Below are 124,605 nucleotides of genomic sequence, written 5' to 3' on the forward strand. Positions count from 1 at the left end.
CCCCACCTCTTCTGAAGCTTCCTCTCCTGCACCCCAGCTCTGCTGCAGGTTCCTTCCTGCACCCCACCTCTGCTGCAGGCTCCTCTCCTGCACCCCACCTCTGCTGCAGGTTCCTCTCTTGCACCCCACCTCTTCTGAAGCTTCCTCTCTTGCACCCCAGCTCTGCTGCAGGTTCCTTCCTGCACCCCACCTCTGCTGCAGGCTCCTCTCCTGCACCCCACCTCTGCTGCAGCTCCTCTCCTGCACCCCACCTCTGCTGCAGGTTCCTCTCCTGCACCCCACCTCTGCTGCAGGTTCCTCTCCTGCACCCCACCTCTTCTGAAGCTTCCTCTCCTGCACCCCAGCTCTGCTGCAGGTTCCTTCCTGCACCCCACCTCTGCTGCAAGTTCCTTCCTGCACCCCACCTCTGCTGCAGGTTCCTCTCCTGCACCCCAGCCCTCAGCCTTCTGCATCACCTGATACATGGACCGCAGCAATAATCCTGGGGCCTACCAGGTGTGCTACTTTCTCCTTTGTGGTGGAGGATTCACGACGCAATGATTTGTCTCGTACTTTGGAGGGGGCATCGTGGCATGCCTCTGCTTACTGGACTCCTAAAACCTTCACTGAAATGTCAGGTCCCTGAGTCTTCATAGCGTTTATCTCCCATGCTCTTGAGCACATGTGTCTCAGAGAGGCCTCTTACTCTTCCTGTCCAATCAGTATGATGGTGTCAGTGTAACTGATCTGACTGATGTTCTATGGGCTGTCTAGATGATCCACATCTCTTTGTACTATGTTATAAGAGAGTACAGATATGACACAGGGCAGGAGAGTTAACATGGTAGTGGGCCAAACTGTAAATAAAGATGTCCACATAATTGTGAACTGCTTCTTATCCTCTTTCTTTGGTTGGTTGGAATAGAAAGGAATGCACTCATCAAACCAATGGCCACGTAACATGGACCTAAGGCCTTATGCATCTGCTTGAGCAATTATACCACGTCCAGCACACAGCATCCACAACTGGAATTCCTAGTTGGTGAAGCCTGGGGTATACAGTCACTCTACGGAATTCATCCAATTTCTGCAGTGAACAGACTGGCAAAGTAAATGGAGATATGATGGGGACCACCACCCCTACATCTTTCAGAGCGGCTCTAATCTCTGCCATGCTTCCTGTGATACTGTCTGTAATTGACTCTCTTGGTTGTGTGTGGGGGGGTGGGGTGGGGGGGCAGTCCCATAGACTTGCACATAATTTCCACCAATGTAACCTGAGAGACAGACAGACCCCCACCCAAAATTTGCTTTGGACGTGGAGGCCAATGACACCACACACACACACACCAAGAAGTCAAGAAATGGTTCATTACTTACAGAATCAAGGGGTCTCAAGAGAGCAGGACAAGCCTCTCAACCAGCTGTGAAGTGACTTGTGAGAGCAAGGATAGAGAGTGGCCTGAGATTTTACCATGGTGAGGAGGCGGGGTCGAGGTGAGAGTTTTCACATGTGGTCAGGGGCACACATGGTTCTAATCTCCCTCTGGTGCCAAAGGAAGGAGCACCCAGGCTTTCTTACCAGTTTGCCCAGACATCGGGCACAAGGGGAAGAGGGAGGGCTAGCTGAAAAGGAAAGGCCAGATTCTACCGAGAATAAGGGATGGGGGCGGTACTCTTCCCTGAACTGCTGGTGCTCTGGGAAATGGGGGCTCTTAGGACTTGAAATATAAACCTCAAAATTACCTGTGCTGTGCCTGGCCTTAATTCAGGGAGAGGTTTTGCTACAAAGAATAAAAATCAAATAAGGCTGAAAGGCAGAACCTGACTGTGGAAAGGGAGACAACGAGAGCCACAATCATGTCACCCGGAGCGTAACAGTTGAGCTTTAGTTAAATGACACAGAGGGTCTGTCTGGCATGAATAGTAATGCTAGATGTCTACATAGAATCGAGGTGTTGGCGCACCATCATTAGCATCTGGGAGGCAGGAGGTTTGATAACAAATAGGACAGTTTAAGAGGCGCCCCTGCCTCACGTTTGGACTGACTGCCAGAGCTATCAGGACGTGTCCACCAGGCTCACCAAGGCCTTAGGGGTAAAAACTACCCACGAACTGGAAGCAATACATAATGTGATGAAAGAAGCACAGGTCCCAGACTTAAGAAGCCTAGCTCTGCAACTCGGTAACCAGGACACGCCCCTCAGTCCGCTTCTACTCACTTTCTACCACAGAACACGGACAGGCTGCATGAACATTGAGCTAGGAAAAGGCTCCACCGCTCTGCAGGAGGCCCCTGCCCACCCCACTCCCCTCCCTCCCCCGCCGCCTAGGAACAAGCCGCTTCCCCACGGAGCCCCAGCGCCCAGAGCAGGCATCTCCGCCCGAGGGCCCTCGTGGCTGGAGGGTCGAGCCGCCCTCCCCGCGAGTCCACAGCTCCCGGCCCCAGCCAGCTCTGAAGACCAGCGCCCAGTGCCCAGACACCGCCGACACCAGGGCACCCCGCCAAACAGCCCCTTTGGCTCCTTGCGGGCACCCAGCTCCCTTCCTCTCTCCCGCCTCCGCCGGCACTGCGGCGAGGGTGCACACGTGGTCGGGGGCGCTGCTTCAGCCCCGAGGACGGTGGAACCACCCATGTCCTCCAGGCCACGGGGGAAGGGCAGCCCGGCCCAATTGTGATCCTCGCGCGCCATCTAGCGGCAGGCGCGGGCACGACCGCGGGAGAAGCGCCGCCGAGGCCGCTCACGCCCACGGTAGCCATTTCGCTGTGTGGACGGTCGCGTTTCCCGATAGGCACCGGACACAAGCTCGGGAGTGCAGAAAATGGCGGAGCGCGCAGGCGCACACTCGCCGAACGCAAAGGCACACCCTCCCGGGGCACGCACGCGCAGGAGCACAAGGCACAGTCTCACGGTCAGGGAGGATACTCCCGGGTGAGCAGTGCCTTCCACCCTGGCCGATGCCCTCCTCAGGCGGCACCGAGGGCCCCGGGGGTCCAGAGCCAGCCTCTGGGCAGGAAGGGCTCATCCCGGGGCCCCATCTACAGCCTCCCACTCACAGCACCCCCCCCCACCACCCCCACCCCGCCTCCTGCCTGCTCCCAGGACACAGGAGTGATGCAGGGGAGTGGGACAGGGAGGGGGTGCCCTTGCCCCTCAGGGGGCCGCCCCGCCCGGGACTTAAGCTGGAGGACAGCTCTCCCTGCCTTTCCGAGACCCCACCCAGGGCCTGAGGGCTCTGGAACTCCTGCTGGGCGGTCCTCCCTCCCTCGGCCATCCCACACCCCCAGGTCCCCAAACGTCCCTCAGCGCCTAGACCAGGGCAGGCCGCTGCGGGCCGGCAGGGGTACACGGATCTCAGGCAGGTGGGCTGACACCCCCCACCCCCACCCCGGAATCCTGCACCGCGTTCCTGGCAGGGGCCTCTGACCTCACGCCCGGACCCTTCTGTGGATCCGGTGGCCGTTAGACGTTCCTCTGTGTGTTGTTATGCCCTGTGTTCAATGGTTTCAGTCAATGTTTCTCTTTAATAAATTTCCCTGACAGTTTCAGCTGAGCCTGGCCTGTGCTGTGGGCAATGGAGGGAAGGGGCTGCTGTGGTGGGGTCGGGGTTGGGGGTAGCGGCAGTGGCCTGGCACCCCGAGTTGGCACGGAGGTATGGTCCGGGCAGGGTCCAAGAGGGTCCGTGTGGTCTCCTGGGCTGGACGGAGCCGGGCGGCAGGGCCTTGTGGGCACGGGCCGTGGCTGTTTGAGTCCCCAGGAACCTCGGGGAGCCCCCGGGAACCAGTGGGTTAGGCGTCGGGGGGAGGGACGGCAGGCAGGACCCGAAGCTCCAGGACCCCTGGCAGCTCTGTGGGGGCTCGGGGCACCCAGACGGTTCAGAGAGGTCACGCGTGCCCTCCCAAGGACCAGCCGGCCACAGAAGGGTCCGGGCGTGAGGTCAGAGGCCCCTGCCAGGAACGCGGTGCAGGATTCCGGGGTGGGGGTGGGGGGTGTCAGCCCACCTGCCTGAGATCCGTGTACCCCTGCCGGCCCGCAGCGGCCTGCCCTGGTCTAGGCGCTGAGGGACGTTTGGGGACCTGGGGGTGTGGGATGGCCGAGGGAGGGAGGACCGCCCAGCAGGAGTTCCAGAGCCCTCAGGCCCTGGGTGGGGTCTCGGAAAGGCAGGGAGAGCTGTCCTCCAGCTTAAGTCCCGGGCGGGGCGGCCCCCTGAGGGGCAAGGGCACCCCCTCCCTGTCCCACTCCCCTGCATCACTCCTGTGTCCTGGGAGCAGGCAGGAGGCGGGGTGGGGGTGGTGGGGGGGGGTGCTGTGAGTGGGAGGCTGTAGATGGGGCCCCGGGATGAGCCCTTCCTGCCCAGAGGCTGGCTCTGGACCCCCGGGGCCCTCGGTGCCGCCTGAGGAGGGCATCGGCCAGGGTGGAAGGCACTGCTCACCCGGGAGTATCCTCCCTGACCGTGAGACTGTGCCTTGTGCTCCTGCGCGTGCGTGCCCCGGGAGGGTGTGCCTTTGCGTTCGGCGAGTGTGCGCCTGCGCGCTCCGCCATTTTCTGCACTCCCGAGCTTGTGTCCGGTGCCTATCGGGAAACGCGACCGTCCACACAGCGAAATGGCTACCGTGGGCGTGAGCGGCCTCGGCGGCGCTTCTCCCGCGGTCGTGCCCGCGCCTGCCGCTAGATGGCGCGCGAGGATCACAATTGGGCCGGGCTGCCCTTCCCCCGTGGCCTGGAGGACATGGGTGGTTCCACCGTCCTCGGGGCTGAAGCAGCGCCCCCGACCGCGTGTGCACCCTCGCCGCAGTGCCGGCGGAGGCGGGAGAGAGGAAGGGAGCTGGGTGCCCGCAAGGAGCCAAAGGGGCTGTTTGGCGGGGTGCCCTGGTGTCGGCGGTGTCTGGGCACTGGGCGCTGGTCTTCAGAGCTGGCTGGGGCCGGGAGCTGTGGACTCGCGGGGAGGGCGGCTCGACCCTCCAGCCACGAGGGCCCTCGGGCGGAGATGCCTGCTCTGGGCGCTGGGGCTCCGTGGGGAAGCGGCTTGTTCCTAGGCGGCGGGGGAGGGAGGGGAGTGGGGTGGGCAGGGGCCTCCTGCAGAGCGGTGGAGCCTTTTCCTAGCTCAATGTTCATGCAGCCTGTCCGTGTTCTGTGGTAGAAAGTGAGTAGAAGCGGACTGAGGGGCGTGTCCTGGTTACCGAGTTGCAGAGCTAGGCTTCTTAAGTCTGGGACCTGTGCTTCTTTCATCACATTATGTATTGCTTCCAGTTCGTGGGTAGTTTTTACCCCTAAGGCCTTGGTGAGCCTGGTGGACACGTCCTGATAGCTCTGGCAGTCAGTCCAAACGTGAGGCAGGGGCGCCTCTTAAACTGTCCTATTTGTTATCAAACCTCCTGCCTCCCAGATGCTAATGATGGTGCGCCAACACCTCGATTCTATGTAGACATCTAGCATTACTATTCATGCCAGACAGACCCTCTGTGTCATTTAACTAAAGCTCAACTGTTACGCTCCGGGTGACATGATTGTGGCTCTCGTTGTCTCCCTTTCCACAGTCAGGTTCTGCCTTTCAGCCTTATTTGATTTTTATTCTTTGTAGCAAAACCTCTCCCTGAATTAAGGCCAGGCACAGCACAGGTAATTTTGAGGTTTATATTTCAAGTCCTAAGAGCCCCCATTTCCCAGAGCACCAGCAGTTCAGGGAAGAGTACCGCCCCCATCCCTTATTCTCGGTAGAATCTGGCCTTTCCTTTTCAGCTAGCCCTCCCTCTTCCCCTTGTGCCCGATGTCTGGGCAAACTGGTAAGAAAGCCTGGGTGCTCCTTCCTTTGGCACCAGAGGGAGATTAGAACCATGTGTGCCCCTGACCACATGTGAAAACTCTCACCTCGACCCCGCCTCCTCACCATGGTAAAATCTCAGGCCACTCTCTATCCTTGCTCTCACAAGTCACTTCACAGCTGGTTGAGAGGCTTGTCCTGCTCTCTTGAGACCCCTTGATTCTGTAAGTAATGAACCATTTCTTGACTTCTTGGTGTGTGTGTGTGTGGTGTCATTGGCCTCCACGTCCAAAGCAAATTTTGGGTGGGGGTCTGTCTGTCTCTCAGGTTACATTGGTGGAAATTATGTGCAAGTCTATGGGACTGCCCCCCCACCCCACCCCCCCACACACAACCAAGAGAGTCAATTACAGACAGTATCACAGGAAGCATGGCAGAGATTAGAGCCGCTCTGAAAGATGTAGGGGTGGTGGTCCCCATCATATCTCCATTTACTTTGCCAGTCTGTTCACTGCAGAAATTGGATGAATTCCGTAGAGTGACTGTATACCCCAGGCTTCACCAACTAGGAATTCCAGTTGTGGATGCTGTGTGCTGGACGTGGTATAATTGCTCAAGCAGATGCATAAGGCCTTAGGTCCATGTTACGTGGCCATTGGTTTGATGAGTGCATTCCTTTCTATTCCAACCAACCAAAGAAAGAGGATAAGAAGCAGTTCACAATTATGTGGACATCTTTATTTACAGTTTGGCCCACTACCATGTTAACTCTCCTGCCCTGTGTCATATCTGTACTCTCTTATAACATAGTACAAAGAGATGTGGATCATCTAGACAGCCCATAGAACATCAGTCAGATCAGTTACACTGACACCATCATACTGATTGGACAGGAAGAGTAAGAGGCCTCTCTGAGACACATGTGCTCAAGAGCATGGGAGATAAACGCTATGAAGACTCAGGGACCTGACATTTCAGTGAAGGTTTTAGGAGTCCAGTAAGCAGAGGCATGCCACGATGCCCCCTCCAAAGTACGAGACAAATCATTGCGTCGTGAATCCTCCACCACAAAGGAGAAAGTAGCACACCTGGTAGGCCCCAGGATTATTGCTGCGGTCCATGTATCAGGTGATGCAGAAGGCTGAGGGCTGGGGTGCAGGAGAGGAACCTGCAGCAGAGGTGGGGTGCAGGAAGGAACTTGCAGCAGAGGTGGGGTGCAGGAAGGAACCTGCAGCAGAGCTGGGGTGCAGGAGAGGAAGCTTCAGAAGAGGTGGGGTGCAGGAGAGGAACCTGCAGCAGAGGTGGGGTGCAGGAGAGGAACCTGCAGCAGAGGTGGGGTGCAGGAGAGGAGCCTGCAGCAGAGGTGGGGTGCAGGAGAGGAGCCTGCAGCAGAGGTGGGGTGCAGGAAGGAACCTGCAGCAGAGCTGGGGTGCAAGAGAGGAAGCTTCAGAAGAGGTGGGGTGCAAGAGAGGAACCTGCAGCAGAGGTGGGGTGCAGGAGAGGAGCCTGCAGCAGAGGTGGGGTGCAGGAAGGAACCTGCAGCAGAGCTGGGGTGCAGGAGAGGAAGCTTCAGAAGAGGTGGGGTGCAAGAGAGGAACCTGCAGCAGAGGTGGGGTGCAGGAGAGGAGCCTGCAGCAGAGGTGGGGTGCAGGAGAGGAGCCTGCAGCAGAGGTGGGGCGCAGGAGAGGAGCCTGCAGCAGAGGTGGGGCGCAGGAGAGGAGCCTGCAGCAGAGGTGGGGCGCAGGAGAGGAGCCTGCAGCAGAGGTGGGGCGCAGGAGAGGAGCCTGCAGCAGAGGTGGGGCGCAGGAGAGGAGCCTGCAGCAGAGGTGGGGCGCAGGAGAGGAGCCTGCAGCAGAGGTGGGGCGCAGGAGAGGAGCCTGCAGCAGAGGTGGGGCGCAGGAGAGGAGCCTGCAGCAGAGGTGGGGTGCAGGAGAGGAGCCTGCAGCAGAGGTGGGGTGCAGGAGAGGAGCCTGCAGCAGAGGTGGGGTGCAGGAGAGGAGCCTGCAGCAGAGGTGGGGTGCAGGAGAGGAGCCTGCAGCAGAGGTGGGGCGCAGGAGAGGAGCCTGCAGCAGAGGTGGGGCGCAGGAGAGGAGCCTGCAGCAGAGGTGGGGCGCAGGAGAGGAGCCTGCAGCAGAGGTGGGGCGCAGGAGAGGAGCCTGCAGCAGAGGTGGGGCGCAGGAGAGGAGCCTGCAGCAGAGGTGGGGTGCAGGAGAGGAGCCTGCAGCAGAGGTGGGGTGCAGGAGAGGAGCCTGCAGCAGAGGTGGGGTGCAGGAGAGGAGCCTGCAGCAGAGGTGGGGTGCAGGAGAGGAGCCTGCAGCAGAGGTGGGGTGCAGGAGAGGAGCCTGCAGCAGAGGTGGGGTGCAGGAGAGGAGCCTGCAGCAGAGGTGGGGCGCAGGAGAGGAACCTGCAGCAGGTCCAGGCTGTAGTGCAAGTAGCTGTGTGGACCATCTTATATGACAGACCCCATGGTGTCAGAGGTATCAGTAATGGGCAAGGATGCAGTGTCAAGTTCAAGGTCAGCCCCTGTAAGAGAATTGCCACTCAGTCCCCTGGGGTTCTGGAGGAGGGTCATGCCATCAGCATCAGAGATTATATGTCTTTCTAGAAATAGCCTCTGGTGTGTTTCTGGGCCCTGGTAGAGACGGATGCTTGACTATGGGACACCAACTGACTCTGTGTCTGGAACTTCTCATCATGAGCTGGGTCCTGTCAAGTCAAAATCAGATGGCCGATCAGCAACTCACTGTAGGATGGAAGTGGTGCATCTGGAATGCAGCCTGGGCAGGGACAGAGGTATAAGGTTTGTGAGCAGTAGCACAGGCCCTCATGTTACCCATCACAGTCATACCAGAGCTCCTCCCTCAGCTCACACTATGGCCACATGATCCCATACAGCCAGATGAAGAAGGAGGAGAAGGTCTAAGCTTGGCTTTTGGATGGATTTGCTTGGTCTTTGGGTACAAGTTGAAAATGGATGGCAATTACATTCAAGCCACACCTAGGGATGTCCCCGAAAGAAAAGGGGGAGGGAAGATCTAAACCCCTAAAATGGGTTAGGGTGGAGGTACAAGGGGTGTTTTTTGTTTTTCTTTTGTCTGTGTCCTGGTTTTATTGTTTTGCAGCAGAATGCCCAACATCGAACATAATTGCAACTATTTGGCTGTGCCAAAGATAATAATGCTTAAGTACAAATGGGAGACATGATTTTTTAAAATAAATATTTAAATAGAAGTTGGTCCTACGACCACCTGAAGTCTAGGTCTGGTCGGAGCTGCCTCACCTGTGGACCCGTGAAGACATCATGATTCCACTCCCTCCCTAATCAGTACATGGACACAGGGTGCCAATGGTCGTGATCACAATGAGCCTTTTGCCAGAGCCACCTCCACCTCTCCACAAACATGGTGAAATTTCTCGAAGATCAATGGTCCATAAAAGTTAAGTATTCTACGTGGTTCTCTTGGTCTGTGTGTCCAGCGGGGTGGGGCCTAGATGACCTCCTTCAGGTCATCATACAGGACCAGCATGAAGGCACCACCCATGAGGCAGAGGACGTTGGACAGGCGCCCTTGAAGAAGGCTTTGCCCCTTTCGTCTTTGAAGATCTTCTGCTAGCAGTTAAGGGCCCCCCTGTACATGATGTTGGCTCCTTTGTGCCCTGACTGCATCATCATCCGCCACCACTTGGTGCTGAAGGGGTAGGAGACCATGCTGGCCACCGCTGTCATGTTCTTAGAGTGAAGGAGCATGACTTTGGCGCTGTCGTACATGCCAAAGTAGGTGGCCTGGTAGATGATGCTCTGCACGGAGACGCTGAAGCCCTGGCACAGACCCCGGATGCCATCGGACCTGGTGATCTGCACCAGTCTCCTAATCCTTTGAACTCGATGTCAGATTTCCCGAAGTCAGCCGCCAGGTGGGTTCTGGTGAAATCCAGGGGGTAGACGAAGCAAGAGGGAGGTGGATCTGGCCACCCCACCAGAGGCCAGATTGCCAGCAAAATACTTCCAGAACTGCGTGTGCTTGTCCAAGGCCCCCAGGAAGCTCTGCTTATACTTATCCTTGAAGGCGGAGTTGAGGACCTGAGTGGGAAGTAGTGGATGACCCAGGTTGTCCGTCCAGAAGGACAGCACACCCTGCTCCTTGGGGATGCGCACGATGCAGTCCACGATGCCCTTGTACTGCTTGTCGGCTGCAATCTGCTTGCTGGTGTGCTGCAGCTGCACAGCAGTTTTACCCACTCCATCGGGGCCACAGCCATCTGGGAGATGGTGGCGGCAATGCCTCTGGCCAGGAGGTCCTTGGCAAAGGAGAGGGCCTGTTTCGTTGTGGTGGCAGAACGGGCAGCTCAGTGAGTGGAGAACAGAGCGGAGGCACAGAGAGCTGGAGGGTGGGCGCTGCCGGTCAGCCCTGTTGCCGCTGGGACCGAAAATGCAGGCCTGGCATCCCATACAAGATGGTGTACTGTCAGGGGATATACTTCAGAATGAAGGATGCGTCTGAGTGGGCGCATGAGCGTGGGATCCTCTGGTATCACACATTGCATCACCCAGAAGCTGCTAGCTTTGTAGCATGCCACAGTGTCCTGCTGAGGGTGCAGCTGAAGCACATGCTTAGAGGCGATACTCTGCAGTGACGGGGTGCCATCCTCCAGAATGCAATATATGCACTGTATCTGAGACCTCCACGTGGCACTGTGTTCCCAGTAGGAAGAATACGTGGGACTGGGAGCCAAGGGGTGGAAGCCAGAGTGGCCCCGCTTTCCATCTTTCCTAGTGACCTACTCAGGTGGACATTGTGTGTCACATCTCCTTAGCTCTGGACTTTGCAGGAGAGGATATTCTGGTCCCTAAAGACAGTGCACTCTCGCCAGGAGACACAGCCAGGGTCCTGTGGTGCTTGTAGATATGACTGCTGCCCGGCATTTTTTTGCTCCCTGTGTCCAGAGAGCAGCAGGCAGGAAGAGTCGCCATTTCAGCAGGGGTAAGCCACACTTATCAAGGAAGAGGCAGAACTGCTCTGACAGCTGCGGCAGGCAGCAATGTGTGCGCAACACAGGTGGTGTGCTTCGGTGACTTGGTGCTCATTTGCCCAGCTGTGCCTGTGAATGGCCAAGTGCAGCAGTTCTGCCCTGAGAAGGGTATGGATGCCAGGGACTAAGGCCTCAGGGATGAAGGAGAGTGACCAAGACTGCAGAGGTGATAGCAGAGGGTGAGGGAAGCCTAGAATGGGCGCTGGAGGAGGGAGGTAACGAGTAGCTGTCACAACTGCAAGACCAACTGCATCGATGGCGTTGTACTTCGTCCCACCAATTTCTCTCTTCTAAGTGGACACTCAAGAAGACAGGCACGTGGGAGCCACGGAGAAACTGCTCCCTGAACATGTGTCCCTGGAACAGTGGATCTGTGTGGCGCAAGGGGTGGACTGGGGCAGCTACGGAAGCTCACCACTTAGATGTCACTTTAAGAGAGGAGTTCAGTCCGCTGACAGCGTCCAGATGCAATGCTTTCAGGATCCACTGCAGCATTTGCACAGAGGTCACGCTATTCCCAGGCAGCACCCAGTCTACGACTTAGCACAGCAGGGCTACCAGAATCATTTCTGCTCAGTGTGGGACTCCTCAATGGGCCGTCTTTGCACCAGAGCTCCCAGTGGGCTGGCCAAGACTTTCTCAAAGCTGCACCATCGTCTAAGGCGCTCCCTTCCAGCCCTTCTTCTATCTCCCTCTCCTTCCACAGGTGTCGTACATTCACTGTGGTCTGAAGGCTCTTCCTGCCTACCCCCCTTTATCTTTCTCAATAAATCTTTTGCACTTTCTAACTCCATCTTGGCTTCCTGGAGGACCTGAACTGACACATTTCATTTGAGGCAAGAGAGTACTCCGTCTCTTCTTCCATGGCAAAGGTAGGAGAAAAGCCAAAACGCTCTTTCCTCCTAAAAATTTCCTTTAAAAATTACCTTCGAAATATTTTCTCTTCTCTTAAATAGCATTGATGGGATGGTGCTTGCTGCAGTGGCCTTACCATATTTTAGTAAATTCAGCACCGTAGGGGGTTTGTTTGAGGGATTTGGGAGCTGATCACACGCAACGAGCTTTATTGGGTTGCATGTGCTCCGTAGCACGAGACCATCCAGAGGCTTATGGGTGGGCTAAGGAAACACCACCCAGAAGGAGAGGAGGGTAAGGTAACTGTTAAGGGAGAGGGAATCAGAGAGGAGGCTTAAATGTCTTGGTGATGGCACTCAGCAGCATGGCAGGGAGTCTCTAGGTCAGAGAATTCTGAAGGGCAGCAGTGGCTTGGCGTCTTATCCATGGCCAGCGGATGTGGGGTAAGGTGTCCTGGGAATTGCAAGGCAGGCAGGCCCTAATTGACTAATAATCTGCTGGTCTGGGCTATTTTAAAAATAATTTAATGTGTAAAAACTGGAGTTTGGCACCAGTGGGATTTTGAGCTAATGAATCTCAGCCTGCAACGAAGAAATAGAAAAGCGAGGGGCCAATACACAGAGGCCATCTGAGGCTGATTTATATAACAAGCATTTTGATGTATTTCTGTTGAGAACGGAGACCGCGCAGGGACTGAGCACCTCCTGTCCTCAGGTTTGGGCTAAAACCCTGAGGAGACAGGCAACATTCCATTTAACATCCTGTTACATATTTAACAAATATGTACTCAACACATATGCATATAGCTATGTTCTGCCACGCATTGCCCCAGGTGCCAGAGCTACAATGGATAGCGAAACCACTCACGGTTCCTGCCATCATGGAGCTTTGAATTGCGGGAGGAATTGCACAAGTACATATGTAATCATCATGTTAAGTGCCTGAGAAAGGCAGGTACTACAAGACTGCTACAAGAGTGTGTTAGAGAGGAACTTAAGTTAGATGGAGGCAGGAGTGCCAGTTGAGGTGCCCTTGGTGAAGGGACATGAATGCTGAGACCTGAAGGATGAGTAGGAGTTGGCCAGGCAAAGAGTGAGGGAGGTTGTGCTCAGGCAAAAAGAACAGAGCATGCAGTGGGCACAAAAGTGACCTCTACCTCAGCCACCCACTTCTGCTGTCACTTTCCAGGCTTTGTCATCTCATGTAACTGCCCCCACCTTGATAATCAGTGATTCAAGCTTCCCACTCTGATTACAGACTCCCCCGCTGTGGTCTTCTTCCAACCTCTTCAGGGCCTTCAGGCATTGCCTTTCTCTGTCTCTCCCTATCTGTCAGCCATCTCCTTTTTCACTTAATCTTTATTTAAATGACTTTACTCAGGTATAATTAAAATGCACATATTTAAAGTGTACAGTTTGATAAAGCTTTCTCATACCCCTTTGAAGTCCCTCCCTCCTGTATCCTGCAACCTTGCTAAACTCACTTATTACTTCTAGCAGCTTTTTCTTGGTAGATTCTATGAGATTTTTCTACATAGAAAATGTTGCCTTCAGATAACAGCAGTTTGACTTCTTTTCTAATAATGAATACCTTTTACTTCTTTTTCTTAACATGAGACAGAACTCTTCTCTGTCTTAGAAAGGCTTTTTGCTTAGCTCCTTAGCTTCTGACTCAGTCCTCTACCTCTTCTTTGTCATTGCAACCTTGGCTCCTTAAGTCTCCAATTTTGTGTCTCCAGGCCTGTGAGACCACTGAAAGCTGTGCTGGTTTTTTGGTCCCCAGATATATCCATCTACCTGGATGAAGCCTGGATTCTCAGCCTCCTTCACTGCCCTAGAACTGGCAAATGTCCCCAGAGGAGAAGAAGCTGCAAAATATCAGTGTACCTTTCCATGGTTCTCCTTTCTCCTGCACGTTGGCCCCTTAAGTTCTGATCACTTCGGTAGGTCTCCAGTGGTTTAAACTGATCTTTTTCGTCATATTTTTAAAAATTGTTTTTGCTATTTAGAATGTTATTATTATTAAATATTGCATATATACAAAAGAAAGATAATGTATCGTGTACATTAACAGTCCAAGGAATAGTAGAAAACCAAACGCCCATGAGTCTGTAACAGAGGAGAACAAACCTAACTCCATATTCGATCTATTCCTTTAGCTCTAATCTCTGTGCTTAGTCATGCTGGCTCTGAACCTTTGTCTCTTCAATCAGTAAAAGAACATTGCCCATAGCCTGAAATATACAATAGTCTTTTCTCAAGGCTCTGCCTCCCAGGCTTAACCTTTAAAGCCATAACACCTTCATTCATTTAGACATAAAAAGTTATAGAACAGAAAATCACATTTGTCTTATTGAAGGTTTACAGGAACTCCGTGACCTGACCTACCTGGACGCCTACAAGGACAAGGGACTATCACATCCTCTCTGGGGTCTGGCCAGCACCAAGAGGTCTGCAACAACCAGCCACACCCTCTCCCCTTTTAGTATAAAAGAAGCCTGAATTCTACCTTGGGGAAAATGGTTCTTTGGGATATGAATCTGCGATCTTCCCAGTCTGCTGGCTTTCTGAATAAAGTCGCTGTTCCTTGCCTCAACACCTTGTGTCTCCATTTAGTGGCCTGTCATGTGCCGAATGGTATGAGCTTGGACTCGGTAACAAATCCACCATGAAGGTAAGCTTTAGGTACAGAGCCCCCCGACCCTCCTCACTTATATTCAGCCCTAGTCCACCCTCGTGCCACTATTCTACATTATTGTTATTTTAAAAATTCATTTAAAATGAGATATAATTGACGTATGACTGTGGAAGTTTAAGGCGTACAGTGCGTTGACTTCATACATTTATATGTTGCAATGTGTTACCACCTTAGGGTTAGCTAACATGTCTGTCACATCACATAATTTTATTTATTTATTTATTTATTTATTTTTGGCTGTGTTGGGTCCCCGTTTCTGTGCGAGGGCTTTCTCTAGTTGCGGCAAGCGGGGGCCACTCCTCATCGCGGTGCGCGGGCCTCTCACTGTCGCGGCCTCTCTTGTTGCGGAGCACAGGCTCCAGTCGCGCAGGCTCAGTAGTTGTGGCTCACGGGGCCCAGTTGCTCCGCGGCATGTGGGATCTTCCCAGACCAGGGCTCGAACCCGTGTCTCCTGCACTGGCAGGCAGATTCTCAACCACTGCGCCACCAGGGAAGCCCACATCACATAATTATCATTTATTTTTTGTGGTGGGGACACGTGTCATGTTTTAATGGGATTTTCCTGTTGTTCTCTATAGGAGCATTTGTCTGCCAAAAACTACCCTGTCATACCCATAAGCAGAAGTCAAATCAATAAAATCATGACCCCTTCAATGTTTCTCAAATTTTACCACCTGTTCTCATCTCTTCTACCACCATGTAGTCCAAATTAAGACCATATATCCCCTATATTAGTCCAACAGCCTCCTAAGTTGATCTTGTATCCACTTTGCCTCCTTCTTATGCGTTCCTCATGTAGCAGCCAGAATTATTTTTAAAAAACAAATCATATTATGTTACTTCCATGCTCAAAACCCTTCAGTTGCTTCCTACTGCTTTCTTACCATAAAATGAAAAACATCTTTAATCACAATAAATGGCATTTGCTGAGTTGTGATCATGCTCAATGTACCAGGCACAGTATCGTTTGATTTTCAGAGTAATGCAAATGATTATTTCCATTATTTCCCTTGTTTATACCAATGAGTAAGTGGAAATCTATAAAGTTGAATTGGATTGGTTAAGGACACAGTTAGAAGCGGTGAAGCTGGAATTCCAAGCCAGGCCTTTTCAGCTCCAATGTACGTGTTTGAAACAGTTGTATAGATATAGATATATAGACACCTGACTTCTTCAGGGCAGGCAGGTAGGCTGGAGACCCAGGGAAGAGTTAATGTTACAGCTTGAGTCCGAACGCAGTCTGGAGGCAGAATTTCTTCCTCGTGGAGGGACTTCAGTCTTTTCTCTTAAGACCTTCAACTCTTTGGATGCAGTGCACTCAGATTATGGAAAATAATCAGCTTTATTTATAGTCCACTGATTCAAATGTTAATCACATCTAAAACTACCTTCACAGCAACATCTAGAGACATGTTTAACCAAGCAACTGGGCAGTACAGCCCAGCCAAGTTGACACATAAAATCAACCACCATACTCCCTGACTATATTTTCATTGTAAAGAATTCAAACAATGGGAAGTGTAGAGAAGAAATACCGAGAGTCACACTCCCACCTCTGTCCCCTACCCTCCACAGAGATGAACACTGTCAACCTCTCAGTGAACATCCTTCCAGAGCTCTGCCTATTCCTTTAACATTCATACATATAGACATATATATATAATATATATATATATATATAATATATATATATATATATTATATATATATAATTTGGTTTATTTTATTTAAATGGGGTCATTCTATAAGTATTGTTTGTGTCTTGTTTTCCCTCTTGATTGGTAAGTCACATATATTTATCTTTTATTTTTTTACTTGGACAAAACATTTATTCAGTGCTTACAATATTAGGTGATACAATTGAGTAAAAAGCAAAAGTCCATCTTTGACCCCCTTCCTGAACCTCGCCCTCTTCCTCAAAGGTAAACACTGTTATCGTTTGGTGTGTCCACATGCAAACTTTGGACACAATATTACACACGGAGCTGAAGATGACAGAGTGTGACTCTGCATCCCCTTCATGTGCTCTATTCTTCTCCATCCTTACCCCTGCATAATTTATGTCAAGAATGGCATGTTATGACATTGATATTATGTCATGAGACAAAGTCTATATTAATAAGAGAGAAGCTTGTTTGTCTTGCAAGTGTGACACTATGAAGCATATGAGAAGCTTAAGACTATTCCTATGGAGGACTGTCAGTGACTGATGGCTGTAAGAATCACCCTTTCCTTTCAAACCTGGGGCCAGAAGCTATTAGCTCCCAGGTTGGGGGATGGGTATATAAAGGTCAAGAATAATTTTTCAACCAGAAAGCCAAGACTTTGTTTTACTGTGTGGATTTATCACACAATTATCTGCAGGAACTTTCCAACGGAAGATATCAGGGGAAGGGAGGATTTTGAGATGGGGAGCTTATCCTGGGTTATCAGGATGGGCCTTCAATCCAATCACAACTGTCCTTATAAGACAGAAGCAGAGGAGATCTCTTCTCTCTCTCTCTCTCTCTCTCTCTCTCTCTCTCTCTCTCTCTCACACACACACACACACACACACACACACACACACACACACATATACATACAGAGGAGGAGAAGGTGTTGTGAAGGAGCACAAAGAGATTGGAAGATGCTGACCTTGAAGGCGGACCTTGAAGTGATGCAGACACAAGGCAAGGAATGCTGGCAGCCAACAGAAGCTGGAAGAGGCAAAGAAGAATTCTACTCTAGAGCCTCCAGAGGTAGCTCAGCCCTGTCAACCTTGGATTCAGCTCAGTGATAATAATTTTGAATTTCTGGCCTCCAGAACTGTGATAGAATAAATTTCTGTTGCTTTATACCACCCAGTTTGTGGTAATTCATTAGAGCAGCCATAGAAAACTCATACAGGGCCAAGTCTAACTGTTCAAGTGTCAGCCACAACTTCCATACACACCTAGTGTGTCAGTGCTAAATGTCAGATGGTCACAGAGGAGGAGGAGCTTTGGAAAGGCAATTGCCAACATGCTTGGATCCACAGGCTCCAGGGGTAGGAACAATGCATAAAGATTTTGACCTTGGGGATCTCCCTGAGACTGAGGAATGGGAAGAGAAGTTAAAGGGGAATCTGAGGACTTGGATCAATGTTTACTCCCCTGTGAGTGGTTTGTGAGGTAGACAAAGGAAGGCAACAGTAAATAGAGTTACAGGGCCCTCATTCTTTAAGCGAGCACTCTAGGGGAGAGGCTTGGTCAGAGGCCAGTGATTCGAGGGACCATATTAATAAATTCTTAATTAATTAGTGGCACTTTGGCAGAATCTTGAAGCTGTAATGAATCTGCCATCACCATGGTGCACAAGAAATCTAGGGGACGTGGGATGACTATGCATGGCAGGATGCTGGGAAAATGGAGACAGAGACTGACTGGAGATCAAGATGCCCTAGACCAGCTCAGAGGCCACCTATGGTTGTATGTAAGGCTCAGGGGAAAGGGGGAAGACATAGAAACAGTCACTGCTATTCGTACTCTGTTTAATGCCCTTTAAATCAATCTTGGGAACTTTAAAGGAACCAGTTAATAATAATAACTTTAGAAAGACAAATGGCCAAGATTCCTCTGAATGAATATTCCCTTGTTAGTTTTGGATTTGACAAAGTAACTTTCCCCAAACCTTTAAACGTTGGCCACAAAACTAATCAAACACTCCTAAGCATTTAAGGAAAATTACCTGTATATCGGACTGTCTTTACTGTTTCAAATACCCTTAAAAGCCTGGAGGAGAGAAGCTTTACCTGTCAGGCTCACAGAGACAGGGGGCTAGATTCCAAGTCTGTGACCGCACTAGGACCTCCCACCAGCAGAGGGCAGTGGTCCAGACAGCGCGGCCTCTTGACTGGCCGAGGGAGGAAGGCTCTGAGAAGTGATGCGGGTGCCGCTAAGCCCGCTGCAGCCCCTCACAAGCCTGAACGGCTCAGGAAGCGCTTTCCCCACAGGATGCTGGGGAACAGAAGGTGTTTCTCCTCGATTCCTGCAGGGAATACGTGTGCGCGGTACACATACCGTCCAAACGGGGGCGGCTCACAACCCGTCCGGATGTCCCAACCAGAGTTAAAGTGGGCTTGCCGAGGCAGCTCTGGGGAGTTGCTCCGGGCGGCGATGGATTCAGCCAGGTTATAACGCTCTGGCACGGCTTTTTCCCATTGAGAACACTCAGGGAGGAAGACAAGATCCGATGGAGCACTGCGGCTGGAGAGGCGTGGAGGCGGGAGGAGCGGAGACACCCAGTACAGGGAGCCCTCCACATCCCAAAGGAAGAAGTTGCATTCCTTTTTTCCTTTGTTTCTCTTTTGGGAAATCCTGTTAGTGCTCTTTTCCTCACGGTTTCCACTTCTTTGTCTTCCTGGGAGAGTTACTCAGTGTTAACTTTCAGCTCTCTAATTTGGTCATCAACGGTGTCATTCCTTCTATCGGAATATTTTATTTTATTTTATTTTATATTTTTGGCTGCATTGGGTCTTCATTGCTGCGCTGGACTTCCTCTAGTTGCCACTAGAGGGGGCTACTCTTCCTTGCGGTGCGCGGGCTTCTCGTTGCAGTGGCTTCTCTTGTTGTGGAGCGCGGGCTCTAGGCGCTCAGGCTTCAGTAGTTGCAACACGCAGGCTCAGTAGTTATGGCACGCGGGCCCTAGAGCATGCAGGCCTCAGTAGTTGCGGTGTGCAGACCCTAGAGTACGCAGGCTTAAGTAGTTGTGGCGCGCAGGCTCAGTAGTTATGGCACACGGGCTTAGTTGCTCCGCAGCATGTGGGATCTTCCTGGACCAGGGATTGAACCCGTGTCCCCTGCATTGGGAGGCGTATTCTTAACCACTGAGCCACCAGGGAACCAGAATATTTTCTTAATTCAGGCAACAGAATTTTTAAATTTCAAGAATTCCCATGACTTCTTTTCAAATTAGCCTCTAGTATTCTCCAGGTTAGTTAGTTAGCTATGTCCCTAGTCTGTTGTTAGTGGCAACAAAGACACTGCTCCCAGAAGGCTTCTGGAGTGAGCATTGACCTTGGCAGCAACCTAGAGGAGACTCCCTGATTTGACATTGCAACCCGTGCAGGGATAGGGCACTGAAGCTGTCACTGCAGAGAATGGACAGCTAATGGTGTTGGTGCGTTTAAGATTTTAGTTCTTTGACTAGCCTGTCCAGGGCCTAGAAGCTGTCTGGGCTGGCTACCTATTAGCTTCAAGGGCCCAAATACCTGTGGCCATAGAACCTCAATACTTAATTTGCAAAGTGAACAAACATGCTCAAAGTGAAATCTTTTGGAGGCCAACTAGGTCTGGCATTTTCAGACTTGGCTGAGGAAATACTGTTTTTGGCAAAGGCCACCCACACCCTGAGGAATTCTTGAACCACCATTCAGTCACCCAGGGAAATTCCTCCTATGCTTCCAGTTGTCCCTTAGCGTCTCCTTTCCTCCTCATGTCCTTGGGGCTGAGGTTTTGGATGTAATCAGTGCATGTTCCTTATTAGGGGAAGGACACTGAAGACTCCCTTTATGGAATATTGGTTATGAAAGCTATTTTCATTTTCTTTAAGAGATACTGATTTAAGTTTAAGCTGTCGCTGAAGTCTGGACTTTAAGATTTGTGACTCATTTCTTTACAGAAGTGAGCGAAACTTTTTGTATACCGCTCCCCAGCCTCTCTGAGATCCGGATGTGAGGAAGTACTGCAAGCGCTCATCGCGCCCTATGGCCTCCAGTGCAACCTGGAGCTTCTCGATGCCTCATGCAGTGGGCCAGAGCCCCTCCCTGGACCCCCACAAATTCATCTGTCATGGCCAACAGCCTCCACCAGATCACAGCAGCCCCAGCGCCTGCCCCTCTCAGCACCACTTACGCCCCTCGTGGCCAGGCAGCTCCTCCCCGCCCTGCCCCCGACTACATCCCCCCCATAAACCCTCCCCCAGCAACCAGCTGGTGGCACTCGTCTCTGGGCCCTGCAAGCCGGGCGCCCCCCATGCTTAGAGATCAGACTGCCTCTCTCACCTCCCCACACCGGGGAGTCCTCCCCCGAGCACCCTCAGAGCCAGGGGCTCTCGCCTCTCGCACCCCAGACGCAGAGCCCACCCGTCTTGCCCCCGCCCACCCGGGAGCCGGAGCCCCCTTCCTGCCACGAGTGTCCTCCCCCCCACCCCACCCCCCGCCCCGGTGGGAGCTCCCATAACGCCTACCGTGCCCGCGCCCGGGAGTCCTCCCCATCGACCCGCGCCTGCGCCAGGAGTAGCTCCGCCTTCCTCCCGCCACACGCAGCAGCCGTTAGCCCTCGCCTCGTGTCTCGGCCCGGGGAGGGGGCCCGAGAGTCCTCCCCATCGACCCGCGCCTCCGCCAGGAGTAGCTCCGCCTTCCTCCCGCCACACGCAGCAGCCGTTAGCCCTCGCCTCGTGTCTCGGCCCGGGGAGGGGGCCCGAGAGTCCTCCCCATCGACCCGCGCCTGCGCCAGGAGTAGCTCTGCCTTCCTCCCGCCACACGCAGCAGCCGTTAGCCCTCACCTCGTGTCTCGGCCCGGGGAGGGGGAGTGGCCCGCCCGTCGCGTCCTCCCCACCCCCGCAGCCAGTCGTCCTCTCCTCTGGCCCCCAAAGCCGGCCCCACCCGCCCAGGAGGAAGCCCTCCACTCAGGGCCCCCCCCACGATTAGCCATTACCCCACCCTCTGCACCCCGACTCCAGAACGCTCCCCACCAGCCACCCCGGCAGCCAACGGTCCTCCCCTCGGACTCGCACACTGGGGGACCCTTCCCTCAGCCCCCCTTCAGCCCGCTGCCCTCCGCCGCCCCTCCCCCACTCCCCATCGAGCAGCCCGTACCCCTCTCCCCACCCCCACTCCTTCCCAGCGCCCCCGGTACCTGCGGAGTCCAGCAGCCGGCAAAGCCCCCGCCTGTCTCCTGACTTTCTCTGACTCTGTGGATGACGCCAGAGTCCCGCTCAGAAGGGGCTGAAGAGCTCGTCTCAGCACTGCAGCCAGGAACTGTGCAGCCCACTGTCCCAGGCACTCTGTGCGAACGCCACGTGGGTTTCCGGGTGCTCCCGGAAGCCCGAGGAAGATGAGGGAGAAAGTTCTAGACGTCTCCTTACACAGAAAGTGGTTGGATCAGAAGAGCACGTGAGGAGGCGCTTTGCTACGGAAGCTGCAGTAGCCACGCGCACTGAGGGCGTGAGGTCCCAAGGCTTGGCGCCTCCGGAAGCAAAAGACACGCCCATTGGCCTTCCACCAATAGGAAGGCCTCCCTGCAAGGCTGCGGAGTGGGAGGAGCAAACTTGGAGATGCAGAGCCCATGGTGGCAAATACGTCAATTTGTCTTTACAGGTGGGTTTCTACTGTGATTGACAACGTCAGAAACCTATTGTTTTTCCTTTTTCTTTTTTTTTAATTTTTGAATTTTATTTTATTTATTTTTTTATACAGCAGGTTCTTATTAGTTATCCATTTTATACATATTAGTGTACATATGTCAATCCCAACCTCTCAGTTCATCACAGCACCGCCCCCACCACTTTCCCACCTGGGTGTCCATACGTTTGTGCTGTACATCTGTGTCTCTATTTCTGTCCTGCAAACCGGTTCATCTGTACCATTTTTCTAGGTTCCACATATGTGCATTAATATACGATATTTGTTTCTCTCTTTCTGACTTCCTTCACTCTGTATGACAGTCTCTAGATCCATCCACGTCTGTACAAATGACCCAATTTCATTCCTTTGTACCGCTCAGTAATAAATAGTAATAAAGCTCTTCTTTATATGGACTGATTTCTTGTCTAGTTGTATCAACTAGCCATCTTCTCACATGGCAGAAGAGGATGAGGCAGCTGTCTGGGGTCTCTTTTATAAGGGCAATAATCTCATTCATGACGGCTCCCCCCTCATGAGCTAATCACTTCCCAGGGCCCCACCTCCAAATCCCATCCCTTTGGGGGTTAGAATTTAACAGGTGAATGAGGGGGAGAGGTTTACAAATATTCAGTCCATAGCACTGTCTGTCCATCTATCTTTGCTCCTATGTTCCCTTTTTCCTGTCTGAAATAATCAACTTTTTCAGTTACATTTTAACTTATCTACTGCCTTTTTAGGCAATTATCACTTTTCGCTAAAACTTTACAACTCACCTATGAAATGGAAGAGAAACCCTCACCATGTCTGCGTCTGCAAAGTGCCTACCCTCCCCTCTCACTGGAGAGGTGTCCCATGGGTGCTGAGCAGGAATCTGACTCTGGACCCCCACCTTCACCCCCAGCAGCCCTTTCCCTCCATTGCCCACAGCAGAGGCCAGACTCAGCTGAAACTTTCAGGGAAATTTATTAAACAAAAACATTGACCGAAACCATTGAACAGAGGGCATGATAACACAGAGAGGAACTTCTAACGGCCACTGGACCCCACGGGTCCCAGCCCCCCCCCAGGGTCCCCAACAATGTGCCTCTGCTACACCCCACCCGGCGGCCCTCCATCCCCCCACAGTCTCCCTTCCTGAGGGCCCCACGGGTGGCCTCTAGCCAGGACGATGGGTGCTGGCAATGCCTGCTCCCTGCAGGGAAGCCCCTCCCCCTCTGGCCCACATGCCCGGGGCCTGGCCCTGCCCTATGGTGGGCACAGGACAGTCCCACAGCAGGGCACGCACCACTGAGCCGACGACGTGGTGTCCCTAGGAACAACCGGGTGGGCATTAATTGTACTGCTAATTACTTTCACCTTTCCAAGTAAATTCCTATTGCAGTGCTGTGTCATCTAGGTTGGGATCACAAACTATGAGGGAATGTTTCCAAATTGATTTTACAAATACCAAAATTCAGCCTTGTATCAGAGAAGTACAAATATATGTGATCAATACCATTCACAAACTTAGAAACTGAAGCTTATTAAATATTATGATTACTATACAGAAATCAGTTGCATTTGTATACACTAACAACAAAGTATCAGAAAGAGAAATTAAGGAAACTATCTCATTTACCATTGCATCAAAAGGATAGAATACCTAGGAATAAACCTACCTAAGGAGGCAAAAGACCTGTACACTGAAAACTATGACAGTAATGAAAGAAACTGAAGACAACACAAACAGATGGAAAGATAACATTGCATTCTTGAATTAGAAGCATCAGTATTGTTAAAATGACCATACTACTCAAGTCAACCTACAGAACTGCAATCAATGCAATTCCTATGAAAATACCCTTGGCATTTTTCAGAGAACTTGAACAAATAATTTAAAATTTTCTACAGAAACACAAAAGACTCTGAAGAGCCAAAACAATCTTGAGAAAGAACAACAGAGCTGGAGGAATCATGCTCCCTGACTTCACACTACAGTATAAAGCTACAGTAATCAAAACAGTATGGTACTGGCACAGAAACAGACAAATAGATCAATGGAACAGGATAGAAAGCAAAGAAATAAACGCACGCACCTATGGTCAATTAATCTACAACAAAGGAGGCAGGAATACAGTATACACTGGAGAAAAGACAGTCTCTTCAATAAGTGGTGCTGAGAGAACTGAACAGCTACATGTAAAAGAATGAAATTAGACCATTGTCTAGCAGCATATACAAAAATAAACGCAAAATAGGGTAAAGGCCAAAATGTAAGACCGGATACTATAAAACTCCTAGAGGGAAACATAGGCAGAACACTCTTTGACATAAATCGCAGCAATATTTTTTTGGATCTATCTCCTAAGGAAAAGAAGTAAAAGCAAAAATAAACAAATGGGACCTAACTAAACTTAAAAGCTTTTTTGCACAACAAAGGAAACCACTGACAAAACTAAAAGACAACCTATTGAATGGGAGAAAATATTTGCAGCTGAAGTGACTGACAAAGGATTAATATCCAACGTATATAAACAGCTCATACAACTCAACATCAAGAAAACAAACAACCCGATTAAAAACATGGGCAGAAGAACTGAATAGACATTTTTTTCAAGGAGAAAATGCAGATGGCCAACAGGCACATGAAATGATCCTCCACATCGCTAATCATCAGGCAACTGCAAATCAAATCCACAAAGAGATATCACCTCACACCTAGTCAGAATGGCTATCATCAAAAAGAACACAAATAACAAATGTAGGCAAGGATGTGGAGAAAAGGGAACCCTTGTACGCTGTTGGGAGAATGTAGATTGGTGCAGCCACTGGGGAAAACAGCATGGAGGTTTCTCAAAAAACTAATAACAGAACTACCATATGACCCTGCAATTCCACTCCTGGGTATATATCCCCCCAAAACCCCACTAATTCAAAAAGATCCATGCACCCCAATGCTCATAGAAGCATTATTTACAATTGCAAAGATATGGAAGCTACCTAAGTGTCCATCGACAGATGAATAGATAAAGAACAGGTACTATATATGTACAATGGGCTACTACTCAGCCATAAAAAAGGAACAAACTTTTGCCTTTTGCAGCAACATGGATGGACTTGGAGGGCAATATGCTAAGTGAAATAAGTCAGACAGAGAACGACAAATACTGCACGATATCACTCATATGTGGAATCTAAAAAATACAACAAACTAGTGACTATAACAAAAACGAAGCAGACTCAAACATACAGAGAACAAACTAGTGGTTATCAGTAGGGATGAGGGAGGGGCACTACAGGGATGGAGGAGTGGGTATAAGACAGGCTACAAGGATGTATTGTACCACGTGGGGAATAGAGCCAATATTTGGTAATAACTGTAAATTGAATGTAACCTTTAAAAATTGTATAAAAAATAAAAAGCATTGGCATTTAAAAAATCTTCTATGAAAAAGAACAACATTTGAAAAATCACTAAAGGAAACAGATGAATTTCCATGTCATCATAGAGAACAGGAAAACAAAGTTCTACACACCGGGTTCCCCCAACTCGCCCGGGCCCTCACTACTGAGAAGGCTAACCGCTCCCTCTTCAAACTCAGAGGGAAGGATCAGCCTCCCTTCCTGCCCCACGGGAGAAACTGCTGGACGTGGGCCTGGAAGGAGCCTGGCTGCTGCTCTGGCTCAGGCCCCCTCTTCCTCATCGCTCACAGCCTCTGCACACAGGGATGGGAAGGACCTGGGATCCCATCCACTGGCCCTGAGCAGATACTCCAGGACCTGCCACTTGCTGGCCTCCGCGTGGGCCCGGGGACCCCACAGGAACTCGTAGCGGGCGGGGTCACAGTGGGGCACCTGCCGGTACTCCAGGTAGCCCTCCTGCACCCACACTTTGGTCAGGAGCTCCCTGGGCTCCCCATAGATGTAGTGCTCCCTCCCGGCACACACACCCACCTTGCTAAGTGCTCCCCACACCTCCTCCTCTGGGGCAACAAAGTCGTCCTCCAGGAGGATCAGGCCCAGGAGCAACACCAGGAGGCCGGGCTTGGGCATGCTCGGCCCGTCACTCAGCATCCCATCCTAGGCGAGGCCCAGGGCGGGGACCAGGACATAGGAGTGATTGCTGGGGTCCACTTCCTTGACGTGGAGGCCGAGGACCAGCTGCGAGTGTACGCAGAGGCTCGCCTGAAGACCACGGGGAAGAGGTCCTGGTAATATTTGAGGATGGTCAGCATTTCTGCCTCTGTGGTAGTCTCCTTTGTGCGATACTTGGGCAGCAGGAACCCTACCAGGTCAGCCATCAGCACAGTAAGTGCCTCCTGGGACAAGGACTCGGCACAGGCAGAGAAGGAGGGGGCGATGGGGGAGGAGGAGGACGAGGGGGATGCGGCCTCCTCGCCCGCAGCCCCGAACAGCTGCGCCTCCACCGGGCCCTGGGCCTGGACTGGGGCCTGAAGATCTGCCTCAGGCTGGCGCAGCTCACTCATCTCGACCAGGGGCCTGATGACTGGGGTCGGGCCGCCGACGGGAGTCTGGGCAGGGGTGACAGGTGGGGACCACGGACCTGGGGGAGAAAGGGGGTGTGAGCAGCCTCGGCGGAGAAACGCACCCTGGGCAGCTCTGACGAAGGCCACTTACAGGGCTCGTCTGGAGGGGTGCCCTCGGGCATCACAGGGGCGCTCCTCCTGGGCGGCCTGTCCCCTGCCAACCTGAAGAAGGAAGCGAGGTGGCTCCTCAGGGTGCAGCCAGCGCAGCCCCAGGTACCGACCGGGGCTGAGAGGGGTGTGGGGAGGTGCGGTGACTTGGGCCTTGTGGGGTCCCCTCTGTTCTGGGAGGGAGAGCCCCTGGGTACAGACTCAGGGCACACACCTCAACTTGACTCCTGGCACTGCTTGGGCCCACGCACTGCAACTAGAGAAGCCCACGCACCGCAACGAAAGATCCCGCATGCCGTGGGACCTGACGCAGCCAAATAAATAAATAAATATTTTTTAAAAAACCTAAAAATTGAACTGCCATACGACCCAGCAATTCCAATCCTGGGTATATGTCTGAAAAAAACAAAAACACTGATACATGCACCCCAATGTTCACAGCAGCATTATTTACAACTGCCAAGATATGGAATCAACCTAAGTGTCCATCTACAGATGAATGGATAAAGAAGATGTGGTTTAAACACCACACTCACACACACAATGGAATACTACACAGCCATAAAAAAGAATGACATTTTGCCATTTGCAGCAACAGGGATGGACTTGGAGGGCATTATGCTAAGTGAAATGAGTCAGAAAAAGACAAATACTGTGTTATCTCACTTATATGTGGAATCTAAAAAATACAACAAACTAGTGAATATAACATAAAAGAAGCAGATTCACATATATAGAGAACAAACTAGTGGTTACCAGTGGGGAGAGGGAAGGGGGAAGGGGCACGATAGGCGTAGGGTATTAAGAGGTACAAACTACTATGTATAAAATAAGCTACAAGGATATATTGTAAAACAAGGGGAATATAGCCAATATTTTATAATAACTGTGAATGGAGTATAACCTTTAAAAATTGTAAATCACTATATTGTATGCCTGTAACACATAATATTGTATAGCAACAATACTTCAATTAAAAAAATGAGTTTTCTGAATTGGTTTTGGGCTTCTAGAATTAGCTCTCTAATCTGATCCGAACTAAAGCTGCTAATGACTCTATTTGTAGTAAAGACAGCATTGATAGTCCATGGCCATAGAAATATGCATATTATCTCCTCTGGATACTCCTAATCAACCACTTGTAAGAAGTGCTGAGGACTTCCCTGGTGGTGCCGTGGTTAAGAATCCGCCTGCCAATGCAGAGGACACAGGTTCGAGCCCTGGTCCGGGAAGATCCCACATGCCGCAGAGCTACTGAGCCCGTGAGCCACAACTACTGAGCCTGCGCTCCACAGCCCGCGAGCCACAGCTACTGAGCCCGCGTGCCACAACTACTGAAGCCTGTGTGCCTAGAGCCCGTGCTCCGCAACAAGAAAAGCCACCGCAGTGAAAAGCCCACACACTGAAACCAAGAGCAGCCCCCGCTCGCCACCACTAGAGAAAGCCCGTGCACAGCAACGAAGACCCAACGCAGCCAAAAATAAATAAATAAATAATAAATAAAATATCAGTGGCTCCCATGGGACGTAGACGGGTTCCCTTGGCCTGCATTCCAGGCCCGGCCTGGCGTGGCTCCTGAAAACATTGCTGCCTTGATGTTTTCTTCCTCTCATCCTATCCCCCAACATGGGCAGATGTCTAACCAAGGGCCTGGCTCAGAGAAAGAGCTCATAAAACGGTAGCCTACTCACATTTCATGAGGCTCCACTTGTAGGCTTGGTTTCTGCAGGGGCCACTTGGCTTGGTTCTCCCTTGTTGAAGCTATCTGTCCCCACGGATGGGGTCTACACAAAGCCCACGGCCTATTGACCAGAATATGTGTGAAAGTCACCTTGTATAGACAAACAGATCCCTGCCTGACTATGCAGACCAGAGCTGCCTCTGCCCTCCCCCGCTCCTAACTCAGCTTACAGAACAGCCTCTGAACAAATTACAACCGCATGTTCAAGCCTTGGGGTTTGAGACGGATTATGGAGTTTTTCTTTCTTCTAATGCCTCCTCAAGAATGAACTCATGTCCTGCAGCACTGAACAGGGGATTTGAATCCCTAAGGCAGGCCAGTGAGGTCAGAACCTCAACCTACCTGCACAGGTGTTATTTGCCAGACAGTGTTGATCCGAGGCTGGCCTCCCCCACCTGTCTGCTGGTGCCTGTTCAGGGAAGGTAACAAACATGGTGGGTGATGGGGAACCCACATGCTTAGGGCGCTGATATCACTCTTGACGCCGCAGCTGACAATCGGCAGATGCCTCGCACTGGCCTTTGGAATACCTGCCCTTTTGCCACTTCCCTTCAGCCTGAACAGCAAGCATTATGGAAAGCCACATCACTGAGAATTCTGCTGCCCTGTCACGAACTGGAAGTCGTAAGTGAGTTGCAGCTGTATCAGAGACAAGCAAACGACTAAAGCAGTGAGTTGTGATTTCTTCATATCCTTCCAAAAGTTGTCTTTTTAAAAGTTATATCACTTCTATAGGTGTTACTGGTTAAGAGTTCAAGCAGAGAGAACCTGTAGCGTGTACGTGTGCGTGAATGTGTATATACACCTACTCCCAAGCCCTACCTAACGTCTGAATCCCCCTCTAAGAAAACCACTGAATAGAAATTACCCATCACATCCATCTCCAGAAAGACAAAAGCTGTTCTCTGGAGGCACGCCCCCAAGCTCAAATATTTAAAGGTGGATCCATGTTGGAACAAGTATCAGTACTACCTTCTTTTTTCCCCCCTAACTTTTTAGTTCATTCCTTTTAAATGGTTGAATAATAGGTCATTGTATAGATATACAGCATTTTTACTATTCATCCACTGTTGTACATTTGGGTTTATATTGGTATAGATTGGTACGTTGAGAGATATATATATCAGGCGTGAGCGACAGAATACCTGAAGATTAGATCAGAAAAGTCATGGAGGACCAGAATCACCTAGCCTTTCCTTCCCGATGTAGTCCCTAAGGGCCCTTCCAGCTCCAACATCACATGCATCCAAAAGCAAAGGTGGAAGGGAAGATGGAAGGAGCAGTTCACATTACGTTATAAATGAAACAAAACATAAGTGTGGACAAATCCACCAGCATGCCTTCTGTTTCCTTCAGTTCCTCCACCAGCCTGACATCTCCCAGGAAACTGGGTCACCGTGTATTGGCCACCTCCAGTGTGCCAGGCAGCGTGGCAGTCCTTGACGTGATTCAGGAATTAAACACCATGGTGAGGCCTGAAAGGTTTCTTAAGATGACAGCTTTAATTTATTCACAACTAAGTTGAAAGTAACTGGTTTGGGGTCCCTAGAACAGAAGTGGCATTACTTACAACAGCTGTTTCTCTGAGAGCGTCACAGGAAGCTGCCCGTCTGACTCTTCTCACTGGTACTCCTTCCCTGCAGGGGACTGCCTTAGCAGGTGCTGGGTTATGTTGTCTACCCCGGGCTACTGACAGCCAGTGCCAGAAAGCAACATGCATCCTCAGGCGCCAGCGAAGCAGATGTATGGGAAAACCCAGAGCTGGGCTCAGAAGAGCAGAGAAATGATGGAACTATGTAGAAGCTGGTCGCAAATAGGAGTACTCCTGTTGATGTGACTTTTCCACTCCGGCCAAGGCTCCCAGTTACCTCTCAAATAACAGCACGATGAGTCGGACGCGCAGCAAAAACACATGCCCTGTCCTGCCTGATTCATACATCATGGAAGGGTGGCGGAAAGATGTAAATGAGTATGTGGGGCTGAGCAGCAGACGTCAGGATGTTGATCTACTTACTTATCTAAATGAGAAGAGGCTAAGGAATAGCAAAGGACTGCTTTCAAATTGTTACTGTGACCCCTGTGATCTGAAATGGCAGCACAAGTGAGTGGAAGAATGAAATGCAAGTTAATACCCTGCAGTTTGGCTGTTGGAGGCTTAAGTCATGGGAAGGGAGACCATCCATGTGTTCTGTCAAAAACTCCAGAAACAGCGCTCCCCAACTACCACTATTTGCCTTGGGCTCAATCAAAAGCCAGAATCTCAAGCCTACTGTGCCCTGTTGCTTGTTTTAGCAGATGAGATCATCTCCGTGATCCACTGTGTAAACTGCAATGTGCTGGTAAGCAGTTACCATTGTTATTATGATAACAATATTTATGCATGCCACAGTAAGCCACTGGAGCCATTTACTACATTCAGGATGTTAAGGGGCTTCACCAGAATCGGCCACTGGGTAGCTGCAGAGAAAGTAAGAACGCTCGACAGAAGCAACAGTGCCCTCCGGAGCGTCGGAGGACCTGAGGGCTTCCGGGCCTCCATCAAGGATGAGGATGACCACACGCCATGTACTGCAGGGGGCTGAGTGTTTCAAATGCATCACAGCTCTATGGAGTACAGGTTCTAGCCCTGTTTTACAAACTTTCCCAGTTCAGTCAGTTTAATGAGCTGACTGACGTAATCCAGTGTCTGGTGAGGTGAGGATCTGCTGATTTAATAAGCAGTCACTTGGCATTTACTATGTGCCAGGCACTGTTGTATGTGCCTTACAGATATTACCTGGTTTTGTCCTCGTAACTGCCCCGTGAGGTAGGTGCTATTGCTGCCCACAGTTTACAGATGAGGGAACTGAGGCACAGAGAGGTCAGAAGCTTACACAAGATCACACAGCCAGGAAGTGGCAGAGTCAGGATTCGAATCCGGGCTGGCTGGATTCACAGCCCCTGCTCACAGCCATGTACTTTGCTGCCTCCTTTAAACCTAAGCCTGGCTAAATATTCTCACTCAGAAACAAACACTTTTTTTTTTTTTTTGTAGCACGTTCTGTAATTTTTATTACAAAAAGAAGTTCAAACCCTTTATGTGGTATGACATTAAATGTCACCTATGAGTTCATTGCAAGCAAACCTCTCAAAAAACGTACATACTATATATATCTACATTCAAGTTTGAGTAGCCGGTGTCAAGGTATAGTTCAGGATCTGTACCCACCCTGTGGATTTGTTCAGCTACTAACTAAACAGCGACTGTATCTTCACTCGGGCACATGGAGAGGTAGAACCTGCTTTTTAAAGAAAACGAACAAACAAACAAACAAAAAACCTGTAGCGCAAACATGAAGATCATTGTTGAAGCAGCTCATACATCAAGGAGGCCCTGACTGTAGCCACCTTTGGTCATCTCAAGACTACGTGGAGTCTCGTCTTTTAAATTAAAACCAGATGAAACTTTGGGTAGACGCTCTTCTGAGCACATCAGGCGGTTGGTTGGGAGAGCTCAGCACCGAGAACTGCACACGACTAAGTTAGGCAACATGGCAGCAGGGCTAGGCTGGCGGCTGGGCACCTTTTCCCTGATAAGACACAGTTAATACACACATCAGTGGCTTTAGAGACTGCAAATGAACACCCATCTGTACACCCTCAGCTCCGAACTCAGAGCCACCAAGATACTTCCTCTCCCAAGCGAACCCTCCATTATTTCTGCCAGGCCCGCCTCCACCCCAAATGGAGCTAACAAGTCCAGATAGGGGTGGGGTGGCCTGTGGGTTCTGCAGGCCACGGTTCCTCAGCCTCGTGACTGAAGCTCATGAAGGTGCTTGGGCCTGAAAAGGCTCCCCGGGTTCTGGCCGGACGTAGCGGGGCTCGTTCCGGAGAGGGGAAGTTGCAGGGAAGTCACGGTGGTGGCCGAGGGCAGAAGCCCTTCTCGTCTCGTCCCCTTTTCTTCCGTTTCATCCTGCGGTTCTGGAACCGGATTTTGACTTGGGTGTCGCGCAGCTGCAACGAGCTGGCTACCTGGATGCGCCGGGCCCGAGTTAAGTACTTACGGAGATGAGACCCCTTCTCGAGTTCTGCTGGTTGCTGGGTGCTGAAGTCCGTGCGGATCGCGCTGGGGGCGCTGGCGAGTCTGCTTTTCTTCGGGGGAGGCGTTCCCCTTCACTGCCGTCCACTCGAACGTGCTGAAGGCGGCGGGGAGGCCGCGGGGCGGGGGCGCGGACTTGGGGCAGGCGCCGCGGGCGCGGGACGCGGTCTGGAAGGCCCCGGAGTGGCCCTCGGCCGGCTCTTTGAGACCCGCCGGGAAGGGGGCGGCCCCGCCGAAGGCCCCGCGCAGTCCGCCCGGCTGCTGAGGAGGAAGGAGCCGCCGCCCGGGAAGACGGCCGAGGCGGCGTAGCGGACGTGCGCCCCGCCGTCGCCGGCCGGCCGCCCGCGCGCGCGCGCGCGCGCCGGAAGCCGTACGCGGGCCCGGGCCCCGGGGGACCGCAGTCCGCGCCCCCAGCCGCGGCAGGTGCGGCGCCCGGCTCCTCGTCGGTCCCCTCCGCGGGGGCACGGCGCGTACGCGGCCGGGGGCGGCGCGGGAGGCCGCGCCGGAGCGGCCGGGGGCAGGCGGCTCACGAAGGCGCCGTCGCCGCTGCCCAGGGGCAAGGCCGGCTGCGGGACCACTGGCCGGGCGTCGGCGCGGCAGAACTTGGGCGCGAAGCTCAGCACGTCGCCGCCGCCCCTGCCGCTGCCGCGCGCCACGTAGCGCAGGTAGGAGCTCAGGGTTCCGGCCCACCCACCTGAGCGCGGCGGCCGGGCCCCGGTGAGGGGCCCGCAGGACCGCCGGGGTCTGCGCCGCTCCGCCCTCCCTCTCTAGCCGAGCTGCCCTCACTGAGCCACGGGCAGGAACAAGCACATTTGTAATGATCAGTGTTTGTTGTCTGTGTGCCTTGACACTTCTGGAAGCCTGCAGAAGGAACTCTGTTGTGTGCCCGCACCTCCTATGAGATGGTGAGCTGCAGAGTTCACACGTCATGCTCCGTGGTCCTGGTGCCCATCATGGGCCTTGGCACCCAGCAGAAGGTCGGAAAGTGCCTCACAGCCCACGCGATCTGGTTGCATCAACTTTATTTGGCCTCCCACACGTGTAACACGTCAACACGACCATAAACACAAAGCAGGAGCAGTAACCCGAGTACACCTCTCTAAACGTCTTTAGAAGAGGTGCCTGATCCTCACGCAGCCAACGTAGACAGAACCGTTTTAGCCCACGTGTAACTTGAAAACATCACATCTTTCGTGAAAACCAGATCCGTGCTGTGAAAGAAGCAAATGATGGCAAGAGAGAGCTCCTCACAGACTGAGCAAGTTGAGACACTGTCCTCCAAGCGGTGGAGGGACGGAGGTGGCACTTAGGAAGAAATGACCAACCAGGCGCAAGAGGAAGGCAAGTTAAGCTTGGGGTTGGCGGTGGGGTGGAATGTGCTACAATATCCCGATGCTTACAGAAGTGTGAGATGGAGCCCCTTCCTAAAATATCCCCCAGCAAACCCAAATGTTTACACATCCAGTTGCTTTAAATGTGGTCCGAATGAGCTGAGTTTTACCCTTTAGAGCCTGCCTTCTTTGCCTACCCTGCAAAACTGTACCCCAAGCCTGCTGGGCGTAGATAGGATAACCCTGAGGCTATAAGACTCCAAGCCACTGCTGCCTTTTGGAGCTCTCCGACCCAAAGACTCCCACTGTGCCGAGAGGTGGCCTCACTCTCTGATCCCTCCTCTCCTCTGGGACTTCCCTTGCGTCTTGCCCTTCTGGGTGGTGAGCCTTTGCCGTTATCTCTGCAAGGTCTCTCGCTGTGAGGGACTTCCCTTCACATGCCATCCTGTCGAAGTACTGCCCATATAAAGCTTGTCTTATGCTGCTGCCATGTTATGGTCATAACCAGCCCCCAGATCCTCAAACTCACAAACACTTCGGTATGAAAGGGTCTAGAATCAGCTTTAAAAGGAACATACACCAGATTGTTAGTTGTGGTCGTTGCTGAAGACGGGGCTGAATTGTGAAGAAACTCTGTAAAGGGAGAACTATGATTTGTCTGAAGTTTTCGGATTTTTTTCAGCAAGAGTGCGTGCACTGTTACCATTCTACTTACAATACTTGAGTAACTCTAACAGAAAGAGTAGCTGTGTGTGAGTCAGCTAAAGTAACTGTGAGTTGACACAACAGGGAAAACCTGAAATTTGAATGGCTTAACACAATACAAGTTTATTTCTGGTGCACATAAGCTCTGACTTTTTTTTGGTAGGGGCTCTCTGCTCTCAGGGGGCCCAAGTTTCCAGGCTGTTTCCTTTTTGGAGTTCCACCACAGGATTGCCACGTTTGCTGCTGAGCGAACGAAAGCACAGAAATGGCCCGTTGGCTCTGGATGTGACTAGTAATGCTTCCACTCATATCCCGATGGCAACGGCTGGTCACTTGACCCTTCCTGACTACACGTGGACTGGCCATGTAGCATCCCCTGTGTCCAGGATGGGGGAAAGGAAGACAAGATATGGACGAGCACTGGTAGTCTCTCCCATACAGTGTGACTTAGTAGGTGCTTACTTAAGCGTGACCGTTATAATTTGTTAGGACAACAAGCTTCTTCATTTCTTGGAGGGGTTTCTGAGAAGGCCAGATCTGCCTTGCTACCCTCCAAATATTTAAGTGCCTCCTGTATGACAGATGTTTTCACACACAGTATCACATCTCATTTTAAGAGGATCACATAAATATCAGCCGGGTGGATTTGCGCTTCACCACACAGTAGCTTTCTGCACTTACTTCCCTTTGCAGTACTGTCTATCATGCTGACTGTAATGTCAGTTGGCTGGGAATGGTCTCCTTCCTTTTGACGCAAAGGTAAAATCTTGACCTGGGAGTCTCAGCGGCCTCCACAGGGCGGAACGTACCTGAGCACCTGCACAGCTGCCCTCGGGCACCCTGACAGCCACGACCTTCCTGTGGGGCAGGGACCAGACAAGAGGCCATGGAAGGATGGTTAATTCTTTTTTCTTTTAAAAGCTGAGCTACCAAGGAACTGTGTTTCACCTCCTCGGAGGATCCCACGGTTTTCAAGAGTTCAACCTTAGTAGACGTTGGCTCCGCAGTGGCTTCCGTGGTCCTTCCTCATGTACCATTTAGGAGGGAGGCTTTGGGTGACCTAGGTAAGCTCATGCATCTGTGCATGGGTTCAGTGGCCAGTTTCAAAGAAGGCACCCCATTAAAATCCTGCTGCAAATGTCAGGGAGGTTTCAAAAACCCTCTCTCTCAATTCAGGGCTGTCTCCAAAGAACCAGTCGATTACGTGGCAAATCAGACTACTCACAAACCCAATTGCAGAACATTTTGAGAAAGCGTTGGAGTTGCCCAGAAGGATTACCAGGTGTCTAAAGGTTATTATCCGAAGTCAAAGGGACTGTCGGTGTCAGAGGGGTTCCGGAGTGAGGGATGGGAGAGTCGGAGGATTCTTCTGCAGGGACTAGGAATGCTCTGTGTCGGGGGAGGGCAGGAGACCCTGTGCAGCCCTCAGAAGGGGCAGCAGGTGGTCAGCAGGTTCAGGTTCCGGAGCCTGACAGGAGGGCACGTGGGGGAAGAGCCGGGGCCGGGTGCTGTCACAGGGGAAGGTGCTGGGGCTGGACAGACATGCCGGAACCTCAGCCCGCAAAGACCCTGGGACTCGGGCGGGAGGACCCCAGGTTAATAAAGCTCACAGGCAGCACTGAGGTCGTCTTTGATTCTCGTTGTCGCCTTTCTTGGGCCTGCTTTCTGTCAACTGAAAGACACCGTGTAGCACCGAGAAGAGCAATGGGTCGCCAGTCAGGAGGTCGGCCACGGGCCGGGGGTGGGTGGGCGCAGCGTGGGCTCGAGAGGAAGTCAGACCAGGGCTCTGGTCCCCACCCCGTCACTTAGCAGCACGTGACCCTGGGAAGATTCCCAAGCCCCGTGGCCTCAGGTTCTTCACCTGTGAAGCGAGTGGGTGTGACGAGCCGTGTCTTGTAGGGTTGCAGGGATGCGCGTGAGCTTCGTGAAGCAGCTCACAGGACCTGGCGTCTGTGGGAACGTTGACGACGGGCAGTTATTTCTCATATTGTTTGGATCACAGACCCTTCCCCTCTCTCCTCTGGGATTTTACTTTTATTGTCCTGTTCAACACAGTCTTGAGTCTCCTCCAGAGGTTTCTCACGTTCTGTTGTTTAGCTTTGGTTGTTGATACTGTGTTTTTCATTAGTTTCATTTTTCCCTTCTCTAGTTTGCGAGGGTTGGTTCTGGGAGCAGAAGACAGCAGTCTACACTTCATCGCCATCGTGGCAGCTACAGGTAAGGCCCTAAACCTGTAAATAATTTAAGCAGACTTGACACCTTTACAACAGTCTGTTCCCCAGAAATGAATGTGATATACTGCTTGATTTATTTGCGACTTTTTTTTTTTTTAACCTGAATCTATCAGTAAATTTATACTGATGAGTAGCCTGTACTGTATAGTAGCGTCCATTAAGATCTTATATACTTTTGTTAGGCTTCTTCTTAGGTAATTTTTGGATTTTGTCGCTGTTGCGAATGGGGTAGTTTCTATTATATCTTCTGAATAGTTGGTGCTTTTTGTGTGTGTGTGGCAAGGCTCTTGGTTGTGATCTTCCATACAATATTTCTCTGGTCTCTTATTAACTCGAGTATTCCATGTACCGATTTCTTTGAATTCTCTAGGTAGATGACCATATTGTCCCAAAATATTATCTCTTTTTCAATATTCATACTTCTCATTTACTTTGATATGCATAGTTCTGACTGTGTGTTCCAGTGAACTTTTGCATTGTAGAGGGGAGAGCATACATCTATGTCTTGTCCCTGTCTTTAATGGGAGTGCATCAAACATTTCACATTTAAGTATGTTTGCTGTAGATATTAGGAAGGGGCAGTTCCCTTCTAATCTTAATTTGCTAAAAGTTGTACTCATGTTGAATTGCTTTCAGAGGCTTTTTCCATACCCACTGACACGCTTCAATGTTTTCTCCTAACTTGTTATTGTGGAGAATTACAATTGAACTATTTTCTAGTTTAAATCATATTTTCACTCTTTAGCCACACCTGTCTGTTCATTTAACTCACTGCTACATTGAATATGCTATTAGTTTGCGTAGGATATTTGCTACTGTGTGGGTGAGCTTGGCTCAAGTGTTCTGTTCATGGGAGGAGTGGGGTACTCATCTGGCTTTAGAGTCAAGCAGAGCTAGTCTGGGAAAATAAGTTAAATCACTTCCCAGTTTTTTTATGCTTCGGAAGACTTTACTTAAGATGGTGATTAGTTTTTCCTGACCATTGGTAGAATTGGCCACCCAAAATGTCTGTCCTGGAGCATTTGCGGGTAGCTTGGGTGTTGAATACAGTTCAAGTTTGTATTGTTTAAAGTTTTCTATTTCTTTATGGACCGATTTGGTCTTTTTTTTTTTTTTTTTTAATATTGTCCATTTCACCCAGGATTTCAAATTTAATTGCATGATATTTATAATAAAACTTTTATTACAGAAACTGTGAAACACACACAACAGTAGAGAATAGTATAACGAATCCAATATACTTGACACCCAGCATCAATAATCTTCAGTACATGGCCAGTCTGGTTCCAGTGTACCCTCACCTTCCCCACATCTCTGCCAATAGAATACTGTGAAGGTAGTCCAAGACATCACGCTATTTCATCTCTAAGTATGTCAGTATGCATTTCTAAAAGACCAGGAATCTTTTATACAACATAAACCCAAAACAATGATCATTCCTAAAAATTTAAATAAGTTTTAACTTCACCAAATATCTAGTCATTTTTCACATTCACCTTATACATTAAAAAATGTTTTTTAGTTTGTTTGGATCACAGATGTGGTCTATATATTGTGATTTTTTTTGGTTAGGTCCCTTAAGTCTTTTTTAATCAGTAGGTTTCCCCTGTACCACCTTTTTTTTCCTTGTAGTTTTTTTGTTGTTGTTGAAAATAAATCAGGTCTTGTACTTTGTCAAGTTTCCCGTTATATGGATCATGTGGAATGAAACACTTTGGTGTCATTTAACATGTACTGTGGCCCCTCAATAGTTCTTTAAGTTGGTAGTTACGGGTAGGAGCTTGATTAACTTGTTTGTTTATTTACAAGACTGCCACATAGGTGATGTATGCACTTCCATTAGGAAGAATGTAATGTTTGCTGTCCTTTGTGCTGAAGTTGGCAGTCAGTGATGATCATCACCTTCATTTATCCACTGGGGGTTGCAGAGGGGCAATTTTCAAATTCTCTCATTCATTTGTAGTTTATTACCTGAAATACTTTCATATGTAGAAACTTTTCCTTGTCCACCATCTGCTTATCTTGAGGGAATCATATAACATACTTGCTGTGTCTTTACATCACTTAAATATCTTTTGCATCTATATTTTATACAGTTTTAACTTATCTTGTTTACTTGTTATTTTTTCTTCAATATCTGGTCATATTTTCAAAAAAAGTCTGTTTCATAAATATTTTCAAATAATTGGCATTTGTTTGTTGGCCTTACTCTTTTCTAATTCATTATTTCTACACTTGTCTTCATTATTTCCTACCTTCTACTACTTAAGGTTTAATATAATGTTCATTACCTAGCTTCTTGAATTTCTTGGGTGATTTAAAGATTTCTCCTTTTCTAATGCATCTAGTTAAGGCTATATATTTCCCTTTGAGTACCATTTTGGCTCTACTGCACAGGTCGTACTATATAACTTCATGTGTATTGATTGAATTGTTTTACAAGTTGACTAAATCACTCTATTACTTAGGTCATTAGAATTTTTTCAATATATATCAGAAAACTAGGGAGTGTAAAAATTATTTTTGAGAAGGCTGTGAAGATGATGATGAGAGATATGTTATTTGGGGGAAGTTTCAGAGCCCGGGGGTGTTTCATTTGATTATTATTATTATTAATTACAGAAGAGACAATCGTATTTAACTGCTGGTGACAGAGCTGGGTTTATCCCAGTAATGCAAAGAAGTTTAACACTAGAAGATCAATCAATATAATTGGCCACGTGTAACAGTCAGGGATTGTCCAGGGAAATAGAAAGCACTGTAAATATTTAACACAGAGGGAATTTAATGCAGGGGATTGGTTACACAAGTGATAGAGAAGCCAAGCAGTGGAGACTTGGGAAACCCATTTATTAGCAACACGAGAAAATCACTCTCACGTCTAGCACGGAAGGACCAAGAGAGGAGATAGTGTTACTGGAACCTGGGTGTTGGATTCAACAGGATCTGGAGCCATGATGGGTCAATCTGATGGTGGCTGAAGCCATGGAGAATACATAACCATTGAAGGAGAAGCCACCTGATGCAGAGGAAGGAGAAAATCTCTGACTGCTCTATCTTCCAGGGTTCTAATCTCTTGATGGTATTTCCAGTTAGCTGAACCAAAATGGCAGCCACATGTTGGCTAGTTTGAGTTGCAGCCTGCAGGGGTCAGCCCCTGTGTAATCTAGAGCAGAGCAATGAGGAATGAGGGGTGCATCTGGGAATGAGTAAGCCCAGGATTGCCTTATTACAATAACAGATTGAATGAGAAAAATCAGATCTAAATCGACACAGGCAAGTATCTAATAGAAATCGACATCCATTCATCGTAAAAAGAAGTGTTAGTCCAAAGTGTTCAACTGGGATTATGAGTTTTGGGGAGGAAGACCAGAGAGATAAAGTGCCATTCTTATGACATTATATCAAGGGTACATACTATCAACATGATTTATCACTGTTGATATTTACCTTGATCACCGAGCTGAGGTAGTGTTTGTCAGGTTTTCTCCTCTCTTGAGCTCAGATGTAGAAGTAAGGAAGAGAAGGAAGAGAGGAATCTAGCACTTGGATCATTTCCTAAATAACCAGCCCAGGAATCAGTGCTGACTGTGGCTAACTTGTCACATGGATTACAACCCAACACAAAAAAAATCAGCCCTACTTCCTGCAGTGTAAGAGAAGTCTTCCACCGTGGAAAACAATCAATAGGATCACAGTGTGTATAGAGAAGATATGGGGGTTTGTGTCCAACTTAGAGGGGCCCTGAATATCAGAGTAAGGGGTGTGGACCTTATTTTATGGGTGGTGGAGAATTAAGCAGCAGAGTGACATGATCACATGTGGGCTCTTCTCATCCTTCTTAGTTCCTTTTGGGTGTGGGGTTTGGATCTGTTTTCTCATATACTGCCTGTCTGCCAACTTTCCTCACGGGGTATGAGGAAGGCTTAAACGTTTTCAGCTTGAAGTGTACCTATGAACACCTCCAAAGAAGGGTGCCACTTAAACTCCCATCTGAGAACAATCCTTTGCTCATTTTGAGATCAAGGTGTTTCAATAAGAAACACATTCAGGACTACAATTCTGCAGCCCGTGGAAGGAAAACCACATTCACAGAAAGACAGACAAAATGAAAGGCAGAGGACTTTGTACCAGATGAAGGAACAAGATAAAACCCCAGAAAAACAACTAAATGAAGTGGAGATAGGCAGCCTTCCAGAAAAAGAATTCAGAATAATGATAGTGAAGATGATCCAGGACCTCGGAAAAAGAATGGAGGCAAAGATTGAGAAGATGCAAGAAATGTTTAACAAAGGCCTAGAAGAATTAAAGAACAAACACCTAGAAGAGTTAAAGAACAAACAAACAGAGATGAACATTACAGTAACTGAAATGAAAAATACACTAGAAGGAATCAATAGCAGAATAACTGAGGCAGAAGAATGGATAAGTGGCCTGGAAGACAGAATGGTGGAATTCACTGCCGCAGAAGAAAATACAGAAAAAAGAATGAAAAGAAATGAAGACAGCCTACGAGACCTCTGGGCCAACATTAAATGCAACAACATTCGCATTATAGGGGTCCCAGAAGGAGAAGAGAGAGAGAAAGGACCAGAGAAAATATCTGAAGAGATTGTAGGTGAAAACTTCCCTAACGTGGGAAAGGAAATAGCCACCCAAGTCCAGGAAGCGCAGAGAGTCCCATACAGGATAAACCCAAGGAGAAACACGCCGAGACACATAGTAATCAAATTGACAAAAATTAAAGACAAAGAAAAATTATTGAAAGCAACAAGGGAAAAACGACAAATAACATACAAGGGAACTCCCATAAGGTTAACAGCTGATCTTTCAGCAGAAACTCTACAAGCCAAAAGGGAGTGGCACAATATATTTAAAGTGATGAAAGGGAAGATTACTCTAGCCAGCAAGGATCTCATTCAGATTCAGCGGAGAAATCGAAAGCTTTACAGGCAAGCAAAAGCTACGAGAATTCAGCACCACCAAAGCAGCTCGACAACAAATGCTAAAGGAACTTTTCTAAGTGGGAAACACAAGAGAAGAAAAGGACCTACAAAAACAAACCCTTAACAATTAAGAAAATGGTCATAGGAACATACATATCAATCATTACCTTAAACGTGAATGGATTCAATGCTCCAACCAAAAGACACAGGCTCGCTGAATGGATACAAAAACAAGACCCATATATATGCTGTCTACCAGAGACACACTTCAGACCTAGGGCCACATACAGACTGAAAGTGAGGGGATGGAAAAAGATACTCTATGCAAATGGAAATCAAAAGAAAGCTGGAGTAGCAATCCTCATATCAGATAAAATAGACTTTAAAATAAAGACTGTTACAAGAGACAAGGAAGGACATCACATAATGATCAAGGGATCAGTCCAAGAAGCAGATCTAACAATTATAAATATAAATATATATGCACCCAACATAGGAGCACCTCAGTACATAAGGCAACTGCTAACAGCTATAAAAGAGGAAATCGACAGTAACACAATAATAGCGGGGGACTTTAACACCTGACTTACACCAATGGACAGATCATCCAGACAGAAAATTAATAAGGAAACACAAGCTTTAAATGACACAATAGACCAGATAGATTGAATTGATATTTATAGGACATTCCATCCCAAAACAGAAGATTACACTTTCTCCTCCAGTGCACACGGAACATTCTCCAGGATAGATCACATCTTGGGTCATAAGTCAAGCCTCAGTAAATTTAAGACCCCGAATAGCCAAAGCAATATTGAGGGAAAAAAACGGAGCTGGAGGAATCAGACCCCCTGACTTCAGACTATACTACAAAGCTACAGTAATCAAGACAATATGGTACTGGCACAACAACAGAAATATAGATCAATGGAACAGGATAGAAAGCCCAGAGATAAACCCATGCACCTATGGTCAACTAATCTATGACAAAGGAGGCAAGGATATACAATGGAGAAAAGACAGTCTCTTCAATAAGTGGTGCTGGGGAAACTGGACAGCTACATTTAAAAGAATGAAATTAGAACACTCCGTAACACCATACACAAAAATAAACTCAAAATGGATTCGAGACCTAAATGTAAGACCAGACACTATAAAACTCTTAGAGGAAAACACAGGAAGAACACTCTTTGACATAAATCACAGCAAGATCTTTTTTGATCCACCTCCTAGAGTAATGGAAATAAAAACAAAAACAAACAAATGACCTAATGAAACTTAAAAGCTTTTGCAAAGCAAAGGAAACTACAATCAAGACGAAAAGACAACCCTCAGAATAGGAGAAAATATTTGCAAATGAATCATCGGACGAAGGATTAATCTCCAAAATATATAAACAGCTCATGCAGCTCAATATTAAAAAAAAACAAACAAACAACCCAATCCACAAATGGGCAGAAGACGTAAATAGACATTTCTCCAAAGAAGACATACAGATGGCCAAGAGGCACATGAATAGCTGCTCGACATCACTAATTATTAGAGAAATGCAAATCAAAACTACAATAAGGTATCACCTCACACCAGTTAGAATGGGCCTCATCAGAAAATCTGGAAACAACAAATGCTGGAGAGGGTGTGAAGAAAAGGGAATCCTCTTGCACTGTTGGTGGGAATGTAAATTGATATAGCCACTATGGAGAACAGTATGGAGGTTCCTTAAAAAACTAAAAATAGAATGACCATATGACCCAGCAATCCCACTACTGGGCATATACCCGGAGAAAACCATAATTCAAAAAGACACACGCACCCCAATGTTGACTGCAGCACTATTTATAATAGCCAGGTCATGGAAGCAACCTAAATGCCCATCGACAGATGAATGGATAAAGAAGATGTGGTACATATCTACAATGGAATATTACTCAGCCATAGAAAGGAACGAAATTGGGTCATTTGTAGAGACGTGGATGGATCTAGAGACTGTCATACAGAGTGAAGTAAGTCAGAAAGAGAAAAACAAATATCGTGTATTAACGCATATATGTGGAACCTAGAAAAATGGTACAGATGGACCGGTTTGCAGGGCAGAAATAGAGACACAGATGTAGAGAACAAACGTATGGACACCAAGGGGGGGAAAGCAGGGGTGTGGGTGGTGGTGGTGGTGGGATGCATTGGGAGATTGGGATTGACATATATACACGAATATGTATAAAACAGATAACTAATAAGAACCTGCTGTATAAAAAGTAAATAAATTTCAAAAAAAAAAAAAAAAAGAAACACATTGAGATCACCTGTGTTCTCTTTATTCTTTCAGGTCAGGCTCCGTCCAGTGGCTGCTCGACATCATGGCCCCAGACCCAGGCAAGCATGAAGTCTCGATGAGGGGCTAAAAACACCAGCTGAGCATCCTCATTGTGTATTATGAATTCTCTAACCTATGGTCGGTCATGTGCACAATTGCATTTCCATCTGAATTTTGGTCATAGGCTTATTATTTTGCTTAGGTATCTATCAACTTACTGTCTTGACCTCTCTGTCACTAGAATGGTGGAGCTGCTAACCAAACACAAAAGCCTTAGGTCCTTTTGACTTAAGCAAAAATGACACTAAATTACTAAATACTTGTTTCGTACGCTCACTTTTCTGTAATAATGATAGGAATGTGAGGCCTGGAATTTGGACTGTGCAGGCACTCGTTTCTTGTGTACTGACATTTAACGTGTACACTAGCTGGGAGGGGCCAGAATGTTTATCCTGTTAGGAGGAGAGTCAAAGGTCTCTGTCTCTTGAATGTGCCAGAGGATAATTTAGGAAAGGACTTGGTTTTGTGCTTCTGGAACTCATCAGAACATTGTGCCCCTCCCCAGACCTAACCTGCCCTCCTACTGCGCCTGGTTGGCCATTTCCTCCTAAGTGCCACCACTGTCCCTCCAGCACGTGGAGGACGCTGGCTCAGCTTGCTCGTTCTGTGAACAGCTCTCTCTTGCCATCATTTTTTTTTACAGAGCTTTTTTTCCCATTTATTTGTTTATTTATTCATTCATTCATTCATTCATTTATTGGCTGTGTTGGGTCTTCATTGCTGCACGCGGGCTTTGTCTAGTTGTGGTGAGCGGTGGCTTCTCTTGTTGTGGAGCATGGGCTCTAGGCACGCAGGCTTCAGTAGTTGTGGCTTGCGGGCTCTAGAGCGCAGGCTCAGTAGTTGTGGCGCACGGGCTTAGTTGTTCCGAGGCATGTGGGATCTTCCCGGACCAGGGCTCGAACCCGTGTCCCCTGCGTTGGCAGGCGGATTCTTGCCCACTGCGCCACCAGGGAAGCCCCTCTCTTGCCCTCATTTTGTTCTTTCACAGCATTGATGTGCCTGTGTAAGGATCAGGCACCTCTCCTACAGATGTTTGGAGACGTGTGCTTGTGTTACTGCTCCTGTTTGTGTTTATGGTCGTGCTGACATGTTACATGTATTGGAGGCCAAATAAAGTTGATGCAACCAGATCGCGTGAGCTGTGAGTAAGATGTTATTTAACAAACACTTTCTGATCTCCCACTGAGTGCCAAGAACCATAGTGGGCACCAGGACCACAGAGCATGACACATGACCCTTACCCGGAGGTGCTCACAATCTTGATAGCTTGGTTGCTGCAAACCTTTGACTGTTTTTCAGAGTTCTGACAAAGTTGGTTCTGACAGTTTCCGCTTGATTTTTTGATGTTTCTCTAGTTCTAAAGATTTCCTCTTTAGAAACTTTAAACGTATGATATCAGTTCTTGAACAGTTGTAGTACTATTCAGGTTATGCATTTCATCTAGGGTGAGTTGGGTAGTTTCTGAATTTTGAGGAATTGTACAGTTCCATTTAAGTTCTTAAATTTAGGTACATAGATTTGTTCTTAGTGTTTCCTTCCGATCCCAACATCTTTAGTGTAGGGCTTGTAGACTTGTAGTGATATTCAGTGTTTCCTTTCTGATATTAGCAATTCATGTCTTCTCTGTTTTTACTTTGTTTATCTGGCTAGAGTTTTATCAACTTTATTGATCTTTTCAATGAACCAGTTTTGCTTTCCATGATTTTCTTTTCTTTCTGATTTCTATTTTTTTCTTCTGTTTTTTGTCTGTTTATTGGTGTGTGTTTGTTTTCTGATTGCTTTGGGTGAAGTTTTTTCTTCTTTTTCTTTCTCAGTTAAGGTGGAAGCAAAGATTATTGATTTGTGGTCTTTCTTCTTTCTTAATCTAAGCATTAAATGCTATAATTTTCCCTCTTAACACTGATTTAGCTGCATCTCAGAAATTTTAATATGTTGCACTTTCATTTTAATTCAGTTCAGTACCGTTTCTATTTCCTTGAGAATTTCTCTTTGACCTATGGATAATTGTTTAATTTCCAAGTGTTTTGAGATTCTTCTTATCCTTCCGTTATTGTTTGATTTCTAGTTTGATTCCTTTATTGTCAGAGAACATACTCTGCATCATTTAAATTTTTTAAATGTGTTTTTATGGCACAGGATGTAATCTATCTTGGTGGATGTTCCACACGTGCTTGAAATAAATGTGCATTTTGCTGTGGTTGGTGCAGTGATATTTAGATCCATAGTGTTTGTGAATCACCCAGGGCCCAGTCTGACCCTTGGGCAATTGTTCAATTCGCCATGCTTTTCGTATTCTGTTTATGGTGAGACTTCTGCATGCACAGCTCAGGTCAAACCCAGGAATTCCTACAACTTGATGGAACCCCTTGCTTATATTTGCTCCTTTCCGCTATCTTCCCTCACTCTCTGGCCACCAGGAGACTCCCCTCCTGGTCCTCTAACTCTGTGTGCGGGGTCTTTAGTCTCCTCACTCTGTTGTGTACGTCCCTTGAATGGACTTGCCTAGATGACCAAGTGATGAGATAATAGAAAAATAGCAAAACAATTACCTCTCACGTTTTGGACAAAAGTTTTCCCTTACGGAGAGAAACATTACCCTCCCTCAGAGTTTTAGGTGTCTGTCATGCTGTTACTGAGGCTCCCGCCACAGGGTTACAGCTTCGGGCCTGGGGCTTTTGCTTCTACCTACGTTATAAACCCGTCAATATATTCGTGTTATTTTGCTTTACATCAGTGGTCAACAAACTTTTCCCGCAAATGGCGAAATTGTAAATATTTTTGGCCTTGTAGGCCGTATTTTCTCTGAGGTAGATTTTGTATTTTCTTTTTGTATTATATTCATGATAACTATATGTTTATGTATTCATATTTAACATTTATCATTAATTTAATTACTTAATTGCTCAACTTAATTATGTAATATTAATATTCAATTTAATACTTATAATAGTAATTAATTTATATTATATTTTTATATTTAGTCTTTACCTAATGTTCTTTCTTTTGTTATAGGATCACATCCAGCATACCACGGTCCATGTAGCTGTCATATTTTCTTAAACTTCTCTTTGCAGTGCCAGTTTCTCAAACTTTACTTTTTTTTTTTTTTTGATGACATTGACAATTTTGAGGAGTACTGGTTAAGAATACTGTAGAATGTCCCTCTACTCGAATTTGTCTTGTGTTTCTCTCATAATTAGAGTGTTGTTATGAGTTTGGGGGAGGAAGACCAGAAAGGTGAAGTGCCCTTCTCATTGCATCATATCAAGGGTACATACTATCAACATGACTTCCCACTGCTGATATTGACCTTGATCACCTGGCTGAGATAGTGTTGTTGAGGCTTCTCCACCAAATAGTTACTCTTTTCCTCCCGTTTCCATACTCTAGTATTTGGAAGGAAGTCACTATGTGCAACCCACAGTTAAGGAGTGAGGGTTATATGTTCCACCTCCTTAAGTGGGGGAGTGTCTACATAAATGATTTGAAATTCTTCAGCACAAAAAATTTGTCTCTTCTCCCCCATTTAGGTATTTATTCAGTACTTTTGAAATCTTACTATGAACTCATGGATATTTATTCTATGCTTTGGGTTATAATGCAGTATACTTTTATTTAATTGCTCAAATTGTTCCAGATTTGACCATTGGGAGCTCTTTCCATTGACTCCTGTGGTCCTTTGACATACCCCCATCATTGTTTGTTTGTTTTTGAGCATTTCCTTGCTTTATGGCACAACAAGATGTCCCAGGCTTATCTTGTATATTTCCTGCCTCAGCTCTAGAATTATCCATTTCTCTAAGGATCCCTGGCTTCCTTTATTGGGAAATCAGATTAGAAACCAATGCTAGGTGTGTCCATTGCTACTGGTGTGTCCTTGCTTCTAGGCCCTGTCAGCTGACAGAGCAAGGAAATATATGTGTGTATATTCCACTTATGTTTCATAGTTCTCAGGTAGCTGCTTCATAATTTTTCCTAAGGTTTGTACTTGCTTTAAGTGGGAGGGACAAGGAAGAGTATGCTTAATCCATCTGGACCCTAGACCATTTACATTTAATGTAATTATTGAGATGGTTGGTTTAAATATACTATTTGCCTGCTGTTTTCTATTTGTCAATCTGTTCTTCCTTTTTTCTCTTTTCCAGACCGTTTCTGATAAATTGAGAATTTATATGATTCCATTTTATGCATACTATTTGTTGACAGCTATATATCTTTTGTGTTTTCTTTGTGGTTGCTCAAATGTTTTCAGTATCAAGTTTTACTTACCACAGACTATTTTCAAATAATATTATAACAATTCGGGCATAATGTTATATCCCTAAAATAGTAAACTTCCATTTTCTCCCTCTCATTCTTTGGATTATTGTTGTCACAAGTTTTACTTGTACGTATTTTATAAATTCTTCAATGTATTGTTGCTGCTTTTGCTTTACACCAGGAGCCAGCACACTTTTCCCATAAAAGGCCAGATAGTAAATATTTTAGGTTTTGCAGACCATCCAGTCCGTAAAATATATGTGTTTAAAACTACTCCTGGGCTTCCCTGGTGGCGCAGTGGTTGAGAATCTGCCTGCCAATGCAGGGGACACAGGTTCGAGCCCTGGTCTGGGAGGATCCCACATGCCGCGGAGCAACTAGGCCCGTGAGCCACAGCTACTGAGCCTGCGCGTCTGGAGCCTGTGCTCCGCAACAAGAGAGGCCGCGAGAGTGAGAGGCGCACGCACCGCGATGAAGAGTGGCCCCCACTCGCCGCAACTAGAGAAAGCCCTCGCACAGAAACGAGGACCCAACACAGCCATAAATAAATAAATAAATAAAAACAATGCAACCTGGTTTTAAAAAAAAAACAAAAAACAAAAAAAACTACTCTTAGTTCAAAGGCTGAAAACAAACAGAACAATCCAGATTTGGCCTACAGGCAGTAATTTGCCAACCTTTGCTTTAGACAATTATCTTTTAAGGTGTCTAAATATAAGAAAAAATTATCTTTTATATTTACCCTAATTTTTACCATTTCGGGTGCTCTTCATGTTTTGGGTATATATCCACATTTACGCATATTAGTATACTCCACCTGCCTGAAGAACTTTCTTTAAAATTTCTTACACTGTATTGCTGGCAATGAATTATCTCAGATTTTGTTTGTCTGTAAAACTCTTTATTTCCCATTCATTTTTGAATAATATTTTTACTAGGTATAGAGTTCTGGGTTCAGAGGGTTTTTGTTTTTGTTTTTCCCTTCTTTTAACACTTTAAAGATCACTCTTTTGGGGACTTCCCTGGTGGTCCAGTGGTTAAGGCTTTGCCTTCCAGTGCAGGGGGTGCGGGTTCGATCCCTTGTTGGAGAGCTAAGATCCCATATGCCTCAGTGCCAAAAAACCAAAAAACATAAAACAGAAGCAGTGTTGTAACAAATTCAATAAAGACTTTAAAAATGGCAGGGCTTCCCTGGTGGCGCAGTGGTTGAGAATCTGCCTGCTAATGCAGGGGACACGGGTTCGAACCCTGGTCTGGGAAGATCCCACATGCCACGGAGTGGCTGGGCCCGTGAGCCACAACTACTGAGCCTGCGCGTCTGGAGCCTGTGCCCCGCAACGGGAGGGGCCGCGATAGTGAAAGGCCCGCGCACCGCGATGAAGAGCGGTCCCCGCACCGCGATGAAGAGTGGCCCCCGCTTGCCGCAACTAGAGAAAGCCCTCGCACGAACCAAAGACCCAACACAGCCAAAAATAAATAAATAAATAAATAAAGTAGCTATAAAAAATGCAGCTTTCTAAAAAAAAAAAAATGGTGCACATCAAAAAAAAAAAAAAGTTCACTCTTTTGTCTTCTGGATTACATACTTTGTGATGAGAATCTGCTGTAATTCTTGTCTTTGCTTCTTTGTATATAATTTTTATTTTTCTTCTTGTTGCCCTTATTTTCTTCTTGTATATTTCTCCTTATCTTTGTTTTTCAGCAGTTTGAGTATTAGGTGTCCTTCTTTTTATCATGTTTAGTGTTCCGTGAGCTAATTGGATCTGTGTGTGTGTGTGTGTGTGTGTGTGTGTGTGTGTGTGTATTTTCTCTTTCACTAATTTTAGAAAATTCTTGTCCATCATCTTTTCAAATATATCATCTACCCTGACCTTTCTCTCTCTCTTTCTTATTCTGGAACTCCACTAACATACAAAGTACATCATCTGATATTGTCCTACCACTCTTGGATGCTCTATTCGGTTTTTCACTCCTTTTTTTCTCTTTGTATTGATACTATGTCTCTCTATTGATTTGCCTATTCTGTATATTTCATATGAACGCAATAATAAAGTATGTGGTCTTTTGTGTCTAGTTTCTCTCCCTAAACATATGGTATTCAAGGTTCATCCATGTTGTACTTCGTTTATTTTTACTGACATAATATTACATTGTATGAATAGATCATATTTTTATGCATTCATCTGTTCATGGACATTTGGGTTGTTTCCTGATTTTGGTTATTATGAATAAGGAATGCTGCTATGAACATTGTGTATAGGTTTTTGCATGGACATACGTTTTTGTTTTCTTGGCTCTATACTTGGGAGTAGAATCGATGGATCGTATAGTTACACTCTATGTTTAACTTTTTGAGGAACTGCTGACTCCTTTCCACAGTGGCTACACCCTTTTATGTTCCCACTAGCAATGTATGAGGATTCCAATTTCTCTCTATCATCACCAACACTTGTTATTTTCTATCTTCTTCTTTCAGCCAGTGAGTCTGAAGTCCTATGCCACTGTGGTTTTGATGTGCACTTCCCTAAAGATCCTGTTGAGCATCTCTTCTTTTGCTTATTGGCCACTTATATATCTTATTTGGATAAATGTCTATTCAAATCTTTTGCCCATTTTTAAATTGGTTTATTTGTGTTTTCTTAGTGGAGTTGTAATAGCTCTTTATATATTCTGGATACTAGACTTTTATCACATATATGACTGTCAAATCTTTACTCCCAATCTGTGGATAGTCTTTTCATTTTCTTGATGATATTCTTTGAAGCACAAGCAATTTTAATTTTACTGGAGTCCAATATATCTTTTTCTGGTCACTTGTGTATTGGTGTCTGCTGTGGACTAAAATGCGTCCCCTTCAAATTCATATGTTGAAACCCTACCCCACCATGGGATGGTATTTGGAGATACGCTTTGGGGAGATAATTAGGGTTAGATTAGGTCATGAAGGTGGAGCCCTCATGATGGAATTAGTGGCCTTAGAAGAGAAAGATCTCTTGCTCTCTCTCTCTCTCCATTTTTCCAAGTACACAGGAAAGGCCATGTGAGGACATAGAAAGAAAGTGCTCATCGGAGGGTTCTCACCAGAAACTGAACCCTGCCAGACCTTGCTCTAGGATTTCCAGTCTCCAGAACTGTGAGACATAAATTTCCATTAAGTCCTCTAGTCTGTAATATTTTGTTATGGCAACCCAAGCAGACCGTGTCATATCTAAGAAATCATTGCCTAACACAAGGTCATTAAGATTTACTCCTATGTTTTTCAGTAACTATTACTCATAATAGTTTATCATACTTACACATACTTGAAGCATTTCATGTTCAGTAACACTTGTGAGACTGTCCTGTGGAAAAGAGACGCAGAAAGGGGAGAATGGGGCATTCCAAAGAGTGGACCTCCCTGGGTGAGTGAAGAGAGTATCCACTCCACGAAGTTCTCCCTGAACCCAGCAGGAGACGGCAGGAACAGTATCCACATGTCTGTGGCTGTCTGTGTGTGGGATGTGTCTGGCAGTCTGCAGGGGTAGCTGACAACCCAAAGCTGAAAAGGAGACACAAGGAAGAATAGTTATCGCTTGTTTTCTGCAATAGAGAATGCAGCCATTGCTTCCAGAATCCAATCAGATGTTCAAGCCCTGCCTCCATTTACAGTACAATGAAATAGAGTTTCAAAAGCAAACTAGGTTGTGGCAACCACAAGTCCCTCTTTATCCCTCACCACTTTACTCATTTTTTTAAAATTTTATTTATTTGTTTATGGCTGTGCTGGGTCTTCGTTGCTGCATGCGGGCTTTCTCTAGTTGCGGTGAGCGGGGGCTACTCTTCGTTGTGGTGCGCGGGCTTCTCACTGCGGTGGCTTCTCTTGTTGCGGAGCACGGGCTTTAGGCGCGTGGGCTTCAGTAGTTGTGGCACGCAGTCTCAGTAGTTGTGGCACTCAGGCTCAGTAGTTGTGGCTTGCGGGCTCTAGAGCACAGTCTCGGTAGTTGTGGTGCACGGGCTTAGTTGTTCCGAGGCATGTGGGATCTTCCCGGACCAGGGCTCGAACCCGTGTCCCCTGCATTGGCAGGTGGATTCTTAACCACTGCGCCACCAGGGAAGTCCACCACTTTACTCTTGAGCTCCACACACTGCAAGACACTCTTGCTAACCCCTGGGTTGAGGTGGGGTGCACACCTGTTTGGGTACCATGATCCTTTTCTCACCTTAAAAGACAACTCCATGGACTCCTACAAGAAAGCAGTGGGAGTTCCAGGAAATAGATTACAGCCACTCTCAAGTCAGCACAGCTTCTGCAGACATTGGTGTTTACTCATCACAAGAGCAACTGCAAACAGTCTGTGGGAGACATGGAGTTACCATTGTAGAGAATCTCTCAAGTTCCCAGAGGGGTAAGGCGACTTCCTCAAGATCTCACCCTGGAGAGCTAGCTCTGTGTGTGGCCTCCCATGGCTGGCAGTGGTTGGCGAAAAGGGTTTTGTGGAGGGGGAGTGGGAAGGACCCAAATACAGTCAGAGTGGGGGTAGAGTGGTCCTTGTCCTGGTCTCTGTAAACTTGGACTTTGGGTTCAACCCTGTAGCTGGAGAAATGGCCTGGGAAGCCCAGGGTCGGGGCAGAGGGCTCCTCCACATCGAGAATGAAGGTCCCTAGGACTTCCCTGGCGGTCCAGTGGTTAAGGCTCCACGCTTCCAATGCAGGGGGCACGGGTTCAATCCCTGGTCCGGGAACTAAGATCCCGTCTGCCATGTGGCACGGCCAAAAATTTTTTTAAAGTTGAAAAAGAAAAATGAAGGTCTGTGTTTATTCTCTCTACAGATGTTGGAACATGGATGCCCGTCTCTTTGGGAGACATTCTGACTCCTGAGACTCTGGGGGTGGGGCTGGGGGAGGCCTTGGCTCTAATCCAGGCCAGGTAGATCTCTGAGCCTCTTCATTCATGTAACTGGAACCAAGAGTAATTCTTCACTTTGTAAAGGATTAATCAAATGTCTTTCAAGTTCACTCCAAAGACAGTTCAATTGATGAAAATATACAAGACCCATTACACCTGAGGGCCCTAGACCAGGTGCAAAACTTATAGTAGGACCTTAGGAGAGCAGAGTGCTCTAGAGATACTGTTAGACAGCTTTCACCTGTGTCTTCTGCTGTGTTGCGTCTTGCTCTGTCACATGGTGCTTCTTAAACTTGACTATGTGGTGATAATTGTGGAAGCTGGGAAACAGACTCACACTTTTCTCTGTGTGCATGTGTGGAGGGGAGGTGACACTTTCTGAGTAATAAATGTTTGAACCAGAAAAGCAATTCTTACCAGTAGGTGTCCTCTAGTCCCATTAGGTGTTCCTGCTGTTCAGTCAGGGATGGCAAGGGAATTTGAAATTGGAAAAGTTTGACAACTTAAAGATTCCAATGAAAGAAAATTAAAACAACCTGAAAAGGATTATGATCCGTAGGCTAATTTCCAGTGTCATCTGGGATGCTGTACTGGAGTTGGGACAGTAGCTCCTTAGGGATGTTAAAAATTTTGCTCACGACTGTGAACTGTTTCTTGCTTAAATCTGGAAGTATCACATGGGTGAATGAAAGCAGAATTGCAGTTAGGTTTACTCCACTAAAGGAAAAGCCTCGCTAGCAAGGAGGGATGGAGTTGAAGCAAAAATCTTGACGTGTTGATATGATACATTTATAAATTGCAAGATGATTACTGACATAGTACTAGCTACCACCTCCATCCTGTCACATTTCTTTTTTGTGGTGAGAATATGTGAGTTCTACCCTCTTAGCAACAGTCAAGTATATGATACACTATTATTTGCCATAAGCACCATACTCTACATTAGATCCCCAAACTCGTTAATCTTATAACTGGAAGTTTGTACCCTGTGAGCAATATCTCCCCATTTCCCCCATCCCCCAGCCCCTGGGAAACACCACTCTCCTCTCTGTTTCTCTTGAGTTTGTCCTTTTTATATTTCACATATAAGTGGTATCAAACAGTATTTCTCTTTTGCTGTCTGACTTATTTCATTTAGCAGAATGCCCTCAAACTCCATCCAAGTTGTTGCAGATGGCAGGATTTCTTTCTCTCACGTGGCTATACATACCACATCTTCTTTATCCATTCATCCATTGACGGACACTTAGGTTGTTTCCTTATCTTGGCTATTGTGAATAATGCTGCAATAAACATAGGAGCGCAGATATCTTTTCAATATCATGTTTCCATTTCCTTTTGGTTATACACCCAGAAGTGGAATTGCTGGATCATATGGCAGCCTTCGTGTTCTTTGATGCACAGAAGTTTTTAATTTTGATGAAGTCCAATTTATCTATTTTTTTTCTTTTTTTTTTACCTGTGTTTTTTGGTGTCCTAGCCATGAAATCATTGCCAAATCCAATGTCATGAAGCTTTTCCCTTATGCTTTCTTCTGATAGTTTTATACTCTTAGCTGTTAAGCTAAGGTCTTTGATCCATTTTGAGTTAATTTTTGTATGTGGAGTAAGGTAAGGGTCCCAGCTTTATTCTTTTGCATGTGAATGTCCAGTTTCTCCAGTATCGTTCGTTGGAAAGACTGCCCTTACCCATTGCACGTCATGGTGCACTTGTCAAAAATCATTTAACCGTACATGCAAGGGTTTATTTCTGGGCTCTTTCTTCTGTTCCATTTGTCTGAATGTCTGTCTTCTTGCCAGTACCACATTGTTTGATTATCTTTGTAGTAAGTTTTGAAATCAGGAAGTGTGAGTCCCCCAACGTGTTCTTTTTCAAGATTGTTTTCGCTACTAAGGGTCCCTTGAGATTCCATATGCATTTCAGAATCAGCTTTTCCATTTCTGCAAAAAAAGTTTGTTGAGATTGTTTAATAAGGATTTTTTGAACCTGTAAATTGTTTTGGTTGGATTGCCATCTTAACAATATTAAGTCTTCCAATTCACGGACATAGGATATATTTCCACTTGTTGAAGTCCTCTTTAACTTATTTGAGCAATGTTTTGTATTTTTGGTGTACAAGTCTTGCACCTCCTTGGATACTTATTTCTAAGTATTTTGTTCTTGTACTTATTTTTTTACTTCTTTTCCAGTGTGGATGTCTTTTATTTCTTTTTCTTGACTAATTGCTCTGGCTAACGCTTCCAGTACAATGTTGAATAAAAATGGCAAAAGCTGGCTTATTTCTGATCTTAATGGGACAATTTCCGCCTTTCACCATTGAGTGTAATGTTAGGTTTGGGGTTTTATGAATGCCCTTTATCATGTTAAGAAAGTTTTCTTCTATTTCTAGCTTGTTGAAAATTTTCATCATGAAAGAATATTGGATAGTTTACTTTTCTTTTGATGTCTTTGTCTGGCTTCACCATCTTAGTAATGCTGACCTCATAGAATGAGATGGAAAATATCTCTTCCTGTTCTAAATTTGGGGAAGAAATTGAGAAGGATTTGTGTAAGTTCTTTAAAGTCTTGGTAGAATTCACCAGTAAAGTCATCTAGTCTTGGGATGTTCTTTCTTGTGAGATTTTTGATCACTGATTTGGTCTCTTTACGTGTTAGCTCTATTTGAATTTTCTATTTTCTCTTGAGTCAGTTTTGGTTGTTTGTGTTTCTAGAAGTGTACCCATTTTGTTAGGTTATATAATTTCTTGGAGTACAATTGTTCAGAGCATTCTCTACTAATCCTTTTTATTTCTATAAGATCTGTAATACTATCCCCACTTTCAGTTTTTTGTTTTTTGGTTTTTTTTAAATTTGGTTGCGCCGGGTCTTAGTTGCAGCACGTGGGATCTTCGTTGTCATGTGTGGGATCTTCTTTGTGGCATGCGGGATCTTTTAGTTGTGGCATGTGGGCTCTTTGTTGTCACATGCGGGATCTCGTTCCCTGACCAGGGATCAAACCCGGGCTCCCTGCATTGGGAGCGCAGAGTCTTAGCCACTGGACCACCAGGGAAGTCCCCCCACTTTCAGTTTTGATTTTAGTAATTCAGTCTTCTCTCTTTTTTTCCTTGGTCAGTCTTGCTAAAGGTTTGTCAATATTTTTGATCTTTTCAAAGAACCAACTTTTGTTTTATAGGTTTTTCTGTTTGTAGAGTGAGTTCTATAAACTATTTTTAATGTTTGTAACCAAAATTAAAATCCCAGTCTTTTCGGATGTTCTGTGTGTGTGCGTGTGTTGGGGCACAGCACACCACAGAAGGTGACCTAGTATACTATTTTCATTTCCTGCCAATTTAAGAGTTTTCCTGAACACAGTAATACCATCATCATTCATCTAGTATCATTTTGGAAAATAGTCATACTGTATACAATAGCAGAGTTCCACAATGGACAGTTTTATGCTGGTTATTCCAGGGGCAGCTTGAGAGGATCATAATTGTGATACTCATGATTTGCCATGATGTGTCACCTTTAATCTGAGAACTTGGAAACATTTCTCAAATTCTAATAAGGCTTTCTAACACTCACCGGAGAATGTGTATTATTATATGTTAGTTTTAAGGATGATTAACATATAGCAAGTTTGTCAGATGTTGAATCAGAGGGGCTCCATTTTTGGTCCAGCTATCCTGCCCACCCTTTTGACAGAGTCCAGTTTCCATCCCTGAGGCGTTTCCCAGTGAATGTTCAAATACAGAAGAAGAACCAAAGCACATAGGAGTTCTATAACGTGCCCTGAGCCATACAGCTCGTTAAGGGTGTAGGAACAAAGATGTACCTTGGGGTCCGGCTTACTCTGAAGCCCGTGATCTGGTAAGAAAGAGATACTTTCCCATGCAACTCAGCAACAATAACAAAAAACAAACAACCCAATCGAAAAATGGGCAGAAGAACTAAATAGACATTTCTCCAAAGAGGACATACAGATGGCCAAAAAGCAGATGAAAATAGATGCTCAACATCGCTAATTCTTAGAGAAATACAAATTAAAACTACGATGAAGTACCACCTCACGCTGGTCAGAATGGCCATCATTAAGAAGTCTACAAATAACAAAGGCTGGAGAGGGTGTGGAGAAAGGGAACCCTGCTACACTGTAGGTGGGAATGTCAGTTGGTGCAGCCACTATGGAAAACAGTATGGATGTTCCTCAAAAAACTAAAAATAGAGTTTCCATATGATCCAGCAGTCCCACTCCCGGGCATATATCTGGACAAAACTCTAATTCCAAAAGATACATGCACCCCTATATTCATAGCAGCACTATTCACAATAGCCAAGACATGGAAGCAAGCTAAATGTCCATCGACAGATGAATAGATAAAGAAGATGTGGTACATATATGCAATGGACTACTACTTAGCCGTAAAAAAGAATTAAATAATGCCATTTGCAGCAACATGGATGGACCTAGAGATTATCATACTAAGTGAAGTCAGACAGAGAAAGACACATACCATAGGATATCACTTATATGTGGAATCTAAAATATGACACAAATGAACTTTTATGAAACAGAGAGAGACTCTCACAGACATAGAGAACAGACTTGTGGTTGCCAAGGGGGAGAGGGGTGGGGGAGGGAAGGATTGGGAGTTTGGGATTAGCAGATGCAAGCTAGTATGTATAGGATGGATAAACAACCAGGTCCTACTGTATAGCACAGGGAACTATATTCAATATCCTGTGATAAACCACAATGGAAAAGAATAATTTTAAAAAGAATGTAAAGAGAAAAGAGATACTTTCCTGTGGACAGATTGAGCAGCCCAAACTTAGCTACAGGTGGCTTCAACCCAAACAGGCATGAAGAGTGAGATTGTCAGTTCAGACACCTGAATAACAGACACTGTTGCCCTGTCAAGAGCTTCACAGACAGAGACCAGGCAGGCTTCTCAGAGTCCAGGGCCTGGAAGGCAGGCACCACTTTGATGAGGTCCCAGGGAGTCCTGGAGCTGCTGCTTTGCAGGCCTATAAATTCCATTTTAGCAGTTCCTCCAGAGATAACCAGGTCCTGGGGGCTGCTCAGTAGAGACAATGGGACACTAACACACAATTTATCAATCTCAAGGTTTTTCACTATTGAGTGGAAATTTTCAGAGAAGCAAGCAGGGGAGGCAGTAATGGTCTGTGTGATAGCGGGTCAGAGTTGGAGACAGCAGTAAGCACTCTTGTTTAGCTTAATATATATGCAGATGAGTACATATAAAATATTTAGCGCTATATAAATAAAGAGTAGTAAGCACACATATAATTCTTTGCTCTGTCAGCCAAGGGGTCCTAGAAGCCATGACACCCCAGTAGCAGTGAGCACACGTAGTGCCCAGATCTAGTTTTTTCATAGCATTTTACAATAAAAGGAACAAGGGCTCCATGGAGAAATTGATGATTCTAGAATTGGGACAGGAAATATGCAAAATGAGCCTGGGGCATCTTGTAGTGTGTGAAAAGAAAGTGCTCCAAAAAAAAAAAAAAAAAAGAGCAATATTTCCAGGGGTATGACAAAGGTATGTACGAAGGGAGCTAACAGGAAGAGCACCGAGGGCCAATCCTACAACAATTTGAAAATAAAAATATATAAAGTTATATTGGATTTTACCCCCAAAGTGTCATACAAATACCATGAGTCCATACTGAGAAAAATAAATGATTTATTAATTACATAAATAAGGAAGAATAGACACATCTCCCATAGAGAAAACTTCCAGTTTATACAGGTACTTGCACTTCAAGAAAGTGCAGCACAACTCCTCACCCCTGAAGTGTGGACCACACGTAGTGACTTTCTTCCAAAGAGGACAGTATGAAAAGGGGGCACAAAACAGTCACTTTACAGTGTAGACACCTGACAAGCACTACCTCAGCCAGATGCTCAAGGTGAACGTCATCAGTGCTCAATCGTGCTAGTAGTGTGTACACACTTGGCATGGTGTGATGAGAATGGCATTTTACATCTGTAATCCTCCTCCTCCACACTCATAACCCCAGACTAATCATGAGTAAAATAGCAGACAAATCCCAACTGAGGGACATGGTACAAAATACCTAATGAGTGCTCCTCAAAACTGTCAAGATCATCAAGAACAAAGAAACTGTTAAAGCTAAGAGGAGGCCAAGGAAACATTACAACTAAATGTCATGGGTTTCCTGGCTGGATTCCTGGAGTGGGAAAAGGACATTTAGGTAAAAACTACAGAAATCTGAGTAAAGTACGGGCTTTAGTTGATAAAAAATAATGCATCAATACCTGCTCATTAATTGTAATAAGTCTGTCATATTAATGTAAAATGTTAGTAATAGAGGGAACAGGTGAGGGGCAGGTAAGAATTCTGCTATTTTCACAAAATGTTTTCAAATCTTAAAGGAAAAGGTCAAAATAAATAAAGTCTATTGACATTTTCAAAATAAAAAGGACAAAAGGAAACTTTGGACAAAAGGTGATGGGTATGTTAGAAAAGGAAATAGAAAGGAAACCAAACACAAGCACACAGAGCCTGTAAGTGTGAAACAAACCCTTCCTAAATTATCTTCAGCTTTCCCTCTCCCTTAACCTCCAAGCCCATATGATACACAAGCCCGGCCTCCTCCACTGCATAAACATATCTGGAATCCACTTTCTTCTCAAGCCCCGCAGTCAGTGCCTTGATCCAGCCTCATAGATGTTTGCCTGGACTACGGCAGGAGCCCCCTAATGAGGCCAGGTGTAGACCTGGAACCCCGTACTTGCTCAAGAATGGCTTTAGGATATCTGCCAGTGTTACTTAAAGAGGTCTGTCAAGACCCAGGCAAGATTCAGCTTGTTGCCAAGGAAACGGGAGTTCAGAGCAAACCATTAGGTATGCGTGGGGAAACACGGGCTTCTCAGAGGAGCGGGACCTTGACTGAGAGTCCTCAAGCCAGGGCTGCTGTCTAATCTTCCCCACTCTGGGTAAGATTGGTTTGGGAACTGCGTGGTGTGTGCCCACACAGAGGCTGCTGCTAAAGATGCTGGATCCTGGAAATGCCTCCAGATAAGTCAGCGGGGTTGGGGGGGTTGCTTTGGGCCTCTTAGCTGCCACGACCCTGAGGCAAGACGTCACCCACACCTGATGGTCGCCTCCAATAAGGGGCAAAAGGAGTGTCTGTTTCCAGAGGTGCACTTCTTCCATCCTGGAGCGTCCCGCAGGGACGTGTCCCAAGAGTACACATTTCATGATGGGGTCCAGGGCTACAGCCTGGGGAAAGGTAGATCTTGGATACGCAGTAATAATAGCCCCTTGGCATTGAGCACCTACACTGGGTCAGGCACTTCATATGCAGGTGACACCTTGTGGCATATTTGTTTGGGGTTAAATTATGCCCCCCAAAAGATATGCTGAAACCCTCATCCCCAGTACCTGCGAGGGAACTTACTGGGAAATAGGGCCTTTGCAGATGTAGTCGAGTTAAGATGAGGTCATTACAACAATCCCACTACTGGGCATATACCCTGAGAAAACCATAATTCAGAAAGAGACATGTACCACAATGTTCATTGCAGCACTATTTACAATCGCCAGGACATGGAAGCAACCTAAGTGTCCAACGACAGATGAATGGATAAAGAAGATGTGGCACATATATATGATGGAATATCACTCAGCCATAAAAAGAAACGAAATTGAGTTATATGTAGTGAGGTGGATGGACCTAGAGTCTGTCATACAGAGTGAAGTAAGTCAGAAAGAGAAAAACAAATACCGTACTCTAACACATATATATGGAATCTAAAAAAAAAAAAAAAAATGGTTCTGAAGAACCTAGGGGGCCGGCCAGGAATAAAGATGCAGACGTAGAGAATGGACTTGAGGACATGGGGAGGGGGAAGTGTAAGCTGGGACAAAGTGAGAGAGTGGCGTGGACATATATACACTACCAAATGTAAAGTAGATAGCTAGTGGGAAGCAGCCGCATAGCACAGGGAGACCAGCTCGGTGCTTTGTGACCACCCAGAGGGGTGGGATAGGGAGGGTGGGAGGGAGACGCAAGAGGGAGGGGATATGGGGATATATGTATATGTGTAACTGATTCACTTTGTTATACAGCAGAAACTAACACACCATTGTAAAGCAATTATACTCCAATAAAGATGTTTAAAAAAAAAAAGATGAGGTCATTAGACTGGGCCTAATCCCATATGACCAGTATCCTTAGAAGAAGAGGGCAAATTGGCCGTAGGCATGACCAGAGGGGAGACAGCCATGTGAAAATGAAGGCAGAGACTGGAGTAATCCAGCCATAAACCAGGGAACACTTGGGGACATCACGAGATGGAAGAAAGAAGAAAAACCCTCCTCCAGAGCCATCAGAGGAAGCATGGCCCTGCCAGCACCGTGATGTTTTTCACTTGAGCCTTCAGAAAAGGGAGAGAAGTCGCAACCCCACTGGCGACTTCAATTTGTGCTACCTTGTTGGGCGGCTCCAGGAACCGAACACAATCTCATATCAAGGCTCAGAAGTTGTACTGTTACACTCTCCATTCTACAGATGAGGACGCTGAGAGCCTGACGTCGAACCCTGCCCACGGGGACTCTCCTAAACCCTGTCAAGACGCCACCTCCCCTGAAATGAAGATGAGACCCTGGAGGAGAGGTGGGATCTAGCAGAGAGGGCGTGAGGATGGAGAAGGTTTCCATCTGGACGTGGGGGTCCAAGGCACGGCCCTCGGCAGGCGGCTCTTCTGCGCAGGCTTGGGCCCTGCTCTCTCCTTCCACTGCCCACTCTGCTCCCTTCTCTCCCAGCGGCGTGGTGGCCGCACGTTCTCCTGCAGGCTCACTTCCCCGGGCAGACTGGCTGTCAGGCAGGCGGCAAGCCTGCATTCAAAGCACGGGGACCGCTGGGCTGGAGGACTCTCACAGTGTCCTCACGGGCGTGAGTGTCTGTGCCCTTCAGGGCCCTGTGGATGACCTCAGTCTGGGTACTGGAACATACACGACACGTTCCCTATACATACATGTGGTATGGCGATGCATGTGTATATAGGCACATATATTCTACACACATGTTATATATATATATATATAGGACACACACTGCACTGCACAGACATGTAAATTGTATTACTCACTATGAATGAGGATGAAAAAGTGACAATCACGTAACTCCAACAGGTAATATGATCTAATCATCAAAGCAAGCGTTTCCCTAAATCACCTGCCACTGCTCAGGCCTCTTCAGCTAAAACTAAACGTTTCTTAAAACAGGTTGCCAAAGTCTGGAGGCTGGTGAGGAGCCCCGAGGGGACGGTGTGCGGTTCTCTGTGCTCCCCCCACGGTCATGGGCGCGGCAGCCCCCCATCCAGCATCTGTGCTGGGACTGCAGCCTTTCTCTCCTCTGCCTGCCCCCAGACCTCATCCCTGTGCGGATCACAGAGGGATTGTCTTCAGCGTCCATTTCTTCCCATAGAAGCCCTTCTCGTGGCCCAAGAGTGCTCACTTTTGGAACACCTGCGTGTGTCCTTTTCCCATCGCCTTCCCAGACCGTCGGATCCAGCCTCCCTGGAGGCTGCCTCGAAAGCCCTGTTTCCTTTCCGCAGTGGGGTGGTTTGGCTTCTGCTGCCCCCGATCCTGGCCTCCCACGTCCACCTTGGGTCTCTGTGGGTACTTGCCCTTCGAAGGATTTGATTCGGGGCTTCAGCGTGTAGCCTGTCCCATTGAAAGCGAGCATTTCACTGGTGCGCTCCCAGGCCAGCCCTGCTCTCCTTCCCCACACCCGCCCCTGGCCCCCCTCCACCTCCACCCCCGGGGCCCTGTCTCGCTGTTACCTTGAGGATACATAGAATGATTTTGTTTGCTTTCAGCTTAGACGCTTTTGAACGGGCCTAAGTGACACGGACTGACTCCCAAGGAAATTTCCTACTTGCCGACCTAGACGTGACCGGAGGAAGCCCCCGTCCACGTGCATTTGGAAATAGATGAGGGTCTGGGTGTCAGACGCACCGAAACCCGAATGAGAGTCGTCCATCTTCACCGTAGGTGGGAGGATAGGATGGTGGGTTTGGCGATGCGCGTTCTCTGGCCGTTGTGGGCGACTTTGTCCTTCATAGCCACCGTGGAGGGGACAGAGTGGCACCTTGGAAAGGCCCGTCTGCGAGGATCCTAGGTCCCTGTCCCAGCTCTGCCACTAGGCAGGGTCATCTGCCCTCTGTGAGCGCCACTGCCCTATTTCTGAAAGGGGAGAGCTAAGAGGGTGTGGAAGAGGACCTCCCGAGGTGCCTTTCAGCCTAAGGACTGGCATCCTGGATGGAGCTCCCAGGCCTAGATTCGGGCCTGCTCCCTGGTCTTTACGCTTCTAAAGTGGTTTACAAAGCATTCTTTCAGGTCAGTTCCTCCTGTAGGGACGTGACCTCGGAGGCTGCGAATTTCGGTGGAGGCCGTCGGTGGCTCCTCGGAAGGGGCCCGAAGGCTGGGGTCTCCTTGGGCGGGCCCGCCTGTGTGGCCTTGCCTGCTGCCCCCCTCCTCGGGCCCTCCCTCGCCCCCTGGGTCCCGTAGGAGCTGCCTCCTTCCTGGTCCCCCTCCCTCCCAGGTGCCAGCCAGGCCCCGGCAGTGGGTTTGTGTGGCACCGTGGGGGTCTTTCTCAGCCGGGTCTCGGGACCCTTCAGTTGGGCAGGCACAAGCCCTGGTGACGTCCAAGGCCTGCCTTTCCCAGCCTCGCCCTGCGGCCCCTGCCCTTGGCTTCCGCGCCCTGATGCCCCCAGCCCAGAGGCCCTCCAGCCGCTCCCCGCCCTCGCTGCCGCCAGGGTCTCGGGGTGTCTGCCAGCGTTCACTTCCCTCCAGTATCTGAGGAGGCTCCTGGAGGGGCCTTGTCCCGGTAGGCACTGGGGCCTTACAGTCAGTCCCAGGCAGTCTCAGTCCCTCCCTGCCCGTGGCTCAGCCATGAGCAGCTCAGCAGGCCGGGCTCCCGTTGGGCAGGAGGGCCCCAGGGCAGGAACAGGGACGGGGCGCCGTCACGCGGGAAGGTGCCGGCACTGGACAGAAATGCCGGCACCTGGCAGTGGCGGATCTCAGCAAACCACAGACCAGCCCCACACTGCCTCTGCTTCTCCTTGGCACCTTCCTTTCTTGGGCCTGCTTTTTGTCAACTGAAAGACACCGTGTAGCACCGAGAAGAGCAATGGGTCGCCAGTCAGGAGGTCGGCCACGGGCCGGGGGTGGGTGGGCGCAGCGTGGGCTCGAGAGGAATTCAGACCAGGGCTCTGGTCCCCACCCCGTCACTTAGCAGCACGTGACCCTGGGGAGATTCCCAAGCCCCGTGGCCTCAGGTTCGTCACCTGTGAAGCGAGTGGGTGTGACGAGCCGTGTCTTGTAGGGGCTGCAGGGATGTGCGTGAGCTTCGTGAAGCAGCTCACAGGACCTGGCGTCTGTGGGAACGTTGACGACGGGCAGTTATTTCTCATATTGTTTGGATCACAGACCCTTCCCCTCTCTCCTCTGGCCTTTGGTTGGGCGCTTTCTTGTCCCGGTCATGTCAGAGAATATGCAGCTTCATCACCATCACCTCCCACAGAAGGAAGCCCCGCTTCCCAAAGGCCCAAACTGCCCTGGCTCGGGGCACTTACACTCCAGGGCTCGCTCCTGGAGCCCCACCGCCTCGTCCCATGTTGACTTGTTCTGTGGGACTTGGGGGACGTCTCACCACCTTCCTCATGTGACTGCGGCTCCTAGACCATCCCCCTAGGTGTGGGTGTGGGTGTGTCCTGCTTTTCCTAGCATTCCCGCTACTAACACAGGCCCTTCCAGAGAGCAGAGGCTCCGTGGAGGTCTGCCGAATATATAAGCCGGAGAGCAGGGGGCTTACTTACTCAAATCAAGTTTTTCATGCTTTCGTAAATCACCGTGCAAATCCAACTAAACAGAGATAGCTTAGTCTTACAGAATGACAGACAAGAAGGATAAGAAGCAAAAACTCACTATGATTACTTTTATTTTTCTAATTCTTCCCCCATCTATATTACTGCTAAGTACTTTCACATTTCCAGAGCAGTTCTGATTCCAATTCCATGTTATCTGCCTCAGGGACACAAAATGAAATGGGAGATTTCCCAATCTCTTTTACAAAACAGCAAAACTCTTGTTCTTAAACTGGGTAATTATAAACACATTCTAATCAAAGTCATGCACAAAGTTAGACACTGAAGCTTGTTTAGTCTTCCATTAAAACGAATAACATTTGAAAAATTCCTAAAGAAAACAGATGATATTCCATGTCATCATACACAACAGGAACCCAAAGATGCTACACACCACGTTCCCCCCACTCGCAGGGGCCCTCACTACTTGGAAACTCGACCGCTCTCTCTTCAAACTCAGAGTGAAGGACCAACCTCACTTCCTACCAGTGAACTTGGGCCTGGAAGGAGCCTGGCTGCTGCTCTGGCTCAGGCCCCCTCTTCCTCATCGCTCACACCCTCTGCACACAGGGATGGGAGGGACCTGGGATCCCATCCACTGGCCCTGAGCAGATGCTCCAGGACCTGCCACTTGCTGGTCTCCGCGTAGGCCCGGGGACCCCACAGGAACTCGTAGCGGGCGGGGTCGCTGTGGGGCACCTGCCGGTACTCCACGTAGCCCTCCTGCACCCACACTTTGGTGAGCAGCTCCCTGGGCTCCCCGTAGATGCAGTGCTGCTTCCCTGCATACACCCCCCTGAGGCTGAGCAATTCCCAGACCTTCTCCTCAGGGGCGGGGTCACCGGACAGGGCGATCTGGCACAGAATCAGCACCAGGAGGCCGGCCTTGGGCATGCTCTGCCCGTCGCTCAGCACTGCATCACAGGTGAGGCCCAGGGTGGGGACCAGGACGTAGGTGCACTCGCGGGGGTCCACCTCCTTCACGTCCACGCCAAACACCAGCTGCATGCACTCGCAAGCTTGGCTGAAGACCACGGGGAAGTGGTCCCGATGGTCACGGAGGACCATATTCAGCATCTCCGCCTTGCAGATCGGCTCCTTGGTGCGATACTTGAGTAGCAGGAACACCACCAGGTCAGCCATCAGCACAGTAAGTGCCTCCTGGGGCAAGGACTCGGCACAGGCAGAGAAGGAGGGGGCGACGGGGGAGGAGGAGGACGAGGGGGATGCGGCCTCCTCGCCCGCAGCCCCGAACAGCTGCGCCTCCACCGGGCCCTGGGCCTGGACTGGGGCCTGAAGGTCTGCCTCAGGCTGGCGCAGCTCGCTCATCTCGACCAGGGGCCTGATGACTGGGGTCGGGCCGCCGACGGGAGTCTGGGCAGGGGTGACAGGTGGGGACCACGGACCTGGTGGAGAAAGGGGGTGTGAGTAGCCTCGGCGGAGACACGCACCCTGGGCAGCTCTGACAAAGGCCACTTACAGGGCTCGCCTGGAGGGGTGCCCTCGGGCATCACAGGGGCGCTCCTCCTGGGCGGCCTGTCCCCTGCCAACCTGAAGAAGGAAGCGAGGTGGCTCCTCAGGGTGCAGCCAGCGCAGCCCCAGGTACCGACCGGGGCTGAGAGGGGTGTGGGGAGGTGCGGTGACTTGGGCCTTGTGGGGTCCCCTGTGTTCTGGGAGGGGGAGCCCCTGGGTGCACACTCAGGGCGCGCACCTCACCTTGACTCCTGGCACTGCCTGGGCCTCCTCTGCTCTGTGGCCTGAGGACACGTGCCTCAGACCTGGGCCTTCGCCTCCCGGTTCCTGGAGCCCCTATAAGGGGAATGGAGGGGGCACTTCGGGTGTAGATTGTGGCACAGCCCTGGGCCCCTCGGTGCTGGTAGGAGGGGTGGGCCGGACTCTGTGAGCCCCCCGTTGTTCCGGAGATCGGGCTCCCCTCAGTCCTCTCCCGGGGTCCACACCTTGACCCCGGCAGATCCTGGGACTCCTCCCTCTGCTGACCTGATGTTTCCCCTCAGACCAAGGTCCTCGCATCCTTAGACGCCTCCATCCCCAACCACGTGGCAGAGGTGAGAGCCTGCAACGTCAAGTCAGCCCTGCCCGGGACCTCCCAGGGCTGACAGCATGGGCGAGCTCCTCTGAGGTCCCCTCTGTTCTGGGGCCCACGGTCCCCTCTGTTCTCCCTCAGGGTCCTCACCTTGACGCCCGGCAGGACCTGGGATCCCCCCCTTTGCCCACCTGAGGCCCTGCCCCTTACCCCAAGTCCCCACTCTCTCTGGGACCCGCATGTCAGGAAATGCTGCCCGGGGTCATCCCGCCCCGCTGTTGCCCAGGGCTGACCACACGGATGGGTTTCTGTGGGCTCCCCTCAGTCCTCCCTCAGGGGCCTCACCTTGACTCCACGCAGGACCTGGGATTCTCCCCTCTTCCCACCTTAGGCGCCGCCCCTTATAGCAGGTGCCCAGTCGCTCTGAGAGCCGGACGTCAGAAACTGCTGCATGGGGTTAGGCCCCTCCATCGCCATCCAGGGCCCACTCTGTTCTGGGGCCCTGGTTCCCTTCAGTCCTCCCTCAGGGCCCTCACCTTGACTCCACGCAGGACCTGGGATCCTTCCCTCCGCCCACCTGAGACCCCGCCCCTTATACCCGCTCCCCAGTCTCTCCGCGGCCAGGATGTGAGGAAGTACTGCAAGCGCCCATCGCGCCCTATGGCCTCCAGTGCGACCTGGAGCTTCTCGATGCCTCATGCAGGGGGCCAGAGCCCCTCCCTGGACCCCCACAAATCCATCTGCCATGGCCAACAGCCTCCACCGGATCACAGCAGCCCCAGCGCCTGCCCCTCTCAGCATCACTTACGCCCCTCGTGGCCAGGCGGCTCCTCCCCGCACCCTCCCCCACTACATCCCCCCATACACCCTCCCCCACCCACCAGCTGCTGGCGCTCCGCTCTGGGCCCTGCAAGCCGGGCGCCCCCCATGCGTAGAGATCAGACTGCCTCTCTCACCTCCCCACACCGGGGAGTCCTCCCCCGAGCACCCTCAGAGCCAGGGGCTCTCGCCTCTCGCACCCCAGACGCAGAGCCCACCCCTCTTGCCCTCGCCCACCCTGGAGCCGGAGCCCCCTTCCTGCCACGAGTGTCCTCCACCCCACCCCACCCCCCGCCCCGGCGGGAGCTCCCATAATGCCTACCGCACCCGCGCCCGGGAGTCCTCCCCATCGACCCGCACCTCAGCCAGGAGTAGCTCCGCCTTCCTCCCGCCACACGCAGCAGCCGTTAGCCCTCGCCTCGTGTCTCGGCCCGGGGAGGGGGCCCGAGAGTCCTCCCCATCGACCCGCGCCTGCGCCAGGAGTAGCTCCGCCTTCCTCCCGCCACACGCAGCAGCCGTTAGCCCTCGCCTCGCGTCTCGGCCCGGGGAGGGGGAGTGGCCCGCCCATCGCGTCCTCCCCACCCCCCCAGCCAGTCGTCCTCTCCTCTGGCCCCCAAAGCCGGCCCCACCCGCCCAGGAGGAAGCCCTCCGCTCCGGGCCCCCCCCCACGCTTAGCCATTACCCCACCCTCTGCACCCCGACTCCAGAACGCCCCCCACCCGCCACCCCGGCAGCCAACGGTCCTCCCCTCAGACTCGCACACTGGGGGACACTTCCCCCAGCCCCCCTTCAGCCCGCTGCCCTCCGCCGCCCCTCCCCCACTCCCCATCGAGCAGCCCGTACCCCTCCCCCCACCCCCACTCCTTCCCAGCGCCCCCGGTACCTGCGGAGTCCAGCAGCCGGCAAAGCCCCCGCCTGTCTCCTGACTTTCTCTGACTCTGTGGATGACACCGGAGTCCCGCTCAGAAGGGGCTGAAGAGCTCGTCTCAGCACTGCAGCCAGGAACTGTGCAGCCCACTGTCCCAGGCACTCTGTGCGAACGCCACGTGGGTTTCCGGGTGCTCCCGGAAGCCCGAGGAAGATGAGGGAGAAAGTTCTAGACGTCTCCTTACAGAGAAAGTGGTTGGATCAGAAGAGCACGTGAGGAGGCGCTTTGCTACGGAAGCAGCAGTAGCCACGCGCACTGAGGGCGTGAGGTCCCAAGGCTTGGCGCCTCCGGAAGCAAAAGACACGCCCATTGGCCTTCCACCAATAGGAAGGCCTCCCTGCAAGGCTGCGGAGTGGGAGGAGCAAACTTGCAGATGCAGAGCCCATGGTGCCACGTTGGTCAATCTGTCTTTACAGGTGGGTTTCTACTGTGATTGCTTCCGGAGGCGCCAAGCCTTGGGACCTCAGGCTCTCAGTGCGCGTGGCTACTGCTGCTTCCGTAGCAAAGCGCCTCCTCACGTGCTCTTCTGATCCAACCACTTTCTCTGTAAGGAGACGTCTAGAACTTTCTCCCTCATCTTCCTCGGGCTTCCGGGAGCACCCGTAAACCCACGTGGCGTTCGCACAGAGTGCCTGGGACAGTGGGCTGCACAGTTCCTGGCTGCAGTGCTGAGACGAGCTCTTCAGCCCCTTCTGAGCGGGACTCCGGCGTCATCCACAGAGTCAGAGAAAGTCAGGAGACAGGCGGGGGCTTTGCTGGGTGCTGGACTCCGCAGGTACCGGGGGCGCTGGGAAGGAGTGGGGGTGGGGGGAGGGCTACCGGCTGCTCGTTTGGGAGTGGGGGAGGGGCGGCGGAGGGCAGCGGGCTGAAGGGGGGCTGAGGGAAGTGTCCCCCAGTGTGCGGGTCCGAGGGGAGGACCGTTGGCTGCCGGGGTGGCTGGTGGTGTCGTTCTGGAGTCGGGGTGCAGAGGGTGGGGTAATGGCTAAGCGTGGGGGGGGGCCCGGAGCGGAGGGCTTCTTGCTGGGCGGGTGGGGCCGGCTTTGGGGGCCAGAGGAGAGGACGACTGGCTGCGGGGGTGGGGAGGACGCGACGGGCGGGCCACTCCCCCTCCCCGGGCCGAGACGCGAGGCGAGGGCTAACGGCTGCTGCGTGTGGCGGGAGGAAGGCGGAGCTACTCCTGGCGCAGGCGCGGGTCGATGGGGAGGACTCTCGGGCCCCCTCCCCGGGCCGAGACACGAGGCGAGGGCTAACGGCTGCTGCGTGTGGCGGGAGGAAGGCGGAGCTACTCCTGGCTGAGGTGCGGGTCGATGGGGAGGACTCCCGGGCGCGGGTGCGGTAGGCATTATGGGAGCTCCCGCCGGGGCGGGGGGTGGGGTGGGGTGGAGGACACTCGTGGCAGGAAGGGGGCTCCGGCTCCAGGGTGGGTGAGGGCAAGAGGGGTGGGCTCTGCGTCTGGGGTGCGAGAGGCGAGAGCCCCTGGCTCTGAGGGTGCTCGGGGGAGGACTCCCCGGTGTGGGGAGGTGAGAGAGGCAGTCTGATCTCTACGCATGGGGGGCGCCCGGCTTGCAGGGCCCAGAGCGGAGCGCCAGCAGCTGGTGGGTGGGGGAGGGTGTATGGGGGGATGTAGTGGGGGAGGGTGCGGGGAGGAGCCGCCTGGCCACGAGGGGCGTAAGTGATGCTGAGAGGGGCAGGCGCTGGGGCTGCTGTGATCCGGTGGAGGCTGTTGGCCATGGCAGATGGATTTGTGGGGGTCCAGGGAGGGGCTCTGGCCCCCTGCATGAGGCATCGAGAAGCTCCAGGTCGCACTGGAGGCCATAGGGCGCGATGGGCGCTTGCAGTACTTCCTCACATCCTGGCCGCGGAGAGACTGGGGAGCGGGTATAAGGGGCGGGGTCTCAGGTGGGCGGAGGGAAGGATCCCAGGTCCTGCGTGGAGTCAAGGTGAGGGCCCTGAGGGAGGACTGAAGGGAACCAGGGCCCCAGAACAGAGTGGGCCCTGGATGGCGATGGAGGGGCCTAACCCCATGCAGCAGTTTCTGACGTCCGGCTCTCAGAGCGACTGGGCACCTGCTATAAGGGGCGGCGCCTAAGGTGGGAAGAGGGGAGAATCCCAGGTCCTGCGTGGAGTCAAGGTGAGGCCCCTGAGGGAGGACTGAGGGGAGCCCACAGAAACCCATCCGTGTGGTCAGCCCTGGGCAACAGCGGGGCGGGATGACCCCGGGCAGCATTTCCTGACATGCGGGTCCCAGAGAGAGTGGGGACTTGGGGTAAGGGGCAGGGCCTCAGGTGGGCAAAGGGGGGGTATCCCAGGTCCTGCCGGGCGTCAAGGTGAGGACCCTGAGGGAGAACAGAGGGGACCGTGGGCCCCAGAACAGAGGGGACCTCAGAGGAGCTCGCCCATGCTGTCAGCCCTGGGAGGTCCCGGGCAGGGCTGACTTGACGTTGCAGGCTCTCACCTCTGCCACGTGGTTGGGGATGGAGGCGTCTAAGGATGCGAGGACCTTGGTCTGAGGGGAAACATCAGGTCAGCAGAGGGAGGAGTCCCAGGATCTGCCGGGGTCAAGGTGTGGACCCCGGGAGAGGACTGAGGGGAGCCCGATCTCCGGAACAACGGGGGGCTCACAGAGTCCGGCCCACCCCTCCTACCAGCACCGAGGGGCCCAGGGCTGTGCCACAATCTACACCCGAAGTGCCCCCTCCATTCCCCTTATAGGGGCTCCAGGAACCGGGAGGCGAAGGCCCAGGTCTGAGGCACGTGTCCTCAGGCCACAGAGCAGAGGAGGCCCAGGCAGTGCCAGGAGTCAAGGTGAGGTGCGCGCCCTGAGTGTGCACCCAGGGGCTCCCCCTCCCAGAACACAGGGGACCCCACAAGGCCCAAGTCACCGCACCTCCCCACACCCCTCTCAGCCCCGGTCGGTACCTGGGGCTGCGCTGGCTGCACCCTGAGGAGCCACCTCGCTTCCTTCTTCAGGTTGGCAGGGGACAGGCCGCCCAGGAGGAGCGCCCCTGTGATGCCCGAGGGCACCCCTCCAGGCGAGCCCTGTAAGTGGCCTTTGTCAGAGCTGCCCAGGGTGCGTGTCTCCGCCGAGGCTACTCACACCCCCTTTCTCCACCAGGTCCGTGGTCCCCACCTGTCACCCCTGCCCAGACTCCCGTCGGCGGCCCGACCCCAGTCATCAGGCCCCTGGTCGAGATGAGCGAGCTGCGCCAGCCTGAGGCAGACCTTCAGGCCCCAGTCCAGGCCCAGGGCCCGGTGGAGGCGCAGCTGTTCGGGGCTGCGGGCGAGGAGGCCGCATCCCCCTCGTCCTCCTCCTCCCCCGTCGCCCCCTCCTTCTCTGCCTGTGCCGAGTCCTTGCCCCAGGAGGCACTTACTGTGCTGATGGCTGACCTGGTGGTGTTCCTGCTACTCAAGTATTGCACCAAGGAGCCGATCTGCAAGGCGGAGATGCTGAATATGGTCCTCCGTGACCATCGGGACCACTTCCCCGTGGTCTTCAGCCAAGCTTGCGAGTGCATGCAGCTGGTGTTTGGCGTGGACGTGAAGGAGGTGGACCCCCGCGAGTGCACCTACGTCCTGGTCCCCACCCTGGGCCTCACCTGTGATGCAGTGCTGAGCGACGGGCAGAGCATGCCCAAGGCCGGCCTCCTGGTGCTGATTCTGTGCCAGATCGCCCTGTCCGGTGACCCCGCCCCTGAGGAGAAGGTCTGGGAATTGCTCAGCCTCAGGGGGGTGTATGCAGGGAAGCAGCACTGCATCTACGGGGAGCCCAGGGAGCTGCTCACCAAAGTGTGGGTGCAGGAGGGCTACGTGGAGTACCGGCAGGTGCCCCACAGCGACCCCGCCCGCTACGAGTTCCTGTGGGGTCCCCGGGCCTACGCGGAGACCAGCAAGTGGCAGGTCCTGGAGCATCTGCTCAGGGCCAGTGGATGGGATCCCAGGTCCCTCCCATCCCTGTGTGCAGAGGGTGTGAGCGATGAGGAAGAGGGGGCCTGAGCCAGAGCAGCAGCCAGGCTCCTTCCAGGCCCAAGTTCACTGGTAGGAAGTGAGGTTGGTCCTTCACTCTGAGTTTGAAGAGAGAGCGGTCGAGTTTCCAAGTAGTGAGGGCCCCTGCGAGTGGGGGGAACGTGGTGTGTAGCATCTTTGGGTTCCTGTTGTGTATGATGACATGGAATATCATCTGTTTTCTTTAGGAATTTTTCAAATGTTATTCGTTTTAATGGAAGACTAAACAAGCTTCAGTGTCTAACTTTGTGCATGACTTTGATTAGAATGTGTTTATAATTACCCAGTTTAAGAACAAGAGTTTTGCTGTTTTGTAAAAGAGATTGGGAAATCTCCCATTTCATTTTGTGTCCCTGAGGCAGATAACATGGAATTGGAATCAGAACTGCTCTGGAAATGTGAAAGTACTTAGCAGTAATATAGATGGGGGAAGAATTAGAAAAATAAAAGTAATCATAGTGAGTTTTTGCTTCTTATCCTTCTTGTCTGTCATTCTGTAAGACTAAGCTATCTCTGTTTAGTTGGATTTGCACGGTGATTTACGAAAGCATGAAAAACTTGATTTGAGTAAGTAAGCCCCCTGCTCTCCGGCTTATATATTCGGCAGACCTCCACGGAGCCTCTGCTCTCTGGAAGGGCCTGTGTTAGTAGCGGGAATGCTAGGAAAAGCAGGACACACCCACACCCACACCTAGGGGGATGGTCTAGGAGCCGCAGTCACATGAGGAAGGTGGTGAGACGTCCCCCAAGTCCCACAGAACAAGTCAACATGGGACGAGGCGGTGGGGCTCCAGGAGCGAGCCCTGGAGTGTAAGTGCCCCGAGCCAGGGCAGTTTGGGCCTTTGGGAAGCGGGGCTTCCTTCTGTGGGAGGTGATGGTGATGAAGCTGCATATTCTCTGACATGACCGGGACAAGAAAGCGCCCAACCAAAGGCCAGAGGAGAGAGGGGAAGGGTCTGTGATCCAAACAATATGAGAAATAACTGCCCGTCGTCAACGTTCCCACAGACGCCAGGTCCTGTGAGCTGCTTCACGAAGCTCACGCACATCCCTGCAGCCCCTACAAGACACGGCTCGTCACACCCACTCGCTTCACAGGTGACGAACCTGAGGCCACGGGGCTTGGGAATCTCCCCAGGGTCACGTGCTGCTAAGTGACGGGGTGGGGACCAGAGCCCTGGTCTGAATTCCTCTCGAGCCCACGCTGCGCCCACCCACCCCCGGCCCGTGGCCGACCTCCTGACTGGCGACCCATTGCTCTTCTCGGTGCTACACGGTGTCTTTCAGTTGACAAAAAGCAGGCCCAAGAAAGGAAGGTGCCAAGGAGAAGCAGAGGCAGTGTGGGGCTGGTCTGTGGTTTGCTGAGATCCGCCACTGCCAGGTGCCGGCATTTCTGTCCAGTGCCGGCACCTTCCCGCGTGACGGCGCCCCGTCCCTGTTCCTGCCCTGGGGCCCTCCTGCCCAACGGGAGCCCGGCCTGCTGAGCTGCTCATGGCTGAGCCACGGGCAGGGAGGGACTGAGACTGCCTGGGACTGACTGTAAGGCCCCAGTGCCTACCGGGACAAGGCCCCTCCAGGAGCCTCCTCAGATACTGGAGGGAAGTGAACGCTGGCAGACACCCCGAGACCCTGGCGGCAGCGAGGGCGGGGAGCGGCTGGAGGGCCTCTGGGCTGGGGGCATCAGGGCGCGGAAGCCAAGGGCAGGGGCCGCAGGGCGAGGCTGGGAAAGGCAGGCCTTGGACGTCACCAGGGCTTGTGCCTGCCCAACTGAAGGGTCCCGAGACCCGGCTGAGAAAGACCCCCACGGTGCCACACAAACCCACTGCCGGGGCCTGGCTGGCACCTGGGAGGGAGGGGGACCAGGAAGGAGGCAGCTCCTACGGGACCCAGGGGGCGAGGGAGGGCCCGAGGAGGGGGGCAGCAGGCAAGGCCACACAGGCGGGCCCGCCCAAGGAGACCCCAGCCTTCGGGCCCCTTCCGAGGAGCCACCGACGGCCTCCACCGAAATTCGCAGCCTCCGAGGTCACGTCCCTACAGGAGGAACTGACCTGAAAGAATGCTTTGTAAACCACTTTAGAAGCGTAAAGACCAGGGAGCAGGCCCGAATCTAGGCCTGGGAGCTCCATCCAGGATGCCAGTCCTTAGGCTGAAAGGCACCTCGGGAGGTCCTCTTCCACACCCTCTTAGCTCTCCCCTTTCAGAAATAGGGCAGTGGCGCTCACAGAGGGCAGATGACCCTGCCTAGTGGCAGAGCTGGGACAGGGACCTAGGATCCTCGCAGACGGGCCTTTCCAAGGTGCCACTCTGTCCCCTCCACGGTGGCTATGAAGGACAAAGTCGCCCACAACGGCCAGAGAACGCGCATCGCCAAACCCACCATCCTATCCTCCCACCTACGGTGAAGATGGACGACTCTCATTCGGGTTTCGGTGCGTCTGACACCCAGACCCTCATCTATTTCCAAATGCACGTGGACGGGGGCTTCCTCCGGTCACGTCTAGGTCGGCAAGTAGGAAATTTCCTTGAGAGTCAGTCCGTGTCACTTAGGCCCGTTCAAAAGCGTCTAAGCTGAAAGCAAACAAAATCATTCTATGTATCCTCAAGGTAACAGCGAGACAGGGCCCCGGGGGTGGAGGTGGAGGGGGGCCAGGGGCGGGTGTGGGGAAGGAGAGCAGGGCTGGCCTGGGAGCGCACCAGTGAAATGCTCGCTTTCAATGGGACAGGCTACACGCTGAAGCCCTGAATCAAATCCTTCGAAGGGCAAGTACCCACAGAGACCCAAGGTGGACGTGGGAGGCCAGGATCGGGGGCAGCAGAAGCCAAACCACCCCACTGCGGAAAGGAAACAGGGCTTTCGAGGCAGCCTCCAGGGAGGCTGAATCCGACGGTCTGCGGAGGCGATGGGAAAAGGACACACGCAGGTGTTCCAAAAGTGAGCACTCTTGGGCCACGAGAAGGGCTTCTACGGGAAGAAATGGACGCTGAAGACAATCCCTCTGTGATCCGCACAGGGATGAGGTCTGGGGGCAGGCAGAGGAGAGAAAGGCTGCAGTCCCAGCACAGATGCTGGATGGGGGGCTGCCGCGCCCATGACCGTGGGGGGAGCACAGAGAACCGCACACCGTCCCCTCGGGGCTCCTCACCAGCCTCCAGACTTTGGCAACCTGTTTTAAGAAACGTTTAGTTTTAGCTGAAGAGGCCTGAGCAGTGGCAGGTGATTTAGGGAAACGCTTGCTTTGATGATTAGATCATATTACCTGTTGGAGTTACGTGATTGTCACTTTTTCATCCTCATTCATAGTGAGTAATACAATTTACATGTCTGTGCAGTGCAGTGTGTGTCCTATATATATATATATATATATATATAAAACATGTGTGTAGAATATATGTGCCTATATACACATGCATCGCCATACCACATGTATGTATAGGGAACGTGTCGTGTATGTTCCAGTACCCAGACTGAGGTCATCCACAGGGCCCTGAAGGGCACAGACACTCACGCCCCGTGGGGGTGCTGAGAGTCCTCCAGCCCGGCGGTCCCCGTGCTTTGAATGCAGGCTTGCCGCCTGCCTGACAGCCAGTCTGCCCGGGGAAGTGAGCCTGCAGGAGAAGGTGGGGCCACCACGCCGCCGGGAGAGACGGGAGCAGAGTGGGCAGTGGAAGGAGAGAGCAGGGCCCAAGCCTGCGCAGAAGAGCCGCCTGCCGAGGGCCGTGCCTCGGACCCCCACGTCCAGGACCCTTCTCCATCCTCACACCCTCAGTCCTAGACCCTCACCCTCCTCCCTGGCCCTCGTGTCCATTTCACGAGAGATGGTGACCTGATGGGGCTGGGGAGGCCACGTGGGCAGAATCCAGTGTCAGGCTCTCATGGGCACTAATGCCTGGCTTCCCTGTGTTTTCTCCATTATGTGGCCTGAGGCATCAGGTAGTAGGACCCCGTGGAGGACAGCTGAATCCCCCTTGACTGTTGGGGAGACAAGTCAGGCCAGTGCAGGGACGGGGCTTTGCACGTACACAAAGCTCAGCTTGAATAAGAGTCCTTCTAGTGGTAAGCTGATCAAATCATGGAGACTCCGTATGCCTCGATTTCTCCATCTGTAAAATGGGCCTCGTAATAGTACAAGGCAAAAGCATTGGTGTGGGTTTCCCCATGATGTGACCTGTTTGTAAAAGGCCTGGGCCAAATGAAGTGGTCGGTGGATGTAGCTCTTGTTACTGAGTGTGTAAGAAAGATGCGCCCTCCCCCATGTTGTGAAGATTCCAAACCAGTACATGTCTTCTGATCCCCGCATACGTGGATTAGTGCAGTTTTTCTTTTCTCGTGAAAATTTGTTATCAGAATGCTTGGATTCGCCTTACTCTTTTTCTCTCTTGCCCCTGTTCACGATGAGGCTATTGATTTGAGGTGTTGCTTCCATTTGAACACAGGTGTTTGCAGCTTTAACTCCCAAGTGCCTCTTTGGCCGCGTGCCGTAAGTCCTGGGGGCGTTGGTATGTGTTTTCTTCATTTCAAAGTATTTTCTAATTTCCCTTGTGATGTCTTGTATGTTCCCTGGGCTATTGTTACGGACTGAACTGCATCCTCCCAAATTTTGCATGTTGAAGCCCTAACCCCTAGAACCTCACAATGTCACTGTGACGGGAGTTAGTGGTTCTCAGGTTGACATGAGGCCATTGGGATGAGGTCTAAAGCAAGATGGCTGGTGCCCTTGAGAGAAGAGCAGATCAGCACATGCAAGGAGAGAAGGCAGGGCCTGGGGGTGCGTGCACAGAGGGTGACCATGTGAGGGGCGGTTAGAGCACGGCCACCTGCAACCAAGGAGACCGGCCGCAGTATGAGCCACCCCTGCTGGACCCTCCCTCTCGGCCTCCCGGGCCCCACCACCGTGAGAATCTGTGTCTGCTGTTTCAGCCCCTCATCCTGTGCTGTTGCATTTGGCATCGTCCCAGACTAATGCTGTTATCTGGGGAGGCCTGGCACAATTTCCCTCTATTTGCAGATTTCCCAAGTTTCCTTCTGTTATTGATGTCTAATTTCACTCTATTTTGGCCAGAGAACATACTTTGTATGATTTCAGTCCTTTTGTTTGTATCCCCTTAAGTTTACTGAGGGATGCTGTGTGGCTTAACGTGTGGACTATCCTGGAGAACGTTCTAGGTACACTTGACGAGCACGTGTGTATTCTGCTCTTGGGGCTAATAGTCTACACGTGTCATGAGATCTAGTCTTTGTACAGGGCTGTTCAAACCTGTGATTCCCTTACTGCGGTGCTGGCAGGTTGTTGTACCCATAATGAAAGCAGGCTGTGTTAGTCTGCTTAGAGCTGCCATAGCAAAGTCCCACAGAGTGGGTGGCTCAAACTACAGAAACGTACTGGGTCCCACTCCTGGTGGCTAGAAGTCCAACATCAACTTGCTGGAAAGTTGGGTTTCAGGTGAGGGAAGGCCTCTCTTCCTGGCTCGCAGAGAGCCGGTTTTCTCTTGGTCTCTCACTTGGCTGCTTCTGTGCACAGGTTGGGGGGACGGGAGGGAGGGAGGGAGAGAGAGAGAGAGAGGGAGGGGAAGGGAGAGGGAAGGAGGGCAAGAGAGAAAGGGGGGAGAGAGGGAGAGACAGGGAAGGGAGAGAGAGATAGAGAGGAGCAGGGAAGGAAGGAGAGAGGGGGAGGGAGGGAGAGAGAGAAAGGGGGGGCGAGGGAGGGAAAGAGAGAGGGGGAGGAAGGTGGGGAGAGAGAGAGAGAGGGAGGGAGGGAGAGAGGGGGCAGAGGGGGAGGGAGGGATGGAGAGAGAGAGAGGGAGGGAGGGAGAGAAAGAGAGAGAGAGAGAGAGAGGGAGGGTGGGAGGGAGGAAGAGAAGGTGAGGGAGGGAGGGAGATCTTCCCTGTCTCTTCCTCTTTTCCAAAGGACACCAGTCTTGTGGAATTAGGGCCCCACCCTTATGACCTCATTCAACCTTACTGACTCCCCCAAGGGTGCTATCTCCAAATACATTCACCTTGGGATTAGCACTGCAACAGGTGGATTTAATGGTTGGGGTGGGAGCTGGGGGATCCATTTGAATCCATCACAGGGGGAACTGAAGTCTGCCACTTCTGTTGTACACCTGTTTCTTCCTTCCCTTCTGTCCATTTCTGCATCGTTCATTTTGGGGCACTGCTGTTGGGTTGCTCAAGAGACCCCCCTGACGTCCACTTGCTGTTGGATTGTGACAGACGGGAGCGGCAGATGGGACCACCCCTCACCTGGGCTGACCCGCGGCTCCTCTGGCTGCTGCTGGTTGGATCATTCCTGGTACCTTCGGTCTACTTCCCCTCCTCCCCCAACCCTCCTTTTTTTGCCTTTTTTGTGTTTTTGGCCACCCCACAAGGCTTGGGGGATCTTAGTTCCCCGACCAGGGATTGAACCCGGGCCACCACAGTGAACGCGTTGAGTCCTAACCCCTGGAACTCCAGGCAATTCCCGCTCCCCCCCGCCGCCTCCTTAGCAGTGTTTGGGAGGGGATGTCGCCCTATCGCTGTGACAGCCACAGAGGCCTGCCCAGGTCCCCCAGCCCATCCCCCACACGTGGAGGCAGCAGCTGTGAGCTGGGGGCACGCCCTGGCCTTCAGTGCTCTGCACACATCACTGGGCGCTGACCCTGCTCACTGTCTTCGTGGGGACGCAGGCTCAGGACGCCCGCCCCCCACCCCCGAAGCTGGGACCCAGCACATTTCTAGAATGTACATCGTTGACCAGTGCGAGCTGGCTCAGTCACGTGTGTGCCCGCGTGGTGCTGAGCCCTCGGGGCCCTGCCGCGGCTGGTATCGGCACAGCCGGCAGCGAGGGCGACGAGGCCGCGGCTGGTGGACGGGCAGCCCCGGGCTGACCACGGGGCTGAAGGAGGCTCGGGCAGAGCTGGTGGCAAGTGAGTCCGCCATCGATCGCCAGACTCACGTGGCTCTGCCCGTTTCGGCCTCCAGGGTCACCCTTACAGAGTCTGGAGCACTTGTGACGCAGCCCTCTCTCTCTCTGAGCCACCCTTTCCGGTTGAGAAGCCTTTCCGCTGTCCTAGACACTGTCGCCTGGGACGCCCTGGGAACAGAAGTCAAGCCCAGGGCTCGGGACCAGCCTGGCCTCTCCTCTGGTGGCCCGGGCACGAGTGGTTCGGCGACTCTATGTGGCTGTCACAGGTCAGCCTGTGAAGCCCCTTCTCGCGTCCCCTTTACTGCTGCGGGAGCTTGGGCAGCTGCCTCTACCCAGCCCAGGAGGGCGGGAGCTCAGCCAACGCCAGTGCGCAGACATGCGGTGCAAAGTCTAGAGGGACTCAGCGCTGGCGTGAGGTTCGCCGCTGCTCTCTTTACTGACGCCAGGCAGCCTAGATTTCTTAAATCAGAAGGTGCCTTTGGTGAAAAGCAGAGAGCTTGATATTACAGTCCGCACAATCTCCCCTTTCTCTGTAGAGTTACACGTAAGCAAGTTCCCCACGGGCTGAGGTGAATGGGAAAGTGGTTTTTAAATACGAGCATCTCCCTGTGGTCCCAGGTCAGGAGGCCTACGGAAGTCCACGACCAGGAGGAGAGCAACCTACTCCTTAAAAGCTAAGGCGTGCCCCAGTCAACGAACCCTAGAAAGGGGCTGAGCACGCATCAGCGGGCCTCGGGCTGTAAGCGCGAGCATCCCGGGCCGGGCGGCACCTGCAGGTCAGCGCCTGGGTGACGGCGCTCCTGTCCTGCACCGCCCAGTGTGCCCGTCTCAGGGGGCCTGCTCTACCTGCCGCCAAAGTGCAAAGAAGGGAGCCCCCAGTCTTCCGGTTCTGGTGGACTGGTGTGTGCGCTCTCTCCTCCCGCTGAGCTCGGGGCTCTTATCTCGACAGTATGACCGTGGAGCTTTACTTCCTTTGCTCCTCAAGGCAAACACTCTTTAGGGGGGCTCGTCCACAAGGACTCGCGCTCTAAGCTCGACACCCCGGCGACCAGAGGGTGTTGGAGCATGGCGCCCTTGAAGTGTTTAGCTCGAAAACGCAAGGGAAAGAGAACCAAGAACATGTCACCAGACGCAGGACCCGCAGTGCAAAGCAAACCTCAGTCCTGCTGTCCAGACACCAGAGAGCACCCCAAAACTGAACCCCCGCAGGCCCCTGGCGGGGACCGTCCCCTCCACCCCTGTGCGTCTCAGGACAGTAAGGGCTCTTTTCAGGCCTCTGACCCGGGGAGGCCTGAGCTCTTCTCATCTGTCAAATCAAGACCCTGCTGGACACGGTGTGCCCGTGACCGTGAAGCCGCAGATGCCAGGCCCTTCCTTGTGCTTGTCAAGCCCTTGAAGGGTCTCTCTAGTGAGTGGAGGCAGGGCGTCTGAGGGGCTTCACCGGGTGTCTGCTAGGTGCCCGCACTGTGCCAGGGGTGGGCTGTCCCCTGTCATCGTTTCCTGCTGAGGGGACTCAACTGCTCAGCCGGGCCCAGGACGGAGGCGCCAAACACGTGTTGGGCGGAACATCGCTCTCATGTCCCCGTGCTCTTTATTGCCCTGCAAGGTTGTGAGTGCGTTACCACCTCTGTGTGTCTGCAGGGTTTGCCTGGTCAGGGTCCTCTGTGGGCCCGCCCGGAGGGGCCGTGTATTCCATGAAGCAGCGGGAGCCCACGCAGTAGTAGCAGAAGGGGCTCAGGGGCCGAGGGATCAAGGTCAGGGAGGCGGCAGGCCTGGCGGCCACCTCGGGCATCCACGGGGCGCAAGAGGCAGCGGCGCGGCCACCGGGAGCCATGCGGGGGGGCAGGCTGAGAGCTGGGGGGGCGCGGCGGCCAGGCCCAGCACGGGCCAGGGAGGACTCATCTGGGCGGGAGGTCAGGCGAAGCAGAGCGCTCCCCTCCCAGACCCCCCAGCCAGGGGCCGTCCCAGCCTCTCTCTCCCAGTGCGGGACCTGGAGCGCCCCTGCCCCCTACGCCGACCCCAGCAACCTGGAGACCCTCTCCCGCACCCCCCATCCTGAGTCAGGAGCCCCTCCCCCTCCCACCAGCACCTGCCCCTTTGCAGCTGGAGCCGCCATCCCCTCCCCTCCCCCTCCCCCCGCCGCCCGCAGACAGGAGCCCCACCCCCTCCTCGCCAGCGTGACGGGACCCCCACGCCCCTCCCGCCCCCACTGCCTGTCCGGGCAGCCATCTGGCCCCTGCCCAGGGCGCCCGCGGTAATTCTGGGGTCCCGCCTGAGCGAAGCCCCTGGTCGCCCGCTCACTTTCTCCGACTCTGTGGGCGCTGCCTGCGGGCTGCGGAGCCGACTCCAGAGGCCACCTCGAAGCCCTGGACGGAGCCTGAGAGCCAGAAGAATGCGCCTCAGGGCTGCACAGTCCAGGGGTGTCCCAGGCCCTCCGTGCTGAGGCCACCGTGGGCTTCCCACTGCTCCCAGAAAGCCCAGGTGGACGAAGGAGAAAGGTCTCAGCGTCCCTGTGCAGGGCAAATGGCTGGGTCAGGAGAGCCCTGGAGGCGTCAGTGTTGCCGCAACGGGACCTGCTTGGTAAGGGCTGGATGTGGCAGGGCTCGGAGCATCCAGGCACACTCATTGGCCCTCCAGCAACAGAATGGCCTCCATCGGTAACTGTCCCAAATGTGTCGGGGGTGGGGTGCCGGAAGCCAGGAGTTGTGGGGGCAGAGGAACCTAATAACAGGACCCCACCCTGCACTCACATCCTGCCCTCATTAAGCCTGGAATCTCCACAACAGACACAGGCTGGCTGTTCCCAAGCCAGGAGCCTCATCACACCTCTTCACACTGTAAAGCCTGCCCTCAACCACCCGGGCAGCCACGGCATTAGAAAGTGTGTGGGCTTTGGGTCAGGTGAACATAAAGTCTCTTAACAGCTGAGTGGCCTATACAAGTCACTGAATATCTGTGCCTCACATCTGTGAGTAGGCAATAGAAAAACTTTCCTATTTATGTATTGCTGGATTTGACTTGCTGATAGTTAAATATTTTTGTTACACTGTTCATGAGGGGTATTTTTCCATAATTTCCCTTTTTTCCAAAATCTTTTTTATCAAGGTTTAGTACTTAACAATCTTCTAATCACTTCTTTAGCTGTCTCCCACTAATTTTGACGTTTTATTTTTATTATTATTCCATTTGAAATATTTTCTAAATTCCTTTTATGTTTTCTTCTTTGACCCATGGGTTTTCTAGAAGTATGATGTTGAATTTCCAAATATTTGGCGATATAGTATGGTTATTAATTTGTAGTGGAATGCCACTGTGGACTCAGATAATTTACTATATAAAATTTCTCTCTTTCTGTTGAGACTTGTTTCATTGCCCAGCATTTGATCTACCCAGGTGAATGTACAATGTGCCCTTGTAAATAATCTATATTTTGCAGTTGTTAGGTATACTGTTCTATAAGTGTCAGTGAAGTAAAGGTGATTGGTTATGTCATACAGATCTTCTATATATTTACCAATTTCTTGCCTAGTTGCTATCAATTGCTGAAGCAGCAGTGTTAAACTCTCCAACTAAAATTGTTGAAATATCTATTTCTCCCTTTATTCTGTCAAATTTTATTTCAGATATTTTAAGTTCTGTTATTGGGTGCAAATACACTTATGAATTCTATGTGTTCCTGATTAATTGATCCTTATATTATTATTACCCTTTATCTCAGGTAATACTCATTGTCTTTAACTCCACTTTGTCTAGTATTAATATAGCCCTTCCCATTCTCTAATGCTTACTCCTTGCATGGTATGTCATTTTGCATCCTCTTACTATCAAACATCTGTATCTTTATATTTAAACTGAATCTCTTGTAGACAGAAAAGGTCTTTTTTATCTATTCTGATAATCTCTGCCTTTTAATTGGAATGTTTAGCCCATTTACATTGAATGTAATTTTTTAAACGGTTGGAACCTAGGTCTATCCTTTCACTATCTATCCCACTTATTTTTTTTTTTTTTGAAATTCACGTTCTTTTATTTATTTATTTATTTATTTATTTATTTATTTATTTATTTATGACTGTGTTGAGTCTTCGTTTCTGTGCGAGGGCTTTCTCCAGTTGCGGCAAGTGGGGACCACTCTTCATCGCGGTGCGCGGGCCTCTCACCATCGCGGCCTCTCTTGATGCGGAGCACAGGCTCCAGACGCGCAGGCTCAGTAATTGTGGCTCACGGGCCCAGTTGCTCTGTGGCATGTGGGATCTTCCCAGACCAGGGCTCGAACCCGTGTCCCCTGCATTGGCAGGCAGATTCTCAACCACTGCGCCACCAGGGAAGCCCCTATCCCACTTATTTTTGTTCATGTGTTCCCCTTTCCTGTCTTGGTTAATCAAATATTTTTTAAGAATTCCATTTTCATTTATCTGCTATATTTTGGGCTATACCTCTTTGCAGCGTTTTTTTAGTGGTTGTTCTAGAGATTATAATATATATATCCTTAACTTTTCACTGTCTGCTTAGAGTTAATATTGTACATAAATGTAAGAACCTTTCTACTACATAAATTTGTTCCCCCTCTACCCCATCCTTTATGCTGTAGTTGCCATATATATTACATCTACATATGTTATGAACCCTATAATACACTTTCAACATTTTTACTTTAAAAAGTCACATGTGTTATAAAGAAATTCAGAGAAAGTATTAATATTTACCCACATATTTACCATTTCTGGTATTCTTCAAGTCAAGGTTTCTCTCTACTGTCATATTTATTCAGATTGAAAGCATTTATTGGCATTTCTTTTAGTGCAGATCTGTTGATGAATTCTCTTAGCTTTCATCTATCTCAAAATATACTTATTTCACCTTCATTCTTTAAGGATATGTTCCCTGGATATAGAGTTCTGGGTTGAAAGTTTTTTCCCTTTCAGCACTTTAAAGATGTTGTTTTGCTGTCTCCTGGCTTCCACTGTTTCTAATGAGAATTTAGTGAAAATTCTTGTTAATGTTCTATATGTAATGCTTCATTTTACTCTGACTGGTTTCTTTTTCCTTGCTAAAATTTCCTATTTTATAAATTCATTATTATTCCCTTCGACCATGTATTTTTTATTTTTACATTTTACACTTTACATTTATATTTTTACATTACACACTTGATTATGTATATAGGTCATAATAAACACAACAGCCAAAGTGTTATTTAAGTAGTAGGGTTGATACATATCATTCATTCATGTATTGATCTATTCAACCAGCATCTACTATGTACCTACTGTGTCAGACATTGTCCTAATTCCTAAGAATTTAGAAACAAACTGGAAATGGTCTCCAGAGCGGTAAGGAGAGGCAGGGGATAATATGATATGACTGAGGTGGTGGTAAGGTGTATACAGAGTATGGCAGGCGCAGCAGGTGAGAAGATCTATTAGGAAAGGTCAGAAAAGTCCTCACAGAGAAGGTGACCCTTGCATTGGTGTAGAGGAGCTTAAAGAACATCAGTGGAAGGTGTCCAGTGGGCAGATGGGCATTGGGATTTGGAGAACAGAAGAGAATTCGGCCCTGGAGATCCAGGTTTGGTGGTCTTTAGATTTGAGTTGGTTTGTGAAGCTGAGGGGATGGCTGAGATCCCCCAGGCGGCCCTACAGGTTGCCTAAGAAGATGAGGGTGAAAGAGAACTGGTCTGAGCCTTAGTCAACAAAGGAGACCTGGGCAGGACATGTTAGAACTGAGGGCCAATCTCCAAGCCTGAGACACCCAGAGTAAGCTTATCTTAATACTTTAAGAATACAGACTCTGGATCACACAAATCTGCTTTCTAACGCCAGCTAGAAAGCAGTGTAGCCTTAAAGAGATTGCTTAAAATCTATTTGGCTCAGTTTCTGTAACGAGAGAATGGGAGTAATAATAGTACATGCCTCAGGGTCATTGTAAGAATAAGATGAGATACTATTTATAAAACAGTGCCTGGCACATATCAAACAATCATCAAATAGTAGCTTTTGTTATCAGTTCATTATTTTTTTAATAAATTCTTTAATTATTTATTTATTTTTGGCTGCGTTGGGTCTTCGTTGCTGCGCATGGGCTTTTGGCTGCGTTGGGTCTTCGTTGCTGCTGCACGGGCAGGAAGTGGGGGCTACTCTTCGTTGCGGTGCGCGGGCTTCTCATTGTGGTGGCTTCTCTTGTTGCAGAGCATGGGCTCTAGGCATGAGGGCTTCAGTAGTTGTGGCACGCGGGCTCTAGAGCACAGGCTCAGTAGTTGTGGCACACGGGCTTAGTTGCTCTGCGGCATGTGGGATCTTCCCAGACCAGGGCTCGAACCCGTGTCCCCTGCATTGGCAGGCGGATTCTCAACCACTGCACCACCAGGGAAGCCCCTCAGTTCATTATTAAGATGGATGTGAAAGACTAGGGAACATATTTTAATCCCTTAACCACCAGACTGGAACACAGATGTATTCATGTATTTAAGAAATATTTTTGAGCACCTATTATATGCCAGACATGGTTTTTTGGTTTTACTGGGAAGAACAGTATCTGTGACCTTAAGATCTAAACCTGACATTAAGAACTCAAGGAATCTGTAATTGAATGGGGGAAAATTCATATTTATTTTTACTCAAGCAACTAAAATATAGCATATCCTTCAATTATGAATGTGGACAGCAAGCCACAGTACTATTAGCAGTACATGTTACTTCATCACCAACAAAAATAAATATTTCGGGCTTCCCTGGTGGCGCAGTGGTTGAGAGTCTGCCTGCCAATGCAGGGGACACGGGTTTGAGCCCTGGTCTGGGAGGATCCCACATGCCGCAGAGCAACTGGGCCCGTGGGCCACAACTACTGAGCCTGAGCGTCTGGAGCCTGTGCTCCGCAACGGGAGAGGCCGCGATGGTGACAGGCCCGCGCACCGCGATGAGGAGTGGCCCCCACTCGCCGCAACTGGAGAGAGCCCTCGCACAGAGACGAAGACCCAACACAGCCAAAAATAAACATGATAAATAAATAATAAATAAAAATTTAAAAAATAAATAAATAAATAAATAAATATTTCTATATCCCATTATAGTTATTGCAGATATCTAGAAATATTTACTAAAAATAGCATTACCTCAAAACTAGACAGTTGGTAGACCAGTTTTAGATACTGTTATATTATGTGTTAATGAAGAAGCACATATATCACTGTAAAAATATAATTATGAGCATGCTTTATGTCCTTAAGCATATTTATAATAGCTGCTTTAAAAATATTGTCTGTGAATTATAGTATCAGGGTCAGTTTCCTTTGAATGTTTTTTTTTTCTTGAGTGTCACCACATTTTCTTGTTTCGTCTAGTAATTAAGCATCATATCCTGGACATTGTCAATAATGTGTTCTAGTGGCTCTGGCTTCTTGCTTTCTGTTATATTTCTCCAAAGAGGTGTTATTGTTGCTGCTGCTGCTTTAGCAGCCAGTTAACTTAGCTAAACTCAGACTCCAAACTCTGTCTCCCCTGTGTTGAGCGTCATCTGAAATCTCTGCTCAGTTATTTTCTTGGAGTCTACCCTGTACATACACATCCCAGTGTCACCAGAGATTTGGGTAGAGTTTATATGCCAAATTTGGGTTCTGTGCCTGTGGTTCTTTCCTGTCCAGGATTTTCCTTCTCACTTTCCCTCCACTGTGGTCACCCTGAACTGTGTCCTCTGGGTCTCTGAAGTTTTAGCCACCCAGCATGACATCCTCTGCAGCCTGCCCTCACGTGTAAACAAATATGCAAGCGGGAATATCAAATTCTACCAATTATTTAAGGAAGAAATAATGTCAATATTACACAAACTCTTCCATAGACGTGAGGAGGAAAGAATACTTCATTCAACTCATTCAACGAGGCCAGCACTAGCTTTATATCAAAACCATTCAAAGACATCATATAAAAGAAAATTACAGACTGATGTGTTTCATCAACATACACGCAAAAATTCTAGACAAAATTTTAGCAAATGGAGTTCAACAAGATACAAAAATGATAACATATTATGACTAAGTAGTCTATAATGAGAATACAAGTTTAAACATTTGAAATTTTATCAACGTAACTCAGCATATTAACAAAATAAAAATAAAAACAATATGACATATCTCTTAGTCTATTCAGGCTGGTATAACAAAATACCACAGACTGTGTGGCTTATAAACAACAGAAATTTCTCACAGTTCTGGAGGCTGGAAGTCCAAGATCAAGGTGCCAACATGGTTGCATCCTGGTGAGGGCTCCCTTCCTAGTTAATAGCCAGCAACTTCTTGCTAGGTCCTCACATGCTAAAGGAGCAAGGCATCTCTGGAGCCTGTTTTATAAGGGCATTGATCCCATTGGGACCTAAATATTTCCCAAAGGCCCCACCTCCTAATACCATCACCTTTGGGAGTTAAGATTTCAACATACGATTTTGGGGGAGGGGGCGGGGGGATACATTCCGACTATAGCAATATTCTCAATAGATGCAGAAAAAGCATTTGACAGAATCCAACATCCATTCATGAAAAAAAAAAAAAAAACTCCCAGAAAACTAGGAATAGAAGGGAACTTCCTCAACCTGATAAATGACATCTATAAAAAACCTACAGCTAACATCATCCTTAGTGGTGAAAGACTGAGTGCTTTCCCCCTAAAATCAGAATGAAGACAGGGATGTCCACTCTTACACTTTCTATTCAACATTGTATTGGAGGTTCAAGCCTGGGAAATTAGGCAAGGAAAAGAAGTAAACAGCATCCAGACTGGAAAGGAAGAAGTAAACTGTCTTTGTTCACAGATGACAAGATTATCTATTTAGAAAATGCAATGGAATCTATAGAAAAGTTACTAGAACTAATATGTGAGTTCAGCAGGCTGCAGGATATAAGATCAATATACAAAAATCAATTGTATTCCTATATGCTAGCAATGATCAATCAGAAATTAAAAATTTTAAAAACAATACCACTCACAATAGCATCAAAAATGTGCAATACTTAGGAGCAAATCTGACAAAAAATATGAAAGAACAGTGCATTGAAAAATACCAAATATTGGTGAGAGAAATTAAAGACCAAAATAAATGGAGAGAGACCTAGTTTATGGCTCAAAGAACTCAATATTGGTGAAAAGATGTCAATTCTCTCCAAATTGATCTACAGAATTTAAACCAGTCCCAATCAAAATCCCCAAATCCCATTTTTGGGAATGCAAGAAAACCTAGACTAGTTAAAACAACACTGAAAAGAACAAAGTTATAGAACTTACACTATCTGATTCCAAAGATTATTACAAAACTACACTAATCAAAACTTCATGTTATTGGTATAAAGATAGAAAATACATCAATAGAACAGTATAGACAGCCCTGAATCCACAAATTTCTGGAAAACTGATCTTTGATATAGGCAAAAAATTACAGTAGAGATAGTCTTTTCAACAAATGATGATGAAATAATTGGATATCCACGTGCACAAAAAAGAACTTTGACCCATATCTCACAAAACACACAAAAATTGACTCAAAATGGATCAGAAACCTAAGTAAATATAAAACCTAGAACCATACAACTTTTAAAAGAAAACAAGATCTTTGTGACCTTGCGTTAGACAAAGATGTCTTAGATATGACACCAAAGGCACAATCCATAAAAGAGCAGATTGATAAACTTAACTTCATCAAAATTTAGAATTTGTGCTCTTCAGAGGACAAGCTACAGACTGGGAGAAAATGTTTGCAAAGCATATACCTGACAAAAGACTTGTATTCCGAATATATAAAGAACGTTTGCAACTTAATAAGAAGACAAACAACCTGATAATAATACTGCAAAATGGGCAAAAGGTTTAAGTAGACACTTCACCAAAGAAGAGTAACAGATGGCTGACATCAATATCACTAGTCAGGGAAGTTCAGATTAAAATCATAATGAGATTACACTACATACCTATCAGCATGGCTAAAATTAAGACTGGCCATACCAAGTATTGACAAGGATAGGAAACAACTGGAGCTCTCCTACACTGTTGGTGGGAATGTAAAATGGTACAACCATTTTGGAAAACGATTTCATGGTTTTTTTTGAAAGTTAAACATACCTCTACTATATTATCTAGCCATACCACTCCTTGGTATTTACCCAAGGTAAAAGGAAACAACTGGAGCTCTCCTACACTGTTGGTGGGAATGTAAAATGGTACAACCATTTTGGAAAACGATTTCGTAGTTTTTTTTGAAAGTTAAACATACCTCTACTATATTATCTAGCCATACCACTCCTTGGTATTTACCCAAGGTAAAAGGAAATGTATGTCCATATAAAGGTTTGTACACAAATGTTCATAGAAGCTTTATTTATAGTTGCCCCAAACTGGAAACTACCCAAATGTCCATCAACCAATGAATGGATAAACCCATTATGGTACATTAATGCAATGGAATATTATTCAGCAATAGAAAGGAGTGAACTGTTGATACATGCAACAATATGGATAAATCTCAAAATAATTTTGTTGGGTAAAAGGAGCCAGATACAAAAGTACACTTATTATATGATTCCATTTACATAAAACTCTAGAAAATGCAAACTACCCTATAGTGACAGAAAGCAGATCAGTGGTTGCTTGAGGACAAGAGGAAGAAGAAATGACAAGAGAAAAGGACTACAAAGGGACACAAGGAAACTTTGAGAGTAATGGATATCTTTAATTGCCTTGATTGTGGTGATGGTTTCATGAACATATATATATATATGTATATATATATATGTCAAACCTTATCAGATAGTACAGCTTAAACATGTCCAGGTTATTGTTTGTCAAATATACCTCAAAAGAGCTATTTTTAAAAAAAATACACCTACAAGTAAATAATAAAAAGACAAACAACCCATAAATGTGGGCAAGCTATTTGAACAGACACATAAAAACATCACACGCAACATGATTAGTCATCAGGGAGATAATTAAAATCACAATGAGTTACCACTTCACACCCACTTAAATGGCTAAAAATAAAGGCTTACAACCCCAAATACAGAGGAGGATTGGAAAGAAAAGGAACTCTCATACATATCTGTGGGAACATAAATTGTACAACCACTTCGGAGAATATTCTGGCAGTTTCTTATAAAACAACTCTACTATGATGTGGCAATTCCCTTTCTAGGTAGTTACCCAACTAAATGAAAGCATATGTCTACACAGACTTGTACACGAATGTTCACAGTAGCTTTATTTATAATACTCCAAAATGAAAAGAGACCAGATCATAAACTGGTGAATGAATAAAAACCAACTCGAATATATCCAGATAATGGAATACTATTCAGTTATTAAAGGAAAGAAGCAACACATTAAACAACATAGATAAATCTCAAAATCATCATACTGAATGAAAGAAACCAGACACAAAATAGTACATACCACATGATTCCATCCATATGAAGTTCTCAAATAGGTGAAAGTAATCTAAGATGGAAAAAATTTAGAACAGCGGTTGCCTCTGTGTGGAATTGTGGTGGGAGCTGACTGGGAATGGGCACAAAGGGAATTTCTGGGGTGTTGATAATGTTCAGTATCCTGACAAGAACTTGGCCGTATGCATTTGTCAAAACTCACTGCATGGGGCACTTAAGACTTGCGCATTTCACTGTATGTAAATTTTACCTCCAAAACCAAAAAAAAAAACAGTAAACAGGTATTGATCTCTAGGTAATGCTATGCGTGCTGAGGTGTTAAGGAGTGAAGTGTGCTTGTATGTCTGCAACTTACTGATACTTTGAAATGGATCAGTTAAATAAGGATGACCATGCAATCAAGCAAGTGTAGCATAATGCTAATTGTAGAATACTGGTGATTGGTATATGCGTACAAATCTTTCAATTGATCTGTATGTTGCAAAGTTTTCATAATAAAATGTGGAAGGTAAATTAAAAAAAGTTGGTAGCATCTAACAGATAAAATTGTTACAAGAATATTTAAGAAGTTGGTTATAATCATTATCACTAATAAAACGATAAATGTATACTAATAAAAAATGAACAAAAAAGTTAGACCGTGTCCTTCAGACTTAATTTCAGTGCCCAGCTAGTGTGGCTCTTTTTCCCTTGGCTTACTGCTGTCCAGCATTTTCCTTTTGATCCTAGAATATGCCCAGTTGGTTCCTATCACAGGGAATTTGCACTTGCTGTTCCTTTTACCTGTGGATGCTCTTCCTATCAACAACCTTCACACGGCTGAGTCCTTCTTGTCATTCAAGTCTCATATCAACCATAGCCTCACTGAAATTCCCCACCCATCACTCCCAAACACCCCCCTAATTGATGTTCTTCACAGTTCTTGTCATTCTTGTGTGTTGTTTGTTGACCCTTGTTTATTACTGTATTCCTTACGAAACAGGAATCTTCAAGAAAGCATCGGTGGGCTTAGCACACTGCAGGGTGCAGCAGATTCCTAGATCTTTGTTGACTGGCAGAAATTCCTCTGGAAGTGGCTGTCACTACTTGCAGCAGCCCCGATCCAAGAATCCTGTTCTTTTCTCTTCTCAGTATGACCTGCCATTTTGAAATTAACTCAAGTGACTTTCCCCTCCACCTTTACCCGAGCACGCGGGCGCGCGCGCGCGCGCACACACCCACACACAAACATACTCACAGGAGCTCTTGGGCGCCAAATGCGCGCCCCCTGAGGGCAGGGATTGCAGCCTGGTTTTGCTCACAGCTGTATTCTCAGTGCCTGGCACGGCGAGAGCTCACACCTTCCGTGACTGACCGAGGCGCTTTGACCCCTCCAGTGGGGGCTGGCTTTGCTCTCCGTCGCCCTCCGTTCTCATCCCCCCACCCATATTCCCGTCCTAAAGGCGCCCAAGGGGGAGGGGTCCTCTTCATTCCTTCGTTCCCTCCTTCGTGGTCTTGTTGGTTCATTCGCTAGTTCATTCATTCATTCATTAGTACATTCACCTGGCCCCACCGCGCAGCTCCCCTGGGGTCTGGCCTGACCCACCCACCCCGGGCTAGGCCACGCCCCCTTCCAGCCCCCCCACTCTCCGGGCCAATCGAGACCGGCGGGCCGGGCGGGGCCGGAGCCGGGGCGGGGCCTCGCTCTCCCACTACCCACGGCGGCGCCCGCGGCTCCGGAAACGCGCCGTGGGGCTGCTGGGCTCAGCCGGTTGCTGGCGGCTCCGTGGCGCTTCCTGCCACGCCGGGCCTGGGCCGCGACAGCGCCACTCCGCCGAGGACCGCGCGTTGGCCGCCGCCGGGCCGAGGTGAGCGTGCGGGCCACAAGAGGATGTGCGCGGAGCCCGGGAGGGTGTGCGGGGCCGCGATGAGCGCGCGGGCCGCCAGAGGATGTGCTGGGAGTCGCGGATGAATGTGCGGGTCCCGGGTGATCGTTTGGGCTTCGGGAGGATGTGCAGGGGACGGCCCAGGAGAGTGTGCAGGACTGGGGTGAGTGTTCCAGAAGGTGTGCGGTGCGGGGGCAGGGGGCGGCCAAGCTTGTTGGGGGACGTCTCTGTTCCCGCGGGAAGCTGCTCGGCCCTGGGGCCAGGTGGAGCGGGAGGCGGGTCCGGGATGGCGGGTGCGAAGAGGCCGAAGGCCTTCCCGCGGCGGCCAGGGGGCGACGGTTAGGGGCGGGAATCGCTGGACGTGCTGAGGCCTACGCTGCTTTTGGGGTGACGCTAGGGGATGGGAACCGGTCGCTATGGGAAGAGGGGACCCCCCACCCCAAGTGCAGAGGAGGCCAAGTGGGAGGGGGCGTTGGGGGGGTGTTAAAAGGGCTTTTCCCTAGTCTGGGGGAGGGGCTGAACAGCAGTCAGAGACGCGGGTAGGTGTACTGGGGACGGTACTGGGGACTTCCTGCTGGCGGAGTCTCTCCTTTCCTTTTGGGTGGGGGTCGAGCGTCAGCTTGTCGGGGAGGATGGGGGGGGCAGCCTAGAGCCCAAATGCTGTGAGGGAGGGGGAGGGGCAGCCCTTGCTGGGCGAAAACAAGCTCAAGGCCCTGGATCTGAACAGTGCTTTTTCTGTCGCCCTTCTGGGGCCACCATCACCCGCTCCAGTGCCCCCCCCCCTTAAACTCCTTTGCTGCCTTCTCTAGTCTATATTTGGGTGATTAATTACATGTCTTTTTCCATCCTCCCCCCCACACAGTCGCCTGCTGCCCGAAGCCCATGGTCCCTTTCAAACACCAACCCCCCCCCAGAATCCTGGCCCTTTTCCCGGAGGTCCCATCCTGTTCCAACTGACACCCTCCAGCCAACGTTGGCGCAGCTGGGGGCCACCAGCCCCCTCCAGTCTCCTTGGTCAGTGAAATATTTCCTCTTCAACCTCAGACCCGACATTTTTCTTTTACCAAAGGATTTCAGATGGGATCGCTAGAACAGCACCCCCTCTGGGTACTAATGCTGCCTCACCCCATCCCTCATGCTTCCTCCTGCCCTGTGCCTGACACAGTCCAATCCATTCCCCCCAAATGTCTTAGGATCTACATTTAGAATCCTATCGAACAGTGATTTTCAGCCTTCTTTGGGTGAGGAGACCCCTTAGAAAATCACTAGAAAGTGTGAATTCTCTTCCCAGAAATCTGACAGTCAGCACAGAGAGTGGGATCCCATTCAGGAGGCTCATGGGCCAGAATCCTGTCTGATGAGCCCTGGAGGTGAGGAAGCCTCCGGATTCTAGACGGGCCCAGTGCTAACCAGGCACAGATCAGCATCCCAGTTTCCTGAGTGCTGGTTGAAAATGCAGATTTCTCATCCCCACCTACACCAGCTACTCTGTCCCTTGAGTTCTTAGCAAACCCCAGGCCAGGGCTCTAACCCACCCGTCCAACCCTGGCCCTAACCTGCCTGGGCTCCCCAACTGCCCAGGGCCCCTTGGGATTTGCACAGCATTCCCCCACCCCCATTTAGAATCGTTCATATCCTGGGCAGTGTGACTTAAACGAAGCTATACTTAAAATTTATTTTGATTTTCAGTAAGATAGCGTGCGTCTTCTTGGGGAAATGGGAACATAAACCTTCCCTCAATTAAGTACAACAAACACTACAAAATCCCCTTCTGGTCTACCTTCTGGCTTTTTATAGAAGGCAAAGAAAATGGAAACCTAAACAGAGAGAGACAGGTGCCCAGGCAGAGTGAGAGAGGAAAACGGGGAAGACGGAGACAGATGCCTGCCACCCACGCACACAGAAAAAGGCACACACAGACACAAACATCCCAAGAGAAACAGACTTTCCTGGTGAAACACCCTCTCTTCTGGCCCTTTAGGATTCACTTCTAGTAGCAGTGCATTTGCACAGTACAGGGTGGGCCCAAATGGGGCCTTTGCGGCCACATCCTGGCGGGACGGGTTGAGAGCTGGTGAAGGCTAAGCCCAGCTCCAGCCCAGGGGCTCGGCTCAGGATCCCAGCCTTGCCTGACTCAGGTGGATTGGGGTCTCAGCAGTGTGTTCAGTCTCACAGCCTGTCCTTTGGTTGAGCACTCATGACCCAAAAAGACGTGTTCCCGGAAGGAGTACCCAAGTCTGCTTCTGTCCCCCCCAAATTATTTCAGTCCAACAGGTGGGATCTTACCTGCCTGACTAATCGCTCAGAATTGTTCTGAGACACGATGCCATCCCTGCATCTCTCTTTGGGGCAAGTCTGGATGTTTATAGACCATGTCTGCTGGCCTTAAAGCTGGCCATGCTGTTAGAAGACCCCATGGGGATGCAAGATGGTGAGAAGTATTGTTTTTGATTCTGGAAGCACTTATATTTTTACATATGCCAGTGCCGTTGAACCATCTTTGCCCAGAGATAGTTCTCTCGATCTAAACAACACAACTCAAGGGAGAACAGATATCCAGTAAGGAGAATTGGGAATCTAGGTAATTAATAGGATGATTTAGGGTTAGGGTTAGGGGTGGGAGAGGGAGCTGAAGGCACCCATCTGAATTAGATGGTCGCGAGTGCAGTCTCTCGTGTGACCTATAAAGATTCCCTCCAGGGCATTTTTGCTCTGGCCCAGAACTGAAATGAACCCCATGAGCCACCTGTTGTCTTCTGGGGGCCTGAGGACATTCTGTTTCAGGTCCTTATCTAGATGCTCCAGGGAGTCCAGGTGTTTCTGGCACCCCTTTGAAGTTTCTGGAAGCTGCCAGATTGATCTAGTTTGGGTGGCCTTGCTCCCTGTCCCCTGCCCCCACTGCCCAGGGAAGGATGGCACCTGCTGAGGAGGTTGCTTGGCTACTTGTGCCATGGAATTAGTCTAACACTGGTCTTTTAGGCTCAGAAGTGAACTTTCCTAGTAGCCAGACATCCTAAGGAGGGGTCCCGAGCTCAAAGGTGACCAGAATACACCTAATTATTCACTATTTTTTGTGACACATGTTGGCTTTTGTCTCCATTGGGTTCAGCTGTTAACTTCCGTTCTTTCAAATCAGAGTGAAATGGTTGTTTTGGTTCTCAGTGTTTCTGATTCAATACGGAAAATTGGATTTAAATAAGTTGGTTAAAATTTACATTGCCATCTAAAGCACATTTCAGGAACATTTGTTCACTCACGTGAACTCTCATGCTTTAGGAAGCATGATTTTTCAGAAGTGTGTCTGTGAAGCAGCTGCGGTGTCTGTGGCACTTGGCTAGGTCCAGAGTGGAATCCGCAGTCAACCTTGGCAGGGCCTTCACTCTCTGGGAGCATATGGTCGTTAGACTATACTTCAGATCCCACTTAAAGAAGGAAGATAATATTTACATTAAGAGGCAGAGGTTTGTTTTCCCATAGTCTGTCTACCAACTTCCTTTTCCCGGTTGGGTGAAGAAGTGCACTTCCGAGATTTGGGGCTTTTCCATGGTGAGTGAAAGTGCCTCGCATTCAAGATCAGGATCGCCCCCTGTATCCATCGGGTGCACTACAGTGGTTTTCATATTGTGCCTGGAATTGCTTTGACCTTGATCTCCCAAGGTCCACTTTCGGAAGGCAGCAGACACCTGTATGTGTCACTTTTGTCACAGAGTGCAGTTTCTTTTCCAGATTAGTTCCACCATTTTAAAGTGGAGCTGTTGGGCAATCCGGCTTCTGAATTATCAGATTGTTTTCAGGATTGATGATGATTTTATTTTTAACTGCAGTGGGATTAATGTGTATTATCTTTTTTAATGATCTTCCTTTGCGTCTCATAAAGCTTTTACCCGATATACCTTGTTCATTGTGCAGAGTTTAGCTTCCTTTTGTGAAAGCAGGGCTCACTTTTTCCCTCCCATTTTTATGAGCACCTTCAAAATGGTCTCTGTGTGTCCATGGGTTCTGTCACTGTGGGTAGTGATCTGAAGTGCACTTGGGTTAAGTCCCTTGGGCAAGCCTGGTACAGGAAGGGCCAGTCCTGTTGCTACACAGGAATTAAAGGATAATTAACAATTCACTTGGGGGTTGTGGCTCCAGGACTTCAACGATTAATCATGCCAATTAAGTGAAAACACTTTGGTGGGATCCGCTCAATTAAATGGGAACACTTCAGGAGGACCTGCTCAATTAAACATGGGTGGCTTGGAAAAACTGTGAGTGAGAGAGAGAATGACGTGTGTATCTATTGCGCAGGGAGGGTCTGTGATGGCATGTTCATGGGAGGATTTAAAGCCAGTCCCCTAAACCCATACGCACCATTAGGCTTCAAGGACACTCAATGGCTGCCTGGCCTTTGGATAAGGCCTGGTGTTAGATATTACCTGGTGGCGTATTATTTCTCTCTTTTCTGGTGTGGTTTGAAATGTCTCAAATCTTGGGAGCTAGACCTTAGGCAAGTTAGTTCACCTCTCAGATCCGTGTCTTCCTTCTCTGTAAAATGGAGGCGGGAATGACTATAGATGGCGATAGTTACGTTATGGGAAGGGAGAAGCACAGTGCCAAACGCATAGTAGGTGCTCTGTTAATGGAAGTTAGATGAATTTAACACACCCCTCCCACCACAGTTTCTCACATGCCCACTGAGTGTTAGGAGCTGCTGCAGATGCTGGGGATTCAGGGGTGACCAAGAAAGAGAAGGGCCCTGTCCTGTCAGAGGTGACATTTCCCCCAGGGAGAATCAGGTAAAAACAAGCAATTTTGGAGGATACGTTTTAGGTAGTGAAAAGTGTTATAAGTAAACCGTGATGGGGCTGGAGAGTGAAGACATTTGGAGGAGGTGACACTTGAGTGAGGCCCGAATTCTTTGAAGGAGCCACCTGAGGCAGGTTCAGAGGCCCTCAGGGGTATTGCCTTGGCGTGTTTATGACAGGATGAAGGCCGAGGGTCTGGAAGGAATGACTGAGACATGGGGTGCAGGATATGGGTCTGGTGGGCTCAGCCAGGGCCTTGGAAGGGGTTAAGGCCTTAGGTCTCTGGCCTGAGGGTGGTGAGATGAGGCTTGTAACAGACCATCTTCCTCAGGAGGTGAAGGTGAGATGTTCTCCTCTCCATTCCACTTGGCAACAAAACCTCAATGTCAATTGGAAGTGAATTTTTTAGAATGAATTGTATAAGTAATCTATGACCAGTTCATTTTGTATTGGAAGCCAAAGTCAAACCAGACATCAAATGTATACCAGGAAGAATCCAACTGCTCCGAGGGTGCCCTGCCCAGGTGACAGTGGGATACAGAGGGCTTGGCTGCTGGGCACCTGGGGCTTCCCTCACACACCTGGGGAGCACCTGTGCTGGCAGCTGCTTAAAGATGGAAATAGAGTTTCTGTGGACACGGGGGCCAAAGGAGGCCTTCTGCTCACATCTGTCATGGTTCTGATAGCTTGGGGGGATGATCCCAGGAAGTGACAACCCCATGGACCTGCCTCTAAGCTTTCTGGGACTGCCCACACATTCCTGCCAGCACTGCTCCACTGTGCCTGCCTTGCCTGTGTGGGCACCTCGGGATGTTGCCCAGCTTCAGGGGCAGTTCCCTGTTGTCTCCTTGGCCTCAGCCCTGTCCTCGCGCATGCTGAGCATCTTTCTTATCCAAAGTCAACTGAAATCTTTTAAAATTGTTGTTCCTTTCTGATTACCAAAGAAATGCAGCTTGGTTACTAAAAATTCATTACAGAAACAGAAAGCAGAAGACCTTTCTAGACCTGGACTCTACCCCAGGGTGGTGCACATTGCAGTCTCGATGTGCTCATTCACTGTGAGTCACTCTCAGTTTATTCCTTTTTTCTCCTAAAACACAAATATATACCATTCTCTCCCCTTCCCCTACACTCTTTGGATTTTTTAATAAACAGTTACTGTCTGTCTATAATCTTCTTTGAAGGAGGATTCAAATTTTTGTAATCTGCTGTGTGTCATTCTGCACTGGCCACCTGTTGATTTTTTTTTTCATTTTCATTTACTTTTTAAAATGTTTTCTGTTTTTTTTTCTCATCTCTTACCACCTATTGATTTTATACTTAAGCTCTCCAGTTTTCTTCCTGCTCTGAGTTCTAGGATTCTTCAGAAAGGTCTCCCTCATGTTTCTATGACGTTGGGATTATTGAGACCCTTCCTGTTGGTTATAGTATATTGTTTTCCATCCTTTTACTTTTAACCTATCTCTGTCTTTACATTTAAACTCTTTATATTTAAAGTTTCTTGTTGACAGCATATAGTTGAGTCTCATTTTTTAAAAAAAAATACAATCTGATGATCTCTGCCTATTAACTGGTGTGTTTAGTTCATTTATATTTAATTTAACTATCCATATGGTTGTGTTTAAATTTGCCTCTTGGTATTTATTTCCATTTGCCCCATCTGTTCTTTTTCCTTTGTTTTTTTTTACCTTTCTTCTTTTGGATTATTTTTTAGAACTGTATTTTATCTCCACTACTGGCATGCATCAGAGTCTTGGAGGGCTTTGTAAAGCACACAGTCATACATTTTATTTCTACATATGTTATAAACCCTGCACTACCTTATTATTTTTGCTTTAAATGTTCAGTTATCTCTTAAAGATTTAAAAATGAGAGAGGTAAAAGTGTTTATATTTCTGCACATATTTACATTCCTGATGTTCTTCATTCCTTTGTGATCCAAGTTTCCATCTGGTATCATTTCCCTTCACTGGAAAAACTTTCTTTAATATGTCTTGTAGTACAGGTCTGCTGGTGACAGATCCTTTCAGCTTTTCTTTGTCTAAAAAAGTTTTTATTTTGCCTTTATTTTTGAAGGATACTTTCCCTGAATATAGAAGTCTCGGTTGACATGTTTTTTTTTTTTCCTTTAGCACTTTAAAAATGTCATTCAGTTGTTTTCTGGCTTGCACATTTTCTGATAAGAAGTTAGCAGCTATTCTTATCTTTGCTCCTCTGTGTACAACATCTTTTCTTCCTCTGGCTGCTTTAAGATTTTCCCTTTATCACTAGTTTTCAGCAATATGATTATGATGTGTCTTAGTGTACATGTGTGGGGTTGTTGGGGTTTTTTTTGGTTTTGTTTTTTGTTTGTTTAGTCTTGCTAGGGGGTAATTGGGCTTCTTGGATCTAGGTTTCATCAAATTTAGAAAACAATACATTTTAACCATTATTTCTTCAGTTATACTTTTATCCCCCTCCTCCTTTTCCTCATCTTCTCAGATTCCAGTTGCATATGTGTTAGACCACTTTCTGTTATCCTCAAGTCACTGAGACTCTGTTTTTTAAATATGTTTTTCTTTCTGATCTAAATTTGGGATAATTTCTATTGCTATGTCTTCAAATTTTCTAATCTTTTTCGGGGGAGAGGGCTGTGTCTAATCTGCTGTTAATCACATCCAATGAAATTTTCATTTTAAATATTACAGTTTTCACCTCAGTAAGTCCCATCTGGTTCTTGTTTATATCATCCATTTCTTTCATTATGTTCCTGTTTTTCTTTAAATAGTTATACATTGTTAAACTAGCTGTTATCCTTGTCTGTAAGTTCTGTCAGTGATCACTTCTGAGTGTTTCTATTGACATTATTTTCCTTTCCATGAGTCACATTTTCCTGCTTCTTGGCATTTACTTAATTTTTTTAACATCTTTATTGGAGTATAATTGCTTTACAATGGTGTGTTAGTTTCTGCTTTATAACAAAGTGAATCAGTTATACATATACATATGTTCCCATATCTCTTCCCTCTTGCGTCTCCCTCCCTCCCACCCTCCCTATCCCACCCCTCTAGGTGGTCACAAAGCACCGAGCTCATCTCCCTGTGCTATGCGGCTGCTTCCCACTAGCTATCTGTTTTACATTTGGTAGTGTATATATGTCCATGCCACTCTCTCATTTTGTCACAGCTTACCCTTCCCCCTCCCCATATCCTCAAGTCCATTCTCTAGTAGGTCTGTGTCTTTATTCCCGTCTTGCCCCTAGGTTCTTCAGAAATGCAAATCAAAACTACAATGAGATATCATCTCACACCGGTCAGAATGGCCATCATCAAAAAATCTAGAAACAGTAAATGCTGGAGAGGGTGTGGAGAAAAGGGAATACTCTTGCACTGTTGGTGGGAATGTAAATTGATACAGCCACTATGGAGAACAGTATGGAGGTTCCTTAAAAAACTAAAAATAGAACTATCATACGACCCAGCAATCCCACTACTGGGCATATACCCTGAGAAAACCATAATTCAAAAAGAGTCATGTACCAAAATGTTCATTGCAGCTCTATTTACAGTAGCCAGGACATGGAAGCAACCTAAGTGTCCATCAACAGATGAATGGAGAAAGAAGATGTGGCACATATATACAATGGAATATTACTCAGCCATAAAAAGAAACGAAATTGAGTTATTTGTAGTGAGGTGGATCGACCTAGAGTCTGTCATACGGAGTGAAGTACGTCAGGAAGAGAAAAACAAATACCGTATGCTAACACATATATATTGAATTTACTTAATTTTTTATTGGATGTTGAACATTGTAGAGATTATGTTGTTGATTGTCTGGATTTTGTTGTTTCACTGTGAAAATTGTTGGACTTTGTTTTGGGAGGTAGTTATTTGTGGAATAGTTTCATCCCTTCAAGGCCTAATTTCAAGTTTTTCTAGAGCAGATCCAGGGTAGCTGTGGCTCCAGGGATAGATCAGTCCTACTACTAAGGTATGGCCCCTCTGATTCTCTAGTGAATACCCCATGTGATCACTGAGGACTCCCTACTCTGGTTGGTTAGACCCTGAACATCTTCCTACCTTTGTGTGTCCTAGGAATTGTTCAACTTACAGCTTCCTGGTCATTCTTTTCCTAGTCTTTGGGAGTTTCACTCTATGCATGCATGGCTTAGTAGTTAAGAAAGACTAAAGGGGAGCCTTGTACAGATTTTTTGGAGCTCTTTTTTTCTGCATAGCTCCCTACTTTCTGGAACTCTGCTCTGCCTCAGCTTCCCTGAACACTGGTCTGTGTTGATAATAAAGCCACCAAGCTCTGTTTGGGTCCCCCTTCCCTATACTCTCAATCTGGAAATTGCCTCCAGGAAGAGATCTGGGACACTGATAAAGCTCACCTCATTTGTTTCTTGTCTCACAAGGATCATGATCCTGTGCTGCCTGCTGTCCAATATCTAAACACTGTTGTTTCACATCTATTTTATCCAGTTTTCTACTTATTTATGGCACGACATTAAATCTGTTCCTTGTTACTCCCTCATGGCCAGAAGTGGAAGTCTCTGTCTAACCCTTTTAATATAACATCTAATTTTACGTAAAAGTATTTCTGGAGTATCTGGGTTCTGTACTCCTTGAGCTAGTGTAAAAATGCTTCCTTTTCATATAACTGTGAACCGAATTGACCTGACATCAGAACAGAAACTGTGTTCCTGTTTCTGTGAACTCACTGAAGTGGGAGGCCTGCGATGCATGCACACCTGTGGTGGGATCCGAACGACAAAGGCAACTTACACATGTGGTTCAAATCCTTTATTTAGCAACAGTCTTTGAAGATCTTTTTTTTTTTTTTTTGGAGGTGTCTTTTTCCAGGTATTTTGTTCAACTTTTCATTTTGTCAAATATATCACAGAAACATTCTTGTCTGCAAGCTGTCACCTGGTGAGTTGTTTCGGTGGGGTGGAGTGTGGCCTTTAGAGGGCCTTGCTGCTAGTCAGGAGGCCCTGGCTCCTGCCCTGTTATGTCTCTTCCCTCCAGTAGCCCAGTCTGGTTTTTTGTTGCCCCTACAAAGTTGAGAAGGACCTCTCACTTCCTAGTTATTTCTTCTGATGTTCTTTTGGGGATACTTCCTTCCTGTGCAGTGTGAGCATTGAACTCTACAAGGCCTACTGCTAGGAGGCCTGTGGCCGACCTGTCTCTGAGAGCCAGTCTCCCTGCCACTGGCTCTTGGTCTGAGTTTGTCTTCTCCTGCCTGTGCCTGGGCTAACATTCATTTGTCTTGTCTGGGTTCCCTCTGGCCTGCCTGTATCAATTCTCTGCCAGCCCACTTTCCCCACTGTTTGGGATACATTTTGTTAGGTGTATCCATGCTCTGGCTTGTCATTCAGCCTCTGTGCAAGAGAAGACTCAAGAAAATTTAAAACAGGGGAAAAGGAAGTCACCAGTCTCATCCCACAGGACCCAGAGGCAGGGCTGCTGTCACTCACGGCACCTTTCACTTTCCTTAGCTCTGCCTGCCCCACAGGGTCTTGCTCTTCCCCAAGATGGATTCCTGGGAAACCAAGTCCTGGCAGGCCCCCTTGGGGTGCTGGAGGCCCAGGTGAGCTGTGCTTCCCTCAGTCTGGCTTGGGAATCTGTCACTGCTCCCTGATTCTGGCCTTGGACTCTGCCTCTTGCCCCAGCATGACACACAACAGGGCCTGAACCCCAGCTGCTGCCTTCCCTCCCTCTCTCTGCTTCTCTCCCCGGAGTCTGCCAAGGAATGGTTGCCTGCTGGGCTTGTAATTCCCATCGTACTGATGCGGGAGCTGCGTTTCAATCCAGGAAAGTGATTGAACCGAAGTCCCTTGGGAGGACAGTGGGAGCCAGGGCCACGGCCCAGGTCTCTTGGCACGTGGTCAGGTTCTCTTTCTAGCACTTCTTGAGGCTTGTAGTTATATTTCCATGTTAGCAATGCACGCTCACTTCAGACTCTCACCTCTCATCCCTGGGGTTAGTGGCACTGCCCTTGCCTCATTCTAGAGTGGATGGAAGGACAGATTATCCCTGGGAATTCTTTCAGGATCCGGTGACATTTGGTGACGTGGCACAGTACCTCATCAAAGGGAGTGGCTGAGGCTGGATCCTGAGCAGAGGACACCGGCATATTGAAGGAATGTGACCTCTGTGGGTAAGGATGCCCCCAGCCCTTCCACAAGCTTTGCCACCAGCTTCATGGTCCTACGCCGCTGGGAGTAGGATAAGGGGCACCTGGCATAGCGTCACACAAGCTCACCTTCCAGGGGCTTATGCTCCCTGGGAATGGGCTGTGAGGAAATACAGAGGGTCTGCTACACCCGATATCTCAAAGTAACAGGTGTCCCTCCCAACTCCTAATGACATGGAAAGAAGCGCCCTCAGTCTTTCATTGGGAAAGAAATTAGAACAAACTAGCCACTATAATTAAATACTTTTTTTTTAACATCGTTATTGGAATATAATTGCTTTACAATGGTGTGTTAGTTTCTGCTTTATAACAAAGTGAATCAGTTTTACATATACATACATCCCCATATCTCTTCCCTCTTGCGTCTCCCTCCCTCCCACCCTTCCTATGCCACCTAATTAAATACTTTTTTAACCCACAAATTATATAAATTTCATGACAACTTTACTGTAGTTTACTGTTGAGAGAGGTTGACGTAGCAAGCTCCTTTGCACCATCAGGGGCTGCACGTGGTGAGGTGGGGAGGCTTCTTCGGAGGAGAGACTGCCAGGGGTCAGCTTTGACAGTTCTGGGAGAACCCCAAGTTCAATGTGCAGACCTTGAGGAGGGTGGATGGGGAAAGGGAGGATCAGCTCCTCAGGAAGACAAGCTGGTTCTCCACCCACATGGGCCCAGAGCTTGCTTCATCCAGCCCCTGGAAGGAGCCGACTGTTGGGAAAGGCATTTTAAACGGATGAATGACTTGCCTAAGGGAACAGCCAGCCCAGCCTTTGGGGATTGAAAGGCTTTCCCCTTCAAAGGCCCTGAACCATTCCTACCCCATCCTGATGTCATCTCCGGATGCTGCCATAGCCTGTTTCCTTTTCTGCAAGCAGGAGTTCCTGTTTTGAATCCTGACTTGGTCTCTCACCTGGTGCAAGTCTGACCCATCCCTTCACGTGGAACGAGCTGAGCATTCAGGTGAGTAAAAGAAACCTGAAGAAATGTCAGGGCGTCGTTGGGGAGGCCCAGGTGAGCCTTTGGGGTGGGAGTGGTGTGCTGCTCCTCAGTCACCTTGACAGGGAGCATCCAGCAATCAGGCCCTTGCGCCCCTTCCATCTACCGCGCTTGTTTCCAGCTGGGTGGGGAGCCGCCATCCTGCCTCGGTGGCCTCCAGGCCCGATGCTCGGCAGCTGTCTCAGGAGGAAAGTGATTGTTGACAAAGGAGAGTAACCTCCTTCCTTCCTCCTCGGCAGAGTGCAGTGTCTTGTGGTTTCCATTTTAGAAAGCATCTGGGTGGCCCAACCGCCGAGGATGGGCGAAGACGCCCAGTCACAGGAGATGGCGCCCACGAGCTCCCCGACGGCCAGTGAGCACAGCCCTGAGGTCAAACAGAACGGGGACTCTGAGGGGAGGGGAGGGAGCCCCCGGAATCTACCTGTAGAACATCATTTTGCATGTAAAGAGTGTGGGGATGCCTTTCGGCTTAAGGTCCTCCTCGTGCAGCACCAGCGAATTCACAGTGAGGAAAAGGGCTGGGAGTGCGGCGATTGCGGGCAGGTCTTTCGGGGGGTGTCTGAGTTCAACGAGCACCGGAAGAGCCACGTGGCGGCAGTGCCCCGGCCGGGCCCCAGCCGGGCCCTTGACGAGGCCATGGAGAAGAGAGAGCAAATGGAGAGGGAGGCGAAGCCCTTCGCGTGTGAAGAATGCGGGAAGAGGTTCAAGAAGAGCGCGGGCCTCAGTCAGCACCTGCGCGTCCACAGCCGAGAGAAGCCCTTTGACTGCGAGGAATGCGGGCGCTCCTTCAAAGTCAACACCCTCCTCTTTCGCCATCAGAAGCTGCACACTTCGGAGAAGCCCTTTGCCTGCAAGACGTGTAGCAGGGATTTCCTGGATCGCCAGGAATTTCTCAAGCACCAGCGGATGCACACCGGCCACCTGCCCTTCGACTGCGACGACTGCGGCAAGTCCTTCCGAGGGGTCAACGGCCTGGCTGAGCACCAGCGCATCCACAGCGGAGCCAAGCCCTATGGCTGCCCCCACTGCGGCAAGCTCTTCCGCAGGAGCTCAGAGCTCACCAAGCATCGGCGGATCCACACGGGCGAGAAGCCGTACGAGTGCGGCCAGTGTGGGAAGGCCTTCCGGCAGAGCTCCAGCCTCCTGGAGCACCAGCGCATCCACACCGGGGAGCGGCCCTACGCGTGTGGCGACTGCGGCAAGGCCTTCCGGGGGCCCTCCGATCTCATCAAACACCGGCGCATCCACAGCGGACTGAAACCCTACGAGTGCGACAAGTGCGGGAAGGCCTTCCGCCGGAGCTCCGGCCTGAGTCGCCATCGGAGGACCCACAGCGGAGCAAGACGCTGCGAGTGCAGCGAGTGTGGCCGCGTGTTCAAGAGGCGGTCGGCGCTGCAGAAGCATCAACCCACCCACCGCGAGTAGGGAAGGCCCACGGCCCCGTGGCCGGCGGCCGATTCCCTCGGGGCCCGGGGCCCTAGAGGGGGAGGGCAGAGTCAAAGGAGATGAACAGTTTTGTAGCACTTATATATTTTCTCTTCAGAAAGGTTGAAACCAATTTATACTGCCACCAGCAATTTATAAGTGTTTGTGTTTCCCATCTTGCCTCTCAAGAGTAGCTTCTACCATTTTGATTGAGTTTTGGCTGGTTCAACTGGAATCGAGTACCTTCAAGGTATTAAAATGCACAGGCCTTGAATTGGAGAACGAGAGAAGAGAAACCCGGACGTGGGGGTGGAGCTCGGGATGCTTGGTCCTCTCCTGCAAGCTCCCCCTTCAAGGAAGCTGAGACCCAGAGCTATTCAACAATGGTGTCCATGGAATGTGATCCCGACTTTCCCCAACAGGAGATCGATAGCCCCAAACTTTTTTGGCCTACTTGAATTTATAAATTTTTAGGGTTGTAAATAGAATAATCAAATGTCTTATAATATTTAATTTATTAATTTAGTTCTACATACATATTGTAAATCACATATTATATAGAATAATATATTAATTTAGAAAAGATTCCTTTTTTCCCTAGCTCCACTCCATGAGATCATTTTATCCTAATTCCTCATATGCATTTCTAACCTCACCATCTTCACCAACCTCAGAGGCCCTTTGGCGTCATCATTTTCAAAGCACACATCCAATGGCTTCCATCCATCCGAGCTATGTGCCACATAGCACTGTGACAATCCCTGCACAAGGCTCTCACTAGAAACCGCCTCCCAAGCCATAAGTACAGGTTCATGTAACATTAGAATGATTGTTGTCGTTTTTTAATTTATTCTGTAGCTGTACAATGCAACCGCTTAAGGTTTTCCTTTTTTTAAGTGACCTTTAAAAGGCTTTTTTAAAGCATCGAAGACTTGTCATTGTGAGGTTGTACTCTTAAGAAGAAGTACTAAATCTGAGTTAAATTTCTTTTGTGTCCTTTTTTCTTAAACCAATTCAATCTGGTGACTCCCAGGCATATCCAAAACTAGCGTCGACTGGGGTTTGTTTCAGCCTAACGGGTCTTGTCCTCAAGCAGCACTGTTTTGTTCAAAATCAAGTAGTTGAGAGAGCATCCCCGTAATAGGGACGTCGCAAGGACTCAAGTGTAAGGTGACGCCTCCTTTTCGGGAACGATAGCCTCTCATATGGGGCCTAGATGGTACTTCTCCGATCCTCCGTTTCCACCTCTGTAAAATGAGGATGATCGCAGGACTACCTCCTAAGGTTATCGCAGGGACTGCGATGCCGCGCCTGGCACGGAGGTGCACACTCAGTGGGGTCATCTGCCGTCATCGCCATGGTTATCGCTGTTGTTCTATGACTCATTAGTACCCAAACTGAGGATGGACCCAGGCCTCCTGACTCCTAGTCTCATCTTCTTTCTCTCACGTGATGACTTAAAATACTGTTTCCGTTTTCTTGCATGCAGAGTAGGTTCATCTCCTTTGACCAGTTACCAAGTTACCTTTGGATATATTGACTTTATACGGCAGTTCTTTCTGTATCGATTGTGATGATCTCTTTTCCAGTTTTATTGCTTTGCTCTTTGTAGCAGTTTTATTACATTTTTGTTGTGCAAGCTTTTGATCTTTACGTATCCAAACGTTCATTGTTGTCAGTTAAGTCTTAACTTCCATTGCTTCAGTAGTTAGAGATGATGACATTTTCTTCTAGAATTTGAATTACAAACGAAAAGTTGAAAACCCTGCCCCACCAGAAGGTGGATGCTCCAGGTGGGCAGGCTGGATGGAAATGGGCCAGAGACACAGGCTCACTCCTCATCCAAGATGCAGACTCTGCATGTCTGTGGGCGGTACTTGACTATCCAACCTGGCCACTCAGGCACTCGAGAGGAATTTCCATCTCGGATTGGCCAGAACACTCTGACTGTTCCTCAGTATAGCCCTAACCTTCAGCAGCAGGGCTGGGCCTCACCTAGGTCAATGGGGTGGTCCGAACTTGGTCTTGGCAGCAGCTGGCCAACCTTCCAGCTCCTGGGAGCCTTGGCCATGCTCAGCGTGGATTCAGTGCCTGAGCAGCAGATCCACCCAAGAGACATCTAAAACACAAGAAAACTTACCCGACTGACACTGTCACATGGATGACATCCTCCTAGCGAGTGATTCTGGAACTAGAAAGAGGTCGGTTTGGTGGCTTCTGCTTTTGGCAACTAGGGGGAAATTCACCCATGTGTTCTGACGTCACCTCCTGCAGCCACACCTAAGAGGGGCGAGAGAGCAAAGGCTCGGAGACGAACCGTGCCCCACTGATGGCCGCACCAGGCCTGGGCTGTGAATTGTAACAGCCTTGCCCAGGAGGGGCAGTAAAACAAGGGTTTGGAGGGCAACGATGCCCTTCTGACGACGGCCCACGTGGCATAAAAGTAGAAGTTGGTCATCCTGGGGCTGGCCTGTCACTTTCAGCGGCAAGGGCTGGCCAGGAACCTGGCTCCTCCAGTGGCCTGCAGAGCCCACAGGTAGAAGCTGGCCTCGCAGGGGCTGTAGTGTGACTTCCCAGCAGCTGTGCCTGGGGTAGAGGCTGGGAAGCAGGGTCCCACAGTGACCCTTGTGACCTTAGCCAGAAGGTACTCTGGAATGGCCCCCAGGCCATGCCAGTGGCTCTCTGGGACGTCTCCATCCTGACCCCCGGGCTGGAGAGAAGCTGACAGCACTTGTTGCATAGTGATTCTTTCTGCTCTGGGGGCGTCAGTTCTTGCAGTAGTTGTGAATCTGCGTGTGAAATCACTACTTCCTTCTCTCATGAGTTTTCTCTTTTCAAGCTGTTATGACGTACTTGCTACAACTGTTATTTGGTAAGGAATGTTGGCGTCCACGGCGGGGCAAGTCTGGCACCTTAACCTGGAAGTACCTTGCCATGTCTTGCCCGTGTTTTATGAAGGATCCAGATGCAGTATTAACTCAGAACTTAGCGTCGCCGTCACCGCTGCACTTGTCCCCAGCCAGGGCACGGCATCTTGGCATCCCGTCATGCCCTCCTTTCCTTTGTTCCATTCTTGGTTCTATGATTTTCTCTCGAACAAACCGTCTGCCAGAGTGAACACGTCGTTTCCGTCACTCTGTTTGCAGGTGAAGTCCGTGCTCTCTCTGTGGCTTTAATGTGTGTCCTGCAGTTGCACCGAGTTCAGGTGTTTGCCTCTGGTCCCTGGGGGGTGGATTTCCTTGGACTCTCTAGGTCTACTGCTCCGTCAGATGCAAAATGTGATCAGACTTGCTGTCGTGTGTGCTTGTCTATGCATTTGTGTATCTACCTCATTTCATTTTTCTTTCTAATCACACGTATTCCTTTTGCAAGGCAAATGGAGAGCAGGTGGGTTATATAGAATGCTGGCTCTCCTTCGAAATAGGCCCTTTTCTTATATTCTGAAAGAAACCCTCCATTGCTTTTATTAAAGTTTTGAATACTTGCAGAAATTTTCAAAAGAAAGTAACTGTTTACCACTTTTGCTGCTTAATAAGATTAACTGTGTGGATTAGTTGTGTCATACCCATTAGTTGTGTCATTCCAGACTGAGCCCCACCCGGTTATGGTGGGCGTGTCTCTCTCGCGTGGGGTTGCATTCCGCGTGCCTGGGGCTCCAGCCCCATTGTGCGCCATGAGGCCCCCACCCCGTCTAGGCCACATTAATTCAACCAGAACTGAGCACCTGACTCAAGGGCGGCAACCGGTCCACAGCGCTGGAGACATGGACCAGACCTTTTGGGTTCTCCAACTGTGAAGTACAAACAAGGAAACTGAGAGAGAAGTTTCTAGCTGGTGCTGGAAGAAAGAGGGAGCCACCTGGGATTTAGAGGAGTTGCCCCCATGGGTGGCACCGGCTTGAAGATCTGTGGGCTCCGGCTGGGCACCCCCAGAGCAGCTTCAACCCCAGCAACGCAAGGGAGGCCTGACTGGCTTACCTTCTGGGATCTCTGGCAACTGCCCTCTCTGGTCCACTTGTGTCCCTGCCATAGACTCCCTTGACCTAAGCCAGCTTGAGTGGGTCTCTGCTTTTTGCAGTCTGTCAGGAGCAATTGCATTGTCCCATTTGGCTGCTTCCTGAGAAGAATCACACGGCTCGCTTTCCTCATGTCCTACCTGGCCCTCGTTCCTGGCCCAAGGCCCACCTGACTGTCGTAAACACCTGTTTTAAATGTGGTACTGTATTCTGTTTGCTAGGGTGGGTGCAAATCTATGCCTCCTAGTCTCAGTGAGTTTGACCAATGCTTTTCTGTCTGGGCACTGTTCCTGTACTGACCCCATGTTTGCCCCAGGAAATGAGTTTAAGTCACCGCTCACCCTGTTCTTTATTTTGGAAGTGTCTCGCTACTTGTAGCAAATCCGTCAGATTGGGGAATTGATAACTTCTGTATGACTAGTATACTTACGTTGTGTAGTTCTCATTGCATCAGTTGGGTGGTGTTTATTTTCAAAAGTAGAAATGGTCTCTTTAAACAAAAATGGCCTTCAGCATTACTTGCAGATCTGAGAACAGCTATGTCCTGCCCCAGTTCGTATTTTGGTTGTTGGCACTATTTTCTCATTCCTCCCCAGTCTCCTTAACTTGTCTGTTTTATGGCACTTACTACAATCAGCTTTGCACTAGAGCTGCTCCCTCCCCACCCTCCCCAACCCATTAGATTGTGAGCTCTTAGAAGACAGGGGTGACCCTTCATGTCTGATTCCCCTTCCAGATCTAGCACAGTGCCTTGCATCGAGTAGATTTCAATAAATATATGTTCAATGGCATTGGTCTTCCTTGACTTATTTCGTCAAAGCTTGGTTTATCAGTTCTTCCCTTCCTCTTTTCTCCACACTCTGGAGTTCCGCCCCTGTCTTGCCCGCCCCCGCCCCTGCAACTGCCTGCTGGATGCCTAGAGGGGAAAGGAGGTGCCCTGAGAGAGATGGCTGGTTTTCCTGGAAGTTTAAGCTGTCCCTTGGCAGAAGGGGCCCGTCATTCAGCCAGTTGCCTCCCTCCACTCCAGCTGGGGCTCTCCCCTGGGTCTGAATTCCAAGTGGAAGCAGAAGACCGGCTTGACCCTGAGCTTCTCCCCTAGGAATCAGGAATGGGGTGACAGAAGTGGCTTCTGGGACTTGAGAATTGGCCAGCCTCTCTGGGCTGCGTGGGAGTGGGGAGGTCAGTCTTCTTAGTGGCCAGTGGCCGGCCTTCTCTCTAGTGTCCATAGCCTCAGAAAAGGCAGGTGACAAGGACAGGCTGCTGGCTTCCTGACCTACCCAAATGCAAACAAACAGAGATCGGCCATGGAGTCAGCTGCCCCATCCTGGAAGGCCAAGTGTAAAGTGGGCTCCAGGAAGTGCTTGGGTTGGGCCCTTCTGGGCCACGATGTGCTCCAACAAGAGGAAGCCACATTTTGGAAAGGCTCATGACTTCACCCACCAACCCAGTCTCCCTGGAGGCGCCCAGGCAAGGCCTATGTCGTCTTTCCCCCATGGTCCCATCCTCATCACGCTGTCAATTATTCTTCTACCCAAATGCAGCTTCTAAGCAGGTGGCATGATACCACCCTGCCCCACCCGCAGCCCAGCCATCTCTGCTTGCAAGCCAGTTGTTTGGAAAGAACCATTCATTTGCTATGCTGGTTTCAGGATGTGCTTGCTACTAAGAGTTTCACCGATTTTTCCTTAAAACATGTGCAAGCTCTGTTCTGGCAAACTTCCCTGTGTAAAAGTCAAGGCCACAGGTCCACTTGAATAGCTAGTAATGGGCCCAGGGGAGGGGGGACAGCCTGGGGCTTTTCTCTTGGGGCCTTGTGGACCTCCAGCAGGGGGCGGATGGAGAATGTTCATTTCTGCCCCTCTTCTAGTGCCCCTGCCTTCTGGAGCCCTGGAGCCCTGGAGCTTCTCTCAACACACCCTCCTCTGAGGGCCCCCAGAAGTCTTTTGCTTACCTGAGAGTTCACAGTCCCCAGACCCCCCCCCCACCTTATGGGCCAGCGTCTGAGCCTCCCTCATTGCTAAGGAGGCTCCCACCCACGGCCCTCTGCCCCAGCCCACTTCTGCCCAGCTCACCAACCACCTGGGAGGGGCCACTGGCATTGTCTTAGTCCATTCAGGCTGCTATAACAAAAATACCATAAACTAAGTAGCTTTTAAACAACAGACATTTATTGCTCACACTTCTGGAGAATGAGAAGTCCAAGATCATGGTGCTGGCAGAGCTAGTATCCAGTGAGGACCTGCTTCCTCATTCATAGATGGCTGTCATTTAGCTGTGTCCTGTGGTGGAAAGGGTGGGGGAGCTTTCTGCGGTCTCTTTTATAAGGGCACTAATTCCATTCATGGGGCTCCATCCTCATGACCTAAAAGCCCTCTAAAGGCCTCACCTATTAATCCCATCACATTGAGGGTTAGGATTTCAATGTATGAGTTGGGTGGGGGTGGGGGGGACACAGACATGCAGTCCATAGCCAGCATGTAAGTAGAAAGGGGATACTTATGCTAAAATGCAGAATAGTCCCAGTAGTCTCCTAGCCCACTAGGCTGAAGCTTCCAGAGCTGTATCGAGGTCCACCGTCAACAGCTCCTCCAAGAGATGCTGAGCGTCTGCTGGGTGCCAGCCCCGCTGGCCCAGGTCTTCATCGGAACACTGGGCTAAAATGCATTTCATTCAAAAGACTGACTGCTGGGCTGCCACTAGCCTCACATTGAAGTGCACCGTTGATGTGAGTCTGAGGTGGTCCAGCAGGACTGGACTGAAACTATCACACTGGTGATGAGAGAAAGAAGAAAGAAGGAGAGAGAAACACGTGGGCAAGGCTGCCCTGCCCACCATTAATGGAGGTGAGGGGACTTGGGCTTCTCTTGGATTCATGCATTTATGAGTTTGACGTACACTTTGGTGAACTGCTTGACCTTTTTCCCACTGAGCACATATTACTGCTTTAATTAAAATATTTTAAAATATATAATAAAAATATGGCCCCCAAATTTTTTCAGGAAAGACAGCTTAGAAAAAACCTTGTACTCTCTCACCCCTCACCCCTTTTCTGACCTTCATTCAACAAGCATTTATTGAGGACCTTCTGTTTTCCAAGTCCAAAAGAGAATGACGTAACCCCTGCCCCCGGGGACAGAGCACTAGAGCAAGACAGACCCATAACCAAAATGTTACCACAAATGGGACCTAAGTTCACAAAGCTGGGCTCCTAGGATTTGTGCAGTTTAGTGGGTACCGGTTACACTTGGGTTAAACATTAAAAAAAAACAAAACAAAAACTACAGAGCCAAACACACGCGCATAATATTAGCAAATGAATCACCCTCCCTCCATCCTCAGGTCCTGTTGATTTTATATCACAAAGACCTTCCTGCCCGGGGCCCCGACCTCGGAGTCCATGGCGGTGCCCATGGTGCTGCTCAGCCTGGTGGAGCAGCTCGGGGAGGCCGACGAGGAGCTGGCGGGCAGCTACGCGGAGCTGGGGGACTGGTGCGCCGGGAGGATTCTGCGGCACGTCCAGGTGGGGGCAGGGCAGGAGGCGGGCGGCGGCTGCCAGACAGGGCCTGGGGGGCTGGGGGGCAGGGCGACGCCCTACTCCCCGCCCCCGGGGCGCCTCCTCCGCCCGCACCCGCCCCCCTCGGAGCTGGGCCCCGATGGCTCCCTTTACAGACGGGGAGATGGGGCGAGGTGCGGCCCAGAACCCTCGGGAAGGGAAGGAGGGCCCCGGGGGAGCCGGGGTGGGTGCCAGAGCCCCAGGCGCGTCAGGCAGCAGGAAGCCTGGCCAGACTCAACTTCGACCCAGGCCTCTGTGTGTTCCAGGACAGCCACTTCAAAGTCTGGTTGGAGATGACAGGTGAGTGGCATGTGCCCGGAGGATGGGAATGGATGCAGCCTCAGCCTTGACTCAGAAGCCCCACCCCCCAGACCAGGAGACGCCTGCACCCTGGGGAGCTGAATGGGAGGTGCTGAATTGTTGGGGGTGGGGACTACTGACCCTGAACCTCTAGAAGCCTCACAGCACCAAGCTGGCACGGAAGATGGCCAAGGCCAAATCCCAAATCTCGCTATCAGAGAACTTCTGAGATTCCATAATTCTGAAATTTTCTCCAAATGTAACTGTTATTACAATTTTGTTACACACTTTCAGGACCCATGCTCTCAGTTGCCTGTGACTGGTTCATTGGGTCCTTGTGCTGTGCACTTGCCTCAGCATGACCTCATGTTTTTCGAGGATTTGAGAAGAAAGGTTTCAGTAGTATGTTTTCCACAAGGAAGTTTGTACTGATAAATGGAATAGTTATAAATGGAATATTTCCTGCCATATCAAGAAACAAAAGATGTCACAGTCACCAACGATTGCAGCCCTCCAAAGTGAGCCGGTGAGCCCTGAGGAAACTCGGGATGTGAAAACACAGGATACTGGCCCCAGAGAGCTGAGGTGCATATCAAAGGAATGATTTCAGTGAGCCCAGACTCTTGCATCTTCCCAGACAAAGAAAAGCACTAAATTCCTTACCTTGAGAGATCTGGTTTTCTTTATTTAACAATAATTTTTTGATGTTCCCAATTACCTGCCCTTCGCTGCAAAACTCCTATATATCCTGGCTCCTCCCCTCGCCTCCTTGGAGCAGTTTCTCAGAGCCATCTGAAACGCTGTCTCCCGGGCTGCAGCCCTCATTTTGCCCCAAATAAAACTTAACTCGCAGCTCTCACGTTGCGCATTTTTTAAGTCAACAGAACCTAGGATTAACAGTTTGGTCAAATCTCAAAAACCCATTGTCCTTAGTCACTGAGAACTGTCGGCATCTATAGCGGTTCTTGTGACAAGATTTCCTTTACATTTTTTAGCAATTTAAGCATTTTGTAGCGTCTGCTTTGAAGTTTGTTTAGTTGAGACCAAACTGTTTTGAGAGCCTCGTTTTTCTCTAAAACTTGATTCTTTTCTTCATACCTTCAATTCTTTATTATTTCAGGATCAGAGATGATTTATCAAAGACAGAGTTGTATACAACTTTGGAGATTTTCCTTCTGGAAAATCTTACAAAATGAGAATTCCCCATAGGACTTTTTCTGAAAACATTCATGACCTAAATGGAATCAAACAACTGAGTACTAAATTCCATTCTTAAAGTTCTTTTACTCAGTGCAGTGAATGCTGTGCTGGTACACCGAACCACTGAATGACATTATTATTCTGTGTTGTATTATTATTTAAAAATGCATAAATATTCTGTATTTTATATTCTTTTAAATTTATTTTAATTACACAAGCAAAACATGGATATAAGCTCATTTCAAAATATTAAACAAATAGGGATAAAATAGAGGCCCTTTTAGCCACTCTCTAGGCCCCTCCTAATCCCCCCCAAAGGATTCTTCCTGACATTTTCTGCACATTTACATGCACATAGATACATATACATGGGAGAGTTTCTCATGCTATATGACTATTCTGCAACTTACTCTCTTCATATAATTAAGCATACCTGGGATAGAGGTTGTAACTACAGCTCAGTATTCCACAGCACAGGTGTAGCGTGGTTTGTTCCCCGCTTCTGCTCCTTGGTGCACAGTCAGGTGTCTTGCAGGGTTTTGGAAACAACGCTGCATGGGCAGCCTGGCCCCATCACACAGGACACGACGGATGCTGAGTCGGGTAGGGCGGCACTAGACGGCTTCAACAAAGAGTCCACCAATAACGTGGTGGTTTACGGAAGATGGAAGATTATTCCTTGCCCACGTAAGTCTGAGCTGAGCGGTCCAGGTTGATGTGGCAGCTCTGCTCCATACAGTCACTCAGGGACCCCAGGTCCTTGCATCTTGTTTATTGTCTCTCCTCCAGACCAGTTTATATGCCCCCCCCCACAATCCATTGCAGACCAAGACTGTGGTAAAATGCAATAAAGACGTCATGGCGATGTTGAATTGCTATAAAAGCTTCATAACACTTCTTCCTGATATCTGTACTAGCCTCATCATGGACCACTAACAGACAGCTAGTGGCTGAGCAGTGGTCCAGGGCCCATGCCCAGGAGCTCGGCTCAAGGACATTGCCTTGACTGCGGGGTCAGCTCCCGCAATGGCACACCCGCGCTCGGGCACCAGTGAAGTGAAGGGGCCACCACACCTACCCCATAGGAGGCTGGGAAACAGTCTAGCTGGGAAACAGTCTAGCTGAGCTGCCCAGCACCCAGGAAAGGCAGCCTCGGGTGGGAACAATGAACAGCCTCCCCTACAGATACTCAGAAGTGGCATTTACTGAGTTCAAAGGGTATGGGCATTTTAAAAAAGAGATACTGTCAAACTTCCCTCCAAAAGAGCCTGTATCAAGAGTATATAAGAGTTCCGATTTCCCCCCACCCTTGCCAACACTGATGGAAAAATGGTATCTCCTTGTTATCATTGGCATTTTCCTGATTACTAAAATAGTCAGGTTGAACATCTTTTCAAATATTTATGGGCCATTCACATTGACGCTTCAGCAAACTGCTTGTTCATATTCTTTGTCTTTTTTCCTTTTGACTTGTAGTTCTTCTTATATGCTTGACATTAGCCCTTCATCTGTTATACATGTTGCGTATGCTTTCTTCCACAGTTATTTATTTTTAACTTAGTTTATAGTACATTTATTGTGATGCAGAAGTTGTATTTTTTTATCCTTATGCTGTCAGCTGTTATCGAGTTTTCCTTTTGTGGTGTCTGCATATTTGCTTAATAACATCTTTATCCAAGGACTAGAAAGATATACTCCAGTTTTCTTTTTATAAATTTGTTTTTATAGTTTTACTTTTTATAGTTCTGGTTTTTATGTTTATATTTTTTTAATCATTCAGGAATCTCTGACACATCATAGACAATCATTGTTTGTCAACTGAATGAAAGAATGGATTCAATGCATGGATGGATGGATACTAAACTGCCAAGTTTTCTGGGCTGTGTTTCTGGAATTCCTGTTGTTCCATCAATTAGTATGCTGATTCTTGCATCAGTACTATACTGTTTCAATTACTATAGCATCATAGTATGTTTTGATATCTAATAAGTTCTTTCTTTTAAATTTATAGGCCAATCTCGTGCATTTCTCTTCAGAATGAATTTAAGAATCAGCTCATCAGTTTCTATTAAAATCCTCTTGGGATTTTTATTGGGGTTGCATTGAAGTTATAGATTAATTTCAAGGGAACGAACATCTTTAAAAGTTGAGTCTTCTATCCAGGAACATGGTATATCTCACTATTTATTCAGGCCTGCTTTTATGTCCTATTATGAGTTTTTATATTTTCCTTCACATCTGTCTTACACAGTTTAATACATTTTAGTCCAAAGAATTTTATAGTTTATATTGCTCTTGGGATCAGGAGTTTTTAAAATATTACATTTGTTAATTGCTAATTGCTGGGAAGATAGAGCTTGTGAAAAGCTCTCATATGAGCTCTAATGATTTGCCAGGCAAAATTTTCTACTGCTGCCAAACTGATAAGTGGAAAAAGGTAGCTCACTGTAGTTTTAATTTTGATTTCTCTTATTTGGAAGTCATTTGTATTTCTTTCATGTGAGCTGTATTCATAGCTTTTGCCCATTTTTCTATTGAGTTGTTGGCATTTTTCTTACTATTTTGTAGGTACTATTTACATAATGGGAAAGCTAGTCCCCTTGTCTCTGAAAGGAGTTGCAAATAATTTTCCCTACTTAGCACTTTCCTTGGACTTTGCTAACGGTAATTTTTGTATTAAAGAAACTTCTTTGTTTTTATGTATTTAATTAGGATCCCTTTTCTTTTTTGGCTTCTGAGGTCTAAGTTGTACTTTAAAAGTTGTTCCCTCCTCCAACATTATATTTTAAATGTACCATTGTTTCTTCTAGTAGTTTTATGGTTTTGCTTTTTTAATCTTTAAATCTGATCCATCTGAAATTTAGTTTGCTGTATGTTGTGAGGTAGGGATTCAACTTTATATTTTTCCGAGATGGCCACCTAGGTGTCCCAACACCATTTATTGAGTAACTCACTTTCCCCTGAACTGAAATAACAGTTTTATCATATACTAAATTCTTATTTCTATTCGGGTGTATTTTAGACTTTCCTTTTTTTTCTATTCTGTCATTCTATTCATACACCAGTACCATACTTTTTAAATTACTGTACCTTTATTATGTTTTAATATCTGATAGGACTAGTACCCCTCTCATTAGTCTTCCTTTAAGAATATTGATGGCTATTTTCACTCCTTTAGTTTTCCATAGTAATATATGAGAATCACCTTGACAAGTTCCAACAAATTATATCTTATTTTGGGGATCATTTTTCATTTATAGATTGATGTAGGGAGATTTTGCATCTTTATGAAGTTAAATTTTCCTGCCTGAGAACATGGTAGACCTTTGCACTCATTCAGGACTTTTTTTATGTCCCAGAGGAACATTTTAAAGTTTCTTTTCATAGGTCTTGCATATTTCTTGTTAAGTTCATTTCTAGATATTTTATCTTTTTTGTTAAATAGAGTTTTTTCTTTCATTATGTCTTCTAGTTTGTCATTTGTCTAAATGATTCTGTACCCAGCCAACTTAGTGCATTCTTCTTAACTCTTTGTAACATTTTAAAGTAGATTCTCTTGGATTTTCCAGATATAGAGGCATATCATCTGCAAATAGTCATCATTTCAATTCTGTTTTGTAATGTTTTAACCTTTCAAATTGTGAAGTACAACACTGATGCAGAGGAGGGTGTAAATCATATATGTTTTACATGCATTTCCTGAACTTTAAATAAAGTGAACATGCTTTTAGGGACTTCTCTGGTGGTCCAGAGGTTAAGACTCTGCGCTTCCACTGCAGGGGGCATGGGTTTGACCCCTGGTTGGGGAACTAAGATCTCACGTGCCGCGTGGCAGAGACAAAAAAAAGTGAATATACTTTTATAACCATCCCCAGATCAAAAACGTAGAGTCCTACCCTCTGGCCCCAGCATGTCTGCTCGAAATCATCTCCCTCTCCCTCCCTAACTTCTACGGTAACCATTTCCCTGCTTTTCATCAGAGTTTTGCCACCTGAACATACATCCAACCATAAATAATGTGCTTTAAGTTTTCCTCTCTTAAAACTTTATATAAATAGAATTGTAATTTATGTATTCTTCTGTGTCTTGCTTATTTCACTCAGCACTGTCTTTAAAATTCGCCCGTGCTGTAGTATATGTAGAGTTTATTCTCATATTTTGGTAGGGTATTCCTGTGTATAACTTTTTATTTATTTATTTATTTACTTTTGGCTGCGTTGGGTCTTTGTTGCTGCACGTGGGCTTTCTCTAGTTGTGGTGAGCGGGGCTACTCTTCGTTGTGCTGCACGGGCTTCTCATTGCAATGGCTTCTCTTGTTGCAGAGCATGGGCTCTAGGCACACGGGCTTCAGTAGTTGTGGCACACGGGCTCAGTAGTTGTGGCTCACAGGTTCTAGAGTGCAAGCTAAGTAGTTGTGGCACACGGGCTTAGTTGCTCCACGGCATGTGAGATCTTCCCAGACCAGGGATCGAACCCATGTGCCCTGCACCGGCAGGCGGATTCTTAACCACTGCGCTACCAGGGAAGTCCCTCCTCTGTATAACTTTACCATAGCTTATATATCCATTCTATCCTCGCTGGATATTGGATTTGTTTTCAGCACCCAAATGCTATGATGAACCATTGTCTCAGTTTCCTGTGACTGTCTTAACATAGTACCACAAACTTGGTGGTTTACTACAACAGAAATTTACTGTGTCACCGTTCTGGAAGCCAGAGGTCCAAGATCAAGGTGTCAGCAGGGCCATGGTCCCTTTGAAGGTTCTAGGGGAGAATCACTCAATCTCTGCCCCTGATCACATGACCTTCTCCTCTTCTGTCTATCCAAATCTCCCTCTGCCTTGCTCTTACAAGGACACTTGTCATTGCATTTAGGGCCCACCCAGCTAACCCAGCATGATCCTATCTCAAGATCCTTAACTTCATCACACCTGCAAAGACCCTTTTTCCAAATAAGGTCACATTCACAGGGTCTGGGAGTTAGGATGTGCACGTATCTCTTGGGGGCTACTGTTGAACCCATTATAACCACTTACACTTGTTTCCTGGTGCCAAAGTACATAAGTTTCCCCAGAGTTTGTATACTTGGCAATGAAATGTTGGCTCATAGAAGTATGCCTTCAATCTTCTTACAAAATGCCAGCCTGTTTTCCAACACACATTCCCGTCAGCAGTGTATGAAATTAATTTTCCATTGCTCCACAGGTTTGCCAACTCTTAGAATCGTCAGACTTTTTGGTTCCCACCAATCTGGTGGGTGTGTAATGATAACTCACAGTTCTGTAATGACAAATGAAGTTGAGTACCTTTCATATGCTTGTGATTCATTCAGTTTTCTTATAATGTGAAATAAAATGTCTGTTCAAAACTTTGACCCATTTTTATACTGTTATTTGTCTTTTTCTTGTTATTTTGTTCCTTCTATCTTCTAGTTATGAGAATGTTGTCAGTGATGTGTGTTTCCCTTCTCTTCTCCAAATCTCCCATCAGAATCTCTTATGTGGCCCACCCTAACTGAAACCTATAGGAAAGGGAATTCTGGGAAATGTAGTTCGGGGTACTCAAGATGACAAATTACAAAACCACTCCAATCCCTTTATTTAACTCTCCTCAAATTACTTAGTTTGCATGCACCATCTGTTTCCTGTCAGGCCACTGACAGATTTAGATGAGTAGTATTTTTTAATCATTCAATGAAACATTACCGAATTTCCATCATGTTGTTGTCTTTGAACCCTGGGTTATTTAAATGTGTATTTCTTCATTTCTAAACATGTGGGGATTTTCCTAGTAATCTTTTTGTTATGAGTGTCAATATGCCCAGAAACACAACTGTAGGTGAACAAGTTGGGCCTATTACTCTCTGCAGTGAGTGAGATGCACGTCATGGGGAGCTGTGGGGTGTCTCAGAATGAATGTACTAGAAAGAACCTATTGTAATATTTGGGCTTTAGTTGGGTGATTTGGGGGAGAGTCCAAGGAACTGAGGGATTGCTTTAGATGCAATCAGAAAGCAAGGGCAATTCTGTGACTGAAGATATCAGTAAATCTTCTCTATAGGGAGATCAACTACAGTGAGTCTAAAGCTGTGATTGGGAAAGTCAAGTAAGAGGGAAATGTTTGGTATCTGCAGGTTGCACATTGACCTTGGTTTTATCTGTGCTTAGAAAAAAATCATGAAATGGCCTTGCTTCATCTCACTTTATCATGGTCTCAGAGTAACCTTGTCTAAGCTTGGTATTCCATGAGAAGGTTTACATCCAGTAAAAGAGCAGCATGGCCTGGCTATGAGAGCCAGGCCAGCTTACAAATGTCAGGGGCTGCTGTTTTGCTCTTTTTTTCCTTTCTCATGGGTTTCTAGCTTAATTACACTGTGGTCAGAGATCATGCTATGAATAATTTTGATCCTCTGAAACATGTTAAGACTTGCTTTAGTTCCAGTATGTGGTCAGTTTTTGTAAAGTTCCCTTGTGTGTGCAAAACAATGTGCAGTCTGTAGTTGGGTGCAGTGTTCTGTACACATTCGCTAGATAAAGCTGCCAATTACTGAGAGAAGTGTGTTAAAGTCTCCCAGCTCCACATATGAATTATTCTTGCTAAAAAAAAGAAAAACTTGAACCCAAATCTGGTCAGCCCTCTAGATCCAACTAACAATTTACAGGAAATAATAAGCTCAGAGGAACTTGTTAAACTACCCCCACAGGGATGCAATCATCAACGTACAGACTGTGGGAACTCTACAGTACAAACAACACAGTTTTCTCAACAAATCAATTGCAAAAAAACCCAAAAGAGCTAGAGGAAGAACCTGCAGATTAAAAGACACTTGAAAATAGGGCTTCCCTGGTGGCTCAGTGGTTAAGAATCCGCCTGCCAATGCAGGGGACACGGGTTCAAGCCCTGGTCCGGGAGGATCCCACATGCCACGGAGCAACTGGGCCTGTGCGCCACAACGACTGAGCCTGCGCTCTAGAGCCCACGAGCCACAACTACTGAGCCTGTGTGCCACAACTACTGAAGCCCGCGTGCCTAGAGCCCATCCTCTGCAACAAGAGAAGCCACTGCAATGAGAAGCCCGCGCACTGCAACAAAGAGTAGTCCCTGCTCACTGCAACTAGAGAAAGCCCACGTGTAACGATGAAGCCCAACGCAGCCAAAAATAAATAAATAAATTTATTAAAAAAAAAACTGAACACACAGAAAATCTGAAAACTATATAAAAAAAAAGACACTTGAAAACATATCATTCCACTTGATCTCAATTTGTTCCTAATTCAAACAAAAAAACTACGTATGAAGAAAAAATGTGAAAAAGGAGAATCTGAACACAGACTGGATATTTGACAATAGACAGAATTGTCGTTAATTTTTAGTGTGATAATGATATTATAGTTATGTTAATAGAATCCATCTTTTAAAGGTACATACTTAAAATTTATGCAAGTGACAACCCATCACCTTTGCTACATCAAAATATTTTATAATCTTGATGCTGTTATAAATTAAATATTTTCCATTTTTATTTGGAAATCAATTCAAACTGACAGAAAAGTATCCAGAATAGAATAAAAACAACCCATATACACTTTAACCAGATTCACCTATTCTTAACATTTTGCCCCATTTACTTTATCATTCTCATCCTCTCTTTCTATCTTTGCTACTAAAAACAAGAGTCCTGTCCATTTGTTTATCCATCTATTTATCTCTTTATTATGGGTGTGGACTCACAGGTTTCCATCTTTCAATGTCTTATAATTCATTACTCTCCTTACTTATTTGAGCACTGCCTTACTTTCTGCCCCAGTTCTGAGATTGGCCATTTCTCTGAGGAGCCCTGGTTTCTTTTAGTAAAGAACGATATTAGGGACCAAGATCTCGGTGTTGAGTGTATTAGTTGCTACTGGGCTTTTTTCACTGGAAGGAGCTAAGAAACATATTCATGTACTTATTACTACACACACATACATATTTACATACACGCATACACATACATGTGCACATATGCATGCATATACATCTATACCTTCATTCCACATTCATCCCCCTGGGCTTCTTATTTGTCTTCCTCTGTTCCTTATCTGTACCTCTCTTATTCCAGTGAGAACACTTGCTCCCAACAATGACACATTCAGTCACACATTTGCCCCAGCCTGTAATATAGCAAACTTGCTTCACACTTCCACTACCATAAACAAACCTACTAAGAGCTTGGGCCTCTTGGCAGTCCCCCTTGGCCCAGCAACCTTGCCCAATACTGAGGGTAAATAGTCAAATAAGCTTTAAAATAATTTTTTAAAATAGTGTTTATGAGTTAGTGTTTTATTTCCTCCTCAATGTGGTTATAATATTCAGTTGACATCCAATCAGGTTCGTTTGTTTTCTGTTTTAGGGTTTTTCCCCCCTTCCTATCCTTATTGATTTTATTTCCTGAATATGAAGAACATTACCATGATCATAAAAGTCAAAACTAATCAAAAAGGCATACTCAGGGAAGTAAAGCTCCCTCCCATACCCCTTCTGCTCCATCTCCCCCACCTCTTGCAGATAGCCAACTTCTTTGTTTTCTGGGTTATCCTTCCTGTCTTTGTTTTTATAATGATTAGCAGGTGTGTGTATATTTCCTTATTTTCACTTCCTTATTGTATAAAAGGCACCATACTACATATTCTCTTTGCACTTTGCTTTTTCCACTTAACAATAACTCCTGTAAATCACTTTACATCAGTGCACAGAGCTCTTCCTCGTTCTTTTTTTACAACTGCATAACCCTCTATTGTGTGTATATATCCTAGTCTCTTCAATCACTCTCCTATGTTTAGACATTTAGGTAGTTTCCAATATTCCAATATTTTTCAATTACTAGTAAAGCTGCAATAAGTAACATTGTACATATGTATTTTCATATTGCTAAAGGTATATCTTGAGAGTAGATTCCTAGAAGTGGGATTGCTGCATTGAAGGATAAATTATATACATGTATATATAATTACTGCTTGTTGCTGCTCCCTCCCTCATATGTGCTATCTCCTTTGCCTGCTTTATCTTACATATCACATACCATCATCTGATAGTCTATACTTTTATGGTTATTTTCTGCCTCCTCCCTCAAGAGTGTAAGCTCCATGAGGGCAGTGACTTCATTTTGGTCACTAACTGGAATATAACAGAATGAATGAATCACTGTGCAGCATTTGATCCTATATTTAAAACTTATTTACATGTCTTATTAACATGTCTATTCTCTTCCTGATGGATGTTAGGATTGTTTCCAATTTTGCCCTATTATTTTTAAAAATGCCTCAACGAAAATCCATGTATATGTCCTCATGTATACATAGACAAGATTTTCTCAAGGGTATAGCACCAGGAGTAAATTGCTGAGTCAT

General features: G+C 48.6%; 3 protein-coding genes and 3 pseudogenes across 21 annotated transcripts; 2 read left to right on the forward strand and 4 right to left on the reverse strand.

Annotated features, from left to right (window-relative positions):
• Positions 1–7,229: 7,229 nt before the first annotated feature.
• On the reverse strand, positions 7,230–10,666 carry LOC309620973 (ADP/ATP translocase 3 pseudogene; annotated as a pseudogene). Its single transcript, XR_014249914.1, has 3 exons — positions 10,606–10,666; positions 8,147–10,088; positions 7,230–7,309 (listed from the first exon to the last, which is right to left on the reverse strand). The product of XR_014249914.1 is annotated as an ADP/ATP translocase 3 pseudogene (transcript).
• A 5,364-nt stretch (positions 10,667–16,030) lies between these two features.
• Positions 16,031–74,212, forward strand: LOC309620207 (melanoma-associated antigen 10-like). 6 transcript variants are annotated; one of them, XM_082376266.1, is made up of 4 exons: positions 18,644–18,664; positions 71,285–71,377; positions 71,543–71,613; positions 71,688–74,212. In XM_082376266.1, exons 3-4 carry the CDS (start codon positions 71,583–71,585, stop codon positions 72,563–72,565), a joined length of 909 nt encoding a protein of 302 aa, XP_082232392.1. In that variant the 5' UTR covers positions 18,644–18,664; positions 71,285–71,377; positions 71,543–71,582; the 3' UTR covers positions 72,566–74,212. The 6 variants fall into 6 exon arrangements, 5 of the variants coding, with proteins under 5 accessions (XP_082232389.1, XP_082232390.1, XP_082232392.1 ...); XM_082376263.1 differs by lacking the exon at positions 71,543–71,613 and having other exon boundaries at positions 16,031–18,664; XM_082376264.1 differs by lacking the exons at positions 18,644–18,664; positions 71,543–71,613 and adding an exon at positions 16,031–18,622.
• On the reverse strand, positions 25,355–25,971 carry LOC309620974 (melanoma-associated antigen 9 pseudogene; annotated as a pseudogene). The gene has a single exon. The product of its transcript is annotated as a melanoma-associated antigen 9 pseudogene (transcript).
• LOC309620975 (homeobox protein Hox-D1 pseudogene) lies at positions 31,335–37,726 on the reverse strand (annotated as a pseudogene). Its single transcript has 3 exons — positions 37,716–37,726; positions 34,990–35,038; positions 31,335–32,911 (listed from the first exon to the last, which is right to left on the reverse strand). The product of its transcript is annotated as a homeobox protein Hox-D1 pseudogene (transcript).
• Positions 63,663–67,983, reverse strand: LOC309620208 (melanoma-associated antigen 10-like). Of its 4 annotated transcripts, none has more exons than XM_082376268.1 (3): positions 66,740–67,983; positions 66,498–66,590; positions 63,663–66,187 (listed from the first exon to the last, which is right to left on the reverse strand). In XM_082376268.1, the coding sequence occupies exons 1-3, from the start codon at positions 66,810–66,812 to the stop codon at positions 65,310–65,312; spliced, it is 1,044 nt and encodes a 347-aa protein (XP_082232394.1). In that variant the 5' UTR covers positions 66,813–67,983; the 3' UTR covers positions 63,663–65,309. The 4 variants fall into 4 exon arrangements, with proteins under 4 accessions (XP_082232394.1, XP_082232395.1, XP_082232396.1 ...); XM_082376269.1 differs by adding an exon at positions 66,262–66,332 and having other exon boundaries at positions 66,498–67,983; XM_082376270.1 differs by adding an exon at positions 66,262–66,332 and having other exon boundaries at positions 66,493–67,983.
• Positions 74,213–92,607: 18,395 nt separating the features above from the next.
• ZNF275 (zinc finger protein 275) lies at positions 92,608–116,175 on the forward strand. 8 transcript variants are annotated; one of them, XM_082377741.1, is made up of 5 exons: positions 92,616–92,745; positions 100,792–103,121; positions 103,584–103,691; positions 104,603–104,687; positions 104,992–116,175. In XM_082377741.1, exon 5 carries the CDS (start codon positions 105,021–105,023, stop codon positions 106,146–106,148), a length of 1,128 nt encoding a protein of 375 aa, XP_082233867.1. In that variant the 5' UTR covers positions 92,616–92,745; positions 100,792–103,121; positions 103,584–103,691; positions 104,603–104,687; positions 104,992–105,020; the 3' UTR covers positions 106,149–116,175. The 8 variants fall into 8 exon arrangements, with proteins under 8 accessions (XP_082233865.1, XP_082233867.1, XP_082233868.1 ...); XM_082377742.1 differs by having other exon boundaries at positions 103,030–103,121; XM_082377744.1 differs by having other exon boundaries at positions 103,047–103,121.
• Positions 116,176–124,605: the final 8,430 nt, after the last annotated feature.

Source organism: Balaenoptera borealis (genome assembly GCF_965194805.1).
Source record: "Balaenoptera borealis genome assembly, chromosome: X".
In the NCBI taxonomy this organism is placed as follows: Eukaryota; Metazoa; Chordata; class Mammalia; order Artiodactyla; family Balaenopteridae; genus Balaenoptera; species Balaenoptera borealis.

Coding starts and splice junctions, on each gene's coding strand:
- LOC309620207 (XM_082376263.1), top strand. CDS start 18,538: ATGGAGCACTGCGGCTGGAGAGGCGTGGAGGCGGGAGGAGCGGAGACA. Junction 18,665..71,284: donor TTTCTCTTTTGGGAAATCCT/GTTAGTGCTCTT, acceptor TTCCCCTTATAG/GGGCTCCAGGAACCGGGAGG. Junction 71,378..71,687: donor AGGCAGTGCCAGGAGTCAAG/GTGAGGTGCGCG, acceptor TTTCTCCACCAG/GTCCGTGGTCCCCACCTGTC.
- LOC309620208 (XM_082376268.1), bottom strand. CDS start 66,812: ATGCGAGGACCTTGGTCTGAGGGGAAACATCAGGTCAGCAGAGGGAGG. Junction 66,591..66,739: donor CAGGATCTGCCGGGGTCAAG/GTGTGGACCCCG, acceptor TTCCCCTTATAG/GGGCTCCAGGAACCGGGAGG. Junction 66,188..66,497: donor AGGCAGTGCCAGGAGTCAAG/GTGAGGTGCGCG, acceptor TTTCTCCACCAG/GTCCGTGGTCCCCACCTGTC.
- ZNF275 (XM_082377739.1), top strand. CDS start 105,021: ATGGGCGAAGACGCCCAGTCACAGGAGATGGCGCCCACGAGCTCCCCG.